The sequence below is a fragment of the Anolis carolinensis genome, chromosome 5 (genome assembly GCF_035594765.1).
Source record: "Anolis carolinensis isolate JA03-04 chromosome 5, rAnoCar3.1.pri, whole genome shotgun sequence".
Taxonomy (NCBI): Eukaryota; Metazoa; Chordata; class Lepidosauria; order Squamata; family Dactyloidae; genus Anolis; species Anolis carolinensis.
Window position 1 is genome coordinate 87,289,349 of NC_085845.1, and position 144,179 is coordinate 87,433,527.

Below are 144,179 nucleotides of genomic sequence, written 5' to 3' on the forward strand. Positions count from 1 at the left end.
AGTTCAACTCCTGATCAGGCTCTGAAGCCATGGCTGGCTGGGATATAACAGGTATGCAGAATAGTTTTGCCTCGATACACTGTATCATATACATCAGAAATGCTTGTGTTCACACATTCAAATGTGATGACAAAGGTGTCCACAGATGCTGATTTAATTTTTTAATAGAGATCTGCTTTTTGTAAGGAGGCTATTGAGTACGTCTCCGTGGGTCATCTCCTAATACAGATGGAAACTCCTGTTTGTCACAGTCTGAATGTGACTACATCATGGAAGCATATCTTCCTTCTGCAACTCTATTGGGATTTGTAATTGCAGCAAATGGGAGTGGAAGAGACAGAACCTGCCCTATGGCATTTCTTTAGTGTGTTGTTGGGGTTGTCTGATCCTCCTTTTTAAATCTTCAAGGTGCTTCAGAATCACCTTTGCTTTTATTTTTAATGGGGTTCCTCAATGCATATGAATGTGGTATTAAGTGTCAAAGTTCCTAAAACATGGAAAGAAAGAATGCTATTTCAGATGAATGGGCCTTGCTCCTATGCAACTACAAATGTGGAGGTTTGGAAGTTAGTTATATAGAACTCAAGAGGAACTAATTTTGAGAAAATACGCTTGAACTCTAGCTGGCAGAGGACAATTTGTCAAGGAAAGTTGCTTTGACTCTGATTGAAGAGTGTTGAACATGGAAAAATTATTTTGACATCCAGTCCATTTGTCATAAATGGAACAAGATTCCAAAACCAGCTCAGTGGGTACTCAACTGTTGCCTAGTGGCCAAATCTAATGTACCAAGAAAACAGTTTGGAACACTGAGGACGGCTGGAAATGTGTACCCAACATTTCCAAATATTTTCTGATAATATCACTGATAATGGCCCTGAAATGTAATTCAGCTGTGAGGTACTGATTAATTACAACAACAAGCATCTGTTACCCAACAGTTAAACTAATCATCATGCTTTGCTTGAATGCACTTTAGAAATTAGCTTGCTTTTCTTTAAAAGTGCAGTACAATAGAAGGGTCTTGGCACAGAGGCTATAATTCTGCAGTAGATGTGGGGAGTTTTCTTGACATTTTAATGGCATTGGGCATGAGGATGCTTATAGTACTGACATTGTACAGACTGTGTTGCCAGACTGCAATTTTCAAAAATGCCTGCATATTTGAAATCAAACATGACTTTTACAATCTAGTAGCATGGAACATATTCTTCCACATGAATGGATATGGCAGACTAACAGACTTTTAATAATACTAGCTGTGCCCGGCCACGCGTTGCTGTGGCGTTGTCTGGTGGTGTTGGTGAGAAATTGTTGAGGTAGTGGTGGTATTGAATGTCTGTTGTATGGTTGTCTTTATGTTTAGTATGCACACTGAAGTGGATTATATGGCAGTGTGGAGTCAAGATAATCCAGTTCAACGCAGATAATATAAGATTCTAAATGGGTTATATAGCTGCTTGGAAGGGCCTTGAGTCTATACTGCCATATAATCCAGTTAAAATCTGATAATCTGTGGAAGAGGCCTAAGTGAGGCCTAACTGTGCCTGTCCCCTGGGCTGAGTGAGTTGCTAGGAGACCAAGTGGGTGGAGCTTAGCCTTCAAACTGGCAGCAAGTGGATAAAAACTATTATTCCTCTCCCTGTAATTAGGACTTTATTTTTCTTTTCTTTTTGTTGTATCAACCTAGAGCCGTGAATGATGGGTTGTGTTGTCAAATTTCGAAGTTGGGGGGGGGGGGGCTGTAGTTTTGTTGTTTTGTCTGCTGCCCTGATGCCATCACTCTTTTATATATATAGATTCTGGTTATATGACAACATTCGTTGATGTAAGATGCGTGGAATATGTATGTTATCTAATTAATTGAAAAACCATATAGGCCAGCACTTTGTGTAGTACAATGAATTGTACATTGTACTCTGGAAGATCAGTGTGTGAATACTGACTCAAGCTGCGTGACTTTGATCAAGTCACACAACCTCAGCCTAATGTGAAGGAAATGCCAACCTTTTCAGAATAACCTGCATCCAGAAAACTCTAAAATAGGGTCACTATAAGCCAAAATTGTCTCAAAGGCACATAACAACAATATATTTTGAAGGACCGTCTGTCATTTGTGTGGTGGTGATATGCCCTAGGCCTGGCTCGCAGGACCTACAGGCAAGTGCCGAGCACTCGATGCTAGTAGGCTCTAAATCCAGGCCTATGAGCATTGAATATTTGGTGCTCAACTGTAGCTCTTAATGTCTCATAGGCCTGGCTTGCAGGGCCTACAATTGAGCGTTCAGTGCTTGACTGTAGGCCTTGCGAGCCGGGCCTATGAGACACAGAGCTCTCGATGCTCGTAGACCTGGCAGGCAGAGCCTATGAGCATCGAGCACCCTGTGCTTGGCTGAAGGCCCTGTGAACCAGGGCCTACAGCCAAACGACAAAAATCAGCCCACCAAATGGCTACCATTCCTTTTCTTCATTTGTTTCACTGTTTATTTTGTTCCTGTGGGGTTGCACCGTTCTGTGCAATCCGAATGGACAAAAAGATACAAAACCACAAATGAAACAGATGAAACAGGATTCGAGCCCAACCCTCTTGGGCACAGGTTGGCTGCTGCTGTCGCTGTTTCCATCACCTTTGGCACATCAGCAGAAACCCTGCGTGGAAATTGAAATCATTTTGAGTCTATAATCTAATAGCATAGCATAGTATACCTACCACCTTGTACACACTGTCACTACTCATGATTTACTATGAGCTTTTTCTAAGTGACAATAAGAATCAGAGCCAGTCTGTTCCTGTAATAGAGCAGTTGCAATGTGTTAGTTGGGTGTGGTATCTAGAATTCTGAGCTGGCAGAGGCTGCTGGTAACAATGCCGAGAATGGGTGTTGATCTCACTGTGTTACCAGTCAAGGGCATCCTGACTTTGTGAAGAAGATAGGAGTTATATCGTTTAGTGCTTCAGTTTCTTGACATTGTATGAAGAAGAAATCTACTCAAGAAGGAAGTGTTTAGTTTGTTCCTGTGGTGAAAATAACTACTGTGAACTGTTTTGTGACTTTATTATTCTTTGTGAATGAACTGTTATCATTTTTACTTTTAAAAAGCAAAACTGTATTTTTGTTTGTCAGGACTTGAGTTCAAGGCCACACTGCATAAGAAGAGGCTAGTATATCTTGAAGACTTGGATATTCCAATGTGCTTTTGAATAATGGTTTAGCTATTGATTAAGTCTACCTAGCCCTAATATTTTGGTTGGATCTCCAGCACTTTATTCCCAGCCCTGGCCCTACAGCTTTGCATTTGCACAAGCCCTTGTCCTGCCCTATTAGTTTCAAATCTGCACATGCCCATTCTCAGCTACTGGTTGTTTGATGTTCGATGTTTTATGATTTTTATATTTCATTGGTTTTACTGTTTTAATATATTTTACAGTTATATGTTTTTAATTGTGTTCTTTATAATCTTGTTTATATTGGACTTGATCTCCATGTAAGCTGCCCTGAGTCCCTTCGGGGAGATGGAGGTGAGATATAAGTAGTAGTAGTAGTAGTAGTAGTAGTTATTATTTTAGGATGTGCTCATACGCTTCCATGCTTTGCTAGTCAGACAAAATTGTGGAAGCACTAACATTGGTTTTACACATACACCATCACAAAAGGGCAACCCAACTTGGAAAGTGAAATTATTTGGAGTGAAATATTATAGCATAGCATTAATATCTGCCATTTTGGACACTGGGCACAGTCTGGCTGCTACTGCCACCACTGTCACTGTTGTCTTTGACACATCACCAAAAACCTTGCTTGGAAATTGAAATAATTTTGAGTCTATAGTCGAATAGCATAGCATTAATAGCTGTCTTCTTAGACACTGGGCACAGGTTGATTGCTGCTGCTGCAGCAGCTGCCTTTGGCACATCAGTAAAAACCCTACTTGAAATTGAAATTGTTTTGAGTCTAATATTATAGCATAGCATTAATAGCTGCTTTGGAAACAGCTGCATTTTGGATATAGGGTTACTGCCTGTTGTTACTGCTTTCTCTGTCAGAGAAGAACACAAACAAAAGTTGTCTTGTTACACTCTGACCAAAGTTGTATTCCAGAGATAAAATAAACATGAAGTGTTCCAGTGGGAGTAGGTTGGGTTCTACATCCTCTGGGTCTGCCCATGGTTCCTGAGGGGGGGGGGGGAGAGAGGAGCACCCAGCAAGCATCTATGTACAACTTTGGGTGGTGGAGATGGTGATGCTAGTACCAGTAGAACTGCTGTGATTCGACCCTCTCAGTCCCAGTTGCCAGTTCCTGTTTCTATGGTGGAGGCAGGGTTGGATTTGACTATAGAGCAAACACAGGGGGAGGATAATGTATTGGAAGCTGAAGAGGGGAACTAATAGAACTTGTTTCCCTCCCTGGGTCTCCCTCTGAGTCCCCAGCTGGCAGTGAGCAGGATGAGGGGCCTGCAGAGGAGGCTGCACCATCAACCTTCCACTCCCCTCACCTCACACCCACCACCACACCCACATCCATGGTTGTTATGGGGAGGTGGAGGTAAAATCTTTGGGATCATTTCCAGGTGCATCCTGAGTTGGCCATGCAGGCAGTGTGCAAGCATTGCAATGGGAAAGTAAGCAGGGGAAAAATATGAGGCATCTAGCTACAATGGGGTTGAGGATGCACATGAAGAGGCATCACCTAATGGCTAGACTGGAGTGAGAATCTGGTAGCAGTAACAGCATCCACTTCCCCTGCTGCCATTGGAAGGAAGAAGTGGTCACCCTGGAAATTTGGTGCATGCCCACCAGAGATAAGATCAGATTGGGGAAAAAGCTGCCCCCTGCCAAGCAGATCACTGAGCATGTGGGAGAGGTATTGGTTCGCAACTACCAGCCCTTCCAGATGGTAGAGCAGGACGGCTTTTGTTGCTTGTTGGCACTCTTGGTCCCCAATACCAGATCCCCACATGCACCACCTTCTTCTAAACAATGATTCCAGCCCTGTATGAGGGCTACAAGGAAAGCATGGTGAAGTTGTTGGAGGGGGCCCACTGAGGCTACATCCATTTCATTTTGGATATTTGGTCCAGCATAGGGGGAGTGCATTCATACCTCTCCCTAACAGCACATTGCTGGGACAGGGAGGAAAGCCTGGAGACAGGGCATTGCCGGACTCTGATCTAGATGAAACTTGTGGATGAGGACCACAAGGCAGATATGATCTGCCAGCACTTGGAAGACATGATGGAGGAGTAGATGTGTGAGAGGCAAGAACACATAAAGACTGGGTTCATGGTGAATGACTGTGGGAAAATATGTTAAGAGCAGTGGAAAACGCTGGCTTAGTTGCATGGTGAACTTACTCCAGGACACCACCAAAGATGCACTTAAGGGCCCTGAAGAACAGAACCTTTAGCACATATGTCAACTAATTGAACAGTGTTGCAAGATCGCAGGCTACTTCCACTGAAGCAGCAAGACTGCCAGACAGTGGTCAGACAGGCAAGTGGTCACTGACACAAGCTCCTGCAAGACATTTCCACCTGCTGGAATGCAAACTTCCTGATGCTCCAATGCATGATGGAGCAGCAGAAGGCAGTCCACAGTGTCTCCTTTTCATTGGTGGTGGTGAACTAGCTGGTCCCGAGCAAATAGAAGTGAGACACCTTCTCCCAGCTGGTCTATGTTCTGAAGCCCTTTAAAGACACTACCAAGACAGTTTCTGCTTTGAGAACCCTTCTCAGCAAGGTGGTCCCTCTTAGGCCTCAGGAAACACTTGGATAGGCTAGAGGACGGACAGACACTTGCCTCCCTGTATGGGCCACGGACACCGAAGGTGGAGAAGTTGGTGAGGAAGTTGCCTTCTGCCCTCAGGAAATGCCTGGAGCATCAAGATCCACATGTTGACAGCTTTGTGTGATCCATGCCTAAAGGATACCATCTACTCCAAAGAGGTAGCTAAACTGAAGGCACAGCTTGTTATCCTAGTGAGGGATGCATACAGTCTTGGGATGGGAGATGTAGTCCCTGGCGCACCAGGAGGCTTTAATATTGCAGCTATGCCTGTCACCCCCAGCACAATAGTAGTGCCAACAGCAGGAAGGTGCCATCTGTCCCCATTCCTGAAAGGTGCTCGCGGCTGCAGCAGCAGCAGTAAGAAGAGGCAGCTGGTGTCTATGAAGTGACTGTTGCAATTGCTTGTTGGATCATTGTCAGCCCAAGCATGCAAAATAAACTTGTCAGAGGGTTCTGTTAATCGCTACCTGGAGGAGCCGGTAGAGGCTCTGGCCTGCAATCCATTGATCTACCGGTCTACCCGGAGCGAGATGTGGCCGGATCTGTCAACAACTGCTCAGAAGTTTCTAAGCTTTCTACCTACCAGCGTTCAGAGTTAGAGCGTTCTCATCCTAGCTGGAGATATCATCAACTCTCACTCAGTGGAACAGTTGGTCTTCTTGAAGGTCGGTCTCCCTGTCTTGTGGTTCCCTGAGCTGGACCATGACACTGAAGCTTCACAATGTTTCTTGATCATTGAATAAACAATTTCCTCAACATTTAACAAACAAATAAATCCACATACAGTATTTTAAAACATCTTATTTGAAATGTGTTCTTTTAACCAGGAAATCCGAAATAGCCAAGGACTAAATTGATTGTGTAATAAAGATGTGCCAAAATCTGTAGGCCATGAGAATTTGGATCTGTTCCAACTGGCTTTGCTGCTTTCCAGTGTGTGTGTTTAAAAAAGCTAACCAAACTGCAACTGAATCCTGCTTCAAGTTTTCATCCCTTTTTAGGACTCTGGAAAGACACACTGTTGTTAAAAGGACAATTTTTTGTAGCAAACAAACAGAGGAAGAAGCAGAACTGAATGACAGTTTCATCTTCTAATCATAGAGAATGTATTCTGAGGGCTTTCCAATAACTGTTTGTGGGAGATACTGAGTTTGGCCATTGTTTCCTTCTAAACATGCTAACAAGTTTGTATTATAAAAGTATTTCAGGCATTGCGACATCCTACCGTCACACCTATACTTCTGAAAGTGAATGGACATTTCATTTGAGGATGCTGTTATCACTTCACTGTTTACAGGGAGAAGCATGGGGATGGTTGAAGAAGTTACTTCAGACTCATCTTCACTGTACTTTGTTCTTCTGAAACTTTGCATGTTTCTTACTTAGAACCACCTTTATGCTGTTGTTTTCATACCACTGGCCCATGAGCAGTGTATACTCAGAAATAAACAGAAAGAAAAAGCTGCTCAGAAATAAACAGCAAGGCTGCTCTTGCACAACATTATTTTATCTATTTCTTTGAAATTTAGCAACATGATAATCTAGTGAGAGGGAAGTTATTTCAGTTCCTTTTGTGGACCCCACCTTCTAGGATCTACCAATCTATATAAATAAAAATGTAATGTCAATTTGTCGGGACCTCATATCTCTCAAACTACTTTACTGATTGCTATAAAATATGGACACAACGTAGCATTTGAACTGATGGGTGTTTTAAGGTATTCACATACCTACTATCACAAATCTGTCACACCTAAGGGAAAACATGCCTCTTAGCAACTCCCAACAAGTCTCCAGCAAACAACTCCTCCCCTTAGCAACAATGTTAGCAATGGCCAAGGAGTTTCCTCCCTTTAGCAACTGCTGTGGATGGTGGCGGAAGGAATGGTTAGGCCTGCCTCCTCTCCACTTAGTTCGGCTTGATGAGTTATGCGAAGCTGAGGGTCTGTGACTTAGCCACAGAAAGTAGAGATACTGATAGTCACAATCCTTTTTGTGGGCCCCAGCAAGGTGAATGAGAGATACCACTACTTATTATATTATTATAATTCTATGACATTAACATTATAGTTTATTATGATATTGTGATATTAATATATTATATCATATTATAACTATTATAGTATAATTATCTTATCATAAATGTATTACATTATTTTTTTTTAAATACTGGTAGCCAGATTTTCAATAATAGGGAGGAAGAGGCACTGGGGTCACTCGCTGCGAGGGGCGTATGGCCTATCCCAGCAGGAAAATAACATGGTCAACAAGGAAGCCACGCCCCCTGTTATTCTCCCAAGAGGAGAGCAGAGAAAGAAACAGATCTACAGTGTTCCCTACCTACTTTGAGGTTCACTTTTCACTCTCTCACTGCTTCACTTTTTTTCTGAGAGGTGCGCATGTGCACAAGGTGCCAGTTTCCCTTTTGCGCATGCACCCTCCCTCTCATCAGCATCCAGCCAGGCCACTCTGGATGCTGATGAGAGGGAGGCACATGCACAAAAGGGAACCTGGCAGGCACCGGAGAGGAAGAAGCGCAGGAAGAAGGTTTGCAAAAGGGAGAAAGACTACCTAACTACTAATATAATGTGTAAATATTGAAATATATATAATGCCCCTACTTCATGGAATTTCACTTATTGCGGGTGGTCCTGGAACGTAACCCTGGTGATAAGTGAGGGAACACTGTATATCCATCCATCCATCAATATATGTTTACACTCAGAAGAAATCTTTAGTATTCTGCGGTTTACATCAGGACACAGATTGCTTATCACATGGACTTTCTTTCCTATTGAACCAGCCTGGGCCACAGCAATGTGTGGCTGGATACAGCTAGTAGAAAATAAATATGTTCAATATGTTCAGGGTACTGTCAATGGAGAAAAGCTGAGGATTAGACAATTTCCCCTGGATTTTCCAACTCTGCTAGCAGTAGGTCCAATAGCATATGATATTGGACCACAGTGCAATACTGAACAAGATAATTTATATGTATAATTTGCATCCTCTTTGTTTTAGTATGAAAAAGACATCCACATATGTTTGTATGTGTATAAACTGGTTTGATAGAAAAATGATAAAAACACTACCTTAATGTTGCTCAAGGAAAAATGATGGCTGCTTAAGCCACATTATGCTCCAGACTGGGTCCAGATTGATGTTAATGCTGGCCACATATGCTAGGCTGAGTCTTCCATGTTGGTGTCTAACTGGACCAAGACCTTATTGGCCCCACTGACCCATCCCCATGTCCTTGTGTGACCATTGTAAACATTAAATTTAACATCATGGTACCTCCAACTGTGAAATGACATCATCAGATACTTGTCTTGATAAAAAGCTTCATATATAGCTTCTAGTTAAGAAAAGAAAGCATATCTTGAAAATCTATCAACACAGTCCTTAATTAAATGCCATGCATGCTGTTTTTTGTTCACTATAAAATAAGCTATTGAAAACCTAAGCAATTTAAATTTACATAAAACTGTTACTGCCTGTAAATCTATCAGCTACTTATGGGTGAAGTTCTCAAAAAGCTGAGATCAACTACAACGAGGATGCCATTTATATAACTTCTGCCAGTTTAGCTGGATCCATAAATGTTATTACCTTTAAAAGCCATTGCTCTATTGAATTATTCTGGTGGCTTTGTTGATTATGCACATAGTTATTATCATTATTCAGGTTCACTCTGTATTCTTTCCAAGACTTTCATAACCTTTCTTAAATGTCTTTTCATTTTTATGAGAGAATATCAATAGTTCTGCTTCAGTATCTTTATTACATGTAGGCTAGACCACTGGGAATGTGCATTTAATCATTTCCATAAAGTGAAAATGGAATTCAGGGAGAAGAAATGGAGACGGATCCTTTCCCGCTCCACAAAACTTTTCATTACTGTATATTTTAAAATACTATAACGGTTAACATGAATCCTAACACTATTGTTATTGTTGTGTTTCTTCAAGTTGTTCCCATCATATGCTGACCTTTAGGTGAATCTCTCGTAGGGTATTCTTGGCAATAGGAACCTTCCTTTGTGGTTAAAAGAGTATGACTTGCCCAGGTTCACCTACTGAGTAGGATTGTGCAATTTGGCTAAACCCCATGCTGTTTTCATTGTCCAGAATTTGGTGGCCTCCCAATTCATTTTTTGGGAGCCTCCTGAATTTGAGTGGGCAAAATTCCGTTATTCGATCCAGCAGCTGAAAGATCAATTTTTGCTCTGGGAAGATCTGGCTCATTGGTGACAATGGGGGAACTTCCCAGGTTCCCCTTTCCGTCATTTTTAGAGCATCAGTCTTAACAAACCAATTTTTCTGGCATTGTTTCTCCTCAGATTCTTCAGTAAGACTTGGGTTTAAGGCATCAGACTTAAGAAACCACTTTTTCTGGCATTGTTTCTCCTCAGATTCTTCAATAAGACTTGGGTTTAAGGCATCAGTCTTAAGAAACCACTTTTTCTGGCATTGTTTCTCCTCAGATCCTTCAATAAGACCTGGATTTAAGGCATCAGACTTAAGAAATCAGTTTTTCTGGCATATTTTCTCCTCAACATCCTTTCAATGAAGCTGAGTTAAGGCAGTCTTTTAAAACACCTATTTCAGTGGGAGCCACATCACCTGAAAGAGCATTAGCCATTCTTAAAATATATAAATTACCTACTACTATTACCTAATACCTACTACTTCTTAAAAATATATAAATTACCTACCTACTATGACAGCTTTAGAAATGGCAAGATACCTCTACCCCACATTTGAGGCTTACATTGTGTAAAGGTGGCAGTTTTTAAGTGTGGAGAAAGTGAACATTTATTGCTATTTGAGTCAAAATTACTGAGTTTCCATGGCTGAATAGGGATACAAACATAGGGTTCCACAGTTGTAGTCCAGTGCTCAAACTCTCACTCCATGCTGACTTCCTATTACACTATTTCTTTAGCCTTCCGATAAACTTGGTGAGTTTTCAGCATCCAAAATGATGCTTAAAAATATCATTTAAGTTGTAAATTATATATAATATTTTTTCCAAATGCAACAGATCTCATGATAAAATACATTAGCCTCAAACATACAAATTCTGACTTAACCAAACTGATTACATTTCTGACCAAGAAGATTCATATAAACTTCATTTGCCCTAAGCCACAAGCCTTTTAATTTCATACAGTATTTTATAGATTGATGTGGGCTACTATAAAAGGTCCAAGAGCTGTCTTTCCCATTTTCCAGATACCTATAGGTTGCCTTGAGTTGCTTCCTTAAATAGAAAACATCAATGCCTGAATCCTATTGATAGTCTAAAGCAGAGTCAGTTAAAATCAATGGGATTTATCTATGTTTTGATGTAACAGCCAACAATTAATTCAGTGGGCCTTTTCTAGATTGGGACTAACCAAGAGGAGTCATAAATTGAGGTTATTTTGAAACTGCCAGTTACACATATACCATGCACATGTTTTATTTTACTGCAGAGTATCAGCCTGCATATATTTTACAAGGACCTATACCATGGCTTCTTTATCTTGATATTCTTTTATCATCATCAGTTTCGAAGAATTGTGCCCAAAGAGTATACTAGCAATAAAGAAATAGGTTTTTTAAAGTAAATCCATAGTAAAGATAATTCTCCCAATTTTGAATAATGTAATACAAGTAAAATAAGGTGATTAACACTGAGTGTATCCCCATTGTAGAATTAATACAGTTTGACATTACTTTAATTGGCATGGCTTAATGCTATGGAAATGATAGATAAACTGGGAGTTGTAGTTTTACAAAGGTTTTTAGCCTTCTCTGCCAAAAAGTGCTGGTGCTTCACCAAACTACTTCCAGGGTTCCATAGTATTGAGCCAGAGCAGTTAAAGTAGTCTCAAGCTGCATTAATTCTACAGTGTGTAGATGCAACCAAAGACAACATAACATTCATAATCAATCTACCTAACACAACATAGCAAACCAACACAGCAATGTTTTGCAGCTGTGCATTATACTGGTGGCATCCCCCTCCCATTACTCACCTGTCTTCCTTCTCTCAGGTTTATAGAGAATGAGAAAAGCAGGTGAATGTAGCTCTGGGACTTTTGAGAAGCAAGAACTATGAAATGTGGAGTGCCAATGTCAGGTCAGCCTTACTCCAATAACTAAATGTGGTATTTGTAAAATATCTGGCATTGAGGAAATCCAAGAGGTTATATTCCTGCTGACAGACATTTCTTTGTTTAAATATATGCTTTAAATTAATTTATTTATTTAAATATAAATATGTTTATGTCATCCTATATCAAAGACCTCAGGGTAGCTTAATAAATAATTTAAATGAGTTGTACAGTTTAAAATAATATTTGTATATTCTGTTTCTTTTACCACTGAGCAGTGAAAGATTTTAGACATCAGATTCCTTCTAACCTTGGAAGCTAAGCAGGATCAGCTTCAGTTATTGCCTGAATAAGAGACTACTAATGAATCCCAAGTAATGTAGACTATATTTCAAAGGAAAGTGTTGAGAAAATGACTTTTGAGTATTCCTTGCTTGAGGACACCCTATAAATTCGATAATGATAATATCGATAAAGTGGAGAGTTTATCAGCATGTAAGGCACAAGGAAAGTTAAGTACCTAGGGATATGGATAGCTAAGAAAAACAATAATCTATTTCAAGACAACTATGGGAAGGCATGGAAGAAGGTAAAAAAAATCTGAAAAGACGGCAAAGGATTCAATTATCCTGGTTGGGAAAACAACATTGCTAAAAATGTTGATTTTTAAAAAAACTAAAAATGCTGTTCTTATTTCAAAATTTACAATTAATCAAGGGAGTCAAGGTCTTTGATGAATTCAGAAAGGACATGGTCAAATTTATATGTAAGGGGGGGAAAGGCTAGAATTACATATAGAAATCTAATAGATGCCGAAGATGGAGGAGGAGTAGCGCTTCTAGATTTCAGATATTATCATAAAGCCATAGGCTTTAGTTGGTTAAAGGACTCAATAAAGTTAGGAATTCGTGCTTTACTCAGTCTAGAGGAGCATAATCTAAAATTTGACTGGCTGAAGTCTTAGTCTCATCTTTTTGCCTACTTATGGAATGAGAAAGATAAGGCTAACAAAGACTTTAGCCGCCCTGAGTTCCCAAAGGGAAAGGGGGCGGGATACAAATAAAGTTGATTTATTGATTTAATGGGCATCTGATAAGAGCTAGTCTTCTAGCATTATGGGAAAGATGGAGTTAAAGACCCACTGTGGCTGTAGCCTCTGGAAGCAGTACAAAAACCAATATATAATGAGAAATTGAGAACATATAGGGAATATTTAATGGGGAAAAAAGGACAATGGAAATTAAAGGGGAGAGAAGAGCTAAAGATAAATGACTGGTTTAGGTATTATCAACTGCAGTATATATTTATACTGTAGGGCCGGGCTGTGGCGCAGCTGGCTAGTAACCAGCTGCAATAAATCACTATTGACCAAGAGGTCATGAGTTCGAAGCCCGGGTTGGGTTAAGCCCCCGACCATTAAATAGCCCGGCTTGCTGTTGACCTATGCAGCCCTGAAAGACAGTTGTATCTGTCAATTAGGGAAATTTAGGTACGCTTTATGCGGGAGGCTAATTTAACTAATTTACAACATCATAAAACTGCCAGCAAAACACAAGGAAAGGAATGAGGAAGTACAACCACTAGTGGACAGTGAAGCAACAGCTCCCCCTGTGGCCGGAATCGTGAAGCTGGAAAAAAAAAGTTAAATGCCTCTGTGTCTGTCTATTGTTTGTCTGTTGGCATTGAATGTTTGCCATATATGTGTTCATTGTAATCCGCCCTGAGTCCCCTTCGGGGTGAGAAGGGCGGAATATAAATACTGTAAATAAATAAATAAATATTTAGGAAGGATATTAAAATTGAGTTCCCCAAAAGGAAATTCGAGCTGGAAAATACTTTCGAGAAAGGAAATACAGGATTGATAACCAAATAAAAACAGTAATGATCGGCTGGGCTAGAGACTTAGGGAAAATATAGATTTGGATAACTGGGAATACGTATGGAATAAAGGATTTAAATTTTCAATAGTGGGGTCCATTAGAGAAAACATGTATAAAATGTTCTATAGAAATTACATAATGCCTGAATTAATTGACAAAATTGACAAAACTCAAAAGGGAGATGTAAAGTGCAGAAAGGTACCCTTTTCCATGCTTGGTTGAGGCAATAAACATTTTTTGGAAAAAGGTGATAAAAGAAACTAATAAAATAATTTCTAAAAAGATTTTTAAAAATCCCAAAAAGTATCTACTGGACTTGTTTCAAGAGAGAATTAATAAATAGGATGTAGACATGTGCCAATATAGTTTCATGGCTGTGAGAATTACATTAGCAAGGTCTTGAAGGGAAAAAAAGAACTACTCATTAAGGACTGGAGAAGAAATTAGTTGAGTATGTTCAAATCGCCAGTCTCTCCAATGGCTTAAGGGGAAGAAACAATGAAGAGTTTGTTAGGAAATTGAGACTTGGCTACTTAAAAAAGAAGACAAAAATAGATCTTGAAATGAGGAATTTACTAAAGTAATGATAAGGATGGGGTTTTGTTAGATACTAGTTCCATATGGTGTGGTGTTGGAAGCCATAGGTGGTGGTTCACAAGTGGGAAGGTGGTGGGACTGGGGAAATAATATGCATGTCTTGACTGTTGAATTCTTAAGACTGTATATTTTTTCTTCATATAACACAAAAAAATTACACAAAATAGAAAAGAAAATCTGATAAAATGCATGGGGTCACTGTAAGTCAATGAGCAATTTCAAAGCACACACACATAGATTTTAGTTATAATCAAAAATGTTTGTAGCGAAATAAGAGGATCTGTCAGAGGTTAAGATGATAGAGAACTTCATTTGCAGTATATTTATTGTGTTTGGAGCACATGCTGTAAATGGTATCAAGGTATTTGAGCATGAATACCCTACCACATTAATTCAGTCATCAAAAGCTTAAATTAGGTTTGTGTCCATTGTTAAAGGCTAAGGAAACAGCAAATTAATTCCTGCCTGTAGAGTAGCTGATAGAAAGTGAAGGATGGAGTAACATATTTACAAGAAATACACTCAATCAAGGCAAGGCTATTCTTATTAACTTCTGGCATCTTTTTGATTTTCACTGGCTTGTGTAACACTTATATTGCTCTTCTGAGACAAGTCTGTGAAGCACTATTGAATTAAGGAAGTAATATATGGATCCCATTGTCTTTGATGAAGAACTTAGCAATGAATAGCTAAAGAATCATCCACTATACATGCCAATAACTTCTTACTGCTGAAACCTTAAACTAGTTTCATTGGAAGTATTCATTCGTGAGGCAAGTAATGAGAAACAGTATGGTGCACAGATTAAAGTGTTGACTTGGAACTGGATAAAGTCACGTTGTATGCTTTATTGACTCCTGGCAATCACTTTGTGACCTTAGGTTAGCAACTGTCTATCAACTTGGACTACTCCAAAGGGATATTGTGTTAAGAAAGTATTGTGAAGGAACTAAAAGTGGCCCATTGGAGAAAAGGTGGAATGTCAATACAGTGTTCCCTCACTTATTGCGTGGGTTAGGTTCCAGGACCACCCGCAATAAGTGAAAATCCACAAAGTAGGGACACTATATTTATTTAAATATTTATACATTATTTTAGTAGTTATACACTATTTTATGTCTTTATCAACCAACTGTGTGATGATAAATCACCTCCTTCTCCTCCTGTTGCCACTTGGGCTCTTTTTCTCTCCCTCTGGCTTCTCCTTCCTCTGTTCCTTAGGCTGTAAATTGTAATTTTTTTTAAAAAAATATAATAATCTTTTAGAGTTTATTGAAAAACCACAAAACAGCGAATCCGAGAAAAGTGAACTGCGAAGTAGTGAGGGAACACTAAATGATTATTACTAAATAACACAAAATATAAAGAATAATAAACATAAACAAACATTCCCAATTTGAACAAATTGTCTCTTAGCCTTACAGTTCTCACAGAGTTGTAAAAATAAAATGGTAGGAAATAGAACCATGCACACTACCTGTATTCTACTGGAGGAGCAAGCAGCTACAATGAGACAATCCACTTTTTCTGGCCGACAATAGACTCTGGGGGTTTATCCCTCCCCTCCCAGTTTCAAAATTAGAAACAAAGTGACTGAGACAGTCATTTGTTTTGGTTCATGTTGTCCTAGTAGCATGGTCCACCAATTTCAGTAAGGAGGTGCTAAAATTGTCCTTTCACCCTTGATGTAAACCCTGAATACAGGGCTAGGATATTTCCCTTCCCCCACATTTCTTCCAGCTTTTCAAACATCTTGCGGTAACTTTGAAAGAAGAGACTAATATGTTGTAGTAGAGTGGGGTGTCTTAGAACCCTAATTTACATTCTTCATAGTTTCTCATCAAATTAGCACATTTTAAAGCATGCGTTGAGTTGTGTTGCTGAACGTTAAAGTTCCAGTGGTTCTGTGGATTCATTTATCAAGCTTGCTGACATATTTAAAGCATTATTGTATTTAATACGCTTTACTGCAGTATTACTGTATTTGGAAAGCTTCTGAGAAATCTAGAAATTTGTTTTGAATGGCCCACATCTGATCTTGAAAATGTGTTGCCTATGTTAAGAATAATTTGGGTGGAGATAAAATGAAAAACTTGTCAAATTGCTTCCAACCCCCCCCCCCCCCCCAAATTTAACCAATCCTGAGCAGTTTTCCCAACTGGGTTGTTGTATGTCTTTCGGGCTATGTGGCCATGTTCCAGAAGTATTCTCTCCTGACGTTTCGCCCACAACTATGGCAGGCATCCTCAGAGGTTGTGAGGTATGGATAAACTAAGTAAGGAAAGGAAAGAATATATACATCTGTGGAGAGTCCAGGGTGTGGCAAAAGTCCTTTGTCACTGGGAAGCCAGCATTAATGTTTCAGTTAATCACCCTAATTAGCATTGGAAAGGTTTTGTCTCTTGCCTGGGGGCATCCTTTGTTCAGTCATTAGCTGTCCTCTGTCCTCAGAGTGTTGGTTCCCATCTACTGTTTTGATTTTAGAATTTTTTAATACTGGTAGCCAGATTTTGTTCCTTTTCATGGTTTTTTCCTTTCTGTTGAAGTTGTCCACATGCTTGTGGATTTCAATGACTTCTCTGTGTAGTCTGACATGATAGTTGTTGGAATTGTCCAGCATTTCTGTGTTCTCAAATAATATACTATGCCCAGGCTGGTTCATCAAGTGCTCTGCTATGGCTGATTTCTCTGGTCGAATTAGTCTGCAGTGCCTTTCATGTTCTTTGACTTTTGTTTGGGCGCTGTGTTTGATGGTCCCTATGTATACTTGTCCACAGCTGCATGGTATCCGGTAGACTCCTGCAGAGGAGAGAGGATCCCTCTTGTCCTTCGCTGACCGTAGCATTTGTTGGATTTTCTTTGTGGGTCTGTAGATAGTTTGTAGGTTGTGTTTCTTTATCAGTTTGCCTATGCGGTCAGTGGTTCCCTTGATGTATGGTAAGAACACCTTTCCTCTGGGTGGATCTTTGTCTTGACTCTCATGGCTTGTTTTTGGCCTTACAGCTCTTCTGATGTCTGTGGTGGAGTATCCATTGGCCTGTAGAGCCAATGTAGACTTTTCCCAACCATTCGTTCAGGTATGCTGTGCTTGTGCAAGTCATTGAGGTGTGCCAGATAAGGACATTCCAACCTGTTTATATCTAAAATAATCTAGCAAGAATTGTATTTTTGACAACTGAATTGCCTTTACACTGAGAGCATGGAAAATGTCTTGTAATTTATGGTGGAATCATTCCACACTCATCCTTCTCACCATCCATTTTTGTTTCTTGTTCAATTTATTTCCCTACTATTGAGGCATCTGCACAAGAACTGATTCAATGGATAAAGAAGCATGTCCATATCTATGAGGATTATCACTTCAACCCCCTGATCTTCCTATGCTGAGCAGAAAGGTCTGAAGTGACACTGATCAGGTGGAATATTCTATTCATAGTCATTTGTATGTGAGTGCTTCTGCTTCAGATCTTGTTGTTCACAAAGGCATCAGAGAGTTGTCAGGTGTGTGTGTCATGAAGAGATGCCATAGGTGGGGTCATCTTGTAGTCATTTAAAACCATTATCCAATGAGGCAAATGTCTGAACAGGGGGATGCCATCTAGAATGCATAGTAACAATAGTATTCAGTTTTAGACTTAAGGAGCATGGATGTGTATGTGTGCCTGCCAATTAATGGCGATCCCATGAATTTCACAGAGTTTTCCTAGGCAAGGAATAATCAGAAGTGATTTTGCTAGTTGTTTCCTCTGAAATAAAGTCTAGAACACTTGGCATTCATCTATGTCCTCCCATACAAGTATTAACCAAGTTTGATCTTGCATAGTCTTCAAGACCAGACACAATCAAATATATTCAGAGTCGCTGACGTAAGGCAGACCCACTGAAATAATTGGGAATTAAGCAAATTGCAACAATTTGAGGTTAATTACGATCAAGTCATAGTTGGATCCAATTTACTATTTATCCATGGAGAAGTAATCAAACATACTACTTTCCTGGTGCGTGCAGCCTGAAAAATAATAATTTATGACAATCACTGTATAAACAGTTCCTAAAAAGACTTTCTGCACTACTAAAACTGGACAAAGTGTAAATGTTGATTGTAGAAAGTCAATATAGAAATGTCAACTTTGATTTTGCAGATGGATATGGATGATTTGGTCCACTATTTTCATTACTGGTGTCTATATAAACTTTCTGAAAAGGGTGTTATTTCTTTTTCATCATATTGAATATCAGCTTATACCAGCTGCAGTCAATGCATCTTATGTCAGTGGATTCTGTATCAATGGTGAATTTACTCTGGTATTTTGTTCCAATTTTAAAGGAGAAACCCAAGATGCTGAACTTTTATTGGGGATTTGGTTCAGTACCTTGGATAGATCATTTAACATTTAAACTAATAACTGGTGTGGACTCATAATTTTAAAATGCCAGTGCTTTTAGAATGAAATGAGTCTTTCTTTGTTCCAATCAGCAGTAATGCAGAAGGGGGCAAAAGCTGCAAAAGCTGCTTTGAAATCTGGAAGACCTTGTTAAGCACATTAAAATGCCTAGTATATGTAACAAAAACACTTTATTATGTTGATTTGTTGCTTCCACATATTGATATCTGAAATTGATTGTCATGGCTTTCTAGCAGGGCAATAAAAGTTGTTGACTGCACTGTTTTAAGACATTACGAAAATGCAAGAGTTCAGGTAAAGTGGCCCAGAGTTTAATCCATGATTAAATGTCAGTATACCTGAGATACAGAATTTGATTTGCTTACTAATTGATGTTTAAATTCTTATTCACCTATCAATGCTTATTATTGTAAACATTGTAATTATGGATGATTTTATCTGTTGTAGAAGAGATGAGCCTACCATAACTTGAAATATCGACACAATAAGAATATCATCTTAATGTGGTAAATAACTAATTAAATTTTATGTAAGATTGATCAGCAAGAGTGATCAAAGCAGGAACCTGACCCAACTTCCTCAGGAAGCAATCTCAAACTACTTCCCAATTTCTGCAGGTGAATTTCAGCATCCCCAGGTGTTTTGGCCTACAGTTTACCAGCTGTTAGGATTTATGGGAGTTGAAGGCCAAAACATTTGGGGACCCACAGGTTGAGAACCACTGCTTTAAAGGCACCAGATGCTATCTAATCTGGGATTAGATAGTCAGCCCCTATTAGTATTTAGATGAGAGATTTCAAATGAATACTCAGTACTAGGGGTATGCACGACCTAAAAAACCTGTTTTGTTTGTCTTAACAAAAATTGTGCGATCCCCGTTTTGATTTTAATGTGTTTCAAAAAAGTCACAAGGGATCCATGTTGGATTTATTACCGAGTTCCGAAAACGTCATTGGTTTTATGTTGCATTATTCGCCTATTCACTCCAATGTGGATACTAATGGGGCTCCTCCAATAGAGTTATAACAATAGAGTTATTGTAGTGATACTTGCTATAATTGTATCACACATTTACCACTCTAAGCCCCCCCCCCCCAAGTTTCAGGATGTTTTGCTCATCCACTGATTTTTTAGGATATTCTTGAAGTTTTTGCAAATGAATTTAAAAAATACAAGAGCTAGCCCCTTGAATTTCTCTACAATGACACACCATAACCAGGGTAGCCTTCCCCTGGAATTCTGAAAGATTTCCACGTCTACTGATTTTTAAGGGAATTATTAAAGTTTTGCCCAACCTTAAAAAAAACCCAAAGAATGTAACTCCTAGAATTTCTCCACAGTGAGGGAAGAGGAGCAGGGCCTCCTTCCTGCCATTTTTCAGAAAGATCCACTCAAACATCAAGTTTTAGGAAATTTTCAAAGTTTTTCAAATTATTATTATTATTAATAATAATAATATGACATAACAAAACAACGGTAGTAGGAATAGCAGAAACCAATTAAAATGCATTGTGTAATGAAACAGAGTCATGCAAGCTGCTTAAGTCTTTGATTTCAATTTTTTAGAATTAGAAAGCAGGGGAAAAGGAGAATTCCCAAAATGAACCCTAGATGGACTCCACTCTATACACACACATGCAAATAAAATGAATCTAAAATAATCCTAAGCCTGGCTGTGGGAATCCTAAAAGAAATCTCTTGCTAGAAAAGTCTTCCTGAATGGATCCATTTAGCTGCTAGTCACGTACTATGCTTGCTATTGCTAAGCTTAAACCTAAAGCTATTTGTTTGCTGCTTTGCTTGCTTCCTACCAGCCTGCATGCTAGTGCCTCCCTTATCTTTCCCACTGTGCATGCCTCGCAATGGTGAGCAAGTCCTCTTGGCTCCTGTATTTATTGGAAATACCTGGAACAACTCTTCCATTTTCCTCAGTCCTCAGCTGAGGATAGCATGTGACCTAACAAGGCACAGAATCATAGAATAATAGAGTTGGAAGAGACCTCATGGGCCATCCAGTCCAACCCCCTGCACTGCCCAGTAGAGTTTGCTTGCACTGAAAGAATAAGCTGACTCACAAGGAGTTACGAAAGTTACAGAGTTTTTACGAAAACTGTATGAGTGGTGGCAGCGCTATGTGGTCTTCATAATGCCAGTCATAAGTACAGATCTACCAAAACTTTTATGACTTATGACCCTCTTACAATTCTTTGCATTGCTCTACTCAGTATTGTAGACTATATTTTGGAAATATCCTTGGCTAAGAAACTGGCAAAATCACCTGAGTATTCCTTGCCAACGAAAGCACTATGAAATTCATGGAATTGCTATAAGCCAACTTGGAGACACACACTCAGAAAATCACATGTAATGATCTCCGATGTATCAGCTGAATGAGTAAAGTAAAAACATTTGACAGAGGAAGGTTGTAGATGGAGTGCTTGACAAAGAATGTTCCCCTTATGAAAGCACATATTCATAAAAATGAGAAACGTGTTCTGTGTTGGAAGTATGGCAAGACTAATATTGAGAGACAAGACCCGAAAAAGTATGCATTGAAAGAGTCAATATGGGGTTACTGTCATCATTGTGGAACTGTGGGCACTCACCTGGTTATAGTTCAAATAATAGAATGAATAATAAATGAAAAAGTAGATGGTATAACACTTTAATACTCATAGTGGCAGCTACTGGTTTACATGTCAATGGTATGATGACTCAGAAGCAGCTTTTAGTTTAAACTTTAAAGAACTTTAAAGATAATATCCAAGAATATTATCCTTAAAGTTTAAACTAAAAGGCTGCTTTAGTTTAAATGAATTCAGCACCTTGGATAGATTCTTTAAAATTAATTGTTGTTCAAATCAACAGATAGCAGGGAATGCTCATAAAATTTACTGGTTCATGTAACCATATATGTTGGAAAAAGATAGAGAAAGAAAGAAAGAAAGAAAGAAAGAAAGAAAGAAAGAAAGAAAGAAAGAAAGAAAAGAAAGAAAGAAAGAAAGAAAAGAAAGTAAAAAGAGAAACAAGTTCTGATGGTCATCTACATGTTGGGAATGGTTAGTGTGGAATATTAGACTTTCTTTAGATCGGGGATGAGGAACCCTTTTTCCAATTTGGAAGGACTGTAGAGCACATTATCCTATTCAAGTAAATCAGTATATGGAGCAAATGGGGGGGGGCAAGGACAGTGGAGGCTGAAAGGAAATATGATGATGATGATGATGATGATGATGATGATGATGATGATGATGATGATAGTTTGATTTCTTTCCCTTTTCTCATAATGGCTGAAGGTGAATTAAAACATAGTTACATCACACAGTCATTGTAAACATTCTAAAAAATATACATATTAAAATGTATTTCTATAAATCACAAGACATGAGTTTAAAATTCATGATTAAAACTGACTGAGTAGTCCTACTGGAAGAGATAGGGCTTCAATTGTATTTTAAATTCTGGAAGCTGATTTAGCTGTCAGATCGCTTTTGGCAGGTCATTCCAAAGTCTTGGGGCAGCTGATGAAAAGGTCCTCGGATGATAGTTGCCAATTGGATTGATGCCCCCAAGAGGGCCTAAGTGTTCAGGGCAGGTTGTACAGGAGAAGGTGATCTTGAAGGCAACCTAAAACCAAACAACATAGGGCTTTAAAGATCAAAACCAACACTTTGTACTTTGCCTGGAAACTAATTGGCAGCCAGTGGAGTGACTTTAGTATGGATGTAATATGCTCACTCCTGGATGTTCCTGTAACCGTTTTGGCTGCAACACAATGGCCATTTAGAGGCCTATCGTAGCAGAACTATGAATCTTAGAAGTGGTGGGTGGAGAGCTGTATCAGAATTCCTTCTAAGGAGTATTACAGTACATAGGGCAATGTAAGATCTTGGTCAAATATGCCTAGCTCAGTTCAATTCTAGATTAGCCTACTCAAGAATAAACCCGATGTAAGTAACTTTTCTGCTAGCTCGGTTTCCTATCACTTTTTCTCTTTGCCTATGAAAGGCATTTGAGTGCAAAGTACTCTGTGCAAGGTAGTTGAAGGCCATTTCTTTCCCTATGTGGTACTTCTATGCTCATGAAACTGAGATGTGATTTTGATACCAACGTATACCCTGTCTTATGCCCTAGCAGAGTTGTGTTGGTAAAGTGGTAAGAGAAGATTTTTATTGAAAAATTGTTTATATATTTTTCTCCCATTGAACTTGGTGGCAGGGAAATCTCTTCTCTCAAGTCTTAAGCATGAAGGTACACTGTTGAGGAAAATCATGGTTGTGGTCTCAAATAGAATTTGGTGTAGATGTATTTCTATCCATTGCTGTCACCTGCCTTACCCATTGTCCTCCCTGAGTTTAGCAATTCAGCTGACATAACCTTTATGATGAAAGAAACACGCAGGTAGAAAAACATAACTAAGGCATTCTACTGGTTCATCTTTTGTACCACGTGCCACTGTCACAATAGGGTTTCTTTGTGGTTAGTAATTGTGCTGTCAGTAACTGATGAATCCACTTCAGATCTTCCTCTAAAATTCAAAGGAGTTATCCAAAATGATGAAGTCTACCCCCAGGACCTCAGGTTGTTACTTCAAAGCAGGTTAAAACCTAGAACCTCTCTGTATCATGGACCCTAGAGCCACCAAATACCATTATGATAAGTTCCTTAACTGGCAGAACCTGAGTACAGGAATGTTCCTTTTACTCTCTTTTGTTGATGATACATCTGATTTTGTACAGATCAATACAATTTTTTTTAAAAAAATGAGAGGATATGTGTTGTCAAAGGCTTTCATGGCCGGGATCACAGGGTTGTTGTATGTCTTTCAGGCTGTGTGGCCATGTTCCAGAAGTATTCTCTCCTGACGTTTCGCCCACATCTATGGATATAATTGATAGGACGAGGAACCATCAGCTCAAAGGTCATGCAGAATTGCCATATCTAACCTATAAGTTGTCTTGCTGTTATTTTTTATTGGTGATTGGAGATAAGAGGATATTTTAAAAAGTGGTTGACATTATTGGAACGGTAAGAACCATGTATACCACTTGGAGCACTGAGGCAGAATAAAGGTGGATATAAATATAATAATATATAAATAATGCATCACCTCACAGGGTTAGATTTTGATGTTTATTTCTATCCCAGCTTTCCTCCTGTAGGAAACAAATTTTTAGTTTACAAATTATTAGATTTAATAAAGATTTAAAATCATACAAAACATCATATATATCTCTCTTCCTCTATCTATCATCTGTCTGTCTGTCTAGCTATCTATCATCTCTTTATGTCTTGAAAACAATTAGGCAATCTATAGAGTTAAAACTATTTAAAATGAATTAAATTTATTTATTATTTATTTATTTACAGTATTTATATTTATTTAAATGGCAGTACAGAAATCAAAAAAGGAAACCACGTTGGTGTAAGAATATGAACTCTTGAGCTCCTTACATTTCTGTTTTAAGCATTTTAGTTTCAAAGCAATGTAGAGTATGAAATGCTGTGAGAAGGAGTTTGTCTTGCATGGGTGTGTTGTGCATATAAACATTAAATGAATGCTCTGTGCATGTGTGAAGAAATGGAGTCCCTTCTGAATGTTTTGGCAACATTATTTCTTAGGTGTGATTTTTTTTAAAAAACCCCAATATATTTGAGGCCAACACTTGTTTGATTCCATAATATACAATTGTCTTTATCAATGGATGAATGTCACAGAGTACATGGTAGTTATCTGGGAAGCATTTGATTAATGATGATGACTAACATCTGACAAAGGGAAAGTCTTTTGTGATTGTGGCCAACAACAATAATCTGGAGATTTATCCAACTGTTTTTCAGAAAGTGTGATATATGACATCAATCATAAAAGCTTGACAAACGAGAAGAAAAATATATTGATCTTGAATCATGATAAAAACCCAGTGGCTGGGTCAGAAAACCTCACACTTAATAGAGCAAAAAAGATAATGAAAAAAGTTGACTTTATATACTTATACTTTCAGCAACTCCACACATTTTAGCAATTCATCAACTGAGAATCAACCTGTCTGTGGCCAGAGCTACATATTCAGTGTGCTTCCTTTCTTAAAACATATGCTTCTTGAAATACAGTAGACTTCCCACTCTATCAGCCTTGGGTTCCCAAGTGATTGTGCAATGGTGGTGTTATTGAAGGTCCTTTTATTCTCAATTAACAAAGAGTTGACAAATTAGTCAGAGATGCCCTAGAAATTAAACGAACCAGACACCTGTATTTACATAGCCAGAAGGGGATTCTCATTAGAAATATATGTGTGCATGAAAATGCCGCTGAGAAAACCATCCTTTGAATGCCCTTGAATTTTGCCAGTAAGCCAAAGGGGCTCAACAAACCACCCAAATGTTGCTAAATGTATCTCAGTATCTGAGTAATATTTATGTTGCATATTATATTAGAAAAACAAAAACATGTTTCTAGGGAAGTCATGCTACCCCTCTATTTTGCCTTGGTCAGGCCACACCTGGAATACTGTGTCCAATTGAAGGGAGATGTTGGCAAGCTGGAAAGCGTCCAGAGAAGGGCAACTAAAATGATCAAGGGTCTGGAGAACAAGCTCTATGAGGAGCGGCTTAAAGAACTGGGCATGTTTAGCCTGCAGAAGAGAAGGCTGAGAGGAGACATGATAGCCATGTACAAATACGTGAAGGGAAGTCATAGGGAGCAGGGAGCAAGCTTGTTTTCTGCTGCCCTGCAGACTAGGAAGCGGAACAACGGCTTCAAACTACAGGAAAGGAGATTCCACCAGAACATCAGGAAGAACTTCCTCTCTGTGAGAGCTGTTTGGCAGTGGAACTCTCTCCCCCAGACTGTGGTGGAGGCTCCTTCTTTGGAGACTTTTAAGCAGAGGCTGGATAGCCATCTGTCGGGGGTGCTTTGAACGTGATTTCCTGCTACTTGGCAGGGGGTTGGACTGGATGGCCCATGAGGTCTCTTCCAACTCTACTATTCTATGATTCTATGATTCTATGTTAGATTTCTATCATTTGAGGATGATGTGGTCCACTGAAAACTCACAATGTGTTGGAATCACAGATCCGAGTCCAACACTGAACATGAAACAGGCAGCAGCAAGACTACAAGAAACTTTCCCAATAACCAGCACACGAACACACATCAACACCTTGCCTTCTGCAAAGACCCCTCATCTCTGAACCCACTTTTATCTACAAATCAACATCAGAAGATGAACTGACCACCGCCCCATCACTATTCCCCACAGCTGCTGCCAGCTCTTCACGTGAATTCCCTTGACTCTCCCTCCAATTCCTCCATCTCCTGTCAAGACTTAGATCTCCCCAAGAATCAGTTGGATCTCCTGATTGCCAGTCTTCATTCCCAGAGAACTCCATAAAGGTATCACTAGTTGTTGGTGCCTCACAAATAGCTTGCACTTCTCTTATCTTAGTCCAATCCATGGTGTATCCTTCTTCTCCTTCACTCATTGACCCATCATCCCCAGAGAATCCCTCAAACAACTCAGGCTCTACTACAACACAATGGTTCCATATGTGTTCCTGAAGGACAAATTTAAATTGTTTATCATACTTTTTTGAATTTCCTGGGTGGTATCATACATACATACATACATACATATCATTTCACATTTATATTCCATAGTAGTAATTGCTATAACTTGACTTAAGAGTTTAATTTGTTCCATGACAGAACTCTTAATTCAAAATACTATTGCCTCAAAGTGAATTTTTCCTTTGAAATTAATCGAAAAGCTATTAATCTGTTCCCTTGTGAAGAGGCAGAAGCATCATTTTTTTCATACTGTACTCATTCCAGCCTCCCCCCTCTCTTTGTGAAGCTAAATATACTCAGAATAAACACAAAATCTACTAACCCAACATTCCTGAAAGCAGACAAGACCAAAGCAGACAGCAATCTCCCAGAGTGGACAAGAGCATGAGGCATGGGGGAGGCTCGAGGCACAGAGGTTGCTCCCTTGAAGTCATAAAGCCTTGTACTCCCGTGCTAGTGCTACCTCTGGCATCTAGCTCTTAACTCAAAATGCTACTTGTATATCAAAGTGAAATCCACCCGAGCGACAGATCTTAACTCAAAGTGCTCTAAGTTGGAAAGCTCTTAAGTTGAGTTTCCACTGTATGTATGTATGTATGTATGTTTGGGATTGTCTCACAGGGTATTTTCATTTCCTCTGATAGAACCTCAAATGCAGTGTCCTTGAATGGAATTGGGTTTTGCCCTCATTAATGTGTATATCATTTTTTAAAAATATATTTATTTAGGGTTTTATATTTAAAAAAGAAAAAGAAAATGTGTTAGAGAATAATAGTAATTTCACAGCGAAAGTGGGAGAACACTTATTGTTAATAGAAAGTAGGAAATGAGATAGGAGGAAGAAGAAAAAAAGAAAAAAAAGAAGAAAAAAATTAGAAAAAAGAGAGAAAATGTAAAAATAATGTAAAAATTAAAATTAAAATTTGTTGACTTTCATCTGACTTTAACTGGTTCTTCACAATCTTTCTTAAGTATTCATACATATTGGTAAAAACACCACATCCCCTTCATCCTCATTAGTCTCTAAGATTGTATCTGTTCAGCAGACAGGATCAAAATTCATTTGTTTTAAATAGTTCTTTACCAGGTGCCAGTTGGTTTCTTTCTTTGGTAGACCTTGATTTGGAGATAACCAATAAGTGAGTCTATCCATATTCATCACCTCCATGACTTTGTTCAGTCATTCCTCCTTTTTTGGAATCTAATTTTGTCTCCAAGTCCTGGCATATGTTATCCTTGCAGCAGTGACCAAATAATTAAACAGGATCTCTTTATTTTTATCGTGTTCAATGTCTAACATTCCCAGTAAAAATATATCATTTTTAATATATAGAAGATACAGTCACAGCATTTGCAGAAGAGGTTCTTCTACCTTAGATGGGATAGTAATGTCACTTCTGCTTTGGCACCATATCCCTTTTACAAGAGCCAAAGGAACCATTTCTTCAGGACTGCTTTAGAGCCTTCTGTTTTGGGTCACTAAGGTCAAAAATGGTATCCTGGGCAAAATGTCACTTCTGATATTTTCATAGTAGGGCAGAAGATTAAAACAGCTTCTCTTTCATCTACTTCCATGCTTTAAACTTTTTATTATTGGGCTTTTAGCTTCTCTTGTTTTTAACCTTTGTAAACTGCCTTAGATTTCATATTGGGATAAAGGCAGCATATTATTAAAACAAACCACCATTTTATTGTCTGTTTGTAATCTAGAAACTTGTATGTCTCCACATTGTAAAGATAGAATTTATGTTTGCTAACTGTGTTATAAATGATCCTCTGAGTTTGAAAGACTAAATCCGGAATTTGGGATATCTCCCCAAATTTCTTTTCATAAGAAATAAATTAGATCTTTATTTAGGTGTTTGGATATATGCCAGTTCAGAAACCTAGAAGCAGTTCTCCAATGGGTTTATTTTATGCAGTCCAGTTTACTGGATAGAAAAAATCTTATTCATGAATACATTCTTTAGAACTGGCAATGGAGTTATAGCATGTTGGTTGGGGGATTCTGGAATTTTCACTCCAAACTAATAAAGTTGCCAGATTTGTCTCAAACCATGGCCTAAAGACAGATGCAATGCTATGCCAATCAACTAAACATTGTAGTTGTTTTACAGCAAGAGTAAGAAGAGGCAACAGCATTGTGATTTTGCCTTGAGAAAACAGAAACAGTATTTCTCAACCATTGCTGGTTTGAAGGAAGATTTAAATGGAGCACACAGTTGCCAGCAGGACTACAGAGGTTTTTTTTCCTGGGATTTCAAACCTGCAACCTGGACATGATCAATGTTTTCTAGAGATTCGTGCAGCTGTGCTTAGTGTAGGTTTTGTGATTTGGAATATCCACATTTCTTTTTATTGCTAACATTTCATTTAAAGTCTAAGTTGGCACTGTTAAAATGAAAACCTTCTGAATGAAATGTGGCATTGCTAAAGGACACTGTTTGGCAGATGTGATTTCATGCAGCTGGTGCCAGATCATAATCAACCATATCTTGTTTTTCAAAAGGTCATAGACTCTTTTTTAAATTGCCTCAGCACTTTATTTGATGCCCATCTCACATTTTTCCAGGGACTGTATATAGCATTATAGTTTAACAGTATAGTTGTGAGAGATGCAGCATATAATGTGATAGAGTGGGTACAGTGTAAGTTGGTTCTTCATATCCATAGATTCAGCCATGCCTTGAACCCCCAAAACAAACAAATATTGATTAAAGTAAAGGTAAAGGTTTCCCCTGACATTAAGTCTAGCTCCTCTGAACCCAATCCATGATTTTATCATTTTATCTTGTATGTGGTTTTATATGACTTGCTTTTATTGTCTGATTGATTTGTGTTATTGTTTTGTTTTTATATTGTTCTGTTCGGGCTTGGCCCATGTAAGCCGCCCCGAGTCCCTTCGGGGAGATGGGGCGGGGTATAAGAATAAAATTATTATTATTATTATTATTATTATTATTATTATTATTATTATTATTGTGTCCAATTCTGGGGGTTGGTACTCATCTGTTTCTAGGCTGAAGAGCCGGTATTGTCTGTAGACACCTCCAAGGTCTTGTGGCTTGCATAACTGCTTGGTACCATCAGAGCGGTACCAATTGATCTAGTCACATTTGCATGTTTTCAAACTGCTAGGTTGGCAGAAGATGGGGCTAACAGCGGGAGCTCACCCTGCTCCCTGGAGTTGAACCACCAACCTTTGGATCTGCAAATTCAGCAGCTCAGCAGTTTAACTCACTGCACCACCAGGGGCTCATATAATATTGATTGTGTTACTTTATATAAGAGACATCACTTACTACTTAGGTATCCAGTGCAGCCCTGGAACCAAACACTGAGGATCTTATCACACACCCTCCATGCCATTTCACCTGCAAGCGTGCTTTATGCCCATCTGATCCACCGCTGCCTGGCAAGCTTCCTAGGACATTTACATTGGTAACTATGAGGAGTTCCTAAGGGAAGCCAAAGGCCCATTGTAGTATAGTATTTTTACGCTGCAGAAATATAGGTCTAGTTCTGTTGGTTACTTCTACTGGTAAGAATACTCCCATTGTTTGTGAACCAATATAGAACTAAACCTAAATCCTATTGTTTTAATGAGTATATTTTAATTGAGTTTAAGAGCTGGAGTCGGGACTATTAGTTTCAACATCCATAATCTTCTCTCCTGCCAGGTCAACAATTCGGGTATCTAGGGACTCATGACAAATAGCTTCCTAACAAATATAAGAACATATAAAATAATGAGTAAAATGCTATTAACTAAAGAAATTAGAATCAAGACTTCAGATTTTTAGTCAGATGCTTTTGTCCTACAATTTTCCAAATATGTGACACTGCCTTTCTGGCTGTGATTTTCATGGTATGCCTATCAGGAAATGCTCTCATGTGGCTTCTGTGTGGCCAGGAAGTGTGCAGAGATGAAACTGAATGAATCTGTGAATCCTTTCATGTATTAATTGTACGATAAGACCCCATGATTGGAACCTGGTTGGTGGCTTACACCAGCAGAAGTCTCACTCACAATGGCATAAGTTCTTTTTTAACCAGTGCTTGCGATGAAAGAGGTATAAAAACTTAGAAAATGATAGAACAGCTTTGCTATGGCACGTATTGTCATTCCAAGGCCTATAGCAATTTGCCCTAGGTGATATGCTGGCAAACAGAAGCTATGCCAGTGTAGCTATTTTATCAAACTCGATAAATCTCTCCCTGCTGGCTTGGAACCCTTTTGAATACTTTCTCTCCACCCAGTGTTCACATGTTGGGCATATGTGTGCCTGAATAGATCTCTATAGACTTGGGGTTCCCCAGAGATAGAAAACTCATTTTCCACACATTTGGGACAATACAGTGGAATCTCTACTTAAGAGCATTCCAACTTAAAAGGATTTTGAGTTAAGAGCTGTTGCATAACCAAAAATGGATGGTGGTGGTGGTGGTGGTTCAGGGCCCCGGAAAATATTAATAGCATTTCAATGGGAAAATATGCTTTGAAATGAGAACATTTTGAGGTAAAAGCTCAGTCACGGAACACATTACACTCTTAAGTCAAGGTATCACAGTAGTTAGAAAAATTGGGCCGAGGTGCCACACAACTTTCAGTCTTGGATGTTTCAGATAGATTGGGGTAGGGATGCTGCTGCACAATCTTAGAAGTATGGTCAATGTTATGACACAACTTCATTTTTGCACATTGAGCACAGCTTAATGTGAGAAGGGCACTCTTATGCTCATACTTGTTGTTGACTTGTCATTTTTCAAATTATTTCTGACTCATGGAAGCCCTAATATGACCCTATCACAGAATTATCTTGTAAGGGGTTTGTCTTTACCTTCCTCTGAACTGAGAAAGATGATTTGAACTGTGATCTCCTGAGCTATACTCCAATTCAAATCAGGACAGCCTGTGAATTAAAATAATGAGTAGTTTCTTGGGGAGAAATTAGTGAATTATTAATAAAATTCTTTCTAGAAATTATTAAACTGCCTATCTTTCTATCCTCTGTGTAACTCAGCTATTCATACTTTTTGCATCACTATAGCCTTCCAAAGCTCTTAATTGCTAGGGACTGCGAAAGCTATATCTGAAAGCACTTGGGGAACTGAAGATTAGGAACCACTGTCGATGTATCTGGGGTCTACAGTATAGAGTGGGTTCCGTATCAATAGAAAATGATTTGCATTTACAAAAAGAAAAGGTGATGTGAGGGAAAACATGTTAAAGTCCTTACAGTTTGACACTGAAGTTGAATAGTGTTGTCGAAGTTGAATAGATTTACAACAGTAAGAAAGTAGCTCTAATCGCCGGGAATGGTAACACTCACTTTTCTGCTTTACTTGGGAATATTCCAAATCATGAGCCTCTTTGCTGTCAGAAACAGGCTTAAATACAGTGGTGCTATGGCCTCTAAAGCAAATCCGTTAAAACAAAATTTTAAATGTTTTGATTGTAGGGGTTTTTTTTTAGAAAATTCAGAAATATTATTTTAAAAATTGCTTGAGTGTTGTGGGAAAACAGAAAAGAACTATGGACTAACAAGAAACTCTGCAAGTATTTTGTGCTAAATTTGCCTCTCCTTTATTTATTTATTTATTTTGCACAGAAGCTTATTCAGTACAGAAAATAACTTTTTGTGCAAAAATTATTTATCATTCTCTTTAAAAAGTTTGCTCCTGCACAAACCCACCATGTTTTACCTCATTACATATAAGTCCTGAACCACAAATTCTTTGAAAACATTTTTCACATCATGTACACAATTGCTAATATTATTCATCGTTCTAGTCAAGAACAAAATTAATTAAGAGATATATCCCTATATTATGGTGAGAAAGTGTTGCCGTTTGACATATTATAGCAATGAACATGATGGGCCAGCCCCTCCTAAAGGGTACTTGGGAGCACGTAACACAGAAGCATATGTTATACTGTATTACTCTTAAGTTATAAGGAAAAGTGAGCCCATTTCATTTGAAACGGACAGACCATCAATGTCTGCACATGACAAATAAGCCCCAGGTTGATTTGTGGTTTTGGAATATAGAAACCACAAGTCTCAGCTGCACTCTTAATAGTGCTTTTTCATTTTCACAGATCTACTTCATGTGTTTTGCCACTGGGAAATTAAGCTTGCACATGCATTATTAATACATTTGGTAAATTATTTAGAAAAGAAATACACACTATCTATGATGCATGCTGGAAAGTAATGGTAAAATGGCAGCCCAGCTCCATCTACAAAATTAGCCTCTGCTTTCTGAAATGGCTGAATAAATTTGTTGGTCTCGTTTTGTTGTTTTACTGTATACCAACATCTCCCCCATTATTCGGGACAAACCATCAGTTGTTGCTGCCTTTAATCAACCTAGAATTTGGACAAAAGCTCAAAGAAGTTGAAAATGCTTTCATTCTCGGTATTCTTTTAAAAAGTGATATTTTCCTACCAGACTCTAGAAGCTAGTTTGTGAACATTCAAGTCACATCTATAGATAATTTGGCCACAGGAGGGTGGAGAAACTTCAAACAGATTTAAACATTTTGTCAGTAATTGTTATCTGAATGGTATGCTTGTTTACATGAAACTAACAGCACCACTTAGTACATTCACATGAGATGTATTTCCAAATGATATATTTTAAGATATATTTTCATGGAAGTAGTACCCATTTTCTTATTTATCTGCCTAATGGAGCCAGGTTTATATATATAGAGATTATCTGCCTAATGATGGCAAGTTTATATACAGAGCAAGGATAAGCTCAAGCCACTAAAACAATTTCAAAGGGACAAGCATTTAAAAACTCACTCTAAAGTAAACTTCAAGAAATGGGCTTTCATGGACTGAATAGATTAAGAGCTATTCATTAGTACATTAAAATCTGGATGTTATCCTTTAGTAATAATGATGTGGAGTCCCTGGAGGACTTTGTGTCTCTAGGACAATATGTAATGGGGTGGTTGAGTGGGGAGCGTCCAGTGGGGGGGGGGGGCTGAGTTAGGGGGTGAGTGGGGACAAAGTGAGCAAGTGAACAGGGGGGTGAGGGGGGGCACATATCCTTAGGTTTGCCACCACTGTACTAGGATGAAATCACTACTGGAGTATTATTTCTATTGATTGGGATAGCAAAGACCAAATACATTTCTTGAACTTCTTCTGTTACCATCTGCCACTTGGGCTCTTTGGGGCAACACATCCCACCTACTTTGGATGGTTGGAATAAGATATTAAATTTATTATTATTATTATTATTATTATTATTATTATTATTATTAATAGAGACATTTATATCCCGCCCTTCTCACCCCGAAGGGGACTCAGGGCGGTTTACAAGTATATATACATACAATATATTATATTATACGACTATATTGCAATATTATTAGTAATATTGCATGTAATATAAATATACAATTATAATAGTGAATTATAATTATTATTACATTGTAGTACATCATAATATTAGTATTAATATTACATGTATATACAATATATTATAATATTAGTATAGTATAATATTATTATATATTATTATATCATTAAATTGATACAGGAGACATGGTGGAAAGATGTCTTCCTGGCCAAGTATTTTCAGTACTTGCATCCATTATTATTATTATTAGCGACATTTATATCCTGCCCTTCTCACCCCGAAGGGGACTACAGGGTTACAAGTATATATACATACAATATATTATATTATACAACTATATTGCAATATGATTGGTAATATTGCATGTAATATAAATATACAATTATAATAGTGAATTATTATTATTATTACATTGTATTATATTATATTATAATATTAGTATAGTATAATATTATTATATATTATTATATCATTAATGTGACGCCTCAGGACAGCGTGAGCACTGGGAACCAGACACGGAGGCCAATAAACAATCTAATATCTTTATTAAAGAAATAAAGGAGTCAAACAAAAATAAGCAGAGTATATAGTCCAGCAATAGTCCTTTCAGAAAAGGTCAAATATAGTCCAGTAATGTGAAAGTAGATGTCCAGTATTAGAGTTCAAAGTTTTAAATCCAATAACCGAAACACACTCAAACTTCTAGGCTGTTTGAGTGGGGATTATAACAAGATCTGTCAAAGAGTTCCAGGTTTCAGGTCCGAGGCTAGGATAACAAGGCAAGGCAAGGTTAGTCATGGTAGAGCTGAATCGCTGTCCAGGCTTGGCAGGGAGACGAGATGCAATGCCCGGTCTACTCGAGAGTAGCACGCCGCAGAAACTAGAGTCGATGTGATTTCCTCAACTGACACATTGACACCGCAAAGGTCCGCCTGCGCACAGAACTTTTATGGGACTCCAATCTCCCCTCAAACCAGGTGCCTGGACACTTTTTCCCAAGGTAAAGTGGACTAAAGTCAACAACTTGACAGATGCAAGCCTCCCGGGAAACTCTCAAGGGAACTGGCTTAATTAACGCTTGCTTTCTCCGCTAATCTAGCGCTTTTTCTCCTATTCTCCTTCTCCGAGCGAGATGTTTCCCAAAACAATTTTCGATCAAAAGGAGCACTCTCTGGAGAACCAGGCTCTGACTCAAGGGCCTTTGTAATTAACTGTGGACTAAAACTGTCAACAGGGGACATCTGGAAGGGAGCTGAATCTTGCTGAGTTGGCACAAACCCCATATCTTCTTCGGTCTGATCCATAATGGCTATGGGGTCATGACTCGAGGATCTCTGAGACACTACAATTAAATTGATACAGGAGACATGGTGGAAAGATGTCTTCCTGGCCAAGTATTTTCAGTACTTGCATCCATATTTCCTGGGATCAGCTGTTGGTTAGAGTCTTTATTGTACCCTAGTTGCTACTTTCGAACTGCCAAAGTATAGTACCCGGTTCTTTGGAGGATCATACACTAGGATCCTATATTTTGGATGCATCCCCAGAGTATGAGTTAAGGATAAATTATTAAGACTTCTATAGGCACCTAAAGAGGGGTAGCAAACATTGTTACCTTTGGTAATCAGTTTTTGCTTTTGCTTTTTTTAATGAACTTGAATAAATATAATGGTTGCTCAGAACTTTCAAAGTGGAATTCCTGACTTGGTGAAAGAGCTTACACCAGAATTTGAAACAGACAAAATAACCTTAAACTCTTGAGCAAGCTCTGGATGCAATCCAAGAGTTATGTCTTCATTGTAAGGATAGGTACTATTATTTGTACAGCCAACCATTCCGTAAAGAATTTAGAATAAAATTATACATATTAACTCATACTGGATGACCCACATAGGCTAATATATAAACATCTTGATAGAATCCACAGCTATTTTAAAGGGTTTGATTTATAGTATTAAGCATATCTTCTATTCCAACAACATCCCTTTCTACTTCAAGGAGATGAAGCCTGGAACAAAAATATCATATTAGTGAACAGTTTGTTATGCTTATGGGAGTTTTGGCCATAGAAGAATAATTTATTTTCTAAAACAATTTCAGGAAAAGCCAACAAAGCTTTTTATTATTCCTGGAAAGTAATTTTTCTGGTCAAAAGATTTCCTTCCAAACTCCACATTGATATTTACTACAGAAATGTCTTGAAGCTATTTGTATCCTGTGAGCTTGGCAATATCTTAAATTATTCAGGATTGGTTGAATGTTTGTTGCCAATTTCCTTCTTATCTGAATAAAAAGTGTTGTTCACAGAGATCTCCTGCTACTTTATTTTCCACCTCCATCATAGGGTGTTTGAACACTACTAGTTTACTGCTGGTTCTTGACAAGATGAACATGAATTAGCTTTCAATTGACCTACAGGATACAGAGTAAAAACATCTATGAATCAATACTATTGTCAATGAAAGCTCTTTTGCAGAAAACCCCATCTTGAAAAGGAAGGAACAAATGTCTTCACTAAAACAATACATAATAAATATGTATGAAGCGGGATAAAAGCGGGATGCATACCTTTTGATCTCCAATTGTCGTGTTTCAAGTTCTGACTTCACACATATTTCTCTCTTCAGTTTTCCCTGGTTAAAACCATCACACGGAAAATCCTCAGGGAAAACTTCAGTATCTCGAACCAAGATTACTATGGACCTCAACCCATTTGGGGGGGGGGGGAGGCAGGGGAATTTAAAATTTATTTGGCTTTTTCATGCCTTCCTTCTTTCTATCAGACCAGTATAATTTTTAAACCTTTGCAGCCATCTCATCATGCAAGGCTCTGCTTGCTTTTGTTAGACCAGTGAATCAATCAATATTTATTACAGTCCAAAGCAGGGGCCCCCAAACTAAGGCCCTGGGGCCGGATGTGGCCCTCCAAGGTCATTTACCTGGCCCCTGTCCTCAACTTTAGACTTAGGGTTGACCCAAGTCTACCTGATGTTTGGAGGTTTCTTTGCTTACCTATGGTCTTATGAGATCGTCTAGATGGTCTTTGAAGGTCTCTTTGCTTAGCTATGGCCTTATGAGACCATCTTGATGGATTCTGGAGGTCATTTTCTTTACCTATGAGACCATCTAGATTGCCTTTGGGGGGCCCTTTCCTTATCTATGGTCTTATGAAATCATCTAGGTGGTCTTTGAGGTCCTTTTCCTTATCGATGGTCTTCTGATGGCCTTATGAGATCATCTAGATGGCTTTTGAGCATCCCTTTCCTTACCTATGGCCTTATGAGATACTTTAGACTAAGGGTTGACCTAAGTCTGAAATGACTTGAAGGCACACAACAACAATCCTAATCTTTTACTATTTCATCATAGTCCAGCCTCCCAACAGTCTGAGGGACTGTGAATCGGCCCTCCACTTAAAAAGTTTGAAGACCCTTGGTCCAAAGACTCAATTGGCTCAGTGGAGAAAGTGCACAGCAGATTCATAAACTGGTAAGACCACTTAAAAACAGGATGAGTACAATGCTAGATGCATATGAACAAGAGTAAAAACCCTGCGAATATATACAAGGCAAGTTTCAACCTGGGTCTAATACGGGAAGTTTTCTTATCTTTGTTATCTCAGAGAGAAACTTGGCAATAGCCAAAGTCACATGGGGGAAATTATCACCTAGTAAAAACTTTACATGGAATTGTGCTGATCTACCAGGTAGGTTGCTCAGTAGTGGATTAATAATATATAGCTGAGCCTGCTTGTAAAAACTGCAAGGCAACAAAATTTTATTTATTTATCGTGTCAGAAGGGAATTGAGCATACCGTTATAATGTATTTAAAAACACAAAGTTAAAAACTTGGCATTATACTAGATTGCCTTTGACCAGAAGCTGGCCACTTGAAGTGCCTCTGGTGTCACTATGAGAAGGGCCTACATTGTGCATGTGGCAAGTGGTCTGTGGTATGCTCTTCTCCACACTTACATGTCATGGGCTCCACTTTGTAGCCCCACTTCCTAAAATTGGCTCTGCATCTTGTGGTGCCTGAGCACAGTCTGTTCAGTGCCTTGCAAGTTGTCCAGTCTTCTGTGTGCCCAGGGGGGAGTTTCTCATCTGGTATCAGCCATGGTTCTGGGTTATAGCCTGCCACTTTTCGACTCTCACTTGGTGAGGTATTCCTGTGATTATCTCGGTGGATCTTAGGAAGATGTTGCTTGATTTAAGTCATTGGCATGCTGCCTGATATCTGAACAGAAGATGGGCCAGAGATGTCAATGCCTTGGTCTTTTCATTACAGGCTGCTACTTCCTGACAGATGGCAGGTGGTGCAATATTTGCTAAACAGTTTAATTTATCCAGTGGTGTAGGGTGTAGACATCCTATGAAAATGTGGCATGTCTCATTAAGGGCCACATCCACTGTTTTAATGTGGTGAGATGTATTCCTCATTGGGTATGTGTATTCAGCAGCAGAGTAGCAAAGCTCAAGAGTAGATGTCTTCACTGTATCTGGTTGTGATCCCCAAGTTGTGACAGTCAGCTTTGGTGTTACACCCCTGGGCAGCGAGAGCACTGAAAACCAACACAGAGACCAATACAATATAATATCTTTATTGAAGCAAATAAAGTTCCAAAAGAAAATAAGCAGAAAAGTTGAACAAGCAATTGACCTTTCAGGAAAGATCAAAATTAGTCCAATAAGTGAAAGTCTTATGTCCAATATTAAGGTCCAAAGTCCAGAAACAGAAACACACTCAAACTCGGCTTGAGTATTGAGTGGGAAAAGGAGCAAGGTAGCACAGATGAGTTCTCTGGCATAAATGTCCAAAAGCAAGATTTCAAGGCAAGGCATGAGCTGGATGTGCTGGAGCTGAAACGCAGTCCAAACTTGGGCAAGAAGGTAGACCGGCGCCTGGTCTACTCAGGAGTAAGCGCACCATCAGACCGCTTGGAATTCAGGAGCTAGAGACAATGATGCTTCTCAGTAAGAAGTAACGTTGACACCGCAAAGGAAAGTTTCCAGCACAATACTTTTATTGAAGTTCATAAGCTTCCCCAAGCCAGGTGCCTGACTCCCTAATTCTTCCCAAGAGAACTGAGCTTAGCCATAGTCACCACACTCCGCCAATCTGGCGCTTCTCCTCAAGTTTTGTCTCTGCAATCTCTCTGTTTTCAAAAAAGCCCTGCAATCAAACACTAACCCGTCAGGAGAATCTGGGAGAGCCAGCACTGTTTCAAGGGCATCCTTAATTGGCACTGGCTCGGAAATGTCAATAGAAGGCATCTGGAAAGGAGTTGAATCTTGCTGACATGGGAGAAAACCAAAGTCTTCTTCATCCTGGTCAGCAATGGCCACAGGGTCAGGGGCCAAAGGTGCCTGAGGTATCACACTTGGTATTATGTTATTTCTAGCACCCACTTTTTACTAGATATTTGCCAGAAGCGACTTGCAGGGCAGTAAAATGTAACATCCTGGTTATTACATGGGCAAAGTTTTGCATTGAATGGGACTTCCTCAAATCTTCTAGCTTCCAGCTAACAGGAATTTTGCTGTGTTATTGATCTTAGTGAATAGGATGGCTAATAAAGGTGCCCAGCCCACCAATGTTGATTAATTTTAATGAGTTCAGCGGGGACATGATCAATGCCCAGGGCTTTACTGATCTTCATATGGTGAAATAAGTCTAGAATAGTAGTGTCAACAAATGCTGGGCCCGGAACAGGCGAGACCAGACAATTAACATCCTGGTTTTCTTGGAATCTAGATTAAGGCAGCTAGTCTTGGTAAAGTTAGAGCTAAAATGATCTTCCCATAACTGTGTTGGAATTAGACAACTTGGAGCTTTATTGTAAGAAAGTAGAGCTTCTGATACTACCTGCCAAAAGGGCTTACCCTTCTTGTTTAAAGAAGCATTCAGCAGTAGAGCTCAGTGTTGTGTTCATGTTGCCATCTCTTTTGTTCTTGAGTGGGATCCCTGTGACTATCCTTGGTGCACAGGGTTTGGTCAGGTGATCTTTATGCCCAGAATCAGGTATGCCAAGAATCAAGGGCTGGTGATCACTGTGTGTTCTAGTGCCAGTGCTAAGATGCTGAACACAGTGAATGGCATTTCTAGAAACCAACATGTAGTCCACTGCACTGGATTCAAATGAGTTGGGAAAGGTTAGTTCACCCCTGCTATCCTTGCGCCCGGGGGGGGGGGCACACATTAAGAATCAGAAGGTCCAATTTAAATTGGAGTTGGGTGGGGCAAAAACCAGCAATTTTTTTTCCAGAGCAGTGTAATTTAAAACCAATTTGGCTTGATAAGTCTTTCCATGACTTTTTTCCCTTTATCAGACCAGAAGGGAGAGGTCGCTGCTCTATAGAAGACTGCCCAACAGTTCAATTCCAAGTGTTTTTCAGCTGGAACTATGGCTGTAATGCGGCAGGGGCTCTATACATGATTGCTCGCCCTGTGTTCAGAGCTCCCTCCTTTCAGGACACATCAACCTCTTTTCAACCACCATGATAGCCGGAAGTAGTTTAGCATCATGTGATAAGCTCCATGCCTCTCCCTGCTTAAAAACAGGCTAGAAGTGTCCTAGGATGGGGACATTTCTCAATGTGATGAGGTCCCTTGTGAACAATAGGACTGGGATATGCACATATGAACTAAGCCATGCTAACTCCGTGAAATACCACAGAATTCACATGATTGCTAATGTTCTGAAGACAGTGAGTTCTACTTTTTCCATGCCATTGGAGTCAGCTAATAAAGTGCAGATTCTGGACCAGTGCCTGGAAATTGTAATGGATTGAATAGTGTGGAGAAGTCATAGTTATTGTTTTAATTTTGACTGTTGGAGTATGAATTTGTGTTCAGTTGACACAGTAGCATTGTTCACTAAGGAACTCAGCTGAGGTTAGAGTTCGCTACAATTTATATCATCAGTAGGAGAGTGAGTGTGGATTTACACCAAAGACTACTGTTGTGGTGGTTATAAGAGTTATTAAACCACTTGTTTATTTAAAGTTCCATAAGTAAATTAATCAACCTGCAACCATAAGCCTTGTACGTAATAAACTTGTTGTTCTTTGTTAACAACTGACTCATTTCATCTCATCTGCATCTGTGGAGCCAAATATCATCAGTGATAATTCAAAAGCCTCACGTTGGTGGCAGTTACCTTAATAAATCACCTAATTGGGGAAGAATAATAGTCGCAGTTACCTCAGAAAGGGAACCACAACACAGAAATCCCTAACTACCGAGACAGAGGCTGAGATCTTGAAATAAAGATCACTCCCTGTAATCCTTCCCCTCATATAAAGGTGATATATATATATAATCTAGAGGGATTAAAAGATACAAAAATCCCCTAAGCAGTGGAAACAGCAATTACTATTGGCTTTCACAACATCTCACACCTCCACCTTCATTACAAATAGTAATTAATATTCTTTCAAATATATTGGTGTAGTGATTTTAGCATTGGATTAGGACTCTGGGAGAGCAAGGTCAAATCCCCAGTTATCCTTGGAGGCCCACTTGGAGACCTTGGGCAAGTCATATTCTTGCAGCCTTGGAGAAAAAAAAATGACAAACTTCATCTGAGTCTTGCCAAGATAATGATCTTTTTGGTTCTGACATCTGCAGAGGTGTCTGCATAACCAATAAATCTTCTCTTCTTCTTCTTCCTGGTTGCATGGAGCTCTGTGCCTGGCTAGGAACAATGGCGGTGACATGGAGAAGGTGAGATATGCGCCATCCCAGCTGAGCTGATGCAATAACCAGCCATCTGAACAAAGGCCCCAAGCTTGCAGTAGGACCGAAGCAAATATTTATTATACTTTCAGCTGATGTACAACTCTTTGTTGTTATCAAGAAATAGTTTTTAATTTGACTAAGTGATATCCTTGGACCAAATCCAGGCCATCAACACTGAAAGAACCAATACCTCAAAGATGATGAAAGAGCATTACTGCAAACAGAGATGGACTATCCCCTTTGTCTCTAGTCAAAAAAATCATTAATCAGTTAATTTTTTAAAAAAATAATTGAAGATTTACAGTCCCATTGAATACAAATTGTTGCAGGGAATCAGAATATCCAAATTGCATAGAATAAAAAAGATTTGGGAGAGACTACAAGGGCCATCCAGTCCAACACCTTCCTTGCAGGAACACACAGTCAAAGCATTTCTGACAACCTCTGTTTAAAAGCCTCTGGAGATAGACACTCCACCATTGGACTAGGATTCAGGGAGACCAGGGGCAAATCCCCATTTACCCTTGGAAACATTCTGGGTGACATTGGGCAAGTCATATCCTCTCAGCCTCAGAGCAAGACAATGGCAAACCTCCCTTGAATAAATCTTGGAAAGAAAACAATCTTTCTGGTTGTAAAGGCACCTGTTCTGAAATCTGCAGAAGTTTGATTCTATGAAACTGCATGGTCAGTCAGTATCTCATTCTTCCACGTTTATTTGCAAAGATGTCGTTTGACTCATTTGCAATCTCTTCTGATTAAATAAAGGCTTGCCTTCTGAATCTTGATCTCCGGTGTTCATTTTTACAAAATGCAATTGGGAATGAAACTAGTATCGAAAGCCAAGCCAAAGCATACCACCTGCTTTTTTTGTTGTCGCAGGGGAATAGCTTAATAAATATATTGAAATATTTAAAAAGGTTTCATGGACATGTGCTTCATTATTTTTATGAGTTTTCATGTTATTTCCAATTTACAAGCTAACCTATCACAGGAGTTCTTTGACAAAATTTATTCAGAGAAGGTTTTCCTTTGCCTCAAGATAAGGTTGAAAGAGAGTATGGCTTGCCCAGGATCTCCCATGTGAGTTTCCAGATGTGAACAGGGATTTCTTCCCTAGTCTCTGGAGTCCAGTACAGAATCATAGAATGATAGAGTTGAAAAAGACCTCATGGGTCATCCAGTCCAACCCCCTGCCAAGAAGCAGGACAATCGCATTCAATGTACTTAATGCTGGTTCTTACCATGTTCATTCATTGTGAGCAAATTTGCCTGGGGAAGAGGAATCTTCCTGAAGAATGCCTCCCACACAGAGTGAAGGGCATTAGCTGGATTCCTGTTGTTTATTCCCAGCTGCAGTAGACTCATCCAATCAATTGTGACATGGTGAGTCACCACTTTTATAAACCCATTGATTCAATGGCTGTATTCTAGTCTAATAGTAGGATTTAGACAACTGAATTCCCTTATGCATCAAATAGATTGTCAGATAGTTCTTACTAAAAATTAAAAAATTCAGGTAATGTTGTGAAAATGTGTGCTTTTAGCATTTATATCTGGACTTGGAATGTAATTCTTCACTAATTTCAGTCTCAAAGGAAGCAATGAATTGTTGTTATTAATTTCCATCAAGTTGATTTCAACTTATGGTGATCCTATGAATGAAAGACCTCCAAGCCACCCTATACTAAACAGCCCTACTCAGACTCGGGGTCATGGCTTCCCTGATTGAGTCTATTTACCTGTAAAGTGTTCTTCCTCTTTTCTACTACCTTCTACTTTTGCAAGTATTATTGTCTTTTTAGTGAGCATGTCTGCTCACAATATCTCTTAAGCATTACATTCTCAGGTTAGTCATCTTGGCTTTGAGAAAGAGTTCCAAACATTTTCAGACAGTGGCTGGTATCCAGGTATGACATGCATAAATCACTCTATCTATGAAGAGCCAGAAAGTCAACAACGGATACCTTCTGTTGATATATTGTCAAGTGTTTTCCTGTACCTCAGCAGAGTGCTGGAAGCAGGGCCATAGCCAGAAAAAAAATTCGGGGGGGGGGGGGGTTGAAAATTTCGGGGGGGGGGGGGGTTAACCTCTTGCACACACCCCTTCCCGCTACAAACCTGTCAATATCTGCTTGAGATAGTGCTTGGAGGGACTCTTAATGTTTTGTGTCTCATAGACTTAGCATGGGGATTTGGTTAACCAGTTAAAATTCATGAGTAAACCAGTTTTTTTTTATAACCTGAAAAATTTTGGGGGGGGGGGGTTGAACCCCTAAAACCACCCCCTCGCTACAGGCCTGGCTGGAAGCACCCCAAGCCACGGACCAGTTAGGCCCCAGGTTCCACTGAGCATACAGGAAACTTCACTGTGCAATAAAGAGTCCACACACAGATGTTCTTTCACTGCAGTGTGTAGGAAGGCTTCGTCTTCAAATGTTTTAAAATATACAAAGCTATATACACCACAATACAATCTGTCTCCTCTGTCCTCCATCCACTTATCCATGCTACATCAACCTACAATCCGATGATGAGCACATGGGAGCTACCAGCTTTTATACCCTCCCTTATGAGTTACTAGATCACGGTGACTCTGTTAATCTACAGGGTGTCTGAGCCTAGGCATGAGTGACTGCAATTTGTCCATGTGGCCAGGCCTAAAGTTCTCAGTACCATGCCATTTTATCTATGTCATTTATCTCAAAGGACATATTCATCCCCGGCTCCTGGACCTACACATGAGTAGGGTGGGCGATGGGGCAAGGGCCCGGCATGGCACTCACTTTCTTCCCCATCCCTGCATGCAATGCTGGGATTGGGGACCAGAGTTTTTTTTCCTGGATGTTGCTGGGCACCAGTGGGTTTTGTACCACAAGTTTGGGAGGGAGGGCACGAGCTCACCGAGGTGCCAGCCTTCTCCTCACTATCCCTCGCCCCACACATGGGTAGAGTGCAGGAAGGGGGTGCAGGACTGGTGAAGTGCCAGCCTTCGCTGTCTCCCCCATCTGGAGCCGCCATCTCTTCCATGCCTGTTGCTTGCTGGGGGGGGGGGGAGCGGGAAGGGAAAAGTTTTCAAAGTTTGGGGCAGAGAGGGAAGGTGCGGGCTCAGCAAGGCACCAGCCTTCTTCTCCTCGCCTCGCACGTGAGTAGGGTGGGGGAGGTGGTGCGGGCTTGGTGAGGCCATCTCCCCCATCTGGGGAGGCCATCTTCTCCATGCACATTGCTTGCTGCGGGGTGTGGGGAAAGAAGAAAAAAAATCCAAGTTTGGGATGGAGAGGGAGGACGCAGGCTCGGCAGGACACTGGATTCTTCTCCTCGTGCGGGTCTGGTGAGGTGCCAGCTTTGCCCTCTCTCCCATCTGGGGATGCCATATTCTCTGCTCCTATTGCTTGCTGGCAGGAGGCATGGGGTGGGATTTTTTTTTGCAAAGTCTGGGAAGGTGTGGGCTCGTTGGGGCACCAGCATTCTCAGGCTCGGTGGTGCACCAGCATTCTCCTCCTCACCATCCTTGTGGGCCACAGTTGAGGACCCTATTTGATTTGGAGGAGTGAGGATTCCGCCCCCACTTCTGAGTCCACCACGTTTCCAGCGTGGCCCGGCTGGAGCAGTGGCAGAAGCACCTGGCCGCCTCTTCCAGGCTCTTGCTGCTCACCCTCACTCTCCCACCCACCCTCCCTCACTCGCTCACTCACTGACCAGGCGGAGTGGCATTCCTTTTTCCCTGGCTGCAGGAGCAGAAGCAGCCAGAGGAACATGCCAGGCACGAAGCAAGGGGGCAGCTCTGAGGAGAAGCAGCAATAGAGTAAATAAATAAATATTAAATATTAAAATAATAATAGCGTCCCTACTTTGTGGATTTTCACTTATTGCGGGTGGTCCTAGAACATAACCCCCACGATAAATGAGGAAACACTGTAAATCCCCCACAGAAGTGTTTTTGTTCTCTCTAGATCATACAGTACAATTCTATGGTATGTTACCAGCCCAGATATAGTAAAAAAATATAGGGTTCACTATTATCCATGATTTCAGGTATCCATGTTGGGTCTTGGAACATCATCTATAGATATGGGGTTCCTATTCTACTGCATTAACTTAGGTCTACTTGTGCACTTTTGATTCACTGGTGAAAACAAAAGAATAAAACTGTATGGGAACTAAGGATACAATTTAGTAAATTATAGAAATTTTGAATGTTATACGTTATTTTAAGATGTCATATAAATTTGCAAGGTATTTCAATATGTTGATTATGTGTATCATCTATCTACAAAAAGACAGCTAATAATGCTCTGAACAGTGTTTTCCCATTAGGGATGTGCTGATATTTACAACTGCCTCTCTGAATTATGGGCAAGAAATACAGGACAATTGGATAATGGATGATTAATTAATCAGCATTAAAACTGAACTTTTCAAAACCACCCAGTGAATCCAGATGCCAAGTCCCCATTTATTTTGAACATTTGGGAATAGGCTCATCCAGATGTCCTAGGCAGATATGAACATCTCAGTAGCAGGAAAACAAATCCCCCTTTTGCCTTGATTTGTTTTCTAATGTATGAGTTGCTTGATTTGCTTTCTAATGAAAGTAGAAATGCTCATTACAAGTTGAATATAAAATGGCACCTTTCTCTCCTCCTCTCAACCTATCAATAAATGCTGGTGACTCAAGAAAACAGTGTGTTTAATGAAATTTGTATGTCTTACCGAGATTATAATATTTATCAGTATTTCCCAGGCTATGGCTTTGATGTCACATAATATACTAGTTTTATATTGAACTATAACCACTGAGCTATTTACCACTCTCCTGGCCCAGTTGTAGAGCCACTGAATGCCCCCTTCCTCTGTTAGTTGAAGAAAGAGAGCAATAACAGAAGCATCTTATTATATCCCTGTAGCCAGACATAAAACAATCAGTTCGTCCATTGAGGTCTGGCAGTTCCTCTTGAGATCTCAGCAGCTGATGTCAGAATTCATTGACTATGGGGGCATAGTCAATCTCGAACCAGGAGCGGCCCTAGGTTTTCTCAGTATGTAAGCAAACTTAGGGCCGTCCCCCCCCCCAAATTACGCCCCCCATCCCAAACGTACCAGCAGCGGCAGTGACCATTGGGTTGCTCACCGTGGAACAAGGAAGTATTTTGTATTCTCGTGAGATTTTGGCGAGATCTCGCGAGATTTCTGAGATTTCATGAGATCTCGCAGAAATCGCACAATATTTCGTGAGATTTTTGCAAGATCTCACGAAATCTTGCAGAAATCTCGCAAGATCTTGCAGAAATCTCTCCAGAATACAAAATACTTCCTTGTTCCGTGGCAAGTGACCCAATGGTTGCCGCCACCCGCCGCTTCGAGTGCGCCCAGGAAGGGCTGCACCCAAAGCGGCAGCTTCATGGGCTTCAATGAAGAACCGGGCCTGTCTCGAACGCCCTTATTCTCTATCAACAACTGAATGGCTGTAGACATGAGGCTTCAGTGGCTCTATTATGGATGAAGAAGACTTTGGCCACTGTGGAAGGAGGAAGGTAACATTGGCCTCCTGCATTATTATATAGATATATATCATAATGCCATGCACATGTTGATTTACACCTGTCTATGCCACTAATAGGAGGCCAGTCTATATTTTGGTTCAAAACAGTGTACTCTGTGAGAATGGCTAACACATTTCAATTATATAACAAATTAACAATTATAATGAAGCAACACAGCAATGAAAAAATGCTGTCAGTCCTAATTAATCACTCAGAGAAGGTACTATTTGTTGTCTTTCGTGAGTCAGTCTGGGCTTCTGAAGTAAAATCATGGTGAATTTAAAAAAGGAATGAAAAAATTTATGGGGAATATGGAATGTTCATGTTCTGAAACATCGATATATATAAAAAATGTAATGTTCATTTTTCAAATGCAGTAAACAAAATAACCACTGGACGAAATGTCACCAAATTGGCCACAATACACCTACTAATCCAATGCATGACCTTCACTCAAAAAACCCTAAAAAAAAATAATCGGAAAGAACTAAAACCCTTCAAAACCAAGCAGACGTTACAGTGCATGTGCGACTGGCCCCGCCCGCCTGCATGAGGGAAAATTAATGCACCAACCATCTGTTGCCACAGAGATGGCTGTCCCTGATATGGCAGCCAACCACTTCTGATGTGACAGAACACTTTTCTACTTGAGGCAAGAGTGAATGAGGAAATTGGGAAAACTTTGCAGTTTCAAGCTCCGGCTGCCTCCTACCTAGGGGAATCCTCCGTTGGCCACTTTGAATAGCATTAAATTGCCTGGGTTTGAAGCTGCAAGGCTGTTTAGTGCTATTCAAGGTGGCCAACGGAGGATTTCCTTAGGTTAGGGATCCTCTGATGGCCACCTTGAATAGCACTGTACAGCTTTGCAGCTTCAAACACAGACTGCTTCCTACCTAGGGGGATCCTAGTCTGTATTGGAAGAGGGAGGAAGGGATAATGTGACTTTAAGTCTTCTCTAGGCTTGTTCCTGAAATAGAAAATCATAGTTTCAGCCATTATTTGTAGGGCTAATATCCTTTATGGCCTTATCTATAGTATGCAGGATATATGGGGAATCTTTGGGTTGCTGCTGGGCCTTATAGAATTTTTCCCCAGGCCCTATCCTGCTTTTGCCAATGATGCCACTCTTACAGCTTCCAGGGCTTGAGCAAGATAAAGATGCATGGCCTCTGATACTTCCAATCTTTACTAGAAGTGACTAGTAGTGGTATAGTCTCCAGACTCTCCACTGCTACTCTGACAGCTGCTGTGAGTTGTACAGGAGCTATTCGGGTGCCAAACCTTCTTCTCAGCATATGCTCACCACCTGAATAACTCTCATATACTCCAGAACAGTTCTGGAAGAGTTGTCATTAAAACTGAAAACATATATCTTACCCCCAGTAATGCAGGATTCCTTATCTGGTCCCAAATGGTGTGTCAGGTTCAAGCACAAACATCCATGTCTCTCTTCACTTTTTCACACTTTTGGCTTTTGTTGTAGTATGGTTGCACAAGGGTAACACACAGCACCAAAGGGTGCTAAGCAATGCATCATCTTCATCATGGAAAGAAGTGACAAGTGGAGTGCCACAGGGCTCCGTCCTGGGCCCGGTTCTGTTCAACATCTTTATTAACGACTTAGACGAAGGGTTAGAAGGCACGATCATCAAGTTTGCAGACGACACCAAACTGGGAGGGATAGCTAACACTCCAGAAGACAGGAGCAGAATTCAAAACGATCTTGACAGACTAGAGAGATAGGCCGAAACTAACAAAATGAAGTTCAACAGGGACAAATGCAAGATACTTCACTTCGGCAGAAAAAATGGAAATCAAAGATACAGAATGGGGGACTCCTGGCTTGACAGCAGTGTGTGCGAAAAAGACCTTGGAGTCGTCGTGGACAATAAGTTAAACATGAGCAAACAATGTGATGCGGCAGCTAAAAAAGCCAACGGGATTCTGGCCTGCATCAATAGGGGAATAGTGTCTAGATCCAGGGAAGTCATGCTCCCCCTCTATTCTGCCTTGGTCAGACCACACCTGGAATACTGTGTCCAATTTTTGGCACCACAGTTGAAGGGAGATGTTGACAAGCTGGAAAGCGTCCAGAGGAGGGCGACTAAAATGATTAAGGGTCTGGAGAACAAGCCCTATGAGGAGCGGCTTAAAGAGCTGGGCATGTTTAGCCTACAAAAGAGAAGGCCGAGAGGAGACATGATAGCCATGTACAAATACGTGAAGGGAAGTCATAGGGAGGAGGGAGCAAGCTTGTTTTCTGCTGCCCTGCAGACTAGGACACGGAACAATGGCTTCAAACTACAGGAAATGAGATTCCACCTGAGCATAAGGAGGAACTTCCTCACTGTGAGAGCTGTTTAGCAGTGGAACTCTCTCCCCCGGGGCCGTGGTGGAGGTTCCTTCTTTGGAGGCTTTTAAGCAGAGGCTGGATGGCCATCTGTCGGGGGTGCTTTGAATGCGATTTCCTGCTTCTTAGCAGGGGGTTGGACTGAATGGCCCAAGAGGTCTCTTCCAACTCTACTATTCTATGATTCTATGATTCTATGTCACCCCTTTGCATGGAGTCCACGGTTACTGGCATTTACTGAATGTGGATGAAACAAACAAAAAGCACACTTCTCTTTTTTCAGTGCTATTTGCACTGAGATTTGTTTCTCCACCTCAAGAAACACAGCAATTCTCAGATACCAATTTGGCATAACAACTGGTTCTCACAGTCAACCATAAGCCTAAAGGTAAGAAAAAATGTCAGAATCCATAGGAACAGTTTTGAAGTATATCTCTTTTAGGATTGTGTCCTTATAAAATTTGGCACATTTGCTAAGTATTTAGAGAAAAAGACTGCAGTCTAATATACGTTTACTCAGGAATGTTGCTAATATAATATAGCATCAGGCCTGGCTTACATCTGAATAATCAAGAGATAGATTGAAGGGCCAATCCAAAACTATATATGTATACCTGAGAGTTAATCTGAAATGGCTGAAATTTCTATTGAATTTGTTCCTGTGGTTACTAATGTGCAGAAATTAAGCAAGTGTTTATTGGTATGAGCAGAAGAGAGTCTATATGATTAAGTAGGGTTCGAGGAAGCACTTTCAAGCAGTTGGTTTTGCATCTTCTCAAAGGTCAGTGTATTGTTATTTAATTTACTATTATTGCATTTTTACTGCAAAGGAAAGAATGGGAAATATCAAAATAATCAAACAAAATTCAACCAGCTTTGGGTGCTATTAACTTTAATATGCATGGAGTACCATTTACCACCCTGCATCAGGAAACAAAATGACTTTGGGCTTGTTGTCCAAACGAATAACAGGGAAATTGAATTGTGCAGCTAGGTCTGCATTTAGAGGCCTTCTGTTGTATGTTCATTTGCTGTAGTAAGCTCTTATTGTCTTTGATTCTGAATGTGCAGCATGTTCTGGAAGATGCAAGGAACATAACATTTAAAGTAAATTATCATCCAATTAGTACAGAGAACCATAATGTAACCAAGAGATGCATATGTCCATTTCTTATAGAGAGAACATTAATGGGCAAGTATTTTTAAGACCATCCCCGAAGCTGTTAGCCTGTATGTAAATATATGCTAATTACTATTCTCCTTAGAATGTTTGAAAGACAATGAGCAGAATCTACAGTTATGAAAAGGTCAACTGAATGTGAATTTCCTCTGGATGCCTCTAGTGGCATAGTGCCCATTTTAAGAGAATGCATGTCATTTAAAGTATAACTCATTTTCTCAATCACCATTTTCTATAACAAAATAAAACCTAGCAGGAGCAACATAGCCAGAAGGTTTAAACAGCTTATTCACAAATGACTTGAAGGCAGAAGAAAGGCTACAAAGCACATTAAATGTAATAAGCAAGCAGACAGGCAGGAAACAAAGAATATGTGGAACTGCTAATGAATGTAGCATAATGTTGTGTGCAAAATTTGTGTCTGTTTATCATTTGGTAAGCTTGCCATGTTGGTTTCATATTATAAGCAAACAGTCCAAAGCTTCCGTCCATTGCATGCCTACCAGGTCCTTACTATAAGACCAGAATAAGTATAAGTGTGCCTTGGATTGGGTTGTATGAGTATTTGAGACATCTCCCCTTAGGGGAGTGGCAGCATATAATTTTGAAAAATAAATAAATAAAATAAATAAATATATTATCCTAATAACTCTCACCACAACCCTATAAAGGTAAAGGTAAAGGTTTCCCCTGACGTTAAGTCCAGTCATGTCTGACTCCGGGGTTGGTGCTGATCTCCATTTCTAAGCCGAAGAGCCGGTGTTGTCCGTAGACACCTCCAAGGTCATGTGGCCAGCATGACTGCATGGAGCGCCATTACCTTCCTGCCGGAGCGGTACCTATTGATCTACTCACATTGGCATGTTTTCGAACTGCTAGGTTGGCAGAAGCTTCAGCTAACAGCGGCTGCTCACGCCGTTCCCGGGGTTTAAACCTGGGACCTTTCGGTCTGCAATTTCAGCAGCTCAGTGTTTTAACACACTTCACCACTGGGGCCATAAGACTGCAAAATTAAGAGCATGGGAAGGGAATCTTTATTGTGCCAAGGGCCATGTGGATATTTATAACATCATTCGTACAAAATTAAAGGGAGGGGAGATTATTTGGCGGGTGGGGAGGAGAGCCCTTTCAGTTTTTGGGGAGGAGAAGGAAAGCAGCATTTGACCCATGGGACTTTCTGGTCATCGTGGCATTGGAAGCACTGACATCTCAGGCAGCATTGCAACCCAGGCGTGGAAGGAGAGCATGGACACCAGGCAGTCCAGTCGATCAGGCAGTGGGAAGTTTGTCCTCCTTTGGTCCTACTCCAGCCCCATCATGGTGCCTGATGGAAGGATGGAAGAAGGAAGGTCGACTGCTCTCTAGAGCTGATCACAGCTTGTGCTGCCTAGAGGAGGAGAGAGTGAGCTAGGGAGTTGAAGTTTGGTGAAACACCAGCACCCTTTGGCAGAGAAGGCCATATAAAACTCCAACTCCCCTGGGCTGGATGTTCACCTAGAGAGATCTTTTTTAGTTCATTGAAAAGGTACAATGTCTTAAAAGTGACTCTGGCATGCATATAGAACTTTCTTCTTCTGAAAAGATCGATACAATTCCTCAAAGCTATCCATACAACAATACCTCCAAAACAGGGAGAAGAGTGAATGTAGCTTTGTGACTGGAAGATCTAGCTTCTAATCACAGTTTGATGTTCACCTATCTTTTCTAGGACTGCCATATATCAAAGTTGATTTGATGGTAAATAATAACTTCAGTCTCAAGTTGGGAGAAAGATATGGAAGGAATGCAGTGTTCCAGAGTTCATCATGCTAGGCTGGTTTTCTCTCTCAGAAGCACTTCTTTTTTTTTTTAAGTAGAATTTCAAGGATATGGGAGCATATAGCATTAGGTGCCTGCATGAGAAATGTGGGAAGCTGAAGTCCTTTTGTACACGCCTCATCCATCATCCTTCCATCCCCGTCCTATTGCACTTCCTGAAAATTTGAGGTCAACTATGCAGAAAATAGCAACAAAAAGCCTTTTATTGTTTTTCATTCATCATCACTTTCTCAGCAATGTACCTATCCAGAAAATATTCAGGTTTCTTGCCCAGAGATACCTCTGTAACATACATCATTTTCACAACAATGGCAAAAAACAAGCAAATTACAACAATAATATGGAGACCAAAGGCAAGCTAATAATTCTTTCTCCTTTAGTCAGGTTTGAACATTTATCTTTCATACAAAAATAGCATCTTTATCTAGATTCTAATCTGTTTTTTTTCTACAAGGGTTGAATGAAAAGTAATGCCTCCACCTTCGTAACTCCTCAACAGATGGCAGTATTGGTATGCGACAGGTACTGGCTTGTTCAGTAGACTCTCCTCGACAGTTCCATTTGGTAGGAACCCTTAGCATTGAACAGTTGTGTTGGTAAAGTGTGAAATATTGAACCTTGTACAGATGGTCAGTCAATGCGACTTAAGCAATGTGCAGACATTGAATTCTTGACAGCAGAAGGTGTCACCCCAAAGGAGAAAGACCTTCATTCACCTTCATTCTCGTAACGCAAGAGAAGTTCCTAGCAAATTTCAAGTCTGTGCACTTTCATTTCAGGCATCAGCATCCTGGGTACCCATCGTGCACAGATCTTCCAATAGCCAAGCGAAGCAATAATGTGACCCACTTGTTCTTGTGAAATGCCGATTAGGCTTGAAATTTCTGAGTGATGCGACGATCGTCCTGAATCAATCTGCCAACCTTTTGCTTGTGAAACTCAGTGGTTGCTGTCACAGAGCGTCCAACTCTTTGTTTGTCACGCAAGTCAGATGTTCCCAACTCAACATCTTTAAACTTACTCGCCCAACAATGCACAGTACTCACATCAACACAATCACCATAAACAGCTTGCATTCTCTGATGAATCTCCTTTGGGATGACACCTTCTGCTGTCAAGAATTCAATAACTTTACATTGCTTAAGTCGCATTGACCAACCGTCTGCGCAGGGTTCCATACTGTTGAGGAGTTACGAAGGTGGAGGCATTACTTTTCATTCAACCCCTGTACAATTATCCGTGTGTGTGTGTGTGTGTGTGTGTGTGTAAAACATGTCATTCAAAACTATTCAAATAGTAAAGATTTTTCATCCAAGTCCGTATAGTGGGAAAATCTTGAAACCATTGTTGATTTTTCATTGATGAAAGTGAGTGAGAAGTTTGTGAATTAAAATTTGGACATAGATTCTAGTTGAACTACCCAGCTTTTAATTTGATCCAAGACAAGAACAGGATGTTTCCTAAACTGCTGATTTGAGGCCCACATTGAATCCAGTGGTTGGTACTAATTTTATTTCCTTTCCTCTTTCCTCTCCTCCAGTTCTCTCTAGCCATCTATTAATATATAATATCCTCACAACCTCTGAGGATGCCTGCCATAGATGTGGGTGAAACGTCAGGAGAGAATACTTCTGGAACATGGCCACACAGCCCGAAAGACATACAACAACCCTGTGATCCCGGCCATGAAAGCCTTCGACAACACATATGAGTAGACTTCATGCATATATTTTTAAATAAAATCTTCAAAGTATCTGCTGTGATTGTAGGTTATGGTGGGGTTACTTACACAAGTGGGACCTGTAAGAAATGCTGCACTTCAATGTTCTCCAGCTCAGTTCAACTCAATGTATAGGTCCCTGGACTGGTGCTGGTTCCTGACCCATTGGCTGCTAATTCCTGGCAAGTTTCCTTAATTGTACTCATTGGACACCAATTTATTGCCAGACCCTGGCACATTGGGAAAGAATGGTAGTCCTGATATCAAGCAGGCAGAGAAACCCTGATCTATCTGCTTTTTCTCAGCTAGCCGCATTATCTTCTGAGATAAATCATCTCTCATCTTCTCTCTTGTGCAGTAACATCAAGCAAGCAGTCTACTTCTCCCTCAGCTGATCTTTTTTTTGAACTTGTGCAGTTCTTCAGGTTTTTCCAAGGTCAATGCTGTCTCCCTCTTGTGAGTGGATGTTTATGTCATTTAGATTGCATAAAGGCCAGCACTTGAAAAATAGGGTTAGGCATTAGAGTATCTGATACTGAGTTTAAAAGATGTTGACTTCCCTATGCACCAAAGATCTCTTAGCAGATTAAAATGCATTTCTTATTGATGATTAGGGATATCTTCCCCCAGCAATAGCCAACAATAAAGTAAAAAATGCCTGTGCATGAGTCTCTGTGTGTGTGCACACCAGAGAGAATGTGGCTTGATGAGAAACTGTCCTTTCAGTTAATTTAATGACAGCTTGCGATAAATTGATGGAAACTCCATGCTGTTTTATTGCTGTACTGCAGAATCCATCCAGTGTCCTCTGGACAAGGGTAAGTGCATTGCAACAACCATCCAGGTCCTCTTACTAATACATTAAGGAAAAAAATCTTCATGGCTTCTTGTTTCTACTTTTAACAGTTTTTTGAGATTCAACATATCCATCTTCTTTCAGGTATTTAGGTAGAGATTGCAGCACATAGCAAAGCAATAAATGGAATAGCTCTCTTTTTGGCAGTGCAGGGTGTGAGGAAAGAGTAGGCTACTAAATGTCTTCTATGCCTCTTTTGCTGACAAGGAGCTTTGCTGGCCAGTTGCCAGATATTCCTAGTTGGCCCAGCCACTGTGTATGTGAGCTGAATTTTGAGGATAGGACAGAATGCATATGGCAAAGCAATTTTGCAGAACTGTGCTGCAGCATCGAGGTGACTGCTAGAAATGTGTACATATACATGGCAGTTAAGATTTAATCATCCTAGCTGGCAAGAGTTGATATGCCTGAGAAATTAATGCTGAAGTCTGAACTTCTTGAGAAAGTAATGGAAAGCTGGATTGTAAGACAAAAGAAAAATCTATGGTGATGACAGACACATAGAGAAAATATGATAAAGCTGTCAGTAAGAAACTCTGTGTATATTGGTGTTTTGATAAATGAGCAAATGCAGCTAAATGCTGCAGTTCAGAATGTATATTGAACCAAATCGAATATGCTCTCAGGCTCCAGCAGTCAGATATTGTAACTGACATTTAATAATAATAATAATAATAATAATAATAATAATAATAATAATAATAATAATTGTATATTTCTGCCGCTTCTGTGACTGTTCATTTGGGTTTTTATGATTCCGTAGCCCACTTGTCGATGGATGTCCAGAATCAGCAGCATCCACCGCGGTCCTTTTTATCCTGGGCGACGACCGAGCCAGTATAGACTTAGTTTTGGTTTGATTCTCCATAATGCTAATGGGTTAGGTGCTCTTGGTTCCATTCCTCAGCTGAGTTCTCTCTGGCTTGGTTGAACCTGCCGGTAGTTACACTACCGCCAGCACAGCCCTTAGCGTCCTCTGAATGGTTAAGCCCCCCTCCCACCATGTCAAGGTGACACCTGTGGGGGGGGGGTGCCATCCCAGGTGACAGTCGCATTGACGAAAAACAACAGGAAAAACTCAGCCGCTATCAGGACCTCAAGATTGAACTTCAAAGACTCTGGCAGAAACCAGTGCAGGTGGTCCCGGTGGTGATCAGCACACTGGGTGCCATGCCAAAAGATCTCAGCAGGCATTTGGAAACAATAGACATTGACAAAATTACGATCTGCCAACTGCAAAAGGCCACCCTACTGGGATCTGCACGCATCATCCGAAAATACATCACACAGTCCTAGACACTTGGGAAGTGTTCGACTTGTGATTTTGTGATATGAAATCCAGCATATCTATCTTGTTTGCTGTGTCATAATAAAATAATAATAATAATAATAATAATAATAATAATAGCAGCAGCAGCACGAAAAACTCAGCCACTATCAGGACCTCAAGATTGAACTTCAAAGACTCTGGCAGAAACCAGTACAGGTGGTCCCGGTGGTGATCGGCACATTGGGTGCCGTGCCAAAAGATCTCAACTGGCATTTGAAAACAATAGACATTGACAAAATTACGATCTGCCAACTGCAAAAGGTCACCCTACTGGGATCTGCACGCATCATCCGAAAATACATCACACAGTCCTAGACACTTGGAAAGTGTTCGACTTGTGATTTTGTGATACGAAATCCAGCATATCTATCATGTTTGCTGTGTCATGCAATGTTGTTGTGTCAATAATAATAATAATAATAATAATAATAATAATATATCAAGGGAAGGGATAGAAAAGTCTGTCAGTTTCAATTTCTAAAATATGTTTTTTTTAAAATAACCTTAAGTTCTTTTTGTTGCCAATGTGAAGAAATCTATGAATATTGCAAAAATCCTGAAAAACACACTAAAATAAATGCTCCCCTATCTGCACCAGGCAAATGCAATAGGTGCAGTGTTTCCTCATATGGAGAAGATGATATTGTATCTGCCAGTGTAGAAAGATCAAATCCAAAATCCAAAATGGTCCACATGGGTAACTGATATTGTGGCATTTTTGGTTTCTAGTTGCTCTATGTACACACATTTTGTTTCATGCACAACATTATTTAAAATATTGTATAAAATTACAGACATTGCAAAATCTGAAACCCAAAATACTTCTGATCCCAAGCATTTTGGAAAAGGGACAATCAACTTTTAATAAATAGAGATATATAGCTTCATGTTATTCACACTGGCTATATTCTCCCCACTGGATGAGAACACAACATTATGGTTTTTCTGGTAATTTTTTCAGAAGTATTGATCTGTACAGAAAAACATTTTTTCTATGAAAAATACATTTTCTGTCCAAAAAAATTCTTTCTGCATAGAAGTTCTCACAAAGATTTGTGCAGATAAACACAATAATATATTCACAAAAATGAAATGCATGAAATGAAATGAAATGTATTCCTGAACAGAAAAAAAAACTTTTTTCTGTGAAGATACTATTTTCTTGTGAAATATTGGAACTATGCTAAGGCCTGCTTTATAATATAAGGTCTCAATCAGGTTTTTTATTCCATTGAAACAAACTGTAAGGTAAAGGTAGAAGGTTTCCCTTTGACATTAAGTCTAGTTGTGTCTGACTCGGGTTTAGTGCTCACCTCAATTTCTAAGCAAAAGAGCTGTTGTTGTCTATAGATGCCTCCAAGGTCATGTGGTCGACATTACCTTCCTGACAGAGTGGTACTTATTGATCTATTCACATTTGCATGTTTTCGAACTGCTAGGTTGCCAGAAGCAGCTGAGGCTAACAGCAGGAGCTCACCCCGCTCCCTGGATTCGAACCACCAACCTTTTGGTCAGCAAGTTCAACAGGTCAGCCCTTTAACCCACTCCAGTGAAATAATTATAATGGAAAATGGTCACAAATGAAGCAGATGCATGGAATATTACTATTGTTCAGGAAAACACAAGAAAGAAAGGTGCTAATCCTTTGTTTAAAAATCTCAAATTTTAAAAAAACCCAGTTACAAACTAGCACTGCCTGCTGCTTCATATATCCAGCATTGATGTGGTTGCAGAAAAGGACATGAACTGGATGGAATTCATGCAAGAAACTGAAGATGGCTTTGATATCCACAAATCCAAAGTAAAACACACTATTTGGCAAACACGGCATGTAGCCATTTATATCCCCAAATGTGTGACCACTGAGATAATCCAGCCATTCTTTGTCTTCTATCCAACCTCTGACAATGGCTCTTTATTTCTGATAATTGCTTTCAGCGACACAATAGTCCCTAAAATTATTGCACAGATTTCTACAGATGAGGACATTCTTTGTGTGATGGAAGTTGCACCTCTATTCTCAGCAGCAACCATAAATGCTGTGGAATATAATGTTCAGAATCATGCTGTTAATTCCACTGTACTTTGAAATGTTTGTCTTTGTCTCAAGGCCACCTCCTTGTAGTATTATGGCAATGATGTTGCTGCTGTTGTTGTCCTTCTCCTCTTCCTCCTCCTCTTTTTCTTCCTTCTGCTCTTCTTTTTTTGAAAAATACTTTCCACTATTTAGTTAATTATTAATTATTAAGGGGTGCTTTGCAGTGTTTTTGGTGCACAAAGGCAGAAGGGGTTGGACTAAATGGCCCAAGGGGTCTCTTCCAAAACTCTATACTATTATTATTATTATTATTATTATTATTATTATTATTATTATTATTATTGACAGAGGGACACAGTGTAACACAGCAAACGAGATATATATGCTGGATTTTGTATCACAAAATCACAAGTCGAACACTTCCCAAGCATTTAGGACTGTGTGATTTATTATTATTATTAATAATATTAACAACAACATTGAGGCTGGGTGGCCATCTGTCAGGGGTACTTTGCTTGTGCTTTTGGTGCACAAAGGTAGAAGGGGGTTGGACTAAATGGCCCAAGGGGTCTCTTCCAACCCTCTTTATTATTTTTGTTATGATTATTATTATTATTAACATTTAGGCTATATTTGTTCCCATTTTGTTTTGTTTTTTACTTCAAAATAAGATATGTGCATGGGAATTTGTTCATCGTTTTTTAAAAAAAACTATAGTCCAGCCCTCCAAAGTTCTGAGGGACCGTGAACTGGCCCCCTGTTTAAAAAGTTTGGGGACCCCTGTCCTAGAGCATCCCATTTGGCTGCATCATAGACCTCCATCATTCCTGGTGGTGGACTGGTTTTTAAGGTGGGTTTTAGGGGTTGGGTGGGGAACTAAAGTGTAGCCATGACATTGTGACAATGCATTTAATGCAGAATCTCAGCCGATATCTTAATGTAATTTTGGTAAGGTAAGGCTTGTTGTATGTTACCAGCAATTATTTGACTTCATCATGCCCAGAAATACATAGCAGATGGAAGACTGAAAAAAAAACTTCCCCACTTTCCTCAGTATGCATTGGTTTGGGGTTTAAAGTATAAAATGTTCCCTTTTGAACTGCACCTTATTGCTAATGAGTGCGTTTTGAGAAATAAACATCCAGCTAATCATTTTGAAAAGAACATTAATCCAATGCTTTAAAATGAATTTGGAAATGGCAATTAAAACAGTGTGAGAACACTGCTTAAAACCTATTTTTATGCACTGAATTCATATTGAGATATGTGAACCCAATTTTATTCTAAGCTTGTGTTTCTTTCCCACTCAAATGCAGATTTTATCAATTTTCCTTTAAAATGCTAACAACATAGTCCTTTAGTCAGATAATCCCTATTTTATTAGAATTACTCTTGACTAAATGACTGTAGGGTTGCACTCAGTCATTTGATAATATTGTGCAATTTTGTGTTCAAAAGTAAGCTCAATTGCGATAAATGAGAATTACTCCCAGCTAATTGAGACTTGAGTTGCAATCATGCTTTAATGTCTCTGCTGTCTCTGATTTACCTGGGTTAGGTCCCCAGTCAGGTTATCCAATGTATGTCTTTTATGTCAGAAAAGAAATTTTTCCTCATCATCTTCATCTCATCAATAAATTGGACTGTTTCAGTTGGTATATGGATTGATCTACAGATGCATCACTAGCTTTTCGAGCAACCCTTTGCTTCAAAATAATTTAAACTTTAACTATATTCTACAACAAGCAGTAGTCTGACAGTTCCCAACTCCTTCTTGCTCTCTACTATTAATAGTTCAAACTTTCATTTCCTCTTGGTCTTTCTCATGGAACTCTTCTTTCCGATGGCTATGACTATGACTTTGTTTGCTACATAGCCAATTGTTGGCATTCAACAGACCACTTAAGCTTTTATAGCTTCTCTTACAGCTCTTAGGTTCCATTATTCATTCAGTTGAGGAGGGGTGTCTTCCTTTTGCCATGATTTTACTGGTTTCCAGTTTAAGATAGACATGATCCTTCACTTTCCCTCTCAGCCCTTAAAGCAACATCTTTACTCAAGTCGCTGATAGTAGAGGGAAAAACAAAACCCAAAGTGGGTCAGGACCCTTCCACATAGCCATATAACCCAGAATATCATGGCAGAATAACCCATAATGTGTTGTCGAAGGCTTTCATGGCCGGGATCACAGGGTTGTGTATGTCTTTCGGACTGTGTGGCCATGTTCCAGAAGTATTCTCTCCTGACGTTTCGCCCACATCTATGGCAGGCATCCTCAGAGGTGAGGTTATCTTGTGAGGTTACCTCACAACCTCTGAGGATGCCTGCCATAGATGTGGGTAAAACATCAGGAGAGAATACTTCTGGAACATGGCCGCACAGCCCGAAAGACATACAACAACCCTATAACCCACAATATCTGCTTTGAACTCTGACGCATATGGAAGAACTCCCTGGGCTGCATGAGGAAAGTTACGTGGCCCAAAAACCAAACAAAGAAACTGAAACTGTGCAACTTTTTCTTTTGTTTCACCTTTTGTTTCATCTGAAAATGATCTCTTTCGTTTCGTGCAATCCGAATGGATGGAATGAAACAAATGGAACGAATACTATGCACACCTCTAGACATTATGACTTTAAGCATTTTCAACAGATATCTTCTGAGATGACAATGCTAGGTGGAACCCTCTGGCAAACCAAGGCTAGTTTACATCAGACTCACCATGGCACTCAGGGTCCTAGCCAGAGGGGAGGTTAAGGTTTCAATCCCCCTCCCCAAAATGTGTCAGGTTAAAAAATACCTGATATACTCATGAACTGATTAACCAGTTAAAATTTACGAGTAAACCAGGTTTTTTTAACCCGCCACATTTTGAAAGGGGTTGAACCTGCATCCACCCCCCCCCCCTCCCCAGCTACAGCCCTGTTGGCACTACCTTTTACAAAGAAGGGACTGTGTGCTCTTATACGTCAAGAAGCTATGCTGTTGGTAGCATGTCAAACAGTCTTTTCCTGAGAAACCGGAATAAATGTGCTACTGGACAGAACAATAATGGGAGGATGGTGAAGTCCTATTTTGCCCAAGAATAGCCTTGAAACCAAGTTAAGGTAAATAAGAAAGCTTTACTCCAGCAAAATCAAAGCAACAAAAGCAAGTCCACAAAAATAAAGCAAAGTCTCTTGTCACAGTCTTACGGAGTCTTCTCAATAAAGCAAATCCACTTACACAGGCAAGACACCAAACTGGGAACAAATCAGGAAAAGGCTAGGTGATGGATTGGTTGCTGACAGAAGCGGGCTATAGTCCCCAACCCGTGTCACTTGTGTTTTAGGAATTTTGCGCATTTTTCAGCAACCCTTACTGACCTATGCCTTTTTTACTTCTCTCTTTGATGTTTTTGAAAACTAAGAATAGTGAGAGTGCCTTCTTCCTCCAAAGAAGACCTGACCACCTATCCAGAATCCCCAACCACTTTTTCTTCAGCCTTCTCTTCTTCCAACTCATCCTCAGAGGAAGAGGGAGACACAACAGGTGACACTGGTGGAGGATCTCTTTGAGACAACATCAGTGACACCATATCTACATTTGTTAGTGCCATTCAGTAAGAGATAGTAAACTTCCTTTTGGATATCTTTCATCATGAAAGCCCTATGAGGAGTCAGTCCAAAACTGAAGCAAGAGATACTACTAGAAATGTTTTAAATTCCTCTTTAAAATTCACTAAGGATTCAATTTTCTAGAAAATCAGCACTTCAAGGCCACCTCATTCTTTTGAAAGGTCATCTCTTTATATGTCAGAGCTTTCTTAATCATTTTCTTCCTTTTGTCTTCCTGCCTAGTGTTCATCTTTCCAATTCTGTGAATCATATCCCTCGCTCAGAAGCTACTGACAGAATATGAAAGAAAGGTAATAATTATTTCTCTATTTCAAACCTGTTTTCTTCTACCCTTTCTTTTTCTGTCTTATACCTACATTCTCCTGAAAGTCTCATTGCGTAATTCACATAACCCAAATCTATTCTGTCACATAGGAAAAAGCTGTTACATAACCAATTCATTTTAATAAAGCTTAATTTCTTGGAAAGCTTTAATCATATTTCTGTAACTTCTCTGAGGACTTTACATGGACCACCCTCTCTGCAATATTAGTCAATCAAAATATTATGGAATTCTAATTTGAACTAAGTCTACCAAAATAACAACAACAACAACAACAACAACAACAACAACAACAACAACAACAACTTTATTTATATTCTGTCCTCTCTCCCCAAAGGGACTCAAGAGTACAGAAACCTTTTCTCTGGAAGCATAAAATCAGGTTCTATCAGAGAAGAAAATATTTCCTGAGACGCATAGTTAAATTCAACTCTACCAGTCATTCATTTTCCAGACTCCCTGAACATGAGTTTGCATAGACTGAAAGCCTCTATCTTCTTATATGAGCCTAGGAGCCTCGGAGAAGGTCCCACCTCTGCCACAAACCCAATTGGTGAGATCAGTGATGGGGTCTTCTTACTAATATTATTCTGTCAGACTTTGAATTATATCCTTTGACTGCCTTTGCTCCATTTCTCCTCACTATAAACACCATCCTATTTGTTTTTAGATTTTCATTTTCTGAATAAAAGATAGAAACATTAGCTGTGACCTGAAGTTTCTTTCATCACTTACTGTCAGCTCACATCCCATCAGTGTTTATGTGATTCTCCCACCCTTCAAATTGTACACTTGTACTTATTGAATTTCCATTTAAGATTTTGATGCCAGTTCATTAAGTTTGGAAAGATTATTTTGGAATCTTTACAATCTTCTATTCTTCTCCATTCCAAATAATTTAGCAGCAGAAGCAAATATTACTAGCTCACTATATACCCCCTGCTTCCAAATTCACAGGTCTCAGTGAATTTATCTATCTCTATCTATCATCTGGAGATTCTTTAACCTCAAGCTTAGAAAAAATAGATGTGTTTCATTTTCTTTTAGGATTATTTTGCTGCTTTCCTACAACCCCTAAAATATCTTCATCATTTTTGCTCTTAAAATAGTATAGTGGAGATGTAGGATGTATTAGAAACACCTTATAGGCACTTCTGTGTTCATTGAAGTGTGTCTTGCATATTTCCCTGATTTGCTTGCTATACACTGGTGGTGAAGTGTGTTAAAGAACTGAGCTGCTGAACTTGCAGACTGAAAGGTCGCAGGTTCAAATCCCAGGAGCGGAGTGAGTGCCGGCTGTTAGCTCCAGCTTCTGCCAACCTAGCAGTTCGAAAAAATGCCAATGTGAGTAGATCAATAGGTACCGCTCCGGTGGGAAGGTAATGGTGCTCCATGCAGTCATGCCGGCCACATGACCTTGGAGGTGTCTACGGACAATGCCAGCTCTTTGGCTTAGAAATGGAGATGAGCACCAACCCCCAGAGTCAGACATGACTGGACTTAATGTCAGGGGAAACCTTTACCTTACACTAGGAACACCACATGTACGGATGACATGTTCCAAGACCCAACATGGATACCTGAAACCAGGGCCATAGCCAGAAAAATTTGGCGGGATGGGGGGGGGGGGTGTGAAACTTTTTTTAGCGAATCATAAAGAGTAGTTCCATAATACAAAATAATTTAGAAATCAGGCTCCATTGATAAACTTCAGTGGACACTCATGGGGATTTGGTTAATCAGTTAAAATTCATGAGTAAAACAGGTTTTTTAAAAAAAAAACATGAAAAATTTCAGGTGTGTGTGTGAATCCCTACTCCCCCCCTCCCCCCCTCCTGGCTACAGCCTTGCCTGAAACCATGGATAATAGTGAATCCTATAATTTGCATATACTTGGACTGGAAGCATACATTGTAAAACCTTGAGAACCCTGCAAACAGCATGGTAAAAGAAACTATGAATCTCAAAACCATGGACAATTTCATCTATCTATCTATTTATCTATCATCTATTTATTCTGCTGTATACAAGTTCTTGTATTATTTTTGTTGTCAGATTTTTACCTGTTCCAGTTGTGTAATTGTTATGGTTGTTCTAATATATTCTGTGTTTTCATTAGTTTTAAGAAGTTATCTTCAAGTAGGCAAAATGAATTGTGACTTGCCTGCTAGTACCATGACATCTCCACCTTAAAAAGCAGCAATCGAGCTAACTGTGTCTAATGCAGTTGCGTGTTTGGGCCATGCTGGCTAGGCATATTCTGGGGGCTGTAACATCTTCAAGCTCCAGACTATCATACACTCAGAGAAAATGAGAAATTCTACAAGACTTCATTTTAATAACAACCTGCACAATGTAATGACTTTTCACGAACAATTTATGTGCAAGAACCGTGAAATGAAGCAAAATCCTTTAGACACGTAATTTGTCCCAGAGATGATACTCTTTCCTTAAACAGCCAAGATATAACTCTTTAATTATAAATCATAGTTTTAAACAAATTTCCATTATAACCCATTCATTTCAATGACCTGTAATGGTACTCTGTTTTTTTCTTTTAAATTAGTGAGTTGCTTCATGGCCAAACGATGGCATTGCCTGGTCAAGAAGAAGGATAAGGATTCCCCCAACACAGAGGCACACAGCATATGCATATGTACACACAGCGAGAACTCACATAAACACTTTCCATGTACAAATATCACCAAGACAAGTAATTGAATTGTTCTTTTTTCTGAGGATGGTAGTCCAATCTAGTGGCTGCAGACTGCCTGTGACTGCTTACTCACAAAAATGCTATTACTCAAATCTATTACTCAATTTGTTGGTTCATTCAAACATTTACATCCCATTCTTGACTGTGAAATATCAGGATGCCATAGAAATACAGTAAAGTCCCCACAGGACTAGTGCCCATGCTTTAGCCTTATCTGGCAAAATATTTTTTAGGTCTTCCAGAACAACTCTATGATATTTCTGCGTTAGATGACCCTTATTTTGATAGGATTTGCTATTATTGATGATTTCATGTATCCATGCAAATTCTAGGAATATATCCCCTGCAAATAAGTGTGTATGTGTCTTTTTTGTAGTACAATATACACAATTTGAAATAATTCCCAATTTACAATATTTGCACAATTTAAACAGAATAAAAACATAATAAACAAGTTCACAACATGAAACAGTGTAAAAGGCTGTTACAATTAGAGCCATCTGCACATACATTTCAGATGTAAATTAAATCACAAACACTTTAATAAAAAGCCATGTTTTGACCTGGTTTCAAAAAAAATATTTTTGTAGAATCATAGAATCATAGAATCATAGAATAGTAGAGTTGGAAGAGACCTCATGGGCCATCCAGTCCAACCCCCTGCCAAGAAGCAGGAAATCGCATTCAAAGCACCCCCGACAGATGGCCATCCAGCCTCTGCTTAAAAGCCTCCAAGGAAGGAAATATATTTTAATATATGTATTTATAGATACAGTAGAGTCTCACTTATCCAAGCCTCTGGATAATCCATGCCATTTTTGTAGTCAATGTTTTCAATATATCGTGATATTTTGGTGCTAAATTCGTAAATACAGTAATTACAACATAACATTACTGCCTATTGAACTACTTTTTCTGTCAAATTTGTTGTATAACATGATGTTTTGGTGGTTAATGTGTAAAATCATAACCTAATTTGATGTTTAATAGGCTTTTCCTTAATCCCTCCGTATTATCCAAGATATTCGCTTATCCAAGCTTCTGCCGGCCTGTTTAGCTTGGATAAGTGAGACTCTACTGTATAATGTTTATGTGTTTTAATTATGTTGTAACTCACCTCAAGCCACAAGGAGACACAGGTAAGAAATTATTAATATTATCATTATCATTATTATTATTATTATTATTATTATTATTATTATTATTATTATTATTATTATTGGCCCAAGGTGAAGGCAATTTAAAAATTGGGAGAGAGGGCCTTTTTCCATGTCCTTCCACCATGGATTTCGCTCATTGGTGGAGAAGAAGGGTCTGTTCTGTGAATGTCATCCACCAGACAGTCCCTAGGCAAGTTGATTATTAATTGATGTCCAAGCTGTTAAGGGCTTTGGATGTTAATTTGATTCAGATCACAATCCAATGGACAACAATTACTCCAGGTTGTACTAACTGATCACTGCAGGGTATGTACACCCATGATGTCTGGGTGACTTGCCCCTCTGTAGCTTTACTCAGTGAGGAACCCATTTTGCTTAGTAGCCATGTCTACAACGCCTATTGAGAAGATGATGACAGACCAGCAACTTAGCAAGCATCAATTTCAATCGTTCTAGCTGTGGGTCATCAGGCCAGAAGGAGGGAAAAATCTGCAAGGCCACAAATAAATGCCCTTCCACCACTGTGCACCAGCATCCAACACTATGACAAACATCCCATTTTGTCTGGAAAATATGTGTTCCTAGTTGGGGTTACACAAACCTGCAAAATCGAGGATCATAAAAACTTTAAAAATATATGCTGATTTTATAAGAATATGGTATTCTAAATTTTAAAAAATGACATCAGATTTTCTTCACCACATATAGATATTCCCCAACAATATGCTTTGATGTTTTTAGTTCGTAATATTGGACTGAATAAGATTTCTTTGGGAAGGAAACAGTATGAAAGGGGTTACAGTCTTTCCAGGCTGGATCTACACTGCTTTATATCCTAGGGTCTGATTCCAGACTATCTCTTTATCCCAGATTATCTGGCAGTGTGGACTCATATAATCCAGTTCAAAGCAGATAATATGGGATGAGATCCTGGGGTGCAGTGCAGTGAAGAAGGGGCCCAATAGACTTTCAAAGCATTATAATTTGCTGGTATGAAACACATTTTTCTTTTTTTCCCTTTATTTTTTTCTTTCCCCCTATATTTTTTCCCCTTCCCATGAGCTCTTTTTTCACACCCTCCATACCCCATCCCTCCCCTTCCAATTACCTCCCAATTACCTTCATTCCTCTTTTCCCTTTATTTCTCTTCCTACCCCATTTTTTCCTCCAAACCTTCTCATATATATCTATATCTATCTTATTATAATTATTGTAATATTTATTTATTTATTTAATTTATATACCGCTCTTCTTCCGCAGGGGGACCCAGAGCGGTCTTCATCAATAAAAGTCATTTGAAACAGAAACAAATCATTTGAAACAAAAACCATTCAGGAGCAATAAAAGAAATTGCACTGAAACATCAGTGTTATATTTAATCTAAATTGAATAACAACTGGATTTTGCAATAGAAATAGAATTTGTGAAAGGACAGTAGGGGGTATGATATTTTAATATGTTTTTCAACTTCAGCATCCCAAATACATCAAAAACAGCTAAAATATTTATATTTTTTCCATCAAAAGCCTGTAATATTAGAACCTAGGTGGTCGCAATAGTATGCAATTTTCCCTTGCATCTTCCACGAGGCCATGCATATTCAGAGATCAGATAAATGTGCTAGGTAGCTCTTTGGGTTGAAGAAGAGTTTAACTGCAAAAATACAGTTATCTAACCAGGGAAGAAGAATATACTGTAGACAGTTGTTGCAGTCACTTGAATCTTGATCAATGGAACACAAATCTTTGAATAATGGACTGGGGTGTGTGTCTTTAAATAGCCGGGTAAACTTTAAAGCAAATCAGATTGATTTGCATTTCTCAGAGCAAGATTGGATCAGAATTCTCTCTCAGCTTTCACACTTCTTTGAATGACTAGAGCTGAAAATATTATCACAGACATGCCAGGCTGTCCAAAACATACATATTGTAGGTTAAAAGTTACAGAAAAAAAATTAGTGACATATGTACAAAAAGTGTATTTGGTGGGAAATACATTTAAATAAAGTATTTTAGGTGTATTCGAAGAGAAGTCATAGCCTGATATAAAATGGAACAGAATGGATTCATATATGAACAGTAGTAAAATTAAAACAGATCAGAAGTAATCTAATGCATCTTCTCCCAGAATCCTTCAGCCAAAAAGTAATATTCCTGATCCCATTTCTACTAGGAATACTAAATCTGCTCTTCATTTCTAGTTTTCTGTCTATACTGCATTCTGTTGAAAGGAAACCTGGCTTCTGTTATGATTCAATTTCTATCCTCTTACACTGAGGCCCATCAAAAGTTCTGTAGATGTTGCTTATGTGCTGTTAATAAGAAATGTTTTTGACAGAGGGACTTTTCATTTGCCGCCCCACGACTGTTGAATGACCTGCCACAAGAATTCTGACAGCTAAATGAGCTGTGGGAATTTTTTAAAAAAGAGTAAAGACCTATATCTTCCGACAGGCCTACCCAGGCAGTCTTTAAACATGAATTTCAAGTGTCCTTTGTTTGACCTTTGTTTTGTGTGTTTTAGTATGTATTTTGTAGAGATACACTTTGGTGTGTAACCTTTATAGAGGTACATTGTAGTGTGTTTACTTGTAGTGTTTTTTGCTGTGCTTATGTATTTTAATTGTTTTGTAACCCGCCTCAAGCCATGAGGAGAGGTGGGTAAGAAATATAATAATAATAATAATAATAATAATAATAATAATAATAATAATAATAATAGACATTGACAAAATCACGATCTGCCAACTGCAAAAGGCCACCCTACTGGGATCTGCACACATCATCTGAAAATATATCACACAGTCCTAGACACTTGGGAAGTGTTCGACTTGTGATTTTGTGATACGAAATCCAGCATATCTTGTTTGCTGTGTCATAATAAAATAATAAGTAGTAGTAGTAGTAGTTAGGTATTCCTGGAATAATGCTAATTCAGGTGAGTTGATTTAGTTAGTTCTTTCTGCAAAACTGCAACTTCGCAAGAAACTTCCACACTGTCATTGTATTCCCTACCCCCAAAAAAAGTGATTCAAAGAGTGGAATACTCCCTAAAATCTGTGTTTATCCTATCCTCTGACAATCACAGTGGAATGAACCTGCTTACTCATTTCACCCACATAGTCTTTGATTGACAGGTTGTCAGCAACACACCAGGCATTTTCTCACTGCTTGGCAGTCAGCAGCTCAGCCTTCAACAAAGAACAATGAATGAAGCAGAATAATTGTGATGGGTGACAGTCACATCACTCTTCTAGGAAGACAAATATAGAGTCTTATCACCTGTTCAGGATAAGTAGTGATCATATGACCAACCAGACCAATATTCTAATGGAATTTTTGCTGCCCATGCTTTGAATCACCTTGTTGAACAAATAGAAGTTCTGTCTTTACCCACAGTTATTGCCAGCAATTCTAAATGTGGTAATTCAATGGGGCTTCACTGGTGAGCAGGGGTGGCTAATGCTCATCGGAGTGCCACAGATGGTGCTGACAATGACATTTCTTTGTTCTCTAATGTATTTAATTAAAAAATCTGTATCTGACTCTTGGCTGGGAGAGGTGTTGAGAATAAGGTGAGCAGTAACCCAACTGCCCAAACAGTTGTTACAAGGTAATTGCTCTCCGCAAGAAATAGTAGGAGCCTAACCTAGAGAAATAGCTCAGAAGTTGTCAGGATTGTTAAATGGAAAGGAAGGGCTGGAGCTATGTGAAAGATCTGGCTTAACTTCCAAAACATTCTGTGACTTTACTTTGTAACTTGGTCAAGACCCAGGCCATCAATGGTACTTTTTCATCTGAAGACAAGGCATAGTAAACCACTATCTCCCAGACAGTTATGCAAGTGAAGATTAAAACTGTAAAGCACCGCAAATCACAATGTGCCAATGTCATTCAATTTCAGAACATTTTCATTGCTAAAATATATCAAAAGGAATCCCTATACTGTGGATTTTCACACAATAAAGGATTGTAGCTTCTAATTGAAATTCGATTGCAAATCCTTTAACATTTAACAATTTATTGGTTACTAAATTTGGTCAGCCTGGTGATTAAGGGCAGGGCCCGACTCACCGGGCCCTGCAGATTACTGGGAAGGGCGCTCCCTCCCTCCCAGCATGGCGGCAGACCGGGGGGCTTCTTCTTCCCAGGAGCCCCCTCGGCGCGGCGGGAAGGTTTCCCGCCGCCAGCACCCGCTGGCCAATGGCAGGCCAGCACTCCTGGGCTGCCATTGGTCAGTGCCCCTCCGTGGGCGGGGCCGCACCAGGCTCCGCCCCCGAGAGGCTCAACAGCAGCCATTCGGAGGCTGCAGCTTGGAGGAGGAGGACACGCACGGAGCAAGAGAAAGAAGGCAGCGCGAGGAAGAAGGCAACGAGGGGCATCGGAGTTACAGTAGGAAGGCTGGAAACGAGGGGAAGGTGAGGGTACCCCGCTGGGAGTCTGGGCAGCTCCGTTTGGCATCCGCCGGGCGGTTTCATTCATGGGACATTGTCAACTAATCATGGGTCCTTCTCCTGGCCTCCGCTGCCTCCCGGCCTTGCGCAGGCCACCCCCCCATTGCCGTGCTCCCCCCACACTCCCTCTTCACGGAGTCGTTTGCTCCAGCACCCCCCCCCCCCGCCTGGCCAACGCTTTATTTCCGGGCCTCCTGGCCTCCGCTACCTCCCGGCCTTGGGGCCATCGCCTTGCTCCCTCACACTCCCTCTTCTCAGGGTCCGCTTGCTCCAACACCCCCCCCTCCCCCGCCAGGCCAACGCTTGATTTTCGGGCCTCGGGCAGCGTCCCGGGTGCATGCGTTCCTCATGCTGGCCTTCCGGGGGGCCCGGGCGGCGAGCGAGGGGGGGGTGTGGGCGGCGGCGGGAGCGCGGAGCGGCCCCTCAAGCGCACCTTTACTGCTGGGCCTCGCGTCAGGCGCAGGCCCGGGTGGCGGCTGCAGGCCCGGCCGCCCCCCCCCCTCGCCGGGGTTCATTCCGGCGGTGTTTCACGTATGGGACATGCCAGTTTGGTTGCGTGGTTGCGTGTTTCACTGCCGTACGTCCCTGCCTCGGCAGCAGGTTGTGGGTGGCAGGCCACCCCCCCCGTGAGATTCAGGCATGGGGCATTGTGGGGCTTTTACGGGCCCAACAACCCCCCCCTCTCCTTTCCAGCATTGCGCGCTCAGGGGTACGGGGCACATATATATATATTCGCCTGGGCCAATATATATACGTATGCATACATACATTCAATTGTGTATATATGCGGATATATACATAGGGGCATATGCCATTAAAAAAAAAAATAAAATAAGGTGTGCATTGTAGTCTTGGGGCCACCATTTTTGCATTGGTACCGGGGCCCTGCTCGCTACACCACACAGCCCCGACCTCAAGGGGAAGTTGTTTTTTCCATTTCCCTATGCAGGGCAATGGCGCCTAAAAGGAGCACCAGGGCGGCAGCAGGAATGGATAAGGAGTTACCGCCTAGAACATCGAGGCCGCCCAGGAACAAGGCAACAGCCGAGGGGGAGGCTAGAAGAAAAACACCAAATAAGGCGCCCACGCGTAAAGCAGCTCCCAAACGCACTGGTCACCCTCAATTAGTCCGGCATCCAGCGGTGATGACTCCACAGCAGCCACCGAGCGGACCGAACGGAGCGGCGGCGGCGCGTGAAAGAAGTCACGCAGGTCTTCAAGGCGCTGTTGCCAGACTGCTACAGACAGCGACTCCGCGGAGAGTGAGTATGCCCGTGTTGACCTAGTTGACAGAGATAACTATTGGAGGACAGTGGCCCTAGTGCCGGGACTCCCTGAATGGGCCATCAGGGACAGAACTGAGACAGCGGCAGCGTTGGGAGCCCCATGTGGTGCTTGGGGCAAGCGCAGGGCTCCTGCCCCGGTGCTACCTGGCCCTTTTCAGGACAATGAAGATCCACCTGGCACTCACCTGTCCCCCCCGTGTCATTAGCAAGATTCTAAAAGGCTACTACGTGGATGTTTTTTCTCTCATAAAACCAGAGGGGGAAGAGGGTAGGGAACCCCCCCCTAAGAGGAAGGCGCAGAAGAGGGGAGAAGGATAAGCCGGTGGAGCAGAACTTTGTTAACTGGATGGCCGGTTTTTCCGTATACCTTGGGGTAGTGGCCACGTCTTTTCCTGACCGGGCGTGGCATCTTGCAAATCATCAAAAGACGGTTGTCAAGGCTAGGAGGATGGCTGGCGAGGCAGCGGCCATTGCATACGACGAAGCCTTTAGAAAAAGAGCTTCTCAGAGCGCCAGGGTCAGGTGGGACCTCACTAATCATGACATTTGGCTTACCGAGGTCGGCCCCAGCATAAAAAGCAAGTCAGATACAAGCAGGTCAGACCGAGGCTGGGGCAGAAAAGAAAGCAGGCGGGCGGTGTGCTGGGAGTTTAACCTGGGAAAATGCCAGCGGGCACGCTGCCGCTTTGACCATGCGTGTGAATACTGCTCGGGAAACCACACCAAGATGAGTTGCGGGAAGTCCGGCAGCAACGGGCAGCCCTTTCGGTCAGGCCGGGCTGGAGCTCAGCCCGGTTTCAAAAAAGAAGGCGGAGCAACCAACGGGAGCAGCTCCGCTCGCACCAAGTAATTCCCAGGACTCCATCGGGACACTGGCTTTCACCCCAGTGCGCCTCTCTGCCATGCAGCCATGGCTGAAGGCGTATCCCTTAAAGGCGGCAGCAGCATTTTTATGTGAGGGTTTTTCCTGCGGTTTTCGCATACCGGCGCAAGGTCCCAGAACCGCATTCACCTCAGGCAATTTAAAATCGGCAGCGCAAATGCCTGAGGTCCTTAGCAACAAAATTGCCAAGGAATTAGAGGCAGGCAGGATCGCAGGACCTTTCCAGGCGCCACCTCTCGAGAACTTTCGAGTTTCCCCGCTAGGGGTGGTGCCTAAGAAGGCGCCGGGCGAATACCGTCTTATCCACCATCTATCTTACCCAAAGTGTTCATCTGTCAACGATGCCATTCCCCCTGAGCTCTGTTCAGTCAAATATGCCTCATTTGACCAAGCTGTCAACTTAGTACTCGAAAAAGGTCCGCACGCCCTCATGGCAAAATGTGACATCCAGTCCGCATTCAGGCTACTCCCCGTCAACCCGGCGGACTTCAACTTGCTGGGATTTAAATTTAATGAGGAATGGTATTTTGATAAAGCAATGCCCATGGGCTGCGCAGTCAGCTGTGCTGCCTTCGAAACATTCAGTTCCTTTTTGGAATGGGTGGCGCGCACCTTTGCTCGTTCCAAGTTTATTACTCACTACCTCGATGATTATCTTTTTGTGGGCGCCAGGGACAGTGACGAATGCGCACACCTTCTCCGGACATTCAGGGCTATGGCCATGGTTTTCGGCATACCATTGGCGAAAGAAAAGACCGAGGGCCCCTCCACCAGCATCACCTACTTAGGTATACAACTAGATTCCATTCGGGGCGTATCCCGCCTGCCTGAGGACAAACTGTCCAAGCTAAAAGGACTGGTGGGCGAGGCCATAGGCAAGAAAAAGGTCACGCTAAAGGAATTGCAGGCCATTTTAGGGCACCTCAACTTTGCCTGCAAAGTTGTGTCACCAGGGAGGCCTTTCTGTGCACGTTTAGCGCGGGCAACCGCGGGGATCAGCGCACCGCATCACCGTATTAGAATCACGCAAGGGATGCGGGACGACCTGAAGGTATGGTTGGAATTTTTGGACAGGTTCAACGGTATTGCCATTTGGCAGGAAAGATGGGAGCCAGGGAATGAACTCCAGGTTCACTCCGATGCGGCGGGCAGCAGCGGCTTCGGAGTATTTCTGCAAGGGCACTGGTGCGCGGCCAGGTGGCCTGACAGTTGGGCGGGAGGAAACATACTGCGGGACCTCACCTTCCTTGAGTTTTTTCCCATATTAGTGGCCGTGCGAACCTGGACCAACCTCTTCAGGAACAAGAGAGTGCGATTTTGGTGTGACAATCAGGCCGTGGTCAGGGTCATCAACAAACAGACATCAAAATCTCCTAGGGTCATGAGGCTTGTGAGGCAATTTGTACTAACTTGCTTGGAAGCTAACATCACTTTCTTAGCTCAATATATTCCAGGTGTTCACAATGAAGTAGCGGATGCATTGTCCCGTTTCCAGGACGACAGGTTTCGGTCGCTAGCACCAGAAGCAGACCTCCAGCCCACCATTTTCCCACAGGAGCTGTGGACCCTTGGAGAGGAGAAGCCTGTTCAGAACTAATGCTAACCATTGCACCTGCGACCAGGAGGGCTTACCGTGCAGCTATGACAACATTCACCAAGTTCAGGCTGGAAGCAGGGTACAGCAGCAGATGGCCAACCAGCGAGGACGAGGTGCTACATTTCATCATTCGCCAGAGGAGGGCAAACGTTTCAGCACACGCCATGCGGCGGCAACTGGCAGGCATTGCCTTCCACAGCAAAGCGGCAGGATGGGGAGACCCATGCAACGACTACAGAACAAGGAAGTTATTGAGAGGATGGAGCAAGCGGGCGCCGATGCAGAAAGACGGAAGACGCCCCCTCTCCTACAACACTCTTAGCAGGCTCATCTCGTCGCTGAAGGGAATCTGCGCTTCACGTTACGAGGTGAAACTTTTCACAGCAGCTTATACCACGGCCTTCTTCGGGGCACTGAGACTGGGGGAGGTGGTGGCCGACTCCAAGTCAGATGGTTCTGGGAGGGCACTACAGCTCAGGGATGTTTCCATCGGGCATAATTCATTAGTCATCAGAATCAGGCAATCCAAGACGGATCAAGGGGGGAGAGGGGCATCCCTTAACATTCAAGGGCTAGAACCGGGGCGGTTATGCCCAGTCAGGGCACTCTCTGAATATTTACGAATGCGTAGGTCATCCCCGGGAACGCTTTTCATACATCGCAATGGTACCCCACTATCTAGGTACCAGTTTATGGCGATATTCCGCAGCGCCCTACTAGGCCTGGGCCTCCCCGCTGCGGAGTACGGAGGGCATTCATTCAGGATAGGAGCAGCCACCACTGCAGCGGTGGGGGGTGTTCCAGTGGACATCATAAAAACCATGGGGAGGTGGAAATCGGCAGCTTACTCTTCATACATCAGACCCGGCCTTCTCTTGGAGGCTACGAGGTCTGCCGGCCCCTCTCCTCCTTTTCCTCAGGTGCGCCGCCGCGAATCGAGGAGATCAATCGAAGGGACAGAGATGGCATCATCCAGTAGCGGTCAGTCGGGAGGAACCGAGCGCCACGGCCGCCACAGGAAGGCAAAATTGACCGCTAGGCACTGGACGGATTGACGAGGACTCTCGCATCTAGATGCGAGGTGGTAGAGGACTCAGGTCATCGGACAGCTGCATGGCAGCGCCTCGCGGCCCACCGTTGGGACAGGCGGTATCCAGTTACCCACATGGTTATTCAAGTTATTGTTTTGTTTTTTGTTGGCTACGGAAGGTAGGGTTGGCGGCAAGGAGAGTGGGGGGTCCCCACCCTCCTTTTGTGGCGTGTGACATGGGTCTCGGATCTCGTAAAATACTCCACCACCCCTTTTCCAATGAATTAGGGGGGAGGAGATATTTTGGCTACCGCCAGGTGGCGCTGGAGACCGACTACCGGGTCAGGTGTCGGTTGTGCCGTGACTCATTTGGATCAGACAGCAATGGGCTGTCAGATCTTTGATCCGGGACCCATGCAGGGCAGCCAACCCTTCATTCTGTAACCAATAAAATGTTGTGGCCAGTTTACCCAAAACAGTTATTGTCAGTGTGTTTATTGTTCACCATCATACGGCGGAGACAGTTGACCATGCCCAGGCAAAGGGCAGGGCCCGACTCACCGGGCCCTGCAGATTGCTGGGAAGGGCGCTCCCTCCCTCCCAGCATGGCGGCGGACCAGGGGGCTTCTTCTTCCCAGGAGCCCCCTCGGCGCGGCGGGAAGGTTTCCCGCCGCCAGCACCCGCTGGCCAATGGCAGGCCAGCACTCCTGGGCTGCCATTGGTCAGCGCCCCTCCATGGGCGGGGCCGCACCAGGCTCCGCCCCCGAGAGGCTCAACAGCAGCCATTCGGAGGCTGCAGCTTGCCATCCCGCCCACCCTGCTGGCTCTCATGTTTTGCATTGTTTTGTCACAACTGTTGTTGGCGTGTGACATGGGTCTCGGATCTCGTAAAATACTCCACCCCCCCCCCTTTTCACTGGCATTAGGGGGGAGGAGATATTTTGGCTACCGCCAGGTGGCGCTGGAGACCGACTACCGGGTCAGGTGTCGGTTGTGCCGTGACTCATTTGGATCAGACAGCAATGGGCTGTCAGATCTTTGATCCGGGACCCATGCAGGGCAGCCAACCCTTCATTCTGTAACCAATAAAATGTTGTGGCCAGTTTACCCAAAACAGTTATTGTCAGTGTGTTTATTGTTCACCATCATACGGCGGAGACAGTCGACCATGCCCAGGCAAAAGTAAGGACCTTATTGCACAGTCTTAAACCCTGTCTCTGATTCCTTTTCTATATTGGTTCCTATGAGTCTTATCATATGTTCCATGATCTGTTGCATAGGTTACATGTAGACACCTATAGGTGAGAATCTGTTGCAAGTACCTTTTGTACAACTTAAAACAACCAACTTAACTCATCTTTAATTTTTGATGTGTGATGGTACACATCTGCAACATTTCATCATGTCTTTCAGGGCATATTTAGGGATCAGTCTTTTTTCACTACTTGATTTATCAAGTCGGCCAGCAGTATACTGCCAGTGGCAATCAGAGAAAAACCATAAATAAAGTCATAAATGTTTTTCACTTTCCCTCAATTGTTTCCTTTCTTAATTTTTAACATTTTAGCATTTCTCCCTTGGTACAAAAGTACAGAGTTGCACAAGATCTGCCAATGTTTTTTTTTTTAAAAAAAAAAAAAAGATGGCAGCAACATAGGAGGACATCAGACAGACCAGGAGGACTCTCTTATGATTCATATGAGGACTGTTGACTCTTTTTTAGCACTTTACAATTTTGAGATCGAATACTGCTGTTTTATCTACAGCAATTGCTGTATTTTATTGTTTTTACCAGGAGATACTGTGAATTTATCATGTCGTGTTGACTGTTTAGTGCCTATGTTTTGTTCTGTATTTGTTGTATTTTGTATTTTGTGTCACACCTTGTGAGTTGCTCCATCTGGGAGATGGTGGCGGGATATAAATCAAGTTGTTGTTATTATTATTATTATTATTATTATTATTATTATTATTATTATTATATGACACAGCAAACAAGGTAGACATGCTGGATTTCATATCACAAAATCACATCGAACACTTCCCAAGTGTCTAGGACTGTGTGATGTATTTTCGGATGATGCGTGCAGATCCCAGTAGGGTGGCCTTTTGCAGTTGGCAGATTGTAATTTTGTCAATGTCTATTGTTTCCAAATGCCGGCTGAGATCTTTTGGTACGGCACCCAGTGTGCCCATCACCACCGGGACCACCTGCACTGGTTTCTGCCAGAGTCTTTGAAGTTCAATCTTGAGGTCCTGATAGCGGCTGAGTTTTTTCTGTTGTTTTTCGTCAATGCGACTGTCACCTGGGATGGCGACATCAATGATCCAAACCTTTTTCTTTTCCACAACTGTGATGTCTGGTGTGTTGTGTTCCAGAACTTTGTCAGTCTGGATTCGGAAGTCCCACAGTATCTTTGCGTGTTCATTTTCCACAACCTTTGTAGATTTGTGATCCCACCAGTTCTTTACTGCAGGGAGGTGGTACTTGAGGCATAAGTTCCAATGAATCATTTGGGCCACATAGTTGTGCCTCTGTTTATAGTCTGTCTGTGCAATTTTCTTACAGCAGCTGAGGATATGATCGATGGTTTCGTCGGTTTCCTTGCACAGTCTGCACTTTGGGTCATCAGCTGATTTTTTCAAGGAACTTTCCATGCAATGTTTTGTTGTGCTAGCTGTCAGCTCTAGTTTGTAGTGCGGTTTTCTTGTACTGGTTTTTTGTCTTCTGTGCTTTGAGGAGTTTCTGATTTTTGACTTCAATCAAAGCAGGTTCTTCACTTTGACTTCAGTCAAAGCAGGTTCTTCTTCTTCTTCTTCTTCTTCTTCTTATTATTATTATTATTATCATCATCATCAATTGGCTGTGTGTTAAATCAATTGCACATTATTGTATTTGATATGGAAAGAAGAAAAAGTGGGTGTGATGGACCTTCTTTAACTATGGGTTGTCTGCATAACATATTTTTTTTCAATGTGTGTTCTAAGAATTTACTCTGTGTGAATGCTTCTGCAGAGAGAAAAAGACAAGCCCTTTGTTCTTCATGAAGTCTTATGTCCTTTTGACCAAATGTTATTGCAAAGTTAAATAATTCACATCAGTAATTATCTTCTATCTGTACTTGGAAATGCTGGGAAATTAATGTGAGACTTTCTGCATGCAAATCAAGCGTTCTACCATTGGTTCACAGCCCCTGTCGAGTACAGTGCCTGGTATTCCCTGGAAGCTTCTTATCCGAGAAGGGCTGATCCTTCTCAATTTCAAAACTATATCTGAAATGTATTCAGTTTAGGATGGTAGCGATACACAATTAAAAATAAATGAAAACTCTCAAAGCATGTTATGTGGATCTATTATTGGAAGTGTATGGGTAGTATGAAAAGGCAACATTTATTAATGACCAGGAAAGTTATGAAGCCTCTACTCCCAGGGCATTGATAAATAATTTGCTGTGTGTTAATAAAGCAGAAGAAAGCTGAATGGTCCTGTGATTCTCCCTTGCTATAGCTTCTGGAAACAGGAATATCAATATGACTGTGTTTCATTTTTAAAAAGTGAAATGAAATGGGAACTTTGCAGGGAGAAGTTAGAGGGAAGTCTGGATGTGGGAGCAGCAGGAGAAAAAGCCTAGTGAATTTTGCAGAAGACACATTAACGGAATGACCTTGTGTGATTTCCCTACTCCCCCCTCCCATGTTCTGCATGCAGGTGCTGTCTTTGATAAATGATACCTGTAAATCAGGGCTAATGTTGTTCAGTCCCATCTGACATGTAGGGTGTAAGTGCTCCTGATGAACTTTAGAAATGCCAGCCAGCAGGTGCATTTGGTGCCTATTAACATTCATAGATTTTATTATAAATCCTGAAACAAAGAAATTTAGCTTAATGGAAACGTTGACCACACTGTGAACACCTTATTAAAGTCATGCCTCTCTGTGTGTTATCACTGTCACTGCTCACTGAAGAGGAACATTGCTGTGATATATCAAATGACAAAGAACGATTTAACACAAATTGTGTATAACTTGAAGGTAAATATCCCAACTTACCCATTACTCAGTATGTCATGACTAAGCACTCCAGTCCAATAATAATTCTTCTCTTGCAGGTTTTCAAAAGGTGCTTAAAATAAGCTGAAACTTTCAAACCCAAACTATCATGTCCTCCATGTTATCTGTTATAATTATCCACATCTTATATCCCTGTCTTTCAGGACAGAAATCCTTCCAATGAGCCTTAAGAGAATAGAATAATAAACGCTCATATTGAAATATCTGTACTATACACATTTTACCCTCCCATCACCCTCCCCTTTCTCATGCATGGCTCTTTGTGAATTACTTTTTATAATAACCTAAATTCTATTGTTAGAGATTCAGTAAATTGATAAGATTTACCTACATGATGATCCACTATTCAATAATTTATTCAGTGATCTATTCTAGTTGGAATTGGCCGAAATGGTCCAAACCAATGTCGTCATCATCGTCGTCGTCTCACTCGTTCAGTTGTTTTCGACTCTTCGTGACCTCATGGACCAGTCCATGCCAGAGCTCCCAGTTCCTTCAAGGTTGAGCCAGTCGATTCAAGGATACCGTCCATCCATCTCGCCCTTGGTCGGCCTCTCTTCCTTTTTCCTTCCATTTTCCCCAGCATCATGATCTTTTCCAAGCTTTCCTGTCTTCTCATGATGTGGCAAAAATACTTCAACTTTGCCTCTAATATCCTTCCCTCCAGTGAGCAGCCGGGCATTATTTCCTGGAGGATGGACTGGTTGGATCTTCTTGCGGTCCAAGGCACTCTCAGGATTTTCCTCCAGCACCAAAGTTCAAAAGCGTCTATCTTCCTTTGCTCAGCCTTCCTTATGGTCCAGCTCTCGCATCCATAGGCTACTATGGGGAATACCATTGCTTTCACTATGCGGATCTTCGTTGCCAGTGTGATGTCTCTGCTTTTCAGTATTTTATCGAGATTGGCCATTGCTCTCCTCCCAAGAAGTAGACGTCTTCTGATTTCCTGTCTGCAGTCTGCATCTGCAGTGATCTTTGCACCTAGAAATATAAAGTCTGTCACTTTCTCCCTCTATTTGCCAAACCAATGTATGCAGTTTTTATTTATTTATTATTATTCATTTCCATCATTTCTATCCCGTCTTTCTCACCTGAGGGACTCAAGGTGGCTTACAAATCTAGCAAAACATAGAGCAATTAAAAACAATTAGACATTAAACAGTAAAACACTATACAAAACATAAAACATATAAAGTGCTTAAATCCATTCATCCAAAAACCTTGCGTATAATCCTTGATCCAGACCATGTCAAAGCCATAAAAGCTTATTCGTTAAACGCTTGCACGCATAGCCAAGTCTTTTTAAATTTCTTTTTAAAGCCCAGAAGGGATGGATCCTGCTGGATGTCATTGGGGAGGGAGTTCCACACCTGAGGAGCCACCATTGAGAAGACCCTGTCTCTCATCCCCAACTGTCATGCTTGCAGAGGCTCCGGTGGCCTAGGGGATAAAAGCCTCATGACTTGAAGGTTGGGTTGCTGACTTGAAAGCTGCCAGGTTTGAATCCCACCTGGGGAGAGCGCAGATGAGCTCCCTCTTTCAGCTCCAGCTCCATGCAGGGACATGAGAGAAGCCTCCCACAAGGACGGTAAAACATCAAAACATCCGGGCATCCCCTGGGCAATGTCCTTGAAGACGGCCAATTCTCTCACTCCAGAAGCAACTCCGGTTGCTCCTGACACACACACAAAATGAGAATATGATGGGTAAAATGCATACTTTTAAAATGTTTTCGAGGAGAAAACTAACATCCAATTTTGAATTGCTCCAATGTCACAGATTTATTACAAAACTCTTGCTTCATTTTACTTACAATGATCTCTGAGCATAAAGAGAATTCAGCTTATTGCTCAGTGTTCTGGATATTAATTTATTTCATCTTGCCTAAATCTGGCAACTCCAATTAAATATTAGACATATTTTTGAAAACTGAAATGAAATATGATCCCTAAATATTTTCTTTTGTACATACTTGAAATCTCTGAAAACATTTAGTTCTGTAAGAAATGAGCAAATTTTTTTAAACCGGCTGTGTTCTTGCCATCTATCTTTGGAATGGAATACACTGTAAATAGACATTTGTTTTACAGTGGTTTCAGTGTCATAAGTATGTGAGTAGAATCTGACATGTAAGGAAAACATAGATATATTGAATTTCAGGACAGAAACTATTTATATTTTCAGATAGAGACAGAACATGTACTTGGAAGCTGTCAAGAGTTGCCTTCCTCAATATAGTTGTAGTAGTAGTAGTAGCAGTAGTAGTAGTACAGTAGTAGTAATTTTATTTGGTACCTAGTTCTCATCATAGCTTGAGGCAGTCAATGTATATGAACAACACAGTCAATATATATGAACATAGAATCATAGAATAATAGGTTGGAATAGAGCACATGGGCCATCTAGTCCAACCCCCTGTCATGCAGGAAAAGCACAATTAAAGTATCCCTGACAGATGGCCATTAAGCCTCTGTTTAAAAGTTTCCAAGGAAGGAGTTTCCACCACACTCTGAGGCAGGAAGTTCCACTGTTGAACAGCTTGTATGGTCAGGAAGTTCTTTCTAATGTTCTGATGATTTTGTGATTTTTCTTCTGTAACATAGTTTTAGCAGTTATCTGTTTCTTATTCCTTGAGAACAAAAGAAAGAGCCTCCCCCTCCCCCAGCTTTGCTGCAATGAAGGCTTCACTGCAGGTAAACATACCATAAAGTAAAGGTGGGCAACTATGGCCTTGAAACTAGGAGTTAGAAATCCTGGAGTTTGCAGAAGTCAGTTTTAATAATAACTTATAATAATAATAACTTTATTCTTATACCCCGCCCCATCTCCCCGAAGGGACTCGGGGCGGCTTACACGGGGCCTTGCCCAGACACAACAATATAAAAGCAAAAGCAAATTACTCAACAATAAAACATCAACATCGATAAAAACAATCATAAAAGGTCAACATACAAAATAAAGTGTTAAAAACATGAGTTGAATTCACAGATCTGGGCCAAAGTACAAAATATGTCAAAGTCATCAGGAAGGGATAGTTACGCAGCTGAGGTAGTCAATAAAGTGCTAAGTATAATACTGAGAAGGCATACCTGTGGGTCTATTGCTAAGTAGGCAGACAAGTCGAACCTACAAGGATCAATCATCAAAGGCCTTTTGGAAGAGCCAGGTTTTCAGGCTCCTCCAGAAGGAGAAGAGGGTGGGGGCCTGCCTGATATCCCTGGGGAGCGAGTTCCAAAGTCGGGGGGCCACAACGGAGAAGGCCCTCTCCCTCGTCCCCACCAACCGCGACTGCACAGCAAAAGATTATCCAGTGAGTTGCCAAATATGAAACCACATATCACTTCTGGTTTGTGTTTTTAGTAGACTGTTTAGGAGCATGGACTGGGAGGGCTGACAATAAGCAGCACAAGAGTTCTCAGGAGTTCTCTAAGCAATTTTCACCCCACAAAGTTGGAAGGCTTGTTGGCTTCAAAGAGTCTTGCTAATGGTAGAGTGCCACAAAATAGTTCCTGAGGGGCCATATGCAACATATGCTCACAATTTTCAGCTCTTTTTGGACTCTTACCACTTTTTGCTTCTCGTTGTTAACTGATGAAATATGTAGATCAACAACAGTAACAAAAATCTGAATGTGTTGTTGAAGGCTTTCATGGCCGGGATCACAGGGTTGTTGTATGTCTTTCGGGCTGTGTGGCCATGTTCCAGAAGTATTCTCTCCTGACGTTTCGCCCACATCTATGGCAGGCATCCTCAGAGGTTGTGAGGTATGGATACCTCACAACCATACCTCACAACCTCTGAGGATGCCTGCCATAGATGTGGGCGAAACGTCAGGAGAGAATACTTCTGGAACATGGCCACACAGCCCGAAAGACATACAACAACCCAAAAATCTGAATGGTTAGTTGCCCTATCCTAAGTTATCCAATAACCCACTGCTCCACAAACATTCTGGTTTAGGCAAGGACAGTTCTCAGTGAACTCTGAAAGTGACTTTGAGATAATGCAAGAGTCTGGGGTGGTATGTTTTAAATATTAAAAAGTTATCCAATCAAGGGAAAAATCCAAAAGCAGTCTAGTAGGGAGCCAATGTGATGTAATGACTTGGGTGTTGGAATAGGACTCTGGAAACCATGGTTTGAATTGCAACTTGGCCATAGAAACCCAATGGGTGGCTTTGGGTAAATCCCACTCTCTCTGCCTCTGTGGAAAGCATAAACTAACTCTCTCTGAACAAATCTGTGGTAGGTTTGTTTTAGGATGATCATAAAGCATATATTCTAGCACAAGGAAGTCCAGTACATCAGAGATTGTGAGGAAGCATTAAAGCCACTGATGCACAGAAATTGCTCCAGCCAACCTTTCCTGTAGTTTATAATCCTGAATCAATGTTCAGCTACAGATTACTGACAGGCATTCATCTTCATGAGGAAGACCATGATCATAAGGAGATCTCATGAGGAATTTTCATCTGCAAAAAGGCACTTCTTTGCATGGTCATAGGTCTAGCTTTCGTCTTGCGATAATAGGGCTTATTGGTTGGGGTTCAGGTGGTGGCTCAATCCAAAGTCCGGAGAAGAGTTTTCCACCATTTGAGAAGGCTCATGATCTTCGGAGTCACTCTATACATCTTTAGGTTTGTCTGGCTTCTCCATGCTGAACGGCTCCCAAAATTTCAGATCATACCCTGGGCATGATATTAGAGAAAAGCAACCAGGAAGAGATGCCATGCAACCATGGGTCATGAATGAATGAATGTTATTACGGTCACAGACCAGGAGTATAAAACTTTAAAACATTAAAAACAGAGGGTTTTTTAAAGTATTAACATTAAAAAGGTAAAGATTTCCCCTGACATTAAGTCTAGTTCTGTCCAACTCTGGGCGTTGGTGCTCATCTCCATTTCTAAGCTGAAGAGCCAGCATTGTCCGTAGACACCTCCTAGGTCATGTGGCCAACATGACTGCATGGAGCGCCGATACCTGTCCACAGAAGCGGTACCTATTGATCTACTCACCTTTGCATGTTTTTGAACTGCTAGGTTGGCAGAAGCTGGGGCTAATAGCAGGAACTCACTCTGCTCCCTGGATTTGAACCGCTAATCTTTCGGTCAGCAAGTTCTGCAGCTCAGTGCTTTAATCCACTGCACCACTAGGGGCTCCTAAGCATTGATATTACAACCAGAACATTCAGCACATTAAAAGAAAATCCGTAATAAGAAATTGCAGGTAGAAAATGATTGTACAAAAAAAAGTGCGTATTAAAAATCACCCATCACTGCATGTCTGGAACAGAAACACACTTGAACATTTGAGTTCAGTTGTGAATAAAATATGTGTGTCTTTTATGATCAACTCCACTGCCAATGTGTTGATGGTTTGGGGAACAGTAATTGTCCCCGACTGCTTTAAACACTCTCTTTAAACACTCTCTAGTAAGTGTCTCATTTGAAAGTGATCAAAGAGTTAAGTGATAGTTACCCAGATGCTCTGGATATCCAGCATCTGTGTAAAAAAACAGTTGAAATACAGGTAGCTCAGATATGAAACATGGATTTTAAAAAGTATTACTGCAAACACTTTTTCTCCTGAAGAGAAACAAGACAGTTTCACAGATCTTTTCTCAGATAAAACCAATCATTGCTATAGATCTCTATAAAGTTGCTGTCTCTCTCACTTTTTAAAAAGCCATAAACTGTTTTGTACAAAATGTCTGTGAATATTTTAAAATAATAGAAATAAAACAGCTTATATGTTTCATTTGCATGTTTCAATCTGGTGTATACAAGTTAAAACACAGGTCGAGTATCCCTTTATTGAAATTCTTGGAACTAAATTTGTTTTGGATTTAATTTTAATTTTTTGGGGAATACCTTATATGTCTACATGTACATAATAAAATATCTTGTAGATGGATCCCAGGTCTAAACATGAATTTCATTTATAGTTTATATATATTTTACAAATAGCCTGAAGGTAATTTTATCTACACTATTTTAAATAATTTTGCACAAAACAAACTTTGAGTACACTGAACCATTAGAAAGGAAAATGTCACCATCTCAGCCAACCACATGGACAATTTTGGAGTACAGTGTTCCCTCATTACTTCGTGGTTCACTTTTCATGGATTCACTGTTTCGTGGTTTTTCAATAAACTCTAAAAGAATATTATAAATAATAAAAATTTACAATTTATAGCCTAAGGAAGAGAGGAAGGAGAAGCTGAAGGGAGAGAAAAGGAGCCCAAGTGGCAATGGGAGGGGAAGGAGGTGATTTATCAACACACGATTGGTTGATAAAGACTTAAATATGTATAAATATTAAAATAAATATAGTGTCCCTACTTTGCAGATTTTCACTTCTTGCGGATGGTCCTGGAATGTAACCCCCGTGATAAGTGAAGGAACACTGTATTTCAGATTTTAGAATTCTGGATAAGAGATGCTCAACCTGTATTACTTCCCACATATTGTTGTGTAGGAATACAACAAATTTTGTATGTCTTACCCAAATCCCTCTCTCAATGTATTATTTACCTTTGAATCCTAAATCCTAAAACGTACCTCAAAACATTCCTTTAAGTAAAATATTGTGACATCTGTAATTTCAGATCATATTAAAGTTCTTCAATACTTTTTGACTAACCCTACTGAGATATGGAAGAGCCTGGAAACACCTCACATTATTCAGGTCACATCTTCCAAATATTTTGTTTAGCCTCTCCCTCCACCCCATTCCATTGCCGTAGGTTCTTCCAATGCCCCAGGAAGTCATTCTTAGCCATTATTGCTGCCTTTGGAGCCTTTTCCTAACTCTCTCAAATTATTTTAGGAGAATACTGAGATTCAAACCCAGTCAAGGTTTCCTCCTCAAACAAGAAGTGACTGGATCATTGTCTATATACATTAAAAGCTCTACCTGTATCTTTTCATAAAAGGTACCTCCTGCAATGTCCCTAAATGCAATGGAATGGTTAATGGCGGCCCAGAGAGGCGATTTGATAAGAAAGGGGTCTTGTGGGATGCATGTGGATGGACATCAAATCCCATTCTTTGAATCTTTGCAGTTATATCTTCTTTTTCTTTTGGTACTGAAAATTTCTTTCTGATGCCTTGAGTATAAGAAAAAAATTCTGGAAAAAATAGTGCGAAGGAAGCAGCTACAGGTCCATAGGCTCATAGAGGGCATGAAAACAAATTAGGATTCAACATATTCTTCTGCAATCTATTGCATCTTGATTAGTAATTGTGATTATGTTTTTATATTTCATTTATTCTTTTCCCTTCCCTCTTTTAACATTTCCTTGGAACTGCTTCATTAATTAGCCAAGAATCAAATTTTATGATAGACATTGTTTATTTTATAGCATGTTTTTATTCTTCTTCATGAATTGCTATAATCTTTCACCACTTCATCTCTCATTTCAAGAACCTTTATGTTTTTGTTTTTATTTTTGTTGTGATCTTCATTTAAACATCACTCTCTGTATCTTCACTGAAACAAATTCAGAAACAAATAGTCCTTTCTCTAGTCAATAGTTACTTCAGTTATGAGCTACAAATGTGATATGGCAGTCTTTGGCACTGGAAGTCCGTTCTTCTTGTGTACACACAGCCACACACTTTGCTGATTTGAACAAACAACTTACACACCATAGATTTGGTAAATGGCTTTCCCAGCTCCTGTTCTAACTGGGAAATATAGAACTAGAATATGTCCAACGTATGGTCTGATGGCTTCTGTTTGAAGTTAGAGATGAAAATAAGAATAATCTGTTTTTCTTTTCCCCCAATGTAAAAGGGTATCTCAATACATCAAGATACCTTTTCAAGATCCTTTGGTAATCTTTGAATTTTTGAAAAATGTGATTTGTAGAAAAACCATAATTCTTGTGCAGGAGATAGTATCTTATGTATATACTTTCTGGCAGAAACAAAGTTTTTAAATGGAAAAAGTTATTAAACTTGTGCAAAAATTCTCATAACTCTTTTCCAGTGTAGAGAAAGAGCAACATAAATATAAATCTACACTTATGTTTTGAGGAAAGAATTCCACACTACTTGTTAAGATAACTATTCCTGGGTCAATTTCCCATTCTGTAAGCTTTTCACTAAAATACAACTAAAATCTGTCTTCCTATATGTTAGGTACACTAGATCCTATCTGGTTTTCTGAGGCTGCAGTGGAAAGGCATTTGTTTCCTTCTGTGTTTAGTTTTAAAAAGAAACTAGACTAATTCACATATTCTTCTGAACTTTTGAAGTCTAACCCTGTCCCTTTTTTCATCAAGATACCTCATAGTTTGGGTACTTGGGCTCAAAGTGATCCCTATATGGACCAGACAGTAGGTATGACCAAACATTTCAGCAAAACCTAGTAGGAACAGCTAGACCCAGTTGCAAAATAAACAACCATTTATTTATACACAATGAGTTCACACATTGACCCCTAAATTATTCAGTCATTCACAGCACCTCAAAACCTTACCCCAACTATTTTCTTTCTATGCCATCTTTCCCTGCCTGGCTTTTTTTTTTTTACCCCCATAGACCCCTTTCACAGTATTCTTGGAGCTGTGATTAGCTGGCTTGCCCAGCTTCTCTTTGAACATCACTCTTGGGCTTAGCATGAACTGGCAAAAGTTCTTAACTTATTTGGAGGATAGGGTTCAGCACCCTGGATAGTTCCTTTGTATTTGACTGAGAGGACAATCAACAGCCAATGACATTTTTTTGTGTGTTTCAGGAGCAACCGGATTTGCTTCTGGAGTGAGAGAATTGGCCGTCTGCAAGGACGTTGCCCAGAGGACGCCCGGATGTTTTTTGATGTTTTACCATCCTTGTGGGAGGCTTCTCTCATGTCCCCGCATGGAGCTGGAGCTGATAGAGGGAGCTCATCTGTGCTCTCCCCAGGTGGGATTCGAACCTAGCAGCCCTCAGGTCAGCAACCCAACCTTCAAGTCACAAGGCTTTTATCCCCTAGGCTACCGGAGGCTCCAGCCAATGACATGAAACCAGCAGTCCCATTAGTAAAGGTGAGCTTATGATGCACATACTGGCTTCATTTCCTGTACCAGACTTCGGAAGCCCAACTAAACTGGACTCACTGAACTAGTGTTTGAAAAGAGTCAATATGTTGATAAATTCCACCAATTTAATGGCCTTCCTGAAATCCAAATCACTGCTTCTTAAACTGTGGGTCCTGGCCAAAATGGGGTCCCCTTAGCTCATGGTTGGGGTTATGAAAAATTTGGAACCAGTAAAGGATTTCTAAATGTCGGTTTGTGGCTGTTTCAGACATTTACACTAAGATGTTGTGCAGTGTTTTCATTGGATTCTGCAGAAGATGTTTCCTTCATAAAAAGGGAAATCAGTCCATTTAACAAGCCTTGCAAATGCTGATTTATTATCACAAAATGTTTGATTTTTATACCATATATATATAAAGGTAAAGGTTTTCCCCTGACATTAAGTCCAGTCGTGACCGACTCTGGGGGTTGGTGCTCATCTCCATTTCTAAGCCGAAGAGCCGCCGTTGTTCGTAGACGCCTCCAAGCTCATGAGGCCGGCATGACTGCATGGAGCATTGTTACCTTCCCGCCAGAGCGGTACCTATTGATCTACTCACATTGGCATGTTTTCGAACTGCTAGGTTGGCAGGAGCTGGGGCTAACAGCGGGCGCTCATTCCGCTCCTGGGATTTGAACCTGGGACCTTTCGGTCTGCAAGTTCAGCAGCTCAGTGCTTTAACATACTACGCCACCACCAGGGACTATATATATATATATATATATATATATATATATAGAGAGAGAGAGAGAGAGAGAGAGAGAGAGAGAGAGAGAGAGAACACACAGACACCAAGGTTCATGTGTGTCTTAGACTAAAAGGATTCCCAAGTGGAAAGGTTTGAGAAGCCCTGGTCTGAAGTAACCGTTGGATTTGAGCCTTTGTCCCTCAATTGAAAAGCTTGTTTCTTTGAAGGTCAGCTCTAAAGTGAACCACTGTTTACGTTTGCTTGAATGAGAGTAGAATTGTCCAAAGGAACTGGGGAATTTGATTAATTTGTTCCAAGTCATATGGACATAGAGTTGTGTTCATCCCTGTCCCCCTCCTTATTTTTCAAGCATTTGCAAAAAGGCAGTACAAGGGTTACAGTCTTCTTTCTCTTGAAGATTTGCTTCTGCAAATACTTGTCATCAGAGCTAATGCCGTTTTTTAAAAAAATCTTTATACAGATGTGATACAGAAAGCCTCAGATTTGCCGCTAGCAAAGTCTTTTATCATTTTCAAATGCCAAGTTTTTTGGGAGAAAGTTGAAAGCAGTCACCAACAAATTATAGTATCCAAAACCATCTCACAACCAACTCTGCTTCACCAGGGATGGCTCCAGATGTGATTTCTCCCTGGGCAAAGTGCCATCTGCTCTTCTCCTAAGATCACTGAGTTTCCTGGCAGAAACACAAAAATTGAACTGAAGCTTGTCCCCATTGTTTCTAAATTGCCCATGTCACTTATACACACTGCCATTTTGGAACTGGAGAAAATTGAAAAAGGTGTGCTTAAAAGCTATAAATAAAGGAGTTGGATGGGAAGGAGGAGTAGAAACATATCTAATTTTCAACTCATTTAGACCAAGGCCACATCTGTATCAGGATATACCTTGAAGAAATGAATTCTAGATGTTGAGCAAGCCTTATAGATATATAACAGAAAGCAGAGAGTCAATTTCAGTGTAACATGAATAATTCACTATATGCCTTTAAATATTATCGGCATGGTGTTAAATCACTTTCTTGGACAATATATGTCAACAGAGGCTTTAAATATCATTTAGGTCCCCCTGGAAGAGGTAAAGCAGTTAAGTATAAACAAGTTGAGACCTCCATAAGACACGGTTCACATAGTTCCAAAGTGGCCTAATGAGGGGTTTTTTTTGTTTTGTTTTGGTGTCAGGAGTGACTTGAGAAACTTCAAGCCGCTTCTGGTGTCAGCAAATTGGCTGTCTGCAAGGACGTTGCCCAGGGGGCGCCTGGATGCTTGATGTTTTACCATCCTGTGGGAGGCTTCTCCCATGAGTTAAATATCAGTTATGCTTAGATGTAAATGCAATATTAGAGTTAATATAGACATTGCTAGGATTGGAAGTAAGGACAAAGCCTCTCATGGATGGTTTCTCCTGCCATCTCTGACACTCTTATATACCTTACATATTTACTGAGATCTTGTTGACATTATTGATGGGGGCTGACATTGTGTATTTCAGTTACAGATGCTGAATTTAGAGATAAACATCCATAACTGATCTCCGCAGAGAGCTCGACAGGGGGAGTGTGTCCCTGCTGGTTCTCCTGGATCTCTCAGCGGCCTTCGATACCGTAGACCACGGTATCCTTCTGGGTCACCTCGTGGGAATGGGCCTTGGGGGAACTGCATTGCAGTGGCTCCAGTCCTTCCTTGAGGACCGTACCCAGAAGGTGTTGATAGGGACAGCTGTTCGGCCCCACAACCATTGTCTTGTGGAGTCCCACAGGGTTCAGTACTGTCCCCTTTGTTGTTTAACATATACAGGAAGCTGCTGGGTGAGATCATCCGGAGTTTTGAAGTTCAGTGTCATCTGTACACAGATGATGTCCAACTCTATCACTCCTTTTCTCCAGCTTCCAAGGAGGCCGTCCAGATCCTGAACCGGTGCCTGGCTGCTGTGTCGGACTGGATGAGGGTGAACAAATTGAAGTTGAATCCAGACAAGACAGAGGTCCTCCTGGTCAGTCGTAAGGCCGAACAGGGTATAGGGTTACAGCCTGTGCTGGATGGGGTCGCACTCCCCCTGAAGGCGCAGGTTCGCAGTTTGGGTGTCCTCCTGGACTCATCGCTGAGCCTGGAACCCCAGGTTTCGGAGGTGGCCAGGGGGGCCTTCGCACAACTCAAACTTGTGCGCCAACTGTGCCCGTACCTTGGGAAGCCTGACATGGCCACGGTGGTCCACGCTCTGGTTACATCTCGTTTGGACTGTTGCAATGTGCTCTACGTGGGGTTGCCTTCAAAGACTGTTCGGAAGCTGGAACTAGTCCAACGTTCCACAGCCAGGTTATTAACTGGAGCGCCGTACAGGGAGCATACAACTCCTCTGTTGAAGCAGCTCCACTGGCTGCCTGTTAGCTTCCGGGCACAATTTAAAGTGCTGGCTTTGGCCTACAAAACCTTAAACGGCTCTGGTCCAACTTACCTCTTCGAACGTATCTCCCCCTATGAGCCGCCCCGCAGATTAAGATCTTCCAGTGAGGCCCTGCTCTTGGTCCTGCCGCCGTCAAAGGTGCATTTGGCTGGGATGAGAGACAGGGCTTTTTCAGTGGTGGCTCCGCGGCTGTGGAACTCCTTGCCAAGGGAGATTAGGGAAGCCCCCTCACTCATGTCTTTTAGGAAGCAGCTGAAGACCTGGATGTGGGACCAAGCTTTTGGCCCATCCTAAGATACGGTTGATATAATCTGATGTATTTGTTGGATTAATGTGAAATTGAATACAGACTGGCTCTGACTTTTGGCCCAATGCTACTGGCCCTGTTGTAATGGTCACACAGTGTTTTACTGTTTTAAATGGGGTATGATATTGGTTTTTAAGTGTGTTTTTACGATCGTTTGTTTTACTATATTTTGTATTATATGTGGCATTAATCTTGCCATTATGTAAGACCGCTCTGGGTCCCCCTGGGGGAGAAGAGCGGTATATAAATTAAATAAACAAACAAATAACTGCTCTGTCTTCACTGCCCCTAAGGATTCATGATTGTGATGCTGTTGTTATGATTGTAACAAGCCCCCGCCCCAAATATATTTTAAGGTATCATCTGTGAGGGAAGTCTCTTCTGTTGGTCATTGGGAAACAAATGAATGATGTTTTCACCTTTAACTGAGGCACAGGCCTTGTCGCAATTCCTTCTCACAGCTTTACTCACTAGTGGGAATGGGTTCGTGATGATCTGATGCTTACCAAGTAAAATAAGTTTTGAAAGGTAGAGAATTAGTCCATGGTTTCTCACCTTTATGTATGTGTAATTAAGTAAAATATGGGTTAGGGTTTCTTTATGGTTGTGTTCAATCAGATTGTAAAAAGTTGAAAATCTGCCGAAAAACTTCTTTTAACCATAGTTAAAAGCAAATATTATGTGAGGCACCCTATCCAAATGTGATTGTCTTTATTGTGTTCAGGTTTTATATAAGCATAGTTTTTCTCCTGTCAGAAGATAAGAACAGGTGTCACCACTAAATGAGTAATGAAAAAGGATAAATATCATTATCTCTTTTGGGAAATCTATCTGGGATATAGCAGAACAGCTAGATATTATCAATGTATAAACAAGTCTGATGAGAGGAAAATAATCAGGAGAAATCTAAATCCCTGCATTTTCTGCACTGTTTGATATTGTATACATCTTAAAACAATTTTACTGATCAGATGTAGGAAGACAAAGTTATTAATATTTTACACTATGAGATAGGCTTCACAGTGAGTTGAAACTTAATGCAAATAACATGAAATTCTATTAAGGATTATTGTTTATAATCTAGGGACATACCGCATAGTATAAAGCAATGGGAACCAAAGTTTGTGGTAACTTTCCAAATTGATTTCTACAGTATCTGATTCTTGGTGATTTAATAATAATTGTTTGTTACATTTAAACCCATTTTTTTCTTCTGCTTAGTGCTTGTACTATCTTCTCTCATGCATTATGTTGAGAGATCCAAGTAAAATCCTTCAGCTTAATGTTTGCATAGGGATTTGGTGACAGATCTAATGTTCATTTCTTCTGTGGTTTGTTGTGCTGTGCCTTCAAATTGTTTCTGACTTGTGGTGACCTTAAGGTGAACCTATGTCAGAGTTTTCTTGGTAAGATACCTTCAGAGAGAGGTCATTTTTGCCTCCCTGAGGCTGAGAGACTATGGCCTGCCTAAAATAATCCTCCCGGCTCTGTTTTAATTGTTTAATCAGATAATATGTTTATTATGTTTTTAAATGTGTTTTTACTTGGTTAACTTTGTTGTTATTGGGCTTGGTCCTGCTTGTAAGCCGCCCCAAGTCCCTTTGGGGAGATGGTGGCAGGATATAAAAATAAAGTGCATATTTTACACTAAAAGGTTTCAAGGGCATGCATATCTTTTTTGGGCAATTACAACTGCAATTTCAACTTCAAAGAAACTACTATCCTCTGTTAACCAAATATATATTTGTAGTGGCATGTTCAAAGACATGGTTCTTCGGTTTGACAGCTGAGCTACCTGTGTGCCATTACATGAATGTTTATGAATATCACTTGTTCAAAGGGTAGACTTCTAACAAGGTCATGCTCTTCTTGACTAGTAATTTTCAAAAGCTGGTCTTCCCATATTCATGGAGATTCACATTTGCCAAATGGATATGACATCATTTTTTCTTATTCAATATGGTTATGTAGTTCCAAAGGGATATGTGCCCAGAAACTGGGTGCAGTTATTTTCAATAGGAGAATCCTCTGTTGGGAGGTGTTAACTGGCCCTGATTGTTTCCTGTCTGGAATTCCCCTGTCTTCTCAGTATTGTTCTTTATTTAGAGTTTTCTTAATACTGGTAGCCAGATTTTGTTCATTTTCATGGTTTCCTCCTTTCTGTTGAAATTATCCATATGCTTGTGGATGTGAATGGCTTCTCTGTGAGCTTACAATTTCCTGGAAACTCTGTAAGGATTGTTCCCCCCCCCCCCCCCCCCCCATATTCAGATGGAATATATTTCTCTTTAATTTGAATATATTGTTTCATATCCTGGTCTCTGGAATAGCAGAAAACAAGCTCCATTTTTCATATCACATTTTCAAATACTTAAACATGACTACCCTGTTTCCCCGAAAATAAGACAGGGTCTATATTAATTTTTGCTCCCAAAGATGCACTAGGTCTTATTTTCAGGGGATGTCTTATTTTTCAATGAAGAAGAGCTCACATTTATTGTTGAACAACAAAATGAACATTTATTATATACTGTAAAGTAGTTGTCATCACAAACCAGCATAACCAGACAAACTATGAATCCTATCAAGAATTTCTTGTTACTACCATTATTTACATGTACAACAATCTATGGTACCTCTTGCAATTTAGGTTTCACAAGGTTTCCATGCTGATTTCTCTCTATTCTAGTTTCAATGTAGTCATGAATGATGAATAATATAATCTATATATATAAAATGATAAAGTTGTTTGCGCAGTGACTATAACAACAAAACTAAACATCCCAGAAATACGAAATTTGGCAACACAATGCAAAAGGCTTGCCTCCAGGTTACAACAACACAACCACACCACAAACCACAATCCGGACCCACAAAACTCACAACAACGCATCATGCGATAACAACACAACTAAACACCCCAGAAATACAAAACTTGGCAACACAATGCAAAAGCCTTGCCTCCCAGTTGTAACAACACAACCACACCACAAAACCACACAGGACCCACAAAACTCACAACAACGCATTGTGACTATAACAACACAACTAAACGCCCCAGAAATACAAAACTTGGCAACACAACGCAAAAGCCTTCCCTCCAGGTTGTAACAACACAACCACACCACAAAACCACAATCCGGACCCATAAAACTCACAACAACGCATCGTGACTATAACAACACAACTAAACACCCCAGAAATACGAAACTTGGCACACAACTAAACACCCCAGAAATATAAAACTTGACAACACAACGCAAAAGCCTTGCCTCCCGGTTGTAACAACACAACCACACCACAAAACCACAATCTGGACCCACAAAATTCACAACAACGCATCGTGACTATAACACAACTAAATGCCCCAGAAATACAAAATTTGACAACACAACGCAAAAGCCTTGCCTCCCAGTTGTAAGAACACAACCACAACACAAAACCACAATCCGGACCCACAAAACTCACAACAACGCATCATGACTATAACAACACAACTAAACGCCCCAGAAACACAAAACTTGGCAAAACAATGCAAAAGCCTTGCCTCCCAGTTGTAACAACATAACCACACCACACACCCACACTGGACCCACAAAACTCACAACAACGCATCATGACTATAACAAGACAACTAAATGCCCCAGAAATATGAAACTTGGCAACACAACACAAAAGCCTTTTCTCCCGGTTGTAACAACACAACTACACCAGAAAACCACAATCTGGACCCACAAAACTCACAACAACGCATTGTGACTATAACAAATACAAAATTTGACAACACAACTCATCCACCTCCCCAATCACTACATTCACACTTGGCCTCCAAAACAACAATTACAATAATAACAATGACAACAACAACAACAACGAGAATCAACACCATCACAGGCAAGAAACAGCCAGGCACTGAGGCTGAGAGGCCAGTCAGTGCTACACTGGGCCTCCAAAAAACAATACAGTAGCATCTAACTTATCCAACCTTCATGACCACAACAACAACAATAATAATAAACACCTACACAGGCAAAACAAAAAAAGGACTATTGTACCACAATAAAAATATAAACCACACTCAGCAGAAACAGACATTACAACTAACAACAAACCAAAGAGAACAGGGATCTCAACCAATTATCAATCAACACAAAAATTGAAGAAGGTAACAGACTTCAAATACTACTACTAATGTGAGTATAAAGAAGGTGGAGGTCACAGCATAAATACAACCTAATGTAGACTGACCAACACCACCAGACTAAGCCACAGCAACGCGTGGCCGGGCACAGCTAGTATACTATAATAATAATATGATAATATAATAATAATATAATGATATACAATATATTAATGAGATAATATAATATAGGATATAATAATAACAGAAAATGATAATAATATGGTATTAATAGGATAATATAATAATGGGATATAATAACAGAATAGCATAATCATATAATAATAATAGGATAATATAATAGAATAATAGAATGGAATAGAATGATATAAACTATATTAATAGGATAATATAAAATGGAATATAATAATAATAACAGAATATGCTAATAATAATAAAATAATAATATGATAATATAATAGAATAATAGTATAGAATATAATGATATGAAATATATTAATAGGGTAATATAAAATGGAATTTAATAATAACAGAATAATAATATAATGATATAATAATAATAATAGAAAAATATAATATAATGATTTAAAATATATTAATAGGATAATATAATAATGGGATATAATAATAGTAACAGAATATGATGATAATAATATGGCAATAGAATAATAGTATAAAATAATCAGTTTCATGGCATAGGATAGGAAGATGAGAGGAGAATCCCAATGCGTTCTGTACCTTTAAGGAGCAAAAGCAGCAGGACGAAAGCCCTCTTCCTTCCCTCCCACCCTCCCTTGCCCTGGCTCCAGGAGCCAATCAGAAGCCTCTGGGAAGCAAGGCAGCATGGCCAGCATGGCCAGGACGGAGAAGGAAGAAACGGCAGTGCAGCAGCAGCCACAGAAGGTTCTTCAAGCTGGGGGACAGGCAAGGCAAGGCAGGGAGGGAGGGAGGCACAGAAAGCAAGCACTTTCCCTCCCTCCCTCCGGTGTGTGTATGAGTGCTGGTTCTGCCCTGCAGCCATGCTTCCCAATGGAACTCTGCTGCAGCCTTAGTTGCTAGGTCTTACTTTCAGGGGAGGCCTTATATTTGGCAATCCCCCCCCCAAACCCCTGCTAGGTCTTATTCTTTGGGGAGGTCTTATTTTTGGGGAAACACTGTATTATTATTATTATTTTATTATGACACAGCAAACAAGATAGATATGCTGGATTTCGTATCACAAAATCACACTTCCCAAGTGTCTAGGACTGTGTGATGTATTTTCGGATGATGCGTGTAGATCCCAGCAGGGTGGCCTTTTGCAGTTGGCAGATCGTAATTTTGTCAATGTCTATTGTTTCCAAATGCCGGCTGAGATCTTTTGGCACGGCACCCAGTGTGCCGATCACCACCGGGACAACCTGCACTGGTTTCTGCCAGAGTCTTTGAAGTTCAATCTTGAGGTCCTGATAGCGGCTGAGTTTTTCCTGTTGTTTTTTGTCAATGCGACTGTCACCTGGGATGGCTACATCAATGATCCAAACCTTTTTCTTTTCCACAACTGTGATGTCTGGTGTGTTGTGTTCCAGAACTTTGTCAGTCTGGATTCGGAAGTCCCACAGTATCTTTGCATGCTCATTCTCCAATACTTTTACAGGTTTGTGATCCCACCAGTTCTTTAATGCTGGCAGGTGGTACTTGAGGCATTATTATTATTATTATTATTATTATTATTATTATTATGTTTATTATTATGTTTATTTATACTCCACTTTTTCTCTCCACAAGGAGACTCACAAACAAATAAACATTTATTACAGTCCTAGACCAGAATAAGGAGAATGGGGTACAGTCTCATTACAAAGAGACTCAAAGCAGCTTACTTTGAAAGCATTTCTATACAATTTAAAATCTACAAATCTAAAAACAAATCTACAGAATTAAATATCAACGGTATTTAAAAATTCACAGTTAAAATCCATAAAAACATAATCAAAACTAAAAATTACAGCACCCCCTGACTTGATCCTAAAAACTTTTAAAACCTATCCTGTTCCTTCTTAACCTTTTCTTCTCCAAGCTAAACATACCGAACTCCCTAATCTGCTTTTCATATGAGTTGGCTTTGAGGCCTTTTGTTAGCTCTCCTCTGAACAGCTTGTCAATATCAATGTTGTTATTGTAAGGTAACTGCAATTAAAAGTAGGCATGATGAAAGAATTCTGATGAGAAATACAGATTTTTAAAAGTTTTAATTTGCTGGCTAAAAGTAGACTGTTCTTGGAAAACAGAGCGATGCCAGAAGACCTGTGTTGCACGTTCTCTAAAACTGGAGGCGTTTAAGATAGTAATGTGGGAGACCCACAGGCTTTGCATTCCAAATAAATTGAGTTAGAGAAATTGTGCATGGGAACTGTTTTAATTGTAGATCACATTCTTCCTCCCCCATTTCTCCATATGAACAAATCATTTTGCTGACATATGTTGGGTACCCTCCCTCCTTATTTACTTTCTGCTAGGTTGAGCTATATGAAAGGAAAAGCTGGTGTTACTGGCTAAGCATTATTTTGTGAGAGCAGAAATAAAACAAAACAGTGTTAATGATTTCTGCTAATACAAATATTTTCAGGACTAAAAAACCCAAAAATACCAAAAAATATAAAATTCATAACTAATTCAGTTGGATCCATGATATTTGTACTTTTTGATCATTAGTTCTGGCATCTCAATTCCATTTCTTCTGTATTTGGAAGGCCGGGCTGTGGCACAGGCTGGATAGCAGCCAGCTGCAACAAATCACTCTGACCAAGAGGTCATGAGTTCGAGGCCAGCCTGTGCCTGTGTCTGTCTCTGTCTCTGTTCTATGTTATGGCATTGAATGTTTGCCTTTATGTGTGCAATGTGATCTGCCCTGAGTTCCCTTCAGGGTGAGAAGGGTGGAATATAAATACTGTAAATAAATGAACAGAAATAACACATACAAAGAAAATATTCAAATACATTTAAAATTACAACATATTTCAAAAAAAATTTAAAAGAAAGGTCCATGGTCAAAGAGAATAATTTCTGCAGTATGCCTTTGAGTTGGGGCATGCCTTCAAGTGATTCTTAAAATATGGCAATCCCAAGGTAAACCGTAAACCAGTTTTCTTGGCAATATTTGTTCAAAGGGAGTATGCATTTACCTTTACCTTCCTCTGAAACTGAGAGGATATGATTTGCTCAAGGTAAATAGAGGGAGAAAATGTGGAGGCAGTGATAGACTTTGTATTTCTAGACACAATGATTACTGCAGATGCAGACTGCAGCCAGAAATCAGAAGACGTTTACGTCTTGGGAAGGAAGCAATGACCAACCTCGATAAAATAGTGAAGAGTAGAGACATGACATTGGCAATGAAGGTCCACGTAGTTAAAGCAATGGTATTCCCCGTAATAACCTATGGATGTGAGAGATGAATCATAAGGAAGGCTGAATGAAAGTAGATGTTTTTGAACTGTGATGTTGGAGGAAAATCCTGAGAGTGCCTTGGACCGCAAGAAGATCCAACCAGTCCATACTCCAGGAAATAATGCCTGGCTGCTCACTGGAGGGAAGGATATTAGAGGCAAAGAGGCAACATAATGAGAAGACAGGAAAGCTTGGAGAAGACAATGATGCTGGGAAAAATGGAAGGAAAAAGGATGAGGGGCCGACCAAGGGCAAGATGGATGGACGGTATCCTTGAAGTGACTGGCTTGACCCTGAAGGAGCTGGGGGTGGTGACAGCTGACAGGGAGCTCAATCGTGGAGTGGTCCACGAGGTCACAAAGAATCAGAAGCACTTGAACAAATAAACAACAACAAACAACCTGGTGGGTTTTCATGGCCAAGTAGGGTTTCGAACGATCACATTGCCAAGTAGGGCTGTTACTACCACATTTTTATTTCACACTAAAACTATTCCAAAGAAGCAAATTGAACAAAATATATTAACCTGAACCAATATACTTGATAAGTATAGCAAGATCCTAATTCGCAGAATGAATAAAAGTTATCATCTACACCAGTAGGTAGATGATAAAATTTATCTCCAAAGGTACAACAAAAGAACGAATATTTTACAGCATATGGTGGGGTCAAGTGAACACCTTGGGGTGGGGAAAATGCCAGAACCTGAATGTGATGATATAACAGTACTTAGCCGTCTGATCTTTGAAACGTGGGAGAATCACAGGAGCTGGACTTGTTAGCCCAAGTTCCAGGTGATTAACAATCAGATTTGCAAAAATACAAATTAAAAGAAAAGGGTTTTGCAACCCTTACATAAGCCAGAGGTGAAAGAACTTGCTCCAAACTCAACAAGATGGTCATAGGACCAATGCCTTGTATCAAGCAGCTATTTTTTTTCAGCTTGTAAGATTGTTGCCATATACAGAGCTAAGTATGCAAAATGGGTCTTGGCCTCTCAATGAATGCAACAGACAGAGATGAGTGAAATATTTCATTCTTTCATTCTTTGCAATAACTTGACAGCCCTTCAAGAAACTCTTGAGAGTCAGTGCAGAGAGGTAATAATAGATACCCATCCCCTACACTGGCACATTTAGCTCCCCAACCCAACCTCAACCTTGAAAAAATGTTTTCAAGGGCAAATGTTTGAAATCTGGCAGAAGGAAGAACAACAGCAAGAATCAACTTGGAGTAAAGGAAAAGTTGACTCAAAGAGCTAAGCACCATTGTCACCACAGAAATCCCAATCTTGGGCCTGTTTCAAATCAATCTAATGAAAAGATGAAGGTAGAAACAGAGATCTTTATTTGCCAGAGGTCAAAGCAGATGTTGGGGACATCCCCTAGTGCTACTGACACAGACACTTTACAGGAATTTGCAGACATTGAAAGTTGTGGGAAACGGTGATACTTGGGTGGTTTCAGGATCCACAGACCCATTGGTTTAAAGGGCCATCTGTTCCTGGCTGATGATTGGCTGAAAGTTTAGTTGGAACCGCCACTAGTTGGAACCAGCAAAAGCGTACCCTTCTCCACATTAGCATTCATCCCATGGGCCAGATCTTATTTTCAACCAGATTTATTGAGAGGAGGTATGCTATTATCTTCCCTTTAGACTGAAAGAGAATGAATTGCATTCTAACCCAGGCCTCCCACAACCCTAGTCCAATACTCAAAGTGATATTCATCACACTGGCTCCTTCTATGTTTCATAGATGTAGATCTAGCTAAAGAAATAGATTTAAGCAAACACCTGGACTCTCCTCTGGTTTCTCTCTCTCTCCCACACGTATTTAATTTTATGATACCCTGCTTCCTCCCTGAATTCAATTTAGATTATTTAGACTGTTCTACTCCTTGTTTGATGTTTTGAATAATCTTTTTTAAAGTTACTAAAGAAGCATAAATCCTCAAAGGAGGTAGCACACAAGCAGTCAATATTTGCAAGCACAACATTCTGCTTTGGACTTCATAATTTCCTCACTACTATCACAGATGTGAATTAATAGAATCACAGAATCATAGAGTTGGAAGAGACATCGTGGACCATCCAATTCCAACCCTTTGCCAAGAAGCAGGAAAATCACATTCAAAGCACCTCCAACAGATGTACAAAGAATCATCCAAATAGTTTAGTGAAAAACAAGTAATAACATGCAGGCATGTAGCTGGGGGGGGGGGGGCTTGAGGGGCTTCAGCCCCCCCCCAAATTCTTAGAGTGGTCCGTGATTTATTATTTAAACTGTTACGTTTATTCATATCATGATCTGATCACCATGCTCAATATATCCCATATGCATGGGGGTATTGGGATAACTATAAAAAAGGTTTGCTAGGGTAGATCCTCCCCCACCCAGACTCAGCCCCCCCCCCCCCCGAAGCAAAATCCCAGCACCCCCCAAATCAAAATCCTGGCTACGGGCCTGACAACACAGTATCTGAACTTTGGGTCATGAATTTAACAGCCAGAGAAATACTGCCTTTCCCTTCTCACCCATTTCTCACTCAATATGATTTATAAATATTGTGCATTTCAGTGCCAGCAAAAGAAAAGAAGGGAGAGGGAAGAATCCAAAGCATTTTAAAGAAAAGTTTACAAGTCATTTGTCATGTTTTCCAAGATTAGCCCCTTCAGTGAATATCTCTTTAATACTGCCCATGAAAATAGCTACATTTGCACAGGCCACTACCACATCCTAAAGGTAAAGGTAAAGGTTTCCCCTGACGTTAAGTCCAGTCGTGACTGACTCTGGGGGTTGGTGCTCATATCCATTTCTAAGCCGAAGAGCCTGCGTCGTCCATAGACATCTCCAGGTCATGTGGCCAGCATGACTGCATGAAGCGCCGTTACCTTCCTCCTATTGATCTACTCACATTTGCATGTTTTTGAACTGCTAGGTTGGCAGGAGCTGGGGCTAACAGCGGGCGCTCATTCCGCTCCCGGGATTTGAACCTGGCACCTTTTCGTCCACAAGTTCAGCAGCTCAGCGCTTTAACACACTGTGCCACCAGGGGCCCCATCCTAGCCTCATCCTAGCCTTTCAAATTTGGCTTGTTGGACTAAGCAATTTCTGTCAGAGATTGTGTGTATCAGTCATGGGCAAACTTTCTAACTTGGGGACCGCATGGCGGGTCGGAGTGGGGTGGGCACGCCAGGAGAGGGGAGGTTCTCCCCAAGTCCTCTCTCTGCCCGTTCCTCCCTTTCCTCTTCTCTTTCGGAGGCAGAAAGTGAAGAAAAGACGGTAAACGTTTGGATTCCCAAAGGGTTAGCCTTGGTCAGGATGAGATGGTGCATGGAAGAGGAAAAAGCGTATTGCTACTCCTTATATAGAATCCTAGAATTCTAGTGCTGGAAGAGACCCCCAAGGGCCATCGAGTCCAACCGCCTGCCATGCAAGAAGGCACAATCAAAGCACTCCCGATAGACAGCCTCTGCGGAAAAGCCTCCAGAGAAGGAGACTCCACCACACTCCCAGGCAGCCTATGCCACTCTTCAATAGCCCTTACTATCAGGAAGTTCTTCTTAATTTTTGCAGTTGAACCTGTTTCCCTGCCATTTGAACCTATTGCTCCCTTGTGCCCTGATCTCTAGAGCAGCCCCCCCCCCCCCCAATGGGACACCCTTTTACATCTTGAAATATCATTCTCATGTTCTCATTCTCTTTTCCCTGCTAAACATCCCCCAGGAGGAAAGGAGGAAGGAAAGATAAAGGGGAAGGAAGGAAGGAAAAAGAGAGAGAGGGAAAGATAGAGGAAAGAGGGAGGGAAGGAAGGATGAAAGGGTGGAAGGTAAGGAGGGAGGGAGGTAAAGAAGGAAGGAAAAAGAGAAGGAAGGATAAGATAGTGTGTGAGAGAGGAGGTCCTGAGAAAAGAGCCCAAGGGGCTGCATCCAGTCCCCGGACCTGGATTTACTCATACCTGGTGTATATAGTGTATATAGTATAATTATGTACATTTACATGTACATGTGCACACACATTGTTGGGGGTTTTATCATAACCTTTTGAAAAAGATGCCTGGAAACACTTAATGGAATTTATTTTATTTTACTTCCTTAAAAAAAAAATCCCTTGCTTCTAAACTGATTGCCATTCACTTCAGGTGAAATCCACCAATCAATGCTCAGAATCATATTTGAGAAAGCTGTATATGAATCATACATGATTTTCATGTTTAGACTGAACCCAATATCCAGGATATCTCATTATGTATTCCAAATACAGGCACTCCAAAATATGAAAAAATCCAAAATCTAGAACATTATGATCTCAAGTATTTTATATAAGGAATCCTCTACCAGTATTGCTAAAAGAAAAATGGGGAAAATTGAACTGAGATAAATGTTTGTGTGAATTACAGCAACGTAGGACTGAGCAAACGAGATCCAAATACAGTAGAGTCTCACTTATCCAACACTCGCTTATCCAACGTTCTGGATTATCCAACGCATTTTTGTAGTCAATGTTTTCAATACATCGTGATATTTTGGTGCTAAATTTGTAAATACAGTAATTACTACATAACATTACTGCGTATTGAACTATTTTTTCTGTCAAATTTGTTGTATAACATGATGTTTTGGTGCTTAATTTGTAATATCATAACCTAATTTAATGTTTAATTGGCTTTTCCTTAATCTCTCCTTATTATCCAACATATTCGCTTATCCAACATTCTGCTGTCCCGTTTACGTTGGATAAGCGAGACTCTACTGTAATAAAGAAATATTTACCTGGTTGCAGAAGGACAACAGGGAGGGAAGGTAGACTCTCATATCTCCACCAAATATGACTCTAAGGGTCTTGAGATTTCAGATCCCAGACAACCTTAAATGGGAGAATACAATCTTTCAGATTGTTTGAACAAGTAATATCTCCCATTGAGCTAGCATGTTGGAGTGAAATGAGGAGAAAAAAAGCCTCCATGTTTCCCTCTGTGTTTGAATCTTCTGTGTCCTAAGGCAAAGCTTTAAGGCCAAAATGGGGAACATATAGCCCTCCAGCTGTTGTTGAATTGCAACTTCAGACAGCAAAGCCCTGATAACGAAAAGTGCAATCCAGCAACATCTGGTTGCTATGCATTCTTGACTCCTTCTATGCTTCCATATTAGCAAAGGCAATATTTAGGCATAGGAGGAGACCCATGGAAAGGTGCAGAGAAATCTACGAAAGGAAAAGAGAATTGGAGGAGGAGTCATTTGAGTTTACATTTATCAGAGTAGCTTTAGGTTGTTTGTGAAGATTATCTCCTCCTTTTGGCAAGCTTATAAAGTACTAGCTTGGGTACCTGGCAATGCTCAGGTTATTTGAAAAGATTAATGTTTGTTTTTGGATGTTAGGTAATATTAGTTTGATCATATGCTACACTACGTCTTAGAAAAAACTCAGTTTTTGCTGTTTTTTTTTTTTATGAATGCTCCCATTAGAAAATGCATAAGGGTGTGAGTGAACTACAATTCTCCAAAATCTTGGGTCAACCCTCCCAAAACTCCCCCAGTATTCACAGTTGGCCAAGTTCGGTCCAGATCAGTCACTTGCTGGGTTCAGTGTTCTGTGAATACAGGTGAACTATAACTCTCTGATACCAAGGTCAAACCCGCAAAGCCTGCCAGTATTCACAGTTGTCCATGTTGGTCTGTGTGCCAAGTTTAGTCCAGATCAGTCACTTGCTGGTTTCAGTGCTCTCTGAATATGGGTGAACTATAACTCTCTGATGCCAAGGTCAATCACCCCAAGTTATCAGCGTTGCGTCTGTTTGCCAAATTTGGGCCAGGTCCGTCATTGGTGGGGTTCAGAGGGCTCACGGAATACAGGTGAACTATAACCCCCAGAGTTAAAGGTCAATCACCCCCAAAGTCCACCAGTATTCCCAGTTGGCCATGTTGAATTTATATGCCAAGTTTAGTCCCAATCCGGCATCAGATGGGTTCAGTGTTCTCTGAATACAGGTGAACTATAACTTCTGGATGTCAAGTTCAATCACCCCTAAACCCTGCCAGTATGCAAATTTGGCCATGTAGGGTCTGTGTGCCAAACTAGTTCCATGGCCATCATTGGTGGGGTTCAGAGTGCTCTTAGATTGCACATGAACTATACATCACAGTCCCTATAACTAGTAGAAATCATGGTGAATTCTCCCCAAAGTCTCTCTCTAGTATGTTCAATTGCTGATCAATTCCTCTGTTGTATGCCATAGAAAAGAATAGGAAAGGGTTAAGGAAGAGGCAGTGGGTGGGGTCATGCAAATGGAGAAAGAAAAAAACCCTGGGATGTGCTTGCTGTAACCTGTAATGTCCCGCGTGGGAGTGACTTGGTGGCTCCACAGCACTGGGAACTATAGCCTGTTTGTGGAGGCCGGAGGTTGCCTGTGTGAGCGGACACCCGTGCCACATACACACATACAGATTTTCACTTTTATTATATGTATAGATATTAGGCTTGAGCGATCCATGAAAAAATTGATGCTAAATTCGTTTCAAAAGTAGGGGGCGCCAGCGTTTCGTTTCTGATGTCATTTCCGAATTTTGCCCCCCAAAAAATTCGAAATTAATGAAAATTCGTTATTTTCTAAATTAATTCGTTAATGGCGGATGCGCATGCGCAGTGGCCAAAAAAAAACAGCACGAGGGGAGATTTTACAGGACTCTCCCGCCCTCATTTTTTGAGTGATCTTCTTCAAACTTGGTACAGTGGTAGAACACATTTAACACTGATAGCTCACCAAAATTTGGAATGTTTCCCTTATCCTCTGATTTTTGGCGAATTTTCATAGCTTTTATAATAAACCATTTTTAATAATTGCAGAAATCTGTTCCTGGTTTGAAAGTCTTATTTCCTGTTTCATTGGGTTGTCTTTACTGTGAAAGTCATTGTTCTACTTCAGAAACTTTGTTTTTGTGGCTGAAACTTTGTTAAATTGGTGGACCAAACCATAATATGTTCCATCCATGTCGCTTGCACAAAGTTCAGGCAGTGTCATAGATTTTGCCATGTTTCTATGACAGAACCAATTAGGAAATGACATTTATCACCCAGGAACAGAAATCATAGTACACCATCAAATCCTTCCTGACAGATGGCCATCAGCCTCTGAATAAGGAAATTAGTTCCTGGTTTGAAAGTGCTATTTCCTGTTTCATTGGCTTTTCTGGGCTGAGAGTGTGTGACTTGCCCAAGTGGGTGGCAGAGTGGGGAATCAAGCCACAATTGGAGTCCAAAATTCAAACCTCTTCCTCCCTCCTTCTCTCTAAACTTCTCATACCTTCCAAGAATTCACATACTGTATGAAAGTTTGGTCAAGATGGTCAGAGGAGGGCAACTAAAATGATCTAGGGTCTGGAGAACAAGCCCTATGAGGAGTGGCTTGAAGAACTGGGCATGTTTAGCCTGCAGAAAAGAAGGCTGAGAGGAGACATGATGTATAATATGTGAGGGGAAGTCATAGAGAGGAGGGAGCAAGCTTGTTTTCTGCTGCCCTGCAGACTAGGACACTGAACAATGGCTTTAAACTACAGGAAAGGAGATTTCACCTGAACATTAGGAAGAACTTCCTCACTGTGAGCTGTTCAGCTGTGGAACTCTCTCCACGGGCTGTGGTGGAGGTTTCTTCTTTGGAGGCTTTTAAGCAGAGGCTGGATGGCCATCTGTTGGGAGGGATTGGATGGTGTCTTCCTGCCTGGCAGAAGGGGTTGGGCTGGATGGCCCACGAGGTCTCTTCCAACTCTACTGTTCAATGACGCTATGATTCTAAGTGAGGACAAAAGGGGGTGGGGAATGTTAAGAGGAGAGAGGGCCTGGAACACCTGGGAATTGTAGTTTGCAAGTGGGCATAGTACTATTGGAGAAACGTTTGCTTCAGCCCAATGCTTTTATAAATGGTCAATATTCAGAGGCTTCGTTCTCCTGCATTTTGAAAGCTATTATGATGAAATTCGCCAGAATGGAAGCAAAAATTAAGTACTCTTAGCCTATCAAGTTTCATAATGTTTGACCCATCCACTGATTTTTGGGGATTTCTGAAGCAACATTTTTTTAAAATGTTAGCAGATCGATGGCCACGCCTCCCTGTCCTTCTTCCTTCCACTTTGATTGGCTTGCTAAGACTTCTGGGAAATGGAGTTTTTTCTCTCGTTATGGCGAATTGCTTCATTTCCACTTAAAAGAATGGTCAATATTCAGAGGCTTCGTTCTCCTGCATTATGAAAGCTATTATGATGAAATTTGCCAGAATGGAAGCAAAAATTAAGTACTCTTAGCCTATCAAGTTTCATAATGTTTGACCCATCCACTGATTTTTGGGGATTTCTGAAGCAACATTTTTTTAAAATGTTAGCAGATCGATGGCCATGCCTCCCTGTCCTTCTTCCTTCCACTTTGATTGGCTTGCTAAGGCTTCTGGGAAATGGAGTTTTTTCTCTCGTTATGGCGAATTGCTTCATTTCCACTTAAAAGAATGGTCAATATTCAGAGGCTTCGTTCTCCTGCATTATGAAAACTATTATGATGAAATTTGCCAGAATGGAAGCAAAAATTAAGTACTCTTAGCCTATCAAGTTTCATAATGTTTGACCCATCCACTGATTTTTGGGGATTTCTGAAGCAACATTTTTTTAAAATGTTAGCAGATCGATGGCCACGCCTCCCTGTCCTTCTTCCTTCCACTTTGATTGGCTTGCTAAGGCTTCTGGGAAATGGAGTTTTTTCTCTCGTTATGGCGAATTGCTTCATTAATGGTCAATATTCAGAGGCTTCGTTCTCCTGCATTATGAAAGCTATTATGATGAAATTTGCCAGAATGGAAGCAAAAATTAAGTACTCTTTGCCTATCAAGTTTCATAATGTTTGACCCATCCACTGATTTTTGGGGATTTCTGAAGCAACATTTTTTTAAAATGTTAGCAGATTGATGGCCACGCCTCCCTGTCCTTCTTCCTTCCACTTTGATTGGCTTGCTAAGGCTTCTGGGAAATGGAGTTTTTTCTCTCGTTATGGCGAATTGCTTCATTTCCACTTAAAAGAATGGTCAATATTCAGAGGCTTCGTTCTCCTGCATTATGAAAGCTATTATGATGAAATTTGCCAGAATGGAAGCAAAAATTAAGTACTCTTTGCCTATCAAGTTTCATAATGTTTGACCCATCCACTGATTTTTGGGGATTTTTGAAGCAACATTTTTTTTTAAAATGCTAGCAGATCGATGGCCATGCCTCTCCCTCCCTCCCTCTTCCGCTCTAATTGGCTGAGAGGCATGCCAACATGGCTTCTCCTCTCAGAGGGGCTACAGCTGCATCCGAAGACATCAGAAACAAACGAAAAAAGGTACTTTTATTATTCAAATTCGTAATATTTGTAAGGGCAGTGAGCAGATGGTTCAATATCAATTCAAAAGTGCTTACGAAACGAATTTTTAACGAATTTAACGAAATAACGAAAAATTTGCTCAAGCCTAATAGATATCACATATTTTTTCTTGGCCCAAGCTCAGTGAAATACTGGCTTTTCCTTGATGTTACCTCTGTGGGAAACAACAGAGAGCAGCAACCATGTGAACTGTGTGAGTCAACCCATCTTTTGAATCTTGGAAGAGAGACATTGCCCAATATAGTGCCAAGCACTGACCTGCCTTTGTACTGCTCGAGCAGTAGACTCTTATTTAGTGACTATTTCAGTTCATCAGGGTTTTTTTTTATCACAGATGGCAACACACAGTGTTTCCAGGGTCAGAATTAACAAGCCATCATGAACCTCAACTGAGCTACTATGAATGAACAGAAAAGGCTGTACTGACTTTAACTAACATCAGGTTTATAGGTACAGTAGAGTCTCACTTATCCAACATAAACGGGCCGGCAGAATGTTGGATAAGCGAATATGTTGGATAATAAGGAGGGATTAAGGAAAAGCCTATTAAACATCAAATTAGGTGATGATTTTACAAATTAAGTGCCAAAACATCATGTTATACAACAAATTTGACAGAAAAAGTAGTTCGATACGCAGTAATGTTATGTTGTAATTACTGTATTTACGAATTAGCACCAAAATATCACGATGTATTGAAAACATTGACTACAAAAATGCGTTGGATAATCCAGAACGTTGGATAAGCGAGTGATGGATAAGTGAGACTCTACTGTAATAGTTACTTGATGGTTACAGGATATTCTTTCATGGTAAAATAGCATTCTTTCTTTTAAATAATAACAAAATAATAACAAAAAAATCTGACTTTTTTCTGCTTACTTGTTTTGTTGAATTGTTGACTTCCATTGACATTTTTCGTGTTATCCCCCATCCCCTGTCCAACATGTTAGCAAATAAATGGGAAAAATGCCCTAATGATATTCTTGTATAAAGGTATTTCTGATTTAACAAAGCCTATAATGAAGGATTGACTTTTATTCTTGTCCTCTGTTTGAATGAAATATTTTTATTAGCATTGGCACTGGAAGGATGATGAAGAGGGGCTGGAGCAACACAGATTACACTATGTAACAAAATTTGAAAAAAATCTGTCCCTGAATTGAAAGTGTTATTCCTGTTTAATTGTGTGATACTTACTTTGAAAGTAGTTGTTAGACTCCAGAAACTTCATATTTGTGGCTGCCACAAACTATGTTGAATTGGTTAAGACTCGATGAGATATTTAAAAACTATAGCAAAATGTGCTACATGATGTCCCACAAAAATATTTTTTTTGCAGTGTATTAAATATTTTCCATGTGTTTATGGTGGAACCGATTAGGAAATGACATTTATAACCCAGGAACAAAAATCATGTTACACAGTGTTATCAGTGTTAGGTTGTAGAGGCATCCCCCCAAATCGTGAGTTTTGGAATAACACAATTCTATTCTAGCTAAGCCATATCTGTTGAACTTGTATGATGAACATGTCATAAGAAAAGCAGGATTAGAGGAAATGGGTGTGAAAACTGGAGGAGGGAACACCAACAATTTAAGATATGCAGATTATACCATACCACTAGCAGAAGCTAGCAAAGACTTGGAAAGATTACTGAATATTATGAAAACAAAAATAATGACAACAGATGGTACCAGAGAAAAGTTCTACAGATACTAAGAACTTCTAAAAATAAAAATAAATAAGCCCTAGAGTAAATCAAATGGCAATCATGAGAAAAGTGGTGGCTGGCAAAAGAAAATAATATTAGATTTATTTTAGAAAAAGATTTCAGGTAGTCTCAAGAACATCATTTTTGTTTACTTATGCAAGATTTAACAAAATGTTTCTTTCTTTTCACCAGTGCACACTGTTAATTTTGATACAAGTTTGCTCTTTTTTGTGGTTGTTGTAGGAACCTATCCTTATTCCTGCCCTGTTCATTGTGTCTGTTAAAGTAAAGACAGTGATTGTATCTATTTTGTGAAGGGAAGTAACATTGAAGACCATGGTTACTCTTCAAATTACAATAGAGTTTCACTTATCCAACACTCGCTTATCCAACGTTCTGGATTATCCAACACATTTTTGTAGTCAATGTTTTCAATACATCGTGATATTTTGGTGCTAAATTCGTAAATACAGTAATTACAACATAACATTACTGCATATTGAACTACTTTTTCTTTCAAATTTATTGTTAAACATGATATTTTGTTGCTTAATTTGTAAAATCATAATCTAATTTGATATGTAATAGGCTTTTCCTTAATCCCTCCTTATTATCCAACATATTTGCTTATCCAATGTTCTGCCGGCCCGTTTATGTTGGATAAGTGAGACTCTACTGTATATATTTTAAGGCTCTTAATCACCACCTAACTGCATGCTGAATTCAACCAGTGCAGAAATATTCTTACAAAAGTAAATAACGATTTGGGTGTTATTGTTTACCTGTGATATCACTGATAGCATGGGAATTCATGTGGATTTTTTCATACTATGACTAAACTTAAAAATAAGTTCTTCAAGCATTCTATTGAAGCTAGTGAATAATACATAGATTTGATCATGAATTGCAAGTCTGTTGCAATTGCAAGTTTTATTTAGTTTATGAGTCCGCATGGACCATGTCAATAAGGCTTTTATTTCGATGGTTAAATGAGTGAGGATTATGTAAAACAATAGGTCAAGTGTACCTTTGCTTGTCAGATTTATCCTTGTTGGCTGTCATTGGAATTCAGTGTCAGATATTGGCTCTAACTCTTTGGAGCACTTTGTGTTATAACTTGGCACAAAAGAGAAACTTTTGTCCAAGGCTTTACTGAGCCCTGCTGTCATCTACATTCATATAGGTAACATATGGATATACTGCTAACTTACAGTGTTTTAGAAGTTATATTCACTCAGATTCATTAGTTTGTGGGACACAGAAAAAGAGCAACAGTGAGATGGAAGATTAGTGAGCCTGGTTTGAAACTTGTAGTGAACTTCGGCAAGGCTCACATGTTGCATATTTGCAGTTGCATTTGGTGGCTCCCTTTTCAGTGGGGTGGTGAATCTGTTCTCCATTTTAATCCAAACTTTGAAAGAGTTACATAAGTGATATTTAAGGTAAAGGATAAAGGTTTTCCCCTGACATTAAGTCTAGTTGTGTCCGACTCTGGAGGTTGGCTTTCATCTCCATTTCTAAGTTGAAGAGCCAGCATTGTCCATAGACATCTCCAAGTTCATGTGGCCGGTATGACTGCATGGAGTGCCGTTACTTTCCTGCCAGAATCATGTTTGATTCATTCCATCTTCTTTTCCTAACATTAACCTATGCAATTCATTCAATATTTCTTGTTATAATTACCGTATATACTCGAAGATAAGCAGAGGTTTTTTTATCTCTTTTTGGGGGCTGAAAAAGCCTCCCCCGGCTTATAATCAGGTCAAGGTCAAGTCAGACAGCGGAGCCTGGAGGCTAGAGTATGTTTTCTTTTCCAAAACCTCCCTTCTCCGCTTCTCCTCCCAGGCTGGAGTTATCTTATTTTTTAAGAGAGAGAGAGAGAGACAAGGGAATGTTTTCAAAAGCGAAAGGAGAGTGAGAGCCTCTTGCAAGCCAGGAAGAAAAAAAATATTGCATGAGTGTAAGGGGGGGAAAAAGAGACTCTTGCAAATTTGCAGGATTTATTATTATTATTACTATTATTACAAGAATGTTTGAGTCAATAGGGAGGAAAGGAGGGAAAGAAGAGCAACAGAAGGTGTGTATTTCTTTTTATTCCTAAGGAAACAAAAAGGGGTGGGTTTTTTGGGAGAGGAAGGGAAGTTTTAAAAAGCCTTTTCTGGCTACTTTTAAAGTTTGAAAAGGGATAAATAAAAGAGATGGGAAAGGGGAGGAGAAAAAAGACCAAAGTTGTTTTTAGGAGGGCTTTGCTTGCATTTCTTCCTTGGGCAAATGCATGCCCCAAAACTTGTAAATAATATATAGATTTTCCCCTACAAATACATTAATTTAATAGTGAATTTTCCCCTCATATGTTTGCAAGTCTCTGCAAGTCCTATAAAGATATAATTCTCTCTATATAGAGCAATGTCTAGATAGATAGATATTAATATAGATATAGGCCTTTTAAATATGCACACACACAGAGAGAGATGTCTAGATAGATGTAAACATAGATAAATGGGACTTGCAAATATTGCAGGAGGGAAATGCACAGAGGATTTGCAAACTTTTCAGGGGGAAAATGCAAATGTGAAATTAGTATATATAATTATAGAGCTATATCTAGTTCTGCATTGATTATATAGGCATTGAATGTTTGCCTGTTACTATGTTGGAAGCCGGCCTGAGTCCCCATGGGGAGATAGATAGAGCAGGATACAAAGGAAGTTGTTGTTGTTATTGTTGATGATGATAATGATGATGATTATAAAGTTATTGTTGATACCATATTGTTTTTGTTGACCTTACTTATGCACTTACAGAGTTAGCTTACTGTTTTTCTTTGAAATATGGTAAATATTCAAAAAACATTTACCCCACTTATGCCTCAGTTAATGTAATTTTAATGGTATCTATTTTTATTTTGAAATTTACCAGTAGCTGCTGCATTTCCCACCCTCAGCTTATACTCAAGTCAATAAATTTTCCCAGTTTTTTGTGGTAAAATTAGGTGCCTTGGCTTATATTCGGGTCGGCTTATACTCGAGTATATACGGTACTTCCCTAAAACCACAAAATAGCTCAGACTTTTCAATGATCAGAGTGAGAAAGTATAAAAATCAATGGGACTTAGAAGTGTTTGTGGTTCATCAAGGTGGTGCATACAGACAGAGGAAGGAAAAATGAATGAATATATCCCTTAATGAGTCTGTCGGGACTGTAACTCCATTTGATAAAACTTGTACTGTGGAGTGACAAAGAAAGAAGTAGTAACAATTTTCAAATTATTTTTCCTCGCTTCTAAGTCCTTCATTTCAGAAGTATTTTCAGATGGAAAGATCTAAGATTCCACTCCCCATAGTAAAGAAAGAAAAAAGAAACAATAGCAGCCAAGCTGAACTTCTTTCAACTCTAAATTGATCCCAAGTTGAATTTAATTAATATTTTCTAAATTAGAAAATATATTGCTGGATCACATGGGACCTATTATCATGAAGCTTAATATTGCTGTACTGTATATAAGGGTCTATAGCAGATCTACCCTGCCAGATGCGCCAGTTTATTGCTGCAAGAAATCTTGTTGAGCAGACAACATAATGTAGGTTATATTAAAAACCAATAATGAAAGCCTGAGCTGCAATCCTAATGTAACATCCTTTATGGCCAGGATGGCTATTGATACCACAGGCCTATTATTCATCTGCTTCTATAGGTTGCATGGACATGCCAAATGCTTTTAAGTTGTTATTTTAATTTTTAATTTAGTCTAGGGAAAGAGGAATTAAAGATGAATAATCCAGAGCAGGAAATAGAGTAAAATACCATGCTTCTACAGAACAGGTGGACTCTAGAAAAAAAAGTTATTAGGTGGAATACGTCTTAGCTAGATATTCTGTATCTAGAGTGACAGATGCAATGAACACCAGGGTTTCTATATGTTTAGCACTGCAGTACAAAAAGAGTGTCTGCTAATCCAAGGGTCAGAAATTTTGGACATGTTAAAAATTCCCCTTTCTACACAGTGTTAAAATGCATGCACTGTGTCTTCCTTTGCATCTGTCCATTCTACCTTTTCCATGTCAACTCTCCACTTCACATTAAGGAGAGGCACCTTTCATAGGTAATTTTGACCTACATTATCATCTTTTTTTCTTATTTTCTTGTTGCCAGGAGTCTCAGGAATGTCAAAAGTGGAGTGGCGTACTCTACTAGTATTCTGCTAGTATGGTGACTTGAAAGAATCTGGAAGTAGGTGGGAGAGAAGGCATCTACAGTTTTGTATCCCTGAGTTGTGAATTGGGTTGGTCATGGCTGATTTTAGTCCAAATGATTTCAATAACTCTTCTCTAAAGACAACTAAGCCTGAATCTAATCATTTTGATATGAGCAAATGTGATATTTGCGTGATTAAATAATGTTTCCATATCATGTAATGTATAAACTATGGCCAATATTTATTTTATTTTATTTTATTTTTTATTTATTTCCACCATTTATATCCCGCCCTTCTCACCTGAAGGGACTCAGGGCGGCTTACAACAATGGCAGTAATTCGATGCCTACACAAGGTCAAAACTACACAGTACATAAAATCAATTAAAACTATTAAATACAATATAAAATTTTTAAAACAATATATCACATTAGGCAAAGAGTACGCATCCCATCTGAAATCCTATGGCTGCCTTCTGCAGATGGATGGCCATCTGTCGGGGGTGCTTTGAATGCGATTTCCTGCTTCTTAGCGGGGGGTTGGACTAGATGGCCCATGAGGTCTCTTCCAACTCTACTATTCTATGATTCTATGATTCTATGCAGAATTCTGAAACTTGTAGTTTAGGGGAGGTGCCTTTAAAATGCTCAGCCAGAGAGGTCCTGGATCTCACTAAACTACAAGCCCCAGAATTCTGCAGGAAGTAGCCACAAGATTTCAGATGGGATGCATACCCTTTGTTTACTCTTTCAGCTCATGTGTTTAAAAAATCTATGTTCTTCCCAAAGCAGCCAATAGGCAACATGGTGAAGCTCATCTACTCCTATCCTTACTACCCCAATAGCCAGTGTCTGTGGTTTTACACCCAGGCTCAATGTGATTTGTGAGTATCAGATGTTTAGAAGGGTGAAAGCTGCTTCTTTTCTTGGTTGTGCAATGCCCAGAAATGTACAGGTCTGCTGCCTGGCTGTTCATTGGCTACAGCTACTTCCAAAGTTTTGTCCTCCACCAATGCTCTAATGCAGCGTTTCTCAACCTGTGGGTCAGGACCCCTGGGGGGTCGCAAGGAGGTGTCAGAGGGGTCACCAAAGACCATCAGAAACCATATATTAATTCACAGTGCTTTCCAGAGATAGGTGAACTACGTCTACCCTAAATCACTGTAAATTCCTCCCAAATCCCTCCAGTATTTTCCATTGGTAATGGGAGTTGTGTGTGGGAAGTTTGGCCTAATTTTGTCATTGGTGGGGTTCAGGGGCTCTTTGATAATAGATGAACTATAAATCCCAGCAACTACAACTCTCAAATGTAAAGGTCTATTTCCCCCAAACTCCACCAGTGTTCACATTTGGGCATATTGAGTATTTGTGCCAAAGTTGGTCCAGATCCATCATTGTTTGAGTCCACAGTGCTCTCTGGATGTAGGTGGACTACAACTCCAAGATTCAAGGTCAATGCCAACCAAACCCTTCCAGTATTTTCTGTTGGTCAAGGGAATTCTGTGTGCCAAGTTTGGTTCAATTCCATTGTTGGTGGAGTTCAGAAAGCTCTTTGATTGTAGGTGAACTATAGATCTCAGCAACTACAACTCCCAAATGACAAAATGAATCCTCTTCCCAACCCCACCAATTCAAATTTGGGCGTATTGGGTATTTGTGCTAGTGAATGAAAATACATCCTGCATATCAGATAGTTTACATTACAATTCATAACAGTATCAAAATCACAGTTATGAAGTAGCCATGAAAATAATTGTATGGTTGGGGGTCACCACAACATGAGGAAGTGTATTAAGGGGTTGCGGCATTTGGAAGGTTGAGAAACACTGCTCTAATGGTAGCTTGGCCTTTGTGTTCAAGAAATCTTGGGTTCAATTTTTGTCATCATCAGTTAACAAAATCAGGTTTCAGATTATTGAAATGATTTCTGCCCCAAATCTTACAAAGTCAGTGCTAGCTAGAATAAGTTATGCAGACCAATGTTCAGACCAATACATCAACATCATATGGAATTCCAATTCCAAATAAGCAAAATCTCAGGTACAACTTATTTATTTATGGCTATGCCAATGAAAAATAATTATGGTTGGGCATGATTATGAGCTGGGTTCCATTCCACAGAAAGAGTCAGTGGTTGCAGTTAGATAACATAAAACAATGGTGGCATTACTGCAGGGTCAATATCCTGTATGGTATACCATTGGCTCTTCTCTCACCAAAGAGTAGAAATGTGTTCCTACATATAAATTTTTATCTGCACTGCAGAAAGCGTTAACCGAGTCATCTAAAAAAAATTAAAATAAAAAACAAACTCAACAATAATTTGAGAAGTGGCTATGCCGGAGGCTTGATCAATTAATTAATTAGGTGAGCCTGGCTGTACTATGTCTTAATTAAAAGCTTGTAATGTGAGTTCTTAGAAGGTTCCCCCCCCAATTCTATCCACAATTACCGCAAGATGTTCAAGCAGACATACCAAAAGAGCAGCTGGGAATTGTATAGAGAATTATCTTCCAATTACATCACTTGGAGTGGCTCTGATATAAATGGAGATTAATGTAATAGAATCAGGTAGGTGGTTTTGAAACATTTTCAAGTTTTTTTATTTGCAATTTTGTTTTATATTCACACGTATTTTTTAAATGCTTAGGAAATGAGAGGGGAAACATTCACAATCCAACATACTGTATGGTCACATCTTTGAAATCAAATTTGGAACTCATAATCTTTATGATATGCTGTAAACCAGGCACACATTTTCAACAGAAGATCTTGGTGTAACATTATTTTTCCCTCATACATGGTAAAATGCTATAAAGCAGCACAACGGAATTCGTAATCTTGTGTTTGTTTTTGTTTGCTCCGCAATTTGGAAGCCTTGGGAGGAAGCAGGTTAACAAAACTGAGAAAAATTGCAAGAATTCAAGCTGGGGAAGGAGATGAAATTTTGGATCCTTTTTCTTTTATGTCCAATTTCATAGTGATATATGTTTGCTGCTGAACCTAAGGAAGAAAAAGACCAGACAACAGAGATGGAATGAATTGAAAGCAAGTTTATTAACTGTTACCTGTTAATAAATCTAACAGTTGGTATTCCCAGACCAGAGCTTTTGACCTCCCCTTGGCAAAAAAACAATAACCCCTGAGAGGAATTCCTGAAGCTCAGGATTGCTGCCAGGTCCAGCTAATAAACTGGAAGGCTAGCCAAGAAATGTAAGCTTCCAAGCCACTTTGGTGCCTGGTGAGGGGGGAAAATGCAGGGATCAGCTCCAAGGGCAGGATATTTTTCACCCCACCTATAAGCCTATTGCAGTGGTTCTCAGCCTGGGATCCCCAGATGTTTTTGGCCTTCAACTCCCAGAAATCCTAACAGCTGGTCAACTGGCTGGGATTTCTAGGAGTTGTAGGCCAAAACCATCTGGGGATCCCAGGCTGAGAACCACCGGCCTATTGGGATAGGGAAGCTTTCAACTGCCGGCAGAAGAAAAGCATGGAAGAAACTATCTTGGCCTTCCTAGACAGGGAATCCCAAAGTCTCGGAAGTGTCACTGAGAAGCCCTCTTGCTTGTTCTCATCAAATATATCTCAAAGTCCCATTCCAGCAAGGGAGACAAAAAATACCATGGGTGACAATATCAAAAGCATCCAAGAGGTCCAGCAGATCAAACAACAAATTCTCCCAGTGCTCAGTTACCTGTGTAAATTAACCACAAAGATTATCAAAGCTCTCTCCATCCTATAATCAGATTTGAAGACAGCCTGAAATGGATCTAGATAATCTTTTTCATCCAGTAATCTCTCGAACTAAGAGGCCACCACTCATTCGAGTACATTGTTCAAAAGCTGATATCGGGGAGTGGCTAATAGGTTATCCTTTTCAATCAGAAGTTTCATAACAGCCTCCTTGAAGCCTGTTGGAACTCTGCCTTGATACAGTATAAAGAGACATTAATACTTCCATAACCCACACAGATGATCTCCGTCTGATCTGTTTAAAGAGCCATTAATACTAGACATGTGGGCACCAGAGTTACTTCTACTGGAACTATAATAACTATAGATGAGATTAATTTGAATTATTCTATTTGCAAAGTGCCGGACAAATTTTGCTGAGTATTCCACATTATCCTGTTTTCTACAAATGTCACTCCAATCACTGTCTCAGTCATATTGTTGTCACCAGCTAGAAAACCAGGAAACTGGTTTAGGTTAGAGTTAGGATTAGATTTTTTGTTCAGAATAATCCCCATTAAATATTTTCCAAAGGACAAATATGATGCAAACACCACAAAGAGATCTTCATTCACTCCCTTGGTGGGGAAAAACTATGGGCATGATTCATCCTTGTATATGAGAATGTATAGACAAAGATTCGTTGGCCAACAAAAATTCCTTAGCCAACAAAGATTCCTTAGCCACTGCGCAGACTAAGATCTTCTGGGGAGGCCCTGCTCTCGGTCCCGCGGGGATGAGAAACAGGGCCTTCTCAGTGACTGCCCCACGGCTATGGAATTCCCTCCCTGGCAAGATTAAATCAGCCCTTTCCCTCCTGTTCTTCAGAAAGATGGTAAAGACCTGGCTGTGGGACCAAGCCTTTGGGGAAGTGCATTGAGACAATAATAGGAAATCTCCTCTGCTGACCGGAGCCAGCATGGTGTCCTGAGTTGGTTTAAACAGCTGATTTTAAAGTAGATTTAACTGATTTTAATATTTGTGTATATTTACAGTTATTTTATGTCCCGGCATGGAATGCTTGCCATATCTATGTTGTGCTCCGCCCTGAGTCCCCTTCGGGGTGAGAAGGGTGGAATATAAATGTTTTAAATAAATACATAAAATAATAATAACCTATATATTTGGCTTGGCACACCTTATTTATTTTTAACATTATGTTAAAAACTAGAAAATGTAAACAGGTGACACACTCCCTGTATTGATGTGCATACACATAGCATTCAATGGGTTTTCATGTGGCTACATTTGAAAGTGTTTGGTATTACGATTCTTCATATTTTCTGTGTATTTGTTTTTGTCTCTTTGTAATGCCTTCTTGTCAAATTAATTTGTTAATAAACAAATCTCAATGATAAATCAAAATAGCATTCCTTGTCCAAGAAAATCCTACAAAATTCATGGATTTGTCATAAGTCAATAGAAGACTGGAAGGCATGCACACACAAACACACATTGAGTAACAGATGTTTAACCAGCACTTCTAGAAGGCTGCAGGAACACTCCAAATTGGTTTTAGAGTTGAGAATTCTTTAAAAAGCAAGCATCAAGCTACCATTAGCTTCACCACAGGTTTGCTTGACAGGATATGTTTACCATGAAAGATGGGTCAGTCTGTGCAATGGCTAAGTGAAACATTGGTATTAAGGAAAGCATGTCTCTCAATAGGAAGGCTGCTCATTAACCCAAGCACTGCTTGTCCCTGCTGTTTGTGCTATGATCATTCTATTAAGTTTCAGTCTGTACTACAAACCTGGAAAGATGAGCACCTGCAAAGGACAGCTTCCCAATATTAGCCATTATTAATGTAATCATAAGAACCAAAGCATGAGTCTAGTGCTGAAAAAGAGAGCTTTGTACTGAGTTTGCATGCCCATCTTTTCTATATATTTCACATAATTATTTTATTAAGAAAGATAAGGCTTTTTTAAAAAACAATCCCACTAGAGCATAGTTTATAAGATACATCGAGGCCTGAATCTATTTGCTTGTCCCAGCTAAACTAAATCTATTGACATCTACATTTTAAGGACACAATTTTATTCAACATATAAAATTTAGCCATCTTTGTTGCTAATATAAGGTGGTGTCCTGCATAAGTGGTAATGATGGCAAACATGAAGATAAGCAAGCACCGAGAAGCAGAAAGAGCCCCTGAATGTCCCATATTTTCTAACTGAGGCTGGCTGCATTGAGGACTGCAATCCAGGTTGTGAGGGTGGAGACTTCAAAGCCACAGGACTATGGAAAGGATGGCCTGGGATATAACTTGTCAAAAATCAAATGTGATTTCTTAAAACAACATTTCCGTAATACTTTGTTTCCAAGTAAAATGCAAACTGAATATTTTGCTCCATTCTTTGGACTACATATTAGGCAAATATGTTGTGATCCAGGTAATAATAATAATAATAATAATAATAATAATAATAATAATAATAATTTTATTCTTGTACTCTGCCTCCATCTCCCCGTAGGGACTCGGGGCGGCTTACATAAGAAAAAAAATCCATACATTTAAAACACAATATAATAACATAGTTATAAAACAACATAACATGACAATTATTAAAACCAAGACATCAATTGCTATGTACAGAGGGTGATTAATGCAAAACTCTGAGTAAAGTCCATGAGTAAAATAGAGATGGGTGGGGGGAGGACAAGGAACCGATCACGTTAAAACATTAAAACCTATAACATGGGGGGGGGGCAATATTAAAGTGCAGCACTGTTTAAAAACGAGATACATGGCTGTTGGCCTCTTTACTCAAAAGTGCACTGGGACATTCATGTTTTTAGTCTCGACCCTCTGATGTATAAGAGTAATTAATTTTGAGAATGCCCAAGTACGCTTATAGAGAAAGGAGAAAAGGAATGGTTATTCACAAGTCCATTGAACTGGGTTTTGAGATGAAATTTCCTTCGCTGACCTAAATAGCCAAATCTAGGCAATCTTTAAGAGCCTCCCACTTCATATTTTTACAAACATAAACAAGGATCCATTGTTTAAAAAGTTCAGCATATTAACTTAGGACCTACTTCCTTTACTGCTGATGGAGAGACTAATTAGACAGCTATTAATTACATTTTAAACCACTAGTGCTAGAGGGACAAAGGTGGGGCAAATGGGCTTTCCTGTCAAACACCTCTGGCAATTCTAGATAACCTTCTTCTAACCCTAATTCCACCCATTAGGAGGTGTTGCACAAGTTGTGGGACAATAAATCACTTATGAATATTAAAATGGTTCATTTATCTTTGCTAGACTGAATATGTGGGAAAGGGAATCTCATTAGGCCAATGTAGTAATTGACCACTAAGTGTGCTTTTGGCTTTTCAAAAGGAAAGGTGAAAACCATGTGGGGAGGGAGGCTGTTGCAAAGTTCTGTTTCCACACACAGACAATAGTGAACCACCCTTGCTTTGGTAACTGCTGTCAAAGCCATCAAATAATAATAATAATAATAATAATAATAATAATAATAATAATAATAATAATAATAATAATAACTTTATTCTTATACCCCGCCCCATCTCCCCGAAGGGACTCGGGGCGGCTTACATGGGGCCTTGCCCAACACAACAATGTAACAACAACAAGAAGACAATAAAACAAATATCCCAACAATAAAACATCAGCATCAATAAAACAGTCATAAAAATCAACATACAGAATAAAATGTTAAAAACAAGAGACTGGGCCACAGTGCAGAATATTTCAAAATGGGGAGAGGTAGTTTCACAGCTAAAATAGTCAATAAAGTGCAATATAATACTGGCAAAGCATCATCGATGGAGCTATTGTTGAATGGGCAGATAAATCGAACCTACAACGATTAATCATCGAAGACCTTTTGGAAGAGCCAGGTTTTTAATGATTGTTACGTTTATGACTATGATGCATTGCTATGTTTTGTATATTATTTTTTTATAACATTATTTATATTTACATTATCTCAACTTATGCTAGGTGGAGTTGTGTCATTTCTTTTTGGAAGTGTCTCTGTGCCAGTAACTTTCTCAAGTAAACAAATAAATATTCAGTGAGATCATAGAAGATCTTCCTCAGTAGATCCTTCAGCTGTTTTGGCCTTCATCTTCCACAGACTCTTACCACTAGCCATATTGGTTTTATAAGTCAACACAGCCAGAAGGCAAAAGGTTCTCCCTGTTGTGTATGGAGTTCTCCCATGAGATTTATTAAATAAACAAACACAAAGTAAATCAAGACTATATTTACTTATACGAAAACTGAAATCTGGAGTCTTTTCAAGTTCTGACCAAAAATAATAGAATTGAAGCACATAGCTGTAGTAACTATGAACATAAATCAAGGTCAAAAGTCCAATGAGTCAGGTCAGGAGTATGAATAAATAGTAGCCAGGTTACAGTCCAATGGTCAAATGGCAGGAGTTAGCTTATCAAAGTTCTTAAAATAATGTTCAAAAATTCAAGAATACAAACTGAAGTCCATAAATCAAAGCTAGGAAGTAAGTCCAGAATTCAAGTTCAAGGATTCAGTATAAAATAAGGTCCAGAACAGCATTATAGGAACAACAACAACAACAACAACAACAACAACAATTTTATTTCTTACTCTCCACATGGCTCAAGGTGGGTTACAACATTGCTAAAATACATAATCAAAACACATAATTATTTAGAAGCACTATGTAAAATGCACATATTACAACATATTTCCATAAAATACATATTAAAATACACAAAACAAAAATACATGGAGCGGGAGTTTTAAATTCATCATTAAAATTCATCATTAAAACTGTCTGGGTCAGAGTCCAGAATTCGTATTCAAAGACAGCAAAGCCAAGATCCAGGACAAGAGTAAAAAGTTATGACATTATTTGCTATCAAACCACTTCATCACATTCATTAAATTCTACTGAGCCACCCACTGAAGAAATGGCAACCTACTGTGTTCAGCACATGATGTAGGCTTCAAATGTAGGGTAGAGATATCTTGGCATTTTAAAAGAGTTTTAAAGGTTTATATTTTCAGACACTTTCTGAGCTGGTTGGCAAATAAATTATCCGCATAGAGGTGGGCAAAATGGTCAATTCTGTCATGTGATGATATTCCACTTCTTTTCCGCTTTAAAATGAAACAGTTATGCAATTTGTGGGAGGAGCCAAAATGTCCTTTTGAGAAAAAGCTCTGCCATTACCTTTTCTTCCTTCCTACTTCCCTTCCATCCCATACTTTCCACCTTGTTTCTCCTTTCCCTCCTTTCTTTCCACCTTTCTTCCTTTATCCTTCCCTTCTTTTACCGTATTTCTTTCTTCCTTGGTACATTCCCCAATTAGTCTTATAAAGGGAAAGATTTTATAGGAATGGCTTCCAATTAGAGAAATAAATTTGATTTTATCTCATAGAAGGAAAATAAATTGGTCCTTTGTCATTGATTTTTTTTTTTTCTGTGCGTATCTGGTTTGGTTATCATTGCTCCAACTGTCCCTAGGAAGAAATAATTCTAGCAATCGTAATTATTGGTAGTGTTTTTCATCAAAGCCAACATATGGATTTAAATCTAGGATAATATCTTTGATGGGAAATGTAAATTTGTGATGATTATCTACAGGGGGAATTTCACACAGTGGGAGTAAAAAACAAGTTTCATCTATCTGATCCAGACAGGTAGTTTTAATGACTGAGTTGCTAGGCAACATCCTTTTTTTAAAAAAATGATGTTTTGATTTATGTGGAAGAAAAACTGTGTCTTGCCTCCACCATAAAATGGGGAACGATAGCCAAAAGAGAATACATAAAGCACCTGAGAAGGAAGTAAGGCACTTACATCCTGTCAAAGAGAAGGATTGCAAAGATGCAACTGTGCACACTGAATTGAACGAAGTCAAATGTGTCTGTTCTATTACTTTCTGAATTGGGGTCTAAACAAAGTCTTATGTCCAATGCAGGCTATTAGTACTAAATAGAATACATAACAGTCAGATTGAGTGTGGGATGTAAATAAAAATCCTGATTTTCAATGAATTGTTTTCAGTTCTATAAGTATTCATCATTCTCATTCACCCAAACTTCCAATTTTTTTTCTTCCACTGCAGAAGTTCACAATATTGTGTTATGTATTTTTGTAAAGCATGCATTTTGCTAATGTATGCATATTTATACATTCTTCATACATTTTTCCTATGCTTTAGGGCATATTTGTGCAGATTTTTCCAAATACAGTAGAATCTTGCTTATCCAACATAAACGAGCCGACAGAACGTTGAATAAGTGAAAATGTTGAATAATAAGGAGGATTAAGGAAAAGCCTATTAAACGTCAAATTACATTATGATTTTACAAATTAAGCACCAAAACATCATGGTTTACAACAAATCATCAGGAAAAGCAGTTTAATACATGGTAATGTTATGTAGTAATTACTGGACTTAAGAATTTAGCACCAAAACATTGCAATGTATTGAAAAATTGACTACAAATAAAGTTAGAATTGCATAAAATGAACTTACAGTAAATCTGTAAAAAGTTCAGTCCTGTGAAGATTTTTAAAAATCTGTGATCCTTGCCTGTCTAGAGAAATAGCTAATCAGATATGTTACTTGTCTGAACATATCTTCCCCTATGTTAGCCGCCTTGAGTTTCCTTTGAGGTAGAGAAAGGCAGGGTAGAAATAAGGTAAATAAATAATAAAATAAATAATCCCCAAAAGATTTTCAGCATCTTTTAGTATTGTTGATCGTTCATCATGAAGTAATAGTTTTATTTTATTTGTAAAAAAGGTTTTATTTTATTTCAAATGAAGCTTCTTCCAAACTATTATTGATTTTAATGTTTGTTTGTCTTTATAGTTTGACCGTTTTTGAAGATGCTTGCTGACAAAGAAAATTAACCACCCTCTTTGATTTTTCTACAAACATGCAATGTAACCCCCCCCCCACACACACACACACACTTTTAAGCAGAATTGACATTCTAGCAATGACAACCCTGCTGGTTGATAATAATTTTAAGAATCTACTATTGTGATTATTTTTTGATGCAAATTGTGTTGGTTGGTAAGCAAAAGAAAATATAAAGCTTTAAAAATACATCCCTTAAACAATATAGAAACTGATTTTATAAATGTTATTGAAATGTATTATTATCTGCCCTCCGTGGCGCAGCAGATTAAACCGCTGAGCTGCTGAACATGCTGACCGAAAGGTTGGCAGTTCGAATCCGGGAAGTGGAGTGAGCTCTCACAATTAGCCCCAGCTTCTGCCAACCTAGCAGTTTGAAAACATGCAAATGTGGGTAGATCAATAGGTACTGCTTCTGCAGGAAAGCAATGGTGCTCCATTCAGTCATGCTGGACATGTGACCTAGGAGGTGTCTACGGACAATGCTGGCTCTTCAGTTTAGAAATGGAAATGAGAACCAATGACTAGGCTTAATGTCAGGGGAAAACCTTTACCTTTACTATACTTAACTTGTTCAAGGAGACAAGACAAGGTCTAATGGCCAAGCACATTTAAAACCTTTAACTGTTATTATCTTGTAGCTTCATACACAATTTGGTATAGTTTCTGAGCAGGCTATTTCTTATCTCCAAGTTTTTTATATTATTGTAACTTTTTGTTACGTAAATCTATATAGCTTTTAAAGAGAAATATAAATGTTACTTTTGTGCTATCATTTAAACCGACTTATTTTATCCAAAACTCCTAAGAGCATCAGAATTAGTGGTAGGTAGGAGGAATCGTGTACTGGAATAGTGGGTTCATGGGATAAAGTCTACACCCAGCTAGTTGATTTTCAACTTCTAGGTTTCATCAAACCACTGTTTTTTATTATATAGAGTGATGGTTTATTAAATGTGTGCACACTATAGTATAGATATAGCAGCAAATGATGTTTTCCTGAAAACCAGGAAGTTTCTAATCAGATGAAGCATGCAATTAGAAAGAGAAAAAGCTGTAAAGACAGCCAGTGAAATTATTCGTGTAATGCTAAGTCACAGCATTGTGCTGGGACATGAGAGAAGCCTCTCACATAAAACCTCAAACATCCAGGTGTCGCCTGGGCAATATCCTTGCAGACAGCCAATTCACTCACACCAGAAGTGACTTACAGTTTCTTAAATCGCTCCTGACATGAAAAAAATTGCATTGCGCTGATTACGTTGGAACAGATTCCACAGTCTCAAGTCTTTAAATGAAAGCTAACCCTTGTGCTTTCTGTTTTGACACTTAAACTAATTCATCATATCATCCTAATGTATGATTATTAGGAACTAATCTCCATGGGTTTAATGAAATTTCCTTTATATGAAGTGTGGCTCAGTTGCAGCTTCACTATATAAACAAACAAATCCTAGAATTAGCCTCCTTCAAGTTCTCATCTCTTCAAAGCTGTTGCCTATTCAGCATTTTCAAACTTTCTGAGCAGTGATTATTTACAGTATTGACAAAAATGTATGAAAATCAGATTGATACATGAATCAGAGACCTTCAATTTCACATATTTCATCTGAAAATTGTTCATGGTGGTTTTTATTTACTTGATTATTATTATTATTTCTTTTTAGAACAACCTTGAATCCTATAGAAAATCAATCATCTTCTATCTAAATGTTGGAATATAATTCTGCATGGTCTCAGTCCTCCCTCTGTTCCTAGTAATAAGCTCTTAAATTTGAAATAGTTCCTAAGAAAATATTTTGTCATTTGAACTGAGGGGCTGCAGAGATTTAGAAGAGTAAGTGATAAAAATTTAGTTTTAGTTTTGAAAGAGGGAGAATGAGGGAAGAAATGGGACACCCAACTCTTTGGTTTGCTAGGATGAATTAGTGGTTAATTGTGGATGTGGTCACTTACAATATGTAACATATGCAACATAGTGTCACGTTGGAATGTGCTGAAGTCAGTTTGCAGAGACTCCCATGTTGCTCTGTGCATCCGCAGGGCCTTTTAAAAGGGAGGTCTCTTGGACATCTTAACATTTAACAAGACAAATGCCTCCCACATGCACTAATTAAAGTTTTCTTCAAAACCCTGACTTTCCTGTGAGGAAGGCAGGGGAAAAACAATGCTTCTTTCACAGGGACAAAATTAAGTCACAGAAGTTACGGAGAGGGGGAACGCTGGTACAGCATACTGTTTTGTGTTGTGGACTTCTGACTTTCGGCTTAGGCGATCCCTCATTGTCTGAGGATGGTTGTCTTCCAGGTGTAGTGTTCTTGCGGTCGGTACATAGGTGACTGTGGAGCCCTATTCTTGACCCACATGTGAAGACATCGGTTTCCAGATGGAAGGTGGTCCCAGTCAGGATTGGCTTGTCGTACTTTGCTCTTGGCACATTTCTCCCTTTTGCCCATTGTTCATGTCTCTCCAAATTCCACAGCACTGCTGGTCATAGTTAGAGTGCTCAAGGACCTGGGCTTCCCAGTTTTTGGTGTCTATGCCACAGTTTTTAAGGTTGACTTTAAGCTCATCTTTAAATCTCTTTTCCTGTCCACCAACATACCATTTTCCATTCTTTAGTTGGGAGTATAGTAACTGCTTTAGGAGACGGCGATCAGGCATTCGGACAACATGGCCAGTCCAGTGGAGTTGATGGTGTAGGAGCATTGCTTCAATACTAGTGGTCTTTGCTTCTTCCAGCACACTGACATTTATTTGCCTGTCTTGCCAAGAGATTTGCAGGATTCTTCAGAGGCAACACTGATGGAATCGTTCCAGGAGTTGACTGTGATCTCTTTAGACAGTCCACATTTCGCAGGCGTATAGCAGGGTTGGGAAAACAATAACTTTATATATATATATATATATATATATATATATATATATATAATAACTTTACGCCATCTGGAGCCCCCAGATGACATAGTGGACTAAGTGACTTGAAGGTTGGTTTGCTGACCTGAAAGCTGCCAGGTTCGAATCCCACCCAGGGAGAGTGCGGATGAGCTCCCTCTATCAGCTCCAGCTCCATGTGAGGACATGAGAGAAGCCTCCCACATGGATGGTAAAAACATCAAAACATCCGGGTGTCCCCTGGGCAACATCCTTGCAGACGGCCAATTTTCTCACTCCAGAAGTGACTCAAGTTGCTCCTGACATGAAAAAAAAAACTTTATTAACAAGCGCCTTGGTATCCCTGCAGATGTCCCAGTCCTCAAACACTCTCTGCTTCATTCGGAAAAATGCTGCACTCATAGATTTCAGATGGTGTTTCAGTATCAATGTTGACTTTTGTGGAAAGGTGGCTGCCAAGGTAGTGGAAATTGTCTACATTTTTAAGTGTTACACCATTAAGCTGTATTTCTGGCCTTGCAGAGAGTTTGGCTGGTGCCTGCTGGAAGAGCACTTTGGTTTTCTCCATGTTCAATGAGAGGCCGAGCATCTCGCATGCTTCTGCAAAGGTGTTTAGAGTGGCTTGTAGGTCTCAACAACATCTGTTATAGAACTCCAATATGCCGATGATAACCTGCTTTGTGTGGACTGCTGAACCAACAAGTGGAATGCCAGTCACAATGGCATCCCTTATGTTTACAACAACCTCCTTTTCTCAACCTTCACTTTCCAAAAGCAAGGCCACTAGGGGAAATAACTTCTGCTTTTCCCTTCCTTGTGATCACCTGAGGAGGAATTACCGAAAGGGGAAAAATGAATGTGAATGCCCTTGGAATCAGTCACCTGATGAACTGTAAGGCAAGCATGTTAGGAACTAGAGTTTTGAAAAGACTAAACTAGATATGTGAGAGTCAGAATGGCACAGTAGTTTGAATTGCTGATGTAGTCCAGTTGTTAGATTAAGAGACTTGGGGATTTTCTATGCCAGTTAAAAAAAAATTGTACTCATTCCAGATCCAGCATGGGCAGTCTTCATGATATGGAGACTCTGAGTATGTTTCTGGAGATTTTAGATCTAATCTGAATTTGCTCTGCACTAAGCAAAATCAGTGAGTACTCTGGATTTGCAGGAAACTGCAGAGTATCCATAGGTTCTGAAACCATTTAGATTGGGTCTATTGTCCATGTGGATAGTGATACCCTCACTCTTTCCCTGAGGAGCCCCTGGTGGCACAGTGGGTTAAATCCTTGTGCCTGTAGGACTGATGACTTGAAGGTTGGGTTGCTGACCTGAAGGTTGCCGGTTCAAATCCAACCTGAGAAGAGCGTGGATGAGCTCCCTCTATCAGCTCCAGCTCCTTGCGGGGACATGAGAGAAGCCTCCCACAAAGATGGTAAAAACATCAAAACATCCAGGCATCCCCTGGGCAACGTCCTTGCAGATGGCCAATTCTCTCACACCAGAAGTGACTTGCAGTTTCTCAAGTTGCTCCTGACATGAAAAAAACTCTTTCCATGAGCTGATCAGAATCATCTTGTGTTTCTACTGCCTCTCCTTGCCATCCACAGAGCTTGGAAAGACCTTGGAGTCCTCGTGGACAACAAGTTAAACATGAGTCAACAATGTGATGCGGCTGCTAAAAAAGCCAATGGGATTCTGGCCTGCATCAATTGGGGAATAGCGTCTAGATCCAGGGGAGTTATGCTCCCCCTCTATTCTGCCTTGGTCAGACCACACCTGGAATACTGTGTCCAATTTTGGGCACCACAGTTGAAGGGAGATGTTGACAAGCTGGAAAGCGTCCAGAGGAGGGCGACTAAAATGATTAAGGGTCTGGAGAACAAGCCCTATGAGGAGCGGCTTAAAGAACTGGGCATGTTTAGCCTGCAGAAGAGAAGGCTGAGAGGAGACATGATAGCCATGTACAAATACGTGAAGGGAAGTCATAGGGAGGAGGGAGCAAGCTTGTTTTCTGCTGCCCTGCAGACTAGAACACGGAACAATGGCTTCAAACTACAGGAAAGGAGATTCCACCTGAACATCAGGAAGAACTTCCTCACTGTGAGAGCTGTTCGACAGTGGAACTCTCTCCCCGGGGCCGTGGTGGAGGCTCCTTCCTTGGAGGCTTTTAAGCAGAGGCTGGATGGCCATCTGTCGGGGGTGCTTTGAATGCGATTTCCTGCTTCTTAGCAGGGGGTTGGACTGGATGGCCCATGTGGTCTCTTCCAACTCTACTATTCTATGATTCTATGATTCTATGATTCCAGTGAGAGACTGGCCATTGTGGCTATGTCTTCTGAGGTCAGAATGGGTTGTCCTCACAAACAGCAAGAAGGAGGAGGAAGTCACTCTATCCCCTCCTTGCTGATCACAGCCTTAGAATGTAATGTTGAGGATTTCTTTTTAAAGTTTCTTGTAAACCAGTTGTTTTTCTATAGTTTTATTTTTTTGCTTAGCTCCTCTGCTTCACACATGACCCATCAGGGCATTAGTCTATCAAAGAATGTTTTCTTTCCTTTCCCCCTTTATGACACCAGCATCTCTTTCTTACATTCGTAGAGCAGATGTTTCTTCTCTCTGTCAAAAAGAAGAGCTTTTTCCCCCTTGGGAGGAAACATTTCTTTCAAAGGAGAAAACCAGTCCTCCTTTTGGTCTAATTGGCTGGGGATAGCAGGCTAGAACATCTGGCATCTTCCAGCCATGATTAAACAATTCACTCCTACAACCGAAACTGCCATGACAATCATCACCTTCCCTGGTTTTTCTCTCGCGTCTCCCACCTTGTTTCGAAAAGCCAGCCTGAGCAAACTGCTATTGTGTTAATGAAATGCCTGTTTGGAAACTCTTCCCATTAATACAGGGCAATATGCAGAGCAAGGGGAAAACGCTAATGCAGTACTTCAATTTTTAAAAGCTTTTCGCTGAGGAAGCCTGAAGCTCTCTTAAAAAATTTAACATGATTCAATAAGTTCATTAATCACTTCCTAAGCTCTGAGTGCTTGAAGAATGTTGGGATTTTCTGCCTTCCTGTTCATCGTCATTCTGCTGTCTGGGCACGTGTGGGAACAATATTCTTTTTTTCAGCAATGCAGAGAAGAAATTGTTTGAACCATATCTTCACTCGTGTGACTCTGTTCCCTTGTATATCCATGCACCTAATTTTAACACTACTAACTGGGATATTTGCTCATGTGTACCAATTACTCCATGAGTAGTCCTAGCGGGGCCTTCAGGGACTGGACTCTCTGCAATACAACCTTCATGAAGATAACCATGGCCTTTTTGAACAAAGAAGGCTGTTCAAATTTTTGAAGGAAATCTATAGTCTGAGAAGATTTATTACTTCTTTCTAGGAAGCTTGACAATTCATTCATCTCCAGTTACTAATGCAATTAAGTTCATCTTGGGCCACCAGATGACAACGGTTTACAAAACAAGTATAACCCTTTTCCAACAATGGTTTTTAAATTAAGCACAACAGCAACAGGATTTTAAAAAGATATTTGAGGCACAAGTCTAATTTCCTCTTTCATATAGTAAGGATTATTTGGCTTTCAGTGACAGCTGGTGACTCCAGCATTAGCAGGATAATGAATGTGAACATTAAAGGAGCCATCCAAGGTGCTGAACATATTTTTTTGCAATAAGCTTCAGTACCTTGGATAGATCATGTAAACATTAGAATAAAACTTAGGATGGATTTATTAACCAAAGACATGCAGTCTTTGGTTATTATAAAAGCAACTATTATGTTGTTTTTATTTTGTATTGCATTGTTTTTACATCTCATTGTTTTAGTGGATCGTGTGTATTGTATGCAATGTTGTTGTCATATTCTTGTTGTAAGCCGCCCCAAGCTCCCGCGGGGAGATGGTGGCAGGATATAAATAAAATTATTATTATTATTATTATCACTGTCTGTTTGATTATTTAGAATCTGGATACTACCCCTTGGTTTTGGACTCCTAGTTTACAAATCCTATTATCTTGTGCTTTTCGCAACATATTCAGTCTTCCCTTTTTACTACTGCTCCCCACCTCACCGAGCATTATTGTCTTTTCTACTGAGTGATGTTTTCTCATGATATGTCAAAAGCACAACAGTTTACAGTCATAGCTTCTAGGGAAAGTTCTGGCTTGATTTGCTCTTTGACCCATTTATTTGTATTTTTGGCAGGCCATGGTATCCACAGAACTCTCCTCCAACACCATGTTTCAAATGAGTTTATTCTCTTCCTATCAGCCTTATTCATTGTCCAACTTTTACAAATATACATAGAAATAAAATAGCATGTATAATTCTTTGATATTCAGTGGCATATTGTTATATTTGAGGATCTTGAATAATTCCTTCTAAGTCCTAAATTTTCCCATCTGAGCTTTATTTATCATCTGTTCAGCATACAAGTTAAATGGATAGGGTGATAAAATGCTGCCTTGCTTCACTCCCTTGCCAATTGGAAAGCATCCAATTGCTCCATTTTCTATCTATCTTACACACCAAGACAGTCAAATGTTGTGGCATACCCATTTCTTTGAGAATGATCCATATTTGTTCATGATCTGTACAATCAAAGGCCTTGTTATTGTTTATAAAGCAGGATAAATGGGTAGTATTCCGTAAATGGACATATATTTTTCAAACACTCCGAAGTATAAACAGCTGTGGGAAAAGTCAGTTTGCATACTTCAATCTTAATACAATTCTATGCAAAAAAAAAGAGTCAACGTCATATTTTGAAAGTCTGATCAACTAAGTGGAACTCCTTTGCCTTCTTTGCAAAATTGAAGGTTCCTTTTCCTTATCTCTTAATCCCACACAAATGCCTTGCATGTGATAATTTCGTTGTTCTCTGCCTATGGTTATATGACTATAGACAACATTCTGTGATATGTGCTAAAACACACAATTACACCACAGTTTCCATTGGCAGCTTGGCGTGACAACTTTCATGTGTTTTAAATATTAAACATTCATTTTGTTTTTCTTTTTTTCTTTTGATATTTGACTTAAGCCATAGTATGATATTTATGCCTTCTCAGAGTTTCATTGCTGTACTTCTCTAGAGAAAGAGAAGTGGCTTAGTTTAGCTTATTTCTGAAATAAAGAATCAAGTAGTTAGAGAAGGTAGCATCTCTTGAAGATGAATGCTACTTGATGAGGAATGATCATGTAACTAAACAGATAGGTGAAATTCATGATTGGAGTGTGAGAAAAATACTCTGGATTCAACAATCTTGCTGAAAGTAGCCAATTTTTTACCTCCAGAGACTTGTCGTGAGAAGAAACTCAATGTGACTCAAGACATTTGCACATTTCCAGGGCTCTGAGGATTTTTTGGGAAAATAAAATGTGTAGAAATCAATGATCATATTTTAATATATGAACAGTAGAATGCATTACTTTTTAAAAAAAGGTAACACAAGCACACAATGCAGGAAGTGAACAATATTTTAGGTAAATACATAAATAATTGAACATGTTAGGAAAATGTATTAAAATGCATACAGGTTTTAATGACAGAAGTTTCCCAAGCTGATACAGTAAAAAGCAAAGAAGAGGGAGAAAATGTAGGTGTGATTTCAAGAAATGCAATAACATTGTGTTAAGTGAAATGTTTGCATTCTTAATCATGATCATAGCATAAAAGCAGCCATGGAGAAGTTTAGATTATAACTAGGAGAATGATCAAATGTCAGTCACAAGTCCAGATATTCTGTATATCTAGTCCAGTACCTTGTCTATTGGTTGATTATGTTCTTGCCAATTTATGAATACATAGTACACTTACTCATCCAATCTGAGTATGTGAACTCAAACTTTTAATTGACTTTTCCAGTACTTGATACACATTTCTCAGCTAAAAAGAACAACAACCGTGGATCACACTAATATTTAAAATTGGGGAAAATGTGTTTTACAGATACATAGTTTGAAAGAAAAAGTGTATTTTAAAGAGAATACATGTATTTAATTGTAAAACGTTTCTGCAATGTTTTAAAAATACAAATGATACAAAAAGAGGTCATCTGTACCCACTAACATCCTATCCATATTCATATGTATAGATCAATAAATACCTTTGGATAAATTATCCTCACATATAATAATAATAATAATAATAATAATAATAATAATAATAATAATAATAATACAGTAGAGTCTCACTTATCCAACATCCGCTTATCCAATGTTCTGGATTATCCAACGCAGTTTGCCTCTCACCCTGATCCACAGCTGTTTCTCTTGACAGCAAGGATTGAACTTTTTATGCATTTAATTTCCGACAATGTTGCTATTGTAAGTTCATTTTATGTAATTCTATCTTAATTTGTAGTCAATTTGTTATTAGCCAATGTTTTTGTAGTCAATGTTTTCAATATATTGCAATGTTTTGGTGTTAAATTCGTATATACAGTAATTACTACATAACATTACCATGTTTTAGACTGCTTTTTCTGTCGATTTGTTGTAAAACATGATGTTTTGGTGCTTAATTTGTAAAATCATAACATAATTTGACGTTTAATAGGCTTTTCCTTAATCCCTCCTTATTATCCAACATATTCACTTATCCAACGTTCTGCCAGGCCATTTATGTTGGATAAGTGAGACTCTACTGTAATAATAATAATAATAAAAATCACACGGTCCTAAACACTTGAGAAGTGTTCGACTTGTGGTTTAGTGATACAAAATCCAGCATATATATATATCTCGTTTGTTGTGTCATACTATGTTTTTGTTTCAATAATAATAATAATTTTATTTCTTATCTGTCTCTTCTCATGGCACAAGGCAGGTTGCAACATCACTAAAACACACAATCATCTAAAAACATCTAAAATCATTCTGTAAAATAAACATTTTAAAATGTATTTCTACATAATACATATTAAAATACACAGAACAAAGATTCTTTAGAACACAGAACACAGGTCATTCTACAGTCTTGGAGCAGCTGAAGAAAAAGTCCTCTGGTTGACAGTTACCAGTCGGGTTCTACCCTGTTTCCCCGAAAATAAGACATCCCCAAAAAATAAGACCTAGTAGAAGTTTTTCTGAATTGCTAAATATAAGGCCTCCCCCAAAAGTAAGACCTAGCAAAGTTTTTGTTTGGAAGCATGCCCAGCGCCTGCCAAACAACACGAGAGCATGCAGGATTGGTAAATTTACATACCAGCTGTACATGGAAATAATGGTAGTAACAAGAAATTCTTGATAGGTTCCATAGTTTGTCTGGTTATGTTGGTTTGTGATGACAACTACTGTACAGTATATAATAAATGTTCATTTTTTGATCAACAATAAATGTGAATTCTTCTTCATGGAAAAATAAGACATCCCCTAAAATTAAGACCTAGTACATCTTTGGGAGCAAAAATTAATATAAGACACTGTCTTATTTTCGGGGAAACACGGTAGCTGGTTGAAGTAGCCACCCACTAGAGCAGTGGTTCTCAACCTGGGTCCCCAGATTATTTTGGCCTACAACTCCCAGAAATCCCAGCCAGTTTGCCAGCTGTTAGGATTTCTGGGAGTTGAAGGCCAAAAACATCTGGGGATCCCAGGTTGAGAACCACTGCCCTAGAGGATGTTGAGGACGGATTTTATGGGAGAAGACAATCCTGTAGGTTTTTTTATTTCGTGTCAAAAGCATTGTACAACAAATACATTTCAAATAATGGAAATAAAAAAAGAAATCACAAGCAACTAAATAGTTTTGGACCAAAAGCGGGCAACAGCAACCGCATTGTCCGTAGCTTTAAACAACTCCTCCTCCGTACATGAGGCAGGGCATTGTGGGCAAGCATACATATGCTGAGTTGTTTGTTCTGCTCCACAGTCACACAAGGTGGAGGATTCCTCCAGGTAGTGCCACCTTGCCAAGTTGTCTTTAGATCTGCCCACTCCACTTCTGAGGCTGTTCAGGGACTTCCAAGTTGCCCATTCCTGGTTTGCCCCTGGAGGAAGACCCTCTTGGGGGGCCGGCCATCCAGTTACCTGTAGGTAACCTGGACCCATACCATGTAGGGCTTTTGAAAGGGCAAAGATGCAAAAAGTACTCCTTTTAACCCAAAGTCAAAAGCAGGAGCCCCTTCCAGTGGAGAGGGCGAGGAAGTACACCACAAAAGTTGGATCTTCAAATTGCAAAAAGCTGTTTTATTGTGTGTCCATAGCAATAACAACAAAAATGCATACAGCAATGCAATCAAAGGATTTGTCGCACCTCCAAAATGGTTGCAAGGCTTTTTATCACTTTTACAGAAAGTATTTATTTATTTATTTACAGTATTTATATTCCGCCCTTCTTACTCCGAAGGGGGCTCAGGGCGGATCACATTATGTACATATAGGGCAAACATTCAATGCCCTATTGAACCGAGACAGAGACAACAGACAGACAGACGCAGAGGCAATTTAACCTTCTCCTGAGGGGATGTTCGATTCTGGCCACAGGGGGGAGCAGCTGCTTCATCATCCACTCTGATGGCACTTCCTCGTTCCAACATTGTAAATTAGTTAAACTTGCCTCCCCACTTTTATAAGTGGTACCTTATTTCCTACTTGATAGATGCAACTATCTTTCGGGTTGCTAGGTCAGCAACAAGCAGGGGCTATATTTTATTTTTAATTGACGAGTGCTCATCCCGCCACGGGATGGCCTCGAACTCATGACCTCATGGTCAAAGTGATTTACCACAGCAGCTGTTTACCAGCCTGCGCCACAGCCCGGCCCCTATTCTTATTTGTTTACAAAGATCATTTACCCCATTCGTCTAATATTGACTAAGTCACAAACATCTTAACCATCATACAATTCCATTGGTTTTCTTTATTGTAACAACATGTGACTCTTTAGACCAGGGGTCCCCAAACTAAGGCCCGGGGGCCAGATGCGGCCCATCAAAGCCATTTATCTGGCCCCCACGGCACAAGGACAGAAGGGGGTTGGGCTAAATGACCCAAGGGGTCTCTTCTTCTGTTACAACCATTATTATTATTATTATTATTATTATTATTATTATTATTATTATTATTATTATTATCAACATTGATTCTGGGTGGCCATCTGTCAGGGGTGCTTTGCTTGTGCTTTGGGTGCACAAAGGCAAAGGGGGATTGGACTCAATGGCCCAAAGGGTCTCTTCCAACCCTCTTATTTATTATTATTGTTATTATTATTATTAATTGCTCTGTGGTCAACTATAGTCCGGCCCTCCAATGGTCCGAAGGATCGTGAACTGGCCTCGTGTTTAAAAAGTTTGGGGACCCCTGCTTTAGACAATGGTGCTTTCATGTTATTGACCCTGATGTCAGCACCTGCTTATCTACTTCTTGTTGCAAGTATAGGTTCAAAATCGCTGGGAACCCTAGGGAGTGTTGGCTAACCAGTTCAGTCCTGATGTATTGTTAATCTTAAAAAGTACTGTATATACTCGAAGGTAAACCAAGTTTTTCAGCCCTTATTTAAGAGCTGAAAAAGGCTCCCCCGGCTTATAATCGGGTCAAGCCTGCAGGCTGTTGCTTGCAATATGTGAACTATTTTTCTCTTCTCTTCCTTTATCAGTGTGTTTACTTTTGCAAAGCCTCCCTCCGCTCTTAATCAAGGGAATGTTTTGAAAAGAGAGACACCCTTGCAAGTCAGGAAGAAGAAAAATATATATTCATTAATCTTATGAAAGCATTTCCCCCTGAAATATTTGTTAAACTCTCCTACAGATATATAGGCATTAACCCCTTGCAAGCTTTTGCCATCTCTATGTACCTTTATATGTGTATCTATCTATCTATATACATTAACTTTATATATGAATTTCCCCTCATATGTTTGCAGGTCTTTGCAAATCCTTTATACATATAGATCCATGTACCTGTGTATCTGTAGCCATACATATACATTATTTTTATATATGAATTTACCCTCATATGTTTGCAAGTCTCTGCAAAGATCTATATAAAGAGAGATGCCTGGATAGATATGAATACATTCTTACCTACCTATATATAGGGCTTGCAAATATTACAGGGGGAAATGAACATATGTCTAGATAGATATGAATGTGTGTATATATATATATATATGGCTTGCAAATATTGTAGGGGAAGAGGGGGTTTGCAAACGTTTCAGGGGAAAATGCATATGTGAAATTAGTATCTATAATTATATATCTATATCTAGCTCTTCCTTGTTTATATAGGCATTGAATGTTTGCCTGTTACTATGTTGGCAGCTGATCTGAGTGGAGAGATAGGGTGGGATCCAAATGAAGTTTATTATTATTATTATTATTATTATTATTATTATTATTATTATTATTAGGTTATTGTTGATACCATATTGTTTTTGTTGCCCCTACTTTTCCACTTATAGAGCTAGTTTATTGTTTTTCTTTGAAATACGGTAAATATTCAAAAACATTTAACCTACTGATGCCTCGATTAATGAAATTTTATTGGTATCTATTTTTATTTTGAAATTTACCCATAGCTGCTGCATTTCCTACCCTTGGCTTATACTCGAGTCAATAAGTTATCCCAGTTTTTTGTGGTAAAATTAGGTGTCTCAGCTTATTTTCGGGTTGGCTTATACTCGAGTATATACGGTAACTTCCTTTTCTGCAACAACTCTTTTTCCAAACATCAGCATTTTCTCTAAAACATAGACCTCTCTCAAACATAGGCCTCACAAAAGCTTTTTGCAAATTAGGTCAAATAGCAGTCAATCAAAACATAAGGGACTTATAGTCATTCTCTTTAGGAACCCACGTCCCCCTCACTTTAAAGGTCAAAATCAACACTTTGTACTTGGCCCAGAACCTGAACCAGTGAAGTGACTTTAGTAGGGCTCCTGGATGTTCCTGTAACCAATCTGGCTGCCATATTTTGAACCAGCTGGTTTCTCAACTTGGTACAAATATAAAAAGGTAAAGGTTTCCCCTGACGTTAAGCCCAGTCGTGTCCGACTCTGGGGGTTGGTGCTCATCTCCATTTCTAAGCCGAAGAGCCGGCATTGTCCATAGACACCTCCAAGGTCATGTGGCCGGCATGACTGCATGGAGCGCCGTTACCTTCCCGCCGGAGCGGTACCTATTGATCTACTCACATTGGCATGTTTTCGAACTGCTAGGTTGGCAGAAGCTGGAGCTAACAGCGGGCGCTCACTCCGCTCCTGGGATTTGAACCTGGGACCTTTCGGTCTGCAAGTTCAGCAGATCAGTGCTTTAACACACTTCACCACCGGGCTCCACAGTACAAATGTAGGCCAATGTAAAGTGCATCGCAGAAGTTCAACAAATGCACTACCAGGTCCTCAAAATCTAGGAAAGAGTGCAACTGGCATATCAGTCAAAGCTGATAGTAAGCACTCCTGACTGTCGCATCTACCTGGGTTGCCGTTTGGAGAGGCGGATCCAGGAGTACTCCCAAGCTGCGAACAGTCTTTCAGGGAGACTGGATTCCCCCAGGCCTTGAAACTACGGGCCATTAAAATACTAATCAAGGTATAAAATTGCAACATTCACACGTACCTCAAGTAGACAACCTAGCAGTTTGAAAACATGCCAATGTGAGTAGATCAATAGGTATAATATAATAATAATAATAATAATAATAATAATAATAATAATAATAATTTTATTCTTGTATCCCGCCCCATCTCCCCGTAGGGACTCGGGGTGGCTCACATGGGGCCTTGCCCAACATCACAATATAAAAACAAATCAAAACACATAAATTTACAACAATAAATCAACAATATCAGTAAAACCATCATAAAAACAATATTGCAGGAAAAAGCGTTAAAAACAGATATAAAACACAAGTCTAGGCCAAAGGGCGAATGTGTCAAATCGGGGGGAGGTAGTTACGTAATTGACATAGTCATTAAAGTACTAGAAATGACAATAATGACAATAAGAAGGCGAATCAGTGGGTCTATTATTATGTCAGCAGACAACTTGAACCAACAGAATTCACTCATCAAAGGCTTTCCGGAAAAGCCAGATTTTCAGGTTCTTCCGGAAGGAGAGGAGGGTGGGGGCCAGCCTAATCTCCCTAGGGAGCAAGTTCCAAAGCTGGGGGGCCACAACAGAGAAGGCCCTCTCTCTCGTCCTCACCAACCGCGCCTGCGAGGGTGGTGGAAGCGAGAGAAGGGCCTCCCCCGACGAGCGAAGAGATCGTGCGGGTTCGTAGGGGGAAATGCGGTCTCTAAGGTAGGCGGGTCCCAAACCGTTTAGGGCTTTGTAGGTAAGAACCTGCACCTTGAATTGGGCTCGGAAGGTAAATGGCAGCCAGTGGAGCTCCTTAAACAGAGGCGTTGAACGTGCCCTGTAATTTGCTCCAGTTAGAAACCTGGCTGCCGAGCGTTGTACTAGTTGCAATTTCCGAGCCGTCTTCAAAGGCAGCCCCACTTAGAGCGCATTGCAATAGTCCAGTCTAGAGGTAACTAAGGCATGGACCACCATGGTCAGATCAGACTTCTCGAGGTATGGTCGCAGCTGGCGCACAAGTTTTAATTGTGCAAAGGCCCTCCCGGCCACGGCTGACACCTGAGCCTCAAGAGTCAGCCCCGAATCCAGGAGGACCCCTAAGCTACGGACCTGCACCTTCAGGGGGAGTGCGACCCCGTCAAGCACCCAATACCCCGATCAGACTTGCGACTGACCTGGAGGACCTCTGTCTTATCAGGATTAAGTCTCAGCTTGTTCGCCCTCATCCAGGCCAACACAGCGGCCAGACACTGATCCAGTATCCGAGGGGCTTCCTTGGATTTTGGTGGAAAAGAGTAATAGAGTTGGGCGTCATCTGCGTAGAGATGGCACCGAACTCCAAAACCCCAGATGACCTCACCCAGCGGTTTCATGTAGATATTGAAAAGCATGGGGGACAGAATAGAACCTTGCAGGACCCCACAGGTCAAAGGCCAGGGGTCCGAGCAGGTGTCCCCCAGCTTCACCATCTGGGAACGCCCCTCCAGGAAGGACTGAAGCCACTGCAAAACAGCACCCCCAAGGCCCATCCCAGAGAGACGTCCCAGAAGGATACCATGGTCGATGGTATCGAAAGCCGCTGAGATGTCCAAGAGAACCAGCAGGGTCACACTCCCCCTGTCCAGTTCTCTGCGGAGGTCATCCACCAAGGCGACCAAAGCCGTCTCGGTACTGAAACCAGGCCTGAAGCCAGACTGTGATTGGTCCAGAGGTACCGCTCCGGCAGGAAGGTAACAGCGCTCCATGCAGTCATGCTGGCCAGATGACCTTGGAGGTGTCTACGGACAACGCCGGCTCTTCGGATTAGAAATGGAGATGAGCACCAACCCCCAGAGTCAGACATGACTGGACTTAACGTCAGGGGAAAACCTTTACCTTTAAGTGGAGTTGTAACTTTACCATGTCTTGTAAGATTCTCTTCATGCTTGAAGTTTTGCAATCTTCCACACAACAAGACCCTGTGACCTAACTTTTTCAGAATTATGATTAGAACTATGTTCCTTAGTTGTTAGGGTCTTTCAATCAATACTGAAGCTGAGAAAAGCATGGCGAACAACCTGGTTCTGACAGCTTGTCAATAATTCTGGCTTCTGGTGCAAAAGGTTCCTAGAAGGGCTTCATTTTCCATATACTGTACTGGGAAAGGAGATGTGGAATGACTTTAGCAGGTTTTGGGTAAAGCCGAAACTTTTATTTCTAGGAAGTAAGTCAGGGGCAACTGGCTATTAGAGAAGCCTGATGCACATTTTTAAAAGAACTCAAATCCCATGAAAGTGTACGGCAAACAAATAATTAATGAGAGCTTAGATTGCTATACAATAAAACACCATGCACTTACCCTGGCTACACACCCTGTCGGTTTTTTGATGAAAAGTTAGACAGAATAGTTACTAGAAGTCAGGTGCACCATCTTCTTCCCTGTTTTTTTTCTATACAGTAAGCAATCTTTTGCTTATTTTCCAGAAGGCCTTTGGGGACTACAAGAAAATAAATGGAGGCAAAATTAAAGAACTAAAGCACGGGTTGTTCTCATACAAGAAACACTCAAAGCGAATCGGTTTACTCCCTTGAAGATGCCATCTGTCCTAACGTGCTGAACCTTAAGTGCTTAGAAACAGTGCACTGAAGTGAACGGCTTAGGGAAGGAAGTGGGGGTAAAAATGCAATGGCATTTTCTGCCAAGTGTCTACCCACATGATCAGTGTTTTAGGAACATGTTAGCTGCTAGAAGAAATCTAAAAAACTAGGAGAGGCGGTGTTATAAAGTGGAAGGCTGCACTTTTGTCTCGAACTTGGCACTTGGCCAGAGATGTGGTTTCTACTTATCAGTATTAGTAGAACTCTGATCACCTGACAGTCAAACAAAACACTCCAAAGTTTTTTGTGGCATGCTTCCAACAGCAGATGGAAGATGGTATGTTTGCATTTTCTTCATGGAAATAAGTATCCTGAATGAAGGCAACTATCACGTAAGGCGGAGGGCTAAGGAACCCTAGCAGTATATGATGTAGGTAACCTGTTCTTGCCATGACTCTAATAGGAGGAAAGCACCCTGGGAATTCAGTTATGTCTTCAACCTTAACTCTACAAATATGAAATGTGGAATGTGAGTCTTTACTATCTGAGTAACTGGTTTTAGACATGGCTATGTATAACCCTTTCTGCCAACCTAGCAGTTTGAAAACATGCAAATGTGAGCAGATCAATAGGTACCGCTCCGGCGGGAAGGTAACATCACTCTATGCAGTCATGCTGGCCACATGACCTTGGAGGTGTCTATGGACAACGTGGCTCTTAAGCTTAGAAATGGAGATGAGCACCAACCCCCAGAGTCGGACACGACTGGACTTAACGTCAAGGGAAACCTTTACCTTTACCTATGTATAACCCAGTGGAACAGCGGGTTAAACCACTGAGCTGCTGAACTTGCTGGCCAAAAGGTCGGCGGTTCGAATCCGGGGAGCGGGGTGACCTCCCACTGTTAGCCCCAACTTCTGCCAACATAGCAGTTTGAAAACATGCAAATGTGAGTAGATCAATAGGTACTGCTTCGACGCTCCATGCAGTCATGCCAGCCACGTGACCTTGAAGGTGTCTACGGACAATGCTGGCTCTTCAGAGTGGGACAGGACTAGACTTAACATTGGGAAAAACCTTTACCTTTATCTATCTATATTTTACATACATATTCATTTTGCAGCTTGCTGACATTGTTTTCCTTGTCTTCTGCTGCAGCACTTGTACAATTGTCCCATATTATTCAGATTTCCTTAATCCATACATGGGCAGGGGCAGTTGGTGGCTTTCATGTCAGAGAAGAGTGCATCATGTCAGAGAAGAGTCCATTCTGGGTTTTAGTTTAAAAGTAAAAGTAAAGGCCATGGGCCGAATGTAGCTCTCCAAGGTCATTTACCTGGCCCCACCCTAAACATTAGACTTAGGGTTGCCCTAAGCCTGAAATGACTCGAAGGCACATAACAACAAAAACTCTAATTAATTTGACTATCTCATCAGCCAAAAGCTGGTGCACAATTCCCACAGAAATACTGGTGAGTTTATATTGCTTGAAATGGTTCTTCATTTTAAATAGTGTATTGTTCTTTCATGGTTTTTTGTGTACTACAAATAAGATATGTGCCGTGTGCATAGGAATTTGCTCATGGTTTTTTTTTCAAACTATAGTCCAGCTCCAAAACAGCTGAGGGACCGTGAACTGGCCCTTGGCTGAAAAAGTTTGAAGACCTGTGCTCCCCACTTCCTGTACATGGAATTGAGCACCCGCAGTTACAAATGGGTGATGTCAGCTAACTGGAATCAAAGAGGGAGCAGC